Source organism: Malus domestica, chromosome 05 (genome assembly GCF_042453785.1).
Source record: "Malus domestica chromosome 05, GDT2T_hap1".
NCBI lineage: Eukaryota > Viridiplantae > Streptophyta > Magnoliopsida > Rosales > Rosaceae > Malus > Malus domestica.
The window spans coordinates 13,049,245-13,193,423 of record NC_091665.1 but is presented as its reverse complement, the minus strand read 5'-3'; the positions used below and the strand labels follow the sequence as shown (position 1 = coordinate 13,193,423).

General features: G+C 37.0%; 7 protein-coding genes and 1 long non-coding RNA gene across 24 annotated transcripts; 5 read left to right on the top strand and 3 right to left on the bottom strand.

The window, feature by feature from the left end:
* Positions 1-1,152: 1,152 nt before the first annotated feature.
* Positions 1,153-5,414, top strand: LOC103424974 (putative polyol transporter 1). The gene is made up of 3 exons (XM_008363063.4): positions 1,153-1,451; positions 1,731-2,077; positions 4,118-5,414. Exons 1-3 carry the CDS (start codon positions 1,292-1,294, stop codon positions 5,192-5,194), a joined length of 1,584 nt encoding a protein of 527 aa, XP_008361285.2. The 5' UTR covers positions 1,153-1,291; the 3' UTR covers positions 5,195-5,414.
* A 1,264-nt stretch (positions 5,415-6,678) lies between these two features.
* On the bottom strand, positions 6,679-19,958 carry LOC139196068 (secreted RxLR effector protein 161-like). The gene is made up of 2 exons (XM_070821731.1): positions 19,659-19,958; positions 6,679-6,786 (listed from the first exon to the last, which is right to left on the bottom strand). Exons 1-2 carry the CDS (start codon positions 19,956-19,958, stop codon positions 6,679-6,681), a joined length of 408 nt encoding a protein of 135 aa, XP_070677832.1.
* Positions 19,959-32,416: 12,458 nt separating this feature from the next.
* On the top strand, positions 32,417-33,022 carry LOC139196067 (serine/arginine-rich splicing factor RSZ22-like). The gene is made up of 2 exons (XM_070821730.1): positions 32,417-32,610; positions 32,671-33,022. The coding sequence occupies exons 1-2, from the start codon at positions 32,417-32,419 to the stop codon at positions 33,020-33,022; spliced, it is 546 nt and encodes a 181-aa protein (XP_070677831.1).
* A 10,973-nt stretch (positions 33,023-43,995) lies between these two features.
* On the top strand, positions 43,996-50,126 carry LOC103425022 (uncharacterized). 5 transcript variants are annotated; one of them, XR_011581238.1, is made up of 5 exons: positions 44,065-44,260; positions 44,335-44,603; positions 48,596-48,632; positions 48,858-49,388; positions 49,754-50,126. XR_011581238.1 is itself a non-coding variant. In XM_070822271.1 (3 exons), the coding sequence occupies exon 3, from the start codon at positions 45,679-45,681 to the stop codon at positions 46,771-46,773; it is 1,095 nt and encodes a 364-aa protein (XP_070678372.1). In that variant the 5' UTR covers positions 44,007-44,260; positions 44,396-44,603; positions 44,961-45,678; the 3' UTR covers positions 46,774-50,126. The 5 variants fall into 5 exon arrangements, 2 of the variants coding, with proteins under 2 accessions (XP_070678371.1, XP_070678372.1); XR_011581237.1 differs by lacking the exon at positions 48,596-48,632 and having other exon boundaries at positions 44,007-44,260; XM_070822271.1 differs by having other exon boundaries at positions 44,007-44,260; positions 44,396-44,603; positions 44,961-50,126.
* Positions 50,127-50,956: 830 nt separating this feature from the next.
* Positions 50,957-54,330, bottom strand: LOC103425006 (mediator of RNA polymerase II transcription subunit 32-like). Of its 2 annotated transcripts, none has more exons than XM_070822272.1 (3): positions 54,213-54,330; positions 51,487-51,938; positions 50,957-51,339 (listed from the first exon to the last, which is right to left on the bottom strand). In XM_070822272.1, the coding sequence occupies exon 2, from the start codon at positions 51,919-51,921 to the stop codon at positions 51,487-51,489; it is 435 nt and encodes a 144-aa protein (XP_070678373.1). In that variant the 5' UTR covers positions 51,922-51,938; positions 54,213-54,330; the 3' UTR covers positions 50,957-51,339. The 2 variants fall into 2 exon arrangements, with proteins under 2 accessions (XP_070678373.1, XP_008361321.1); XM_008363099.4 differs by having other exon boundaries at positions 54,147-54,296.
* Positions 54,331-60,279: 5,949 nt separating this feature from the next.
* On the top strand, positions 60,280-75,835 carry LOC114825211 (uncharacterized). Its single transcript, XR_003773865.2, has 2 exons — positions 60,280-60,622; positions 75,495-75,835. It is a non-coding gene; the product is annotated as an uncharacterized lncRNA (long non-coding RNA).
* A 14,944-nt stretch (positions 75,836-90,779) lies between these two features.
* On the top strand, positions 90,780-110,109 carry LOC103424996 (phosphatidylinositol 4-kinase alpha 1). 3 transcript variants are annotated; one of them, XM_070822263.1, is made up of 27 exons: positions 90,780-92,036; positions 92,196-92,537; positions 92,638-92,799; positions 93,165-93,335; positions 93,468-93,626; positions 93,716-93,843; positions 94,031-94,337; positions 95,660-95,828; positions 96,005-96,222; positions 96,361-96,519; positions 96,622-96,804; positions 98,493-99,023; positions 99,116-99,475; positions 100,072-100,286; positions 101,931-102,117; positions 102,284-102,420; positions 102,538-102,691; positions 103,429-103,695; positions 104,796-104,873; positions 105,013-105,063; positions 106,070-106,242; positions 106,407-106,602; positions 106,839-106,979; positions 108,077-108,285; positions 108,540-108,701; positions 108,826-109,093; positions 109,324-110,109. In XM_070822263.1, the coding sequence occupies exons 1-26, from the start codon at positions 91,059-91,061 to the stop codon at positions 109,082-109,084; spliced, it is 6,096 nt and encodes a 2,031-aa protein (XP_070678364.1). In that variant the 5' UTR covers positions 90,780-91,058; the 3' UTR covers positions 109,085-109,093; positions 109,324-110,109. The 3 variants fall into 3 exon arrangements, 2 of the variants coding, with proteins under 2 accessions (XP_070678364.1, XP_028957876.2); XM_029102043.2 differs by lacking the exon at positions 109,324-110,109 and having other exon boundaries at positions 108,826-109,322; XR_011581235.1 differs by lacking the exon at positions 109,324-110,109 and having other exon boundaries at positions 90,792-92,036; positions 106,075-106,242; positions 108,826-109,322.
* On the bottom strand, positions 110,094-113,190 carry LOC103424982 (BURP domain-containing protein 6-like). Of its 10 annotated transcripts, none has more exons than XM_008363068.3 (7): positions 113,118-113,190; positions 112,043-112,129; positions 111,879-111,962; positions 111,715-111,798; positions 111,551-111,634; positions 111,393-111,476; positions 110,094-111,314 (listed from the first exon to the last, which is right to left on the bottom strand). In XM_008363068.3, exons 1-7 carry the CDS (start codon positions 113,157-113,159, stop codon positions 110,301-110,303), a joined length of 1,479 nt encoding a protein of 492 aa, XP_008361290.1. In that variant the 5' UTR covers positions 113,160-113,190; the 3' UTR covers positions 110,094-110,300. The 10 variants fall into 10 exon arrangements, with proteins under 10 accessions (XP_008361290.1, XP_017183924.1, XP_070678367.1 ...); XM_017328435.3 differs by having other exon boundaries at positions 112,043-112,132; positions 113,118-113,182; XM_070822266.1 differs by lacking the exon at positions 111,879-111,962.
* Positions 113,191-144,179: the final 30,989 nt, after the last annotated feature.

Genomic DNA, 144,179 nt, shown 5'->3' with positions numbered 1-144,179 from the left:
AACGGAGTTTTTAACAGAATGACCAAAATAATGGATGATGGACAATCTCAAGGACCATTTCTATTGATTTTCAATCTCAATTACCAAAGTGATGTGTTATGCAAATTTCATGGACCATTTTGGTTAAAAATCCTTTTCCTTTTCTGCAGTTGTCCATACTCATCAGATGGCGAACTATATGGAGAACCAGTGAAAAATGTTGACTGCCAATATAATGGAGAATTAATTAATCGCTTTACAACTGGGACCTCATTCTATAATAAAATCAACTCAGGTTGCTTGAGAGTTTCATATTAACCAGGGATGTGTGCCATGGCTCCATTAACCATTGTAAACTGCTTTCTTTCTTCTGGTTGTTTAATTGGCTTGGCCACCTTTGCCTGTTCCTTTTTTCTTGGGTTAAATAGTTTCTTCTTTCTAATGATGTTACCATTCGACCAAAAAAATTATTATATAAAATCACTAATTCGGTTTAGGACCTCAAACTAGTAGACCACAACTAAACCAAACTAGTCTCTCAAGTGAGCGATTTGGTTTTGAGATCAATTTCCTTATAAGCAATTAAGGAAAAGAGTGACCATTCTTATTAGATAATGATCACAATTTCATACGGCACGCCGGAGGTCACACCGATCACTGGAAGTTACTTTTCACTTTGATTTGGTTCAACCCAAGACTTTTGGAAGTTGAAACGAAACCAATCGCACATACTAGTTTAGTTAGTTAAGTTTAGTTAACGCAATTATTATCTTAGTTTTGGCGTGTAGTGAATGAACTCTGTAGACGCCTTTAATTAGGGAACCATATCCAACAGATTTTGCTACTTTGTGGATTCTTATTCGATGTAATCAGTTAGTAGCGTGATTCTTACAAAGTAGAGATATTGGGACCGGATTGGATAGTTAAGAACTGACCATATTATTATGTTCTTGAACAAAAACACATTAATCCTATCCCATATCCACTGACAAATGAAAATGGACTTACATGGTACAAATACACTGTCACGGTGGTGTCCTCATGTCATTTGAGTTGTCTTTACACAAATGAAAAGTGGTGTTTCCTTTTCCTAAGCAAGAATACCTCGACCAATGGATAAAATCTATATAAACAGAACTCCACTTGTAGCTCAAGCAATATGTACTTCTCTCTTTGATAAGTGATCTCTCTATTTCTCTCCATGATAAGTGGTCTTTCTATTCCTGTCTAATATATAACTGATCTCTCTCTCTCTCTCTCTCTCCATTTATTTATCTATCTCTATTCATTTTATACACATCTATCATTAAAGATGGAGATGACTGACCGGAGAGCTGACGATAAGACCATCACCGGCGAAGCCCAAAACACGTGTATTGCAGACTTTGATCCACCAAAGAAAGCCAAGACAAAGAAGTTTGCCATTGCTTGTGGCATTTTGGCTTCAATGACTTCAATCTTACTGGGTTATGGTAATATATATTGTCTAATATTGGTCTGTTGTTCCTTAAAAGCATATATCTTATGAAAACAAGATACAAGAGAAGAGTGCATACTGACTAATTCGGAATGCCGACAACAGTTGTACTTTTTTTTTTTCTACTTTATAAAACACTTCAGGAGAAGATTTAAAGTTTTTTTTTCTCGAAATTTGAAGTATTCTAATTGAAAGAAAAAGAAAAAGTGGTTTTCTACTTTGAAAGAAAGTTATCTTCATATAGAATGCATGTTTGTTCCACTTTTATGTACAGATATTGGTGTAATGAGTGGAGCGTCACTCTTTATTAAAGAAAACCTCAAAATCAGCGACGTTCAAGTCGAAATTCTTAACGGTACTTTGAACCTCTACTCCCTCATTGGCTCCGCCTTGGCCGGTAGAACCTCCGACTGGATTGGACGCCGGTACACCATAGTACTTGCGGGAACAATTTTCTTCATTGGAGCTATCCTCATGGGCCTTGCTCCCAACTATGCCTTCCTCATGTTCGGCCGATTTGTTGCCGGAGTTGGAGTTGGCTACGCTCTTATGATAGCTCCTGTCTACACTGCCGAGATCTCTCCGGCCTCGTTTCGTGGCTTCCTCACATCTTTTCCTGAGGTTTGTCACGATACCATGTTATGTTATCATATAATAAACTATAAGAAGCTTTTGTCAAAAAATCAGCAGAAACAATATACATAGTAACTTTCGTTTTAATAAAATTACATTACAATCGTTAAAAGGTTTATTGTCCAACATTGTTTGTTACTCATAAATGCCTTGTCATAGTATAGATGTAAGTTATTATTAATAAACGTCATGAAATTATTCGTTATCGTTATTCATTTTTGGGCTCTTTGCCTTCATGTTTAATTGTTTTGCAACATGAAATTAACGTTACACGTCTGAATTAAAAGAAAGGTGAGATTAAACTATAATCGTCAAAGTTAACACTCCAATGTTATATAATAATGTTCAGGTTATAGTAAAAAAAAATATAATGATAGCATAGAAATATCACTCTTTGTATTAATTTGTGTAATATATTACATATAGAGGGTTACATAAATCCCTATTTATATAGGAATTTTACAATAAGTACAATTAGAAATTATATTCCTATAATACATGCAATAATTATAGAGATGATTCCGGATTAATTTCTCTTAACTTAACACATAGTTGTTACTGTAATGAGTTTGATTTTTAGAAAACTAGATTTAGACCCTTAAATAAGATGAAGTTTACAAAAATGTCTTGTACAAGATTAAAAATTAATTTTAGTCCCTAGACTATTTAATGCCAAGATATGCATTCAATGTCTCTTTGATTATGAAAAATATTGTAAATTTTAACACTTATTTGAAATTCAAATAAATTAGAGCTCGTTTGGATGTATTTTTAAAATAACTGAAAATGTTTTTGGTGGAAATATTTTTGGAAGCAATTCTTAGTAAAAATGTTAGTAAATTCTTGAAAAGTATTTAAAGTGCTTCCTGAAAAAAGCACATAACTTGTGCTTCTTGGAGAAAGCACTTAAAGTGCTTTTGGAACCCAAAAACATTTTATTTAAAAGCATTTTCAGTCATTTTAAAAGCACATCCAAATGAGGCCCTTAGTTTTTTTTTTTTTTGTCAAATGATAAATTGTGTTGGATTAGATGTTAGATTAGCCACCGACAAGATTTGAACTCACGCCGTCATACAAAAACTCAATAAATTTTCACAATTGTGGTAAAAGGCCACTTGCAAACCTTAGTTTTTATTTGTTGACCTTTTCCATCACCAATTTATGGTAAATATCTTATATAAGAAAACATTTTGGTAGGGACTTTTTGGTACACTTATGTTTTTGCATATTTTCTTATATGCCACTAATTCATTACAATATATTTAGGTACAAACATTTTAGTACACTAGTTTAGTATAATATGTTTAGGTACGGATATTTCGGTACCTTAGTTTAGTATAATATATTTAGATACGGACATTTTGGTACACTAGTTAGTATAATATGTTTAGATACGGATTTTTCGGTACACTTAAGTTTTTGCTTATTTTCTTATGTGTCACCCATTCATTATAATATATTTAGGTACCAACATTTCGGTACGCTAGTTTAGTAAAATATATTATAATACAGACGTTTAGCTATACTAATTACACGAAGGTAAACATTAAAACATTAAATAAGACATCTATTAAATATTCAAACAAAAATATAATATGAATTTGAATTAAGTACACATTAAAGAACTAAAATCAATATGTAATCTAACACCAGATTTTTATTAAGGATTATGCTAGGGAGACCAAAATTTAAATAAAAATTTCAAATTAAATGATGTGTCACCAATATGAAATAAGCACATTAATCAACTCTTAAATAATAATCTATATCATTTAGTTTACAAAATTTGGTTCCAAAATTTGGTCTCCATAGTATACCCTTTTATTAAAGTTTAATCTTAAAGAATTAAAGTTCAAAAACCCCTTTGATTTTTATGTTGTGAACATCATACTACTGTTAAAAGGTAAAATTTATGTTTGCTGTGAGGTTGGACAGATAAAAAAGTTCAGACCTAAAACATATCATTCGATTTTTTTTTTCGAAGATTTACTTCATATTATGGATTTGATTTGTTTTAAAAATATGTAGGTGTTTGTTAATATTGGCATATTACTGGGGTACGTATCCAACTATGCCTTCTCCAAGCTCCCCATTCACTTGAACTGGAGGGTCATGCTCGGCGTCGGCGCGTTTCCATCTGTTGTTCTTGCCATCGGTGTCTTAGCCATGCCCGAGTCGCCTCGTTGGCTCGTCATGCAAGGGCGACTTGGAGACGCCAAGCGAGTTCTACAAAAGACATCAGAATCCATAGAAGAGTGTCAGCTCAGACTAGATGACATCAAAGGAGCCGCAGGAATTCCCAAACAGTCCAACGACGACATTGTTCAGGTTTCTAAACGCAGCCATGGTGAAGGCGTGTGGAAAGAATTGCTCGTTCATCCCACGCCAGCCGTTCGCCATATTTTAATCGCAGCTCTTGGTATCCACTTCTTTGAACAATCGTCAGGTATAGACTCTGTCGTTTTGTACAGCCCCAGGATCTTCGAAAAGGCAGGAATCACCTCCTACGATCAGAAGCTACTCGCAACGGTGGCTGTTGGAGTTGTCAAGACCATTTGCATCTTAGTCGCCACGGTTTTCCTTGATAAGTTTGGACGGCGTCCTTTGCTTTTGACTAGCGTGGCTGGAATGGTACTTTCACTTACCTGTCTCGGTGCAGGCCTTACAATCGTCGATCAACACCACGGAAAGATCACGTGGGCCATCGTGTTGTGCATCACCATGGTATTACTTAACGTTGCGTTTTTCTCCATCGGACTGGGGCCGATCACATGGGTCTACAGCTCCGAGATCTTTCCGTTGCAGCTGCGCGCGCAAGGGTGTAGTATGGGAGTGGCCGTAAATAGGGTGACGAGCGGGGTCATCTCCATGACTTTTATTTCATTGTATAAGGCCATCACGATTGGGGGAGCCTTCTTTCTTTACGCGGGAATTGCTGCGCTTGGTTGGGTGTTCTTTTATACGTTGTACCCAGAAACACAGGGCCGAACTCTTGAGGATATGGAAGTCTTGTTTGGTAAATACCATAAGTGGAGAGAAGCCAATGCCATGCTTAAGAAGACTAAGCAAGTTGATGGTGAAGACAACAAGGGTCAAATCCACTAGGGATAGAAGGGCAAATGCTCAATAATCAGTGTTTGATGCACTTGATGATGGTTTCCTGATTCGAATTTCTTTCTTTCGAAACCTCTTTGCATATTTCAGTTTTATATGTGTAATTGTTGCGAACATCTTCTTATCTTCTTTTTCAAGTTGGAATAACTTGTGCGGAAGGAAGAAACTAAGTTTGTTAGATATGTTTATACAAGTTTGATCTTCAGTTTGACCCTTACCATTGAAAATAGCTTACGAACGCAAGTTTAAGCAACCAATAATATGATACACACATATGCATTATACACATATGTATATATTTTGACTTGTTTATTTCTAACAAACATTTCTTGAGGACAAGATTAATATTTGCACATTTTCACTTTTAATATACAGCTGTAAAACAGTGAGACTACAACAGAACTGGTCTTTTATCAAATACAATGTACTCTAGTAATTGTGAATAATTTAAGCAAGACACGCCGTAAATGCTCTTCAAGGCATGCCTTGCACGCCTTAATTGGTATCAGTACGGCATTTATGAGTGTTGTAATACTAACAATAATGGCACATGTGTGCCGTAATTTATATTTGGTACAACGTTTGTTGAATGTCATAATACTATGAAGGCAATTACGACATAGATAGTACATCGTAAAAGTAGACTATTAATTACACCTAATTTTGCATGCTATATTTTATTTTGATTAATTTTGATGAATGTACCCATGTTTGCGCGCGCGCACACCACACAATAGTATATTTACACACACACACGCTAATTTTGGTTAATTTTGATGAATGTACCCTTGTTTACACACACACACACTCAATACTATATTTATATTTTAATATTTTTAATCCCATAAATTATGGTTTTTTATTTAAAATCTCATTAATATAAACAACTATAAATTTCAATTTCTAATTTAAAAAATATAGTAACATATATAGAAATAAATTATCACATTAATTTCAGGGATTTCGATCAAAAATTGAAAACCAACAAGATTTCAATCAAAGAATATTCATAGTTAGGGACCGCATCCAATGTCTCCCTATATATATATTTTTTTTTTTTTTTTTCACAATTCATTTTAGATAGACCTCACTTCACAACATCTAAATTAATATTACAAGGAATACAATAGAAAGATAACAATAATCATCATAAACACATTAAACTCCAAATACTTGAATCAATATAGAAATTGTCGATTACAATACAATTCGAAATTTTGACACAAACAAAAAATATGAATTGTTTTGTTCCTGTTACAACTTATGCACATCTTAAAGTTGATAGAGGAATCTAATGATGACTACAAAGTTGCATCATACTAAAAATAAATAAATAAATAAACAAAGCAATCTCCCAAGCATATCTTCCATATCAAACCACGCCGCAATTGAACGCGAGACCTGTCAAAGAAATTCGCCACAAACATCTCAAAAACATCCCATTCACGAAATACAAAGAAATTTGTACAAAATCCTTACCAAGCCATTAGGAGATTTTCGTCTAATTCGTTATGTACATTAACAACATTGTTGTTTGTAGTACCAGTGATAGGACCTGGAAACTTCACATTAACTGCTATAACCTGCAATCAAAATTCTAATAAAAACAAGTAAAGTCAAATTCTGATATACTTCAAACATTGCTCAAACTCCTAAAACTTAAGGATACAACACACGGTCTAAAATCTACATTAATCATCCTAACATAAACAAAACGGTTAATCTCTATTTACTATCTTGAAGTTTTGTGGTTTTCAACATTTGGTACATGAAGTTTGTTGATGCACAAAATCAGTGAGGACTTTGGTACAACAGAAATTGTTAAGTTTGTGACCTTCGCTAGATTGCTCCGATCACTAATGTAGATAAATATGTAAATGGATAGGGACATGGATGCAAACACAAGATGTACGTGGTTCACCCAGATTGGCTACATCCACGGAGTAGAGGAGTTCTCATTAATTGTGAAGGGTTTACACAAGTACATAGGTTCAAGTTCTCCTTTTGTGAGTACTAGTGAATGATTTAGTACAAATGATATTAGGAAATATTGTGAGAGAATGATCTCTATTTATAGAAGAGACTTTCTAGTTTCATTTTGACATTGACACGTGTTGTGTTATGATTGGCTTCTGATGTTGACACGTGTCGCGCTATGATTGGCTTCTGATGTCGACACGTGTCGCGATGTGATTGGCCTCCTGGTTTGAAGGAAACTCTTCTAGGTCCTTGACAGTATAACGTTGACCGGTGCTTAGTAGTTTTAGGATTGGTCAAGTATGGTACAAACAGTGCTCCCCTAAGTTCCTGAGTAAGGGAAGCTCCACGGTTGGGGACTTGCAAGATCCAAGCCATTGAGTAATCACGAAACTTCTAAGTACCAAAGTGTGGTATCATTTTCACTTGCCTTATCTGTCTCATATTTAGATGTGGCATCTTCTCTGGAAGTACTTTTCCTCCATCTAGGGGTGGTATATTTAACCGATGAAGATGCACAAGGTAACGTATCAATTTCACTTGAAGCTTACTTGTAGTTTCGGGCTTGGTCAAGTGCGATACAAACCCAATAGTAGGAGTCCCCCAAGTCGCCGAGCTAGGAGATTTGCCAAATGAGGTAACAGCCAAGGTAAGCAATCAGACTTCCAAGCAAGCAACCTGGATCGAAGGTTTGACTTCGGCTTCCGGTTGATTGTTCTCATTCTCCTTGTGTTGTAAATAGCAACAAGGATAAGGAGAAGCAAATAGAGAAGATATGATATGAGATACTTTTGCTTTTGAAGAAGTAACTTTCCACAGGCTTATTCTTGAACTGGGCTGGAGGGTTTTCTGGTTTCTTCCAGAGTATAAGGCTTACTCAAGAATTTGAGGGTCAAAACAAGTCCATCAAATCTAGAGTACGTTCGACCTTGATGATATGGGATACTTTTGCTGTTGAAGAAGTAGTGGATGTATCGGCACGTGTTCTGTTACGCTTATCTCCACATGCTTCCTTGTATCTTTCTCACTTTCTCTATCTGTTCTTCAGGCAGATGTGGTATCTTCTCTGGAAGCATAAGATGTTGAAGATGAGTACTCGAAAGCAATGCTAGGTAAGTGGTCAGGCAAAAGGTTCCAGGCAGTCAATTCCTGACTGGAAGCTTGATTCCAAGTGCTGATTGATTGCTCTCTTGTCTTGCATGTGAAAACAAGGCCACAGGAAAAGATAGGGAAAAAGCATGATATGGGATACTCTTGCTTTTAACCCTGATGATATGAGATACTCTTGCTCTGGTGTGGCTTGTTTGTAGAGGTATTATTGGGGGGGAAGCTGAGTATTTCGAGAGACTCTGCTGAGAGTGCCCTCTCGGATGTGAAGAAAAGTTGAGCATTTTTTTTATTTGCAGGTTTGCCTGGCTATGAAGGATGAAGGTCAACATATACAGGAATGGTCCCAACAGCGAGTGGTAACGCTGTTCCTTTACCCTTCTCGGTCATAGCAATGTAGTGGGAGTTGTAAGATTCACGTGTTTTAACTTTGTCAGAGCACTTTGAAAAGTGGTCTGTGGTATCTGGAAAGCTGATGTTGCGTGTGAAGATTGCAAACAAGCTTTATCCAAGGAAATCTAGCTCTCGAAGTTCGGAGAGCGGTGCCTCTTTAGTTTTCAAACAAGCAATCCTGTCAGGGATCTGGCTCTCGAGATTCGGAGAACGGTGCCTCTTCGATTTTTGAGAAAGCAATCATGTTGGGAGTCTGGCTCTTGAGATTCGAAGAGCGGTACCTCTTCGATTTTTGAGTAAATAATCCTGTTGGGAGTATGGCTTTCATGATTCGGAGAGATGTGCCTATTCGATTTTTGAGCAAGTAATCTTGTTTGGAGTCTGGCCCTCGAGATTCGAAGGGTGGTGCCTCTTTGATTTTTAAGCAAGTAATCTTGTTGGGAGTCTGGCTCTCGAGATTCGGAGGGTAGTGCATCTTTGATTTTTGAGCAAGTAATTCTGTTAGGAGTCTGGCTCTCGAGATTCGGATAGCAGTGCCTCTTCGATTTTTGAGAAAACAATCCTGGTGGGAGTTTGGCTCCCAAGATTCGGGGAGCGGTGCCTCTTCGATTTTTGAGCAAGTAATCCTGTTGTGAGTGTTTTCTCAATGTGAGTAAAGGTTAGGCATTTTTGCCAGTCTACCTTGCCATGAAGCACGGAGGTTGACACCCACAGGGACTTTCCAGTTATCAAGCAGTGGTGCTGTTCCTTTACCCTTGTGGGTAATGGTAGGGTAGCTGAACCTTCAAAATTTATGTGACTAAACTTTGTCAAAGATCTTTGGCAAAGTTATATGTGGTACCTGAGGAGCTGCTGTTGCGTGTGGAAAATAGTGCCTTTTCGAAATCCGAAGAGTGGTGCCTCTTCGAATTTTGAACCAATGGCCCTGTTGCCACTTTTATAAGGGCACCAATTATGTGCAAGAAGTACATTCAGAGATTTATTGCACCTCATTTCTCCTTCATCATTTATGAGATTGTTTGGCCTATCCGACCGTCGTTTTGACTTGAATTTTGGTGAAGAGGTAGCCATGCCTTCTTAAGACAACATATGGCGCCCATCCTTCTTATCCCCTACTGGTCCTTTTACTGCTAGGGACTCTGTGATGAAGAATGATATGACCGTTGCGGTGGTGGCCAGAAACCTTTTCACTCCCAAAGATAACATACTACTTTCCAAACAGTTTGATAAGTTGGTTGTTAAGGATTCTCTAGCTCTCAGTGTTCAGTGTGCAGGTTCTGTGTCTAATATGGCCCAATGCCTATTTGCTCGAACCCGCCAAGTTGAATCATTGGCGACTGAAGTCATAAGTCTCAAACAGGAGATTAGAGGGCTCAAGCATGAGAATAAACAATTGAAAAGGCTCAAGCATGAGAATAAACAGTTGAACAGGCTCACACATGACTATGCTACAAACATGAAGAGGAAGCTCAACCAGCTACAGGAATCTGATGGTCAGATTTTACTTGATCATCAGAGGTTTATGGGTTTGTTCCAAAGGCATTTATTGCCTTCGTCTTCTAGGGCTGTACCACGTAATGAAGCTCCAAATGATCAACCTTCGGTGCCTCCTCCTTCTAGGGTTCTGCCTAGTATTGAGGCTCCGAATAATCATCCTCTGGTGCCTCCTCTTTCTGGGGCTCTGCCGACTGCTGAGACTTCTCCTGAGCAACCTTTGTGAAGGCTCCCTCTTGTTTGTTTATTTTGATTCATGTATATGTACATATTTGTAACTTATCGGAGATATCAATAAACAAGCTTTGCTTCATTTTAATGTATTGTGTTAAATACACCAAGGCCTTCTTCACTAAGTTCTTTGAATTTTTCCTTTTGTTGAAGCTTGTATGTTACAGCTTTGTGAGTGAAGCATGTAGGTTGAGGTAGTGCTCCCTTAATTTCCCGAGTGAGGAAAACTTCTCGGTTGGATACTTGAAAAAATCCAAGTCACTGAGTAGTCGTGAGACTTCTGAGTATCAAGGTGCAGTAGCATATGGTAGAAGTCCCCCAAGTCTCCGATCGAGGGAGTTGACGAATGAGGTGTCTTGCTAGTAGCCAAGTTTCCAAAGTAACAAAACTTCACCATTTTCCTTTCTAAGTGGTAGCCCAAAACTGCTACTTTATATATATTAAGCTTTATAGGTGAAGCTTTGTGGGTGAAACTTTGAGGTTGAAGCTTTGTTGGGTACCATGAATTGATTTTGCTTCACACTATCTTGATCAAGATGTGTGAAGCTTGTGTAGGTGAAGCTTTTGTGTTGAAGCTTTGTAGGTGAAGCTTTTGTGGGTGAAGCTTTTGTTGGTGAAGCTTTTATGGCTGAAGCTTTTGTGGGGGAAGCTTTTGTTGGTAAAGCTAAGCTTTTGTGGTGGGGGAAGCTTTTGTGGGTGAAGCTTTTGTTGGTAAAGCTAAGCTTTTGTGGTGGATGAAGCTTTTGTGGGTGAAGCTTTTGTTGGTGAAGCTTTTATGGGTGAAGCTTTTGTAGGTGAAGCTTTGGAGTTGAAGCTTTTGTTGGGTACCATGAATAGATTTTGCTTCACACTATCTTGAACAAGATAGTGTGAAGCTTTTAAGAATTTGTAGTTATCCTCAATTGATGAAGCTTTTGTTGCTGAAGCTTTGTTAGGTACCATGAATTGATTTTGCTTCACACTATCTTGATCAAGATAGTGTGAAGCTTTTGAGAATTTGTAGTTGTCCTTCATTGATGAAGCTTTTGTTGGTGAAGCTTTTGTTGGTGAAGCTTTTGTGGTGAAACTTTGTTGAATTTCTCAATTTCCTTTGTTTTTTTTTTGGAAAACTAGAAATTTGTTGAATTTCCCAATTTCCTTTTTTTTGTTTTTGGAAAACTAGAAATTTGTTGAATTTCCCAATTTCCTTTTTTTCTTTTTTTTTTTTGGGAAAATTAGAAATTTGAAAATGTGGGAGAGACAACATATACAAATTTTGCTCCCATATTGTTAAGTAAGAGATTATGATGCAAGACACACCTTGTAGTAGTCGAAGGTTTAGATGAACCATATAAATTGAATTTTCTTCGAACAGTCTTGATCAAGAGTGTGTGAAGCTTTCTACGAGTTGTACTTGCCCATCATTGATGAAGCTTTTGTTGGCATCATAAATTGGTTTGCTTCACACTGTCTTGATCAAGAGTGTGTGAAGCTTTTGAGAATTGTGGTTGAACTCCTTTGATGAGGCTTTTGTTGGCACCATAAATTGGTTTTGCTTCACACTGTCTTGATCAAGAGTGTGTGAAGCTTTTGAGAATTGTGGTTTCCCTCTATTGATGAAGCTCTTGTTGGCACCATAATTTGGTTATGCTTCACACTGTCTTGATCAAGAGTGTGTGAAGCTTTTGAGAATTGTGGTTGCCCTCTATTGATGAATCTCTTGTTGGCACTATAAATTGGTTTTGCTTCACACTGTCTTGATCAAGAGTGTGTGAAGCTTTCTACAAGTTGTAGTGTTTGCATTGTTACAGAGGGGAAATGTTTGAAGCAGATGCAAGAGGGTCGAATAGCTTGATCTTCGTATGCCATGCACTGAAGTTATTGTTGGCTTGCAACAAGACTTTGTTGGTGACTATAACTCTTGTTGGGCATAAGTGCTCTCCTAGTTGATTCGTCAAGCTTGAGGGTTTTTTATTATTTGTGAATGCTAGAAGTTCACATGTACAAGTTGTATCACTCGTCTTCTGGTAGGTGGAATGAATGGTAAGTTGCTTTCATCACTTGGTTGGTGGTACGAAGGTGAGTTCCTTCATCACCTTTCATCACATTTCATCACCTGGTTGGTAGCATGACGATAAGTTCATTCTTCACCTGGTTGGGGGCATGAATGGCAAGTTGCCAAATGACATTAGGTACGGGTTGTACATTTCATCACCTGGTTGGTGGCATGAAGATGAGTTCTTTCTTCACGTGGTTGGTGGCATGAGTGGCAAGTTGCCAAATGATATTAGAGTACGGGTTGTACATTTCATCACCTGGTTAGTGGCATGAATGGTAAGTTGCCAAATGATATTAGAGTACGGGTTGTACATTTCATCACCTGATTGGTGGCATGAAGGAGAGTACGGGTTGTACATTTCATCACCTGATTGGTGGCATGAAGGAGAGTACGGGTTGTACATTTCATCACCTGGTTCGTGGCATGAAGATGAGTTCTTTCTTCACGTGGTTGGTGGCATGAGTGGCAAGTTGCCAAATGATATTAGAGTACGGGTTGTACATTTCATCACCTGGTTGGTGGCATGAATGGTAAGTTGCCAAATGATATTAGAGTACGGGTTGTACATTTCATCACCTGATTGGTGGCATGAAGGAGAGTACGGGTTGTACATTTCATCGTTGGTGGTATGAAGATGAGTTCCTTTTTCACGTGGTTAGTGGCATGAGTGGCAAGTTTCCAAATGATATTAGGGTACAGGTTGTACATTTCATCACCTGGTTGGTGGCATGAAGAAGGGTACGGTTGTACATTTTATCACCTGGTTGGTGAGAATAAGGGCAAGGTGTATAGGCACATTGTAGCAAGTGTCGAATGACACAAAGTATGTTAAACCCTTTTCAAAGCACAGTTAGCTTATGTATGAATGTGTTGGAATGTATGATTGAACGAATATACTGTGAAGCTGTTCATTTATTTATATAGTCTTGTTGACATATACTTAGATTTTGTTTCATGTTGAAGCTTTGAACCCGAGTGTTTTATTGCTAGGAATGTAAGAGGATTAAGACCGAGTTGTCTAAATCACCTCTTTATTGAATTCATGCCAAATAGTCTTTGTTACATAGAATGCCGAACGGCTGAAGCTTAACACTTGTACAATGTGAGTTTACTTGTAACAGTACTTCAAGTGATCAACGTTTTATGGATGGCCAAGGGTCTTGCCATCGGAGCTTCTAAGCTTGTAGAAGCCAGGGCGACTGATGTTAACAACTTCAAACGGTCCATCCCAGTTTGGACTAAGTGTTCCTTCACTCGGGACTCTGTCGCAGAGTAATCTTTTCTTCAATACCCAGTCCCCCACTTTGAAAGAACGAGGTTTGACCCTTGAGTCATAGTAGTTGGAGATGCGCTGCTTGTAGGAGACATTCCTCAAGTGAGCCTGGTTTCTATATTCCTCGACTAGATCTAAGTTGAGGGTAAGTTGTTTGTCATTTTCACTTTGCACGTAGTTCTGGACTCGGAACATTGCTTGCTCAAGCTCAACTAGGACAACTACCACTGTACCAAAAGCAAGTAAGAATGGGGTTTCTCCTGTTGATATCAGATACGAAGTGCGGTATGACCAAAGAACTTGGGGTATAAATTCTGGCCAACAACCTTTAGCCTTGTCCAAGCTGGTTTTCAAAGTTCGCTTGATTATTTTGTTGATGGTTTCAACTTGTCCATTAGACTGAGGATAAGCTGGGGAGGCAAAACATAAGTTGATGTTGAACTTAGAGCAGAACATCCTGAACTTATTATTGTCCAACTGTCGCCCGTTGTCAGTGACTATCGTATTAGGAATGCCGAATCTGCAAAGTATGTTATTCCATATGAAGTCTTCTATTTTTGCCTCAGTAATGGTTGCCAAGGGTTCTACTTCGGCCACTTCATGAAGTAATCAACTGCAACGATTGCATAACGAACCTTGCCCTTCCCTGCAGGCATTGGGCTGATCAAATCAAGTCCCCATTAGGCCAAGGGCTAAGGGCTGATCATATGAGTGAGCGGCTTGGGAGGGGAGTGAGGAATAGTTACGTAGCGTTGATACTTATCACATGAGCGGGATATTCTGATGGAATCTTAGTGGAGTGTTGGCCAGTAATATCCTTGGTGAAAAGCCTTGTGGGCTAGGGATCGAGATCCAGCATGATCTCTGCAGACTCCTTCATGTATTTCCCGAATGACAGTTTCCACCTCTGCGGGCGTAAGGCATCTTAAGTATGGTAGGTTAAAACCCCGCTTGTAGAATTGCTCATTAATGATCAAGTAACGGGTAGCCTTGTATCGAATCTGCTTAGCTTGGACTTTGTCATTTGGAAGGGTGCCATGAGCAAGGAATCTATAAATCGGGATAATTCGACTATCCCCCTGTTGTAAGTTGCACACTTCCGCAGCCATGATGCTTGGTGCTGCCAACAATTCAACCTGAATTTTTCTCCCAATCTTGTCTTCCATCGCTGAGGTGAGGCGAGCCAAAGCATCTACATGACTGTTTGCCATTCGAGGCATTTAGGTGATCTAGTAGTGGAAGTGCTTGAGCAACAATTGTGTTTGTGCCAGATATGCTGCCATGAAGCTATCTTTAGCGTCAAAGTTGTTGGTGACCTGGTTAACCATCAATTGGGAGTCACTAAAGATATGAATTCGTTTAACCTCAAGGTGTTTGGCCAAACGTAAGCTTGCTAGAAGGGCTTCATATTCGGCTTCATTCTTCGACGTCTTGAATTTGAAACAAAGAGCATACTCCATCGCCACTTTGTCAGGGGTCGTAGGGACTAGTCCTGCTCCACAACCTTGTTGTTTGGATGAGCTATCAACATATATACTTTATGTTGGGGCTGTTGGTTCTATTTTTTGAGCTTCTGAGGGTAATGAAACCACTTCTTTAGGCGTATAAACAATGTCAACAGGATATGTGAAGTCGGCAATGAAGTCTGCCACTGCTTGGCCCTTCTCAGCTGGCTTTGGTTGGTAGGAGATGTCAAACTCACCTAATGCTATCGCCCATTTGATCATTCACCCAAAAGTGTCAGGACTTTGGAGTATCTGTTGAAGATGATGATTGGTAAGCACGATGATGGAGTGTGCTTGGAAGTAAGGGCAAAGTTTTTTAGTAGACATAACCAATGCTAGAGCCAATTTCTCAATGTTGGAGTATTGTGTCTCCGTATCTTGTAAGGCCTTGCTAGCGTGGAAGACAGGTTATTCGACATTACCATCATTTCGAATGAGAATGGAACTTACTACTGAAATCGATATCGACAGATAGATAATGAGAGTGTCACCAACCTCAGGTTTGGAGAGCGGAAGGGCTTTACTCATGTAGTCTTTGAGGTTCTTGAATGCCTCAGCACATTCATCAGTCCATGTAATGTACTTCTTACTTCCCTTAAGTGCTTTGAAGAAAGGAGCACATCTGTCTGTGGCCTTAGAGATGAACCTAGTTAAGGCTGCCACCTTGCCAGTAAGGCTCTGGATGTCTTTTGAAGTTACAATTCTTTCATGTTGAGGATTACTTTGATCTTCTCGGGATTAGCCTCAATGCCTCATTGGTTATCATGAAGCCTAAGAATTTGCCAGAGCCTACGTCGAAGGCACATTTGTTAGGGTTCAACCTCATTCGATACCTCTTCAGAATGGTGAAAGTTTCAGATAGGTTGGTGATGTGTGGGTAAGCATGTTTGCTCTTGACTAACATATCATCAACGTAAACTTCCATGCTCTTCCCAATCTGTTCGGCGAACATTGAATTGACCAGTCTCTGATAAGTCACTCCTGCATTCTTTAGGCCAAAAGGCATGACTTTATAGCAATAAAATCCTCTATCAGCAGTGAAGGCTGTGTGTTCTTAGTCCTGAGGGTTCATGAGGATTTGGTTGTATCCTGAGTAAACATTCATGAAACTTAGGAGTTCACACCCTACCGTAGAGTCTATAAGTCTATCTATGAGAGGAAGAGGAAAGCTATCCTTCGGGCATCCTTTGTTTAGGTCGGTGTAATCGACACACATTCTCCATAAGACCTTTTGGAGCAGGAGACTTTCCTTGGTCGGATTCTTCTTAACAATGACAACATTTGCTACCCACGTTGGAATGATTTAATACAAATGACATTAGGAAATATTGTGAGAGAATGATCTCTATTTATAGAAGAGAGTTTCTAGTTTCATTCTGACATTGACACGTGTCGTGTTGTGATTGGCTTCTTATGTTGACACGTGTCGCGCTATGATTGGCTTTTGATGTCGACACGTGTCATGCTATGATTGGCCTCCTGGTTGGAGGGAAACTCTTCTGGGTCCTTGACGGTATAACGTTGACCGGTGCTTAGTAGTTTCGGGATTGGTCAAGTATGGTACAAACAAAGTTTTTTTCATCCCAGAATCCTACCTTCGGTCTTAAATTTGGGACAGTTTCATACATCCGTTAAGTTTTCCGTTGGAACTTCTGTTAACTGAAGACGTGGTACCCATGGACAATGACTGGGCACCACGTGGATATTAAAATTAATAAAATAATAAAAACTAAAAAAAATTAAAAATAAAAATAAAACTTTGTCTTCCTCCTCCCTCTTCCCTCGCACCCCACTTCCCTCTGTAAAATCCCCAAACCTACCTCTAGATTTGTCCTATGCACCTCACCCTTCTACTCCTACTCCATTTCCCAACCTCCGTTTCTGAAAACCACTTCCAAGTTCTCGAATTTCGTTGACCCACAATTTTTTACAGCCTGTTACCTTAAAAAATTATGTGGTTTGTCACCAAATTCCACCATTTCAACTTCCATGAGGCTTCAATTCGAACCCACAACCACCCACAACGTGACTCGGTACTGAGTTTGTTTAAAGTCATCGATCGGAGGTCCAGATCGAACACCCATACCCACCAACGTTAGACCTCAAAAATTGCGTTCTAAGGCGTCTATCGGAGGTCCAGATCGAACACATAGACCCACCTGAAGGAAAAATTTTGTCCTAACTAAGAACATGTGAGAACATTCGAACACATATGCAAACTAATAACACATTAAAGTAGGCATGCATTAAAAAAAATTCTAAAACCCATGACTTTCAAAGCCTAGTGAATGGTGAACCACAAGACTCTTTAACAATATTAAAGAGAAGGAAGGATTTAGAGATTCATTACCCTTGAAGCTCATCCTTGTTTACACAAGGGATTCACCCAAGTGGAGGGCCTTCAAGTCACCTCCTAGCTCCTTGGATCTTCCTTGTGTTTTTCTTCCTTTTGATGCTCCTTTGCTCCTTGAGGATGTGAGGAAAGGATCTCCAAGAACACCAAAGATTTTGGTGTCTCTAAGGCTCCACACCAAGGATGAGGTGTGAAGATGAAATGGATGACTTAGAGAAGAAAAGATTGCTAGCTAATTCTTCCCTAAGTGGCCGGCCTCCTTTTAGAGAAAAAGAGAGAAAGTGTTTCTCTTTTTTTGCCTCAAGAAAACCTTAATGAGAAAAAGCTATAAAGTTCACTTTATACTACATCACATGTGAGTGGCAAACTTGTAATTAATTCAAGTTTGCTTCCACTCACCCTTATGGCCAGCCTTGTTTTTGTTATTGGGCTAATTGCCCATTTTGTTTTAGTTGTCATACAACTTAAACATAATGGGCCTTGTGGACCAAAACACTTTTGGGCCCTGAAACCCAAAACCAACTTAAAAGCCCAATACGAACCTTTCGTAAAATTAATTAACTAATTAATTAATCTTGACCATTCTCAATTAAACCATTTAATCGCTTATCCATCTCATTTATATTTCTTCACTTTCATCCTTACTCGGTGTACGATCTATTAGGTTCCAAATAGCGAGGCAGTGAGTGATTGTTACTCTTAACGATTGATTGTGAATTGAAACAACATTTCAATTCTCCCTTTAATGAAGATTAGTGTTTGCTAATCTTTAGGACTTCTACAAGCCATGAGTGACACCTAGCAGTATGTCATGGCTACCCAAGCTAAGTAGAAGTGGTTGGCGAACCTATCCAGTTACAATTACAATGCAATGCGGTCTTTCTCTAATACAATACTCTTAATCACATTGTTTGAGTGATAGTTTGTTTCATGTCTACTATCCAATGTGATACTTCTTTATACGATTCAATTGAATATGATTTGGAACAAACTTCCTAAGTCATATTCATATGCTTTGGCCAAAGACTCCCAAATCATATCTTAGAGTATTCTCCCTCCACCATGGAAGGTTAGAGATCCCTTGTTGTGCATTCATATGCCTACATCACCAGATATCTTGACCCCAACAATGCCGGGGACACTCTCGATGGAATGCCTTTAACATGATCAAAGATCAAAGACCTAACCATTAGACATCTATGATGCCTCAGGTCAAATGACTACTTTGCATATTGCAACTAAAGAGTTCTTACATGACATGTATGTTCGAACTCTCTTTTGATCGTTGTTCAGTGTACTCAATTACCCTTTTGAGCACCTACGTGTTTGTCTTAGTGTCCAACACTAAATGACTTGAGACTAGTCATACTCACGCTTGAGTTGACATAACACATACGTACTTAGCGGATTGTCAATGCCCAATTGGCAATCCTATGGCTAGGAACATTTTAGAAATGAACATAAGAGAAATGTCTCGTTATTCTAGCTTACTTAGATCACTTCTCTCTCAAATTAAATACTTTCCTTGGATTCCCTTATTGCTTAAACACATGATACAATAAATAGTGATTAACAATAAGCTTTGGCCTTCATTAAACATATAATAGTTTAATACAATAAGTATTCCAAAAGCTATTACATCAAATGAGTGGCTTTGTGGGCATACTTCCAACAATCTCCCACTTACACTCAAAACCACCTCCCATGTATCTAATACCCATCTTTTCCATATGGCGGTCAAGTTGGATTTGAGACATTAGCTTTGTAAGTGGATCTGCTATGTTATCAGCTAAGACAACCTTGAGGATGTTGACTTTCCCTTCGACAACATATCTTCTAATGATATTAAAGCGTCTGTCAAAATGCTTGTTCTTTTGATGAGCCCTAGGTTCCTTGGCTTGAGCTATCGCCCCACTATTATCACAGTACAAAGTTACTGGTGATGTAATGGTTGGAACCACTCAAAGTTCAGTAATGAACTTCTTCATCCTGAACGCTTCTTTATCGGCTTCAGCTGCAACGACATATTCTGCCTCCGTCATGGAATCAGCAATTACATCTTGTTTCTTGCTTTTCTAACTAACAGCCACACCATTTAGAGTGAATACATATCCGGAGTTGGAACTTCTATCATTGACGTCAGATTGGAAATCTGCGTCTGTATAGGCTTCCACTCGCAACTCAGTCCCTCTTCCATAAACGAGGAACATGTCCTTAGTTCTTCTTAAGTACTTAAGAACCGTCTTGACAGCTGCCCAGTGTTCTGATCCTGGGTTAGATTGATATCGACTAGTAATGCTCATAGCATATGCAATTTCAGGCCTTGTGCATATCATGGCATACATGAGACTTCCTATGGCAGAAGCATAAGGAATAGCACTCATCTACCGTATCTCTTCAAGAGTCTTAGGTCGCATTGACTTAGAAAGGTGAATTCCATGTATTACAGGAAGAAGACCTTTCTTAGATTGTTCCATCTGGAACCTACTTAGCACCTTATCTATGTACATAGATTGGGATAATCCAATTAATTTTCTGGATCTATCACGATAGAGCTTTATCCCAAGTACATAAGATGCATCTCCCAAATCTTTCATGTGGAAGGTTTTGGACAACAAAATTTTTCCAAAAGAAAATACAGCAGTGTCATTCCCGAATAGTAATATGTCATCTACATATAACACTAGGAATACAACTGCATCCCCAACGACCTTTTGATAAACACAATTGTCATTTTCGTTTTGAGTAAAACCAAACGATTTGATTTCAGTATCAAAACGAATGTTCCAGCTCCTGGAGGCTTGCTTAAGTCCATAAATGGACCTCTGAAGCTTGCATACCTTAGTCCTTTCAGACTTGGACACGAAACCTTCGGGTTGAGTCATATAGAGCTATTCCTCTAGGTAGCCATTCAGAAAGGCCGTCTTCACATCCATTTGCCATATCTCATAATCATGGTACGCAGCTATAGCAAGCAAAATCCAAATGGACTTAATCATGGCTACAGGAGAGAAGGTTTCTTAACAGTCAATCCCTTCTCGTTGCCTGTAACCCTTGGCTACTAGTCTAGCCTTATAAGTCTCCACATTTCCATCAGCGCCTAGCTTCGTCTTGAAGACCCATTTGTTTCCAACAGGTACTATACCTTCTGGAGGGTCTACAAGAGTCCAAACCTGATTTTGATACATGGAATCCATCTCATATTTCATGGCCTCTTGCCATCTATTTGAGTCAATGTCGGACATTGCTTCAGTGTAGTCCCTAGGGTCCTCCTTTGTATCATTGTCACCTAGAAGGTGCAATTACCCAAAGTCATTATCTAAGCCATACCTCTTAGGTGGCTTGCTAACCTTTTCAGATCTACGTGGAGATAGGGGTTCAAGAACAGGGTTGTCAACTTGTCGAGTGCTTGTTTATGGTTCATCATTAATCTCATTAATTTCCATCGTTTTACTCTTAGTTCCTTTGAGAACAAATTCATCATCTACAAACTTAGCAGTTCTGGTGACAAAGACTTTTTGGTCGTTGGGATGGTAGAACTCATATCCCATAGTTTATTTAGGATATTCCACAAAATAGCACCTAATTGATCTCGCTTCAAGCTTAGTAGCTTCAAGCTTCTTCACATATGCTTCACAACCCCAATTCTTAATATGATTAAGACTTGGCTTTCTTCCATGCCATATCTCATAGGGCGTCTGTGAAACTAACTTGGAAGGTAATCTATTAAGCAAGTAAGCTGCTGTATATAGAGTGTATCCCCATAATGTTACTGGTAGATCGGCGAAACTCATCATAGAATGAACCATGTTCTTCAAGGTTCAATTTCTCCTTTAAGAAACTCCTTTAAGAAACTCCTTTAAGTTGTGGAGTTCCCGGTGGAGTCCACTGTGATATTATTCCACACTCTTTGAGAAAATCTGGGAACTCGTTACTTAGATACTCTCCCCCTCGATCTGATCTTAGGATCTTTATCTGTTTCCCAGTTTACTTCTCAACTTCATTCTTGAATTCTTTGAACCTTTCAAAGTATTTTGACTTGTACTTCATAAGATACACATAGCCAAATCGAGAGTGATCGTCAGTGAATGTGATATAGTAGGAGAAGCCTCCTCTCGACGTAGTAGACATAGGTCCACATACGTCAGTGTGGATTAACCCTAGAATTTCAGCGGCACGCTCTCATTTCCCAATGAATGGAGATTTGGTCATCTTCCATTTTAAGCAACATTCACAAGTACCCATTTGGTCATTACCTAATGGGCGGAAATATCCATCTTTCGACATCTTACGAATCTTATCAAGGTTCACATGTTTAAGATGCCACATCTTTTCTCGGTTAACTTCTTCTTTAGCCCTTTTGGGTTTTGAGGTACTCCCGCTTTCAATACAGTGCATCTCACTACTTGTCTTTAGGTGAAAAAGTCCCTCTATCATATTACCATGAGAGATAATACGACTGTTCAGGTATAAAGTGCAACTCATTTTGTCAAACAATATTGAGTGCCCATCTCATAAAAGCATAGAGATAAAAATCAAATTCTTTATACATGAAGGAAAATATAAACAATTTTTAAGTTCCAGGACTTCCCCAGAGGGTAGTTTAAGCATGTAGGTGCCTATTGCTTTTGCAAAGATCTTAGTGTCGTTCCCAACTCGCACAATCATCTCCCCATTGTGCAGTGTCATGCTCCCTGTTAGTCCCTGCAACGAATTGTATATATGTTGACTAGCGCCTGAATCAAATATCCAGGAATTGGAGCTCACTGTAAAAGCACTCTCTATGACAGAAATCGTCCCTTCAAAAGTTCGTGCCATAAGGCTCGCAATGCGCACCCTGTATTTCTTCTTCCAACGTTCATCCTTTCCACAATGAAAGCATGTTCCTTTGGATTTTATTGTCTTCTTCTTATGCAACCTTTTCCTTATGACTGCATTCTCACTCCCACTGTCCTTTTTGAAACCTTGTTCAAACTTACAGCACATGTCAATCATCTCGGTAAAAGTATGATCGAATCTATTCACTTTATAGTTTACAATAAACTTAGTGAAATCATCCGAGAGAGATGCAAGGAAAAAGTCTTGGGCCATTTTCCCATCGATGGAAGTTCCTAAACTCTCAAGATCTTGAAAGATCCTTTCCATCTTTTGTCCATGTTTATGGACCGATGTCCCCTTTGCCATTTTGGCATTCAATAGACTACAAACATTTGAGAATCGTACATTACTAGTCTCAATGTCATGCATCTTATGAAAACTTTCAACCATGGCATAAGAAGTGTCCATGTGCTTATGTAGCTTCATAAGCTCCTCACTAAGTGAAGTGAGGATTAAGCATTTGGCTTGTAAGTCATCCTCATGGTGTCTAGCATAATTTTGACACTCCTCATTTGAAGCTAGTTTCGTAGGAGGTACATGAGGAGGGGATTGCTTAAGCACATACAATATGTCTTTCACCTTTGAGACATTCTCAATGTGGCGATACCAAGCAAGGAAAAGTTGGCCCCTAAGGCCCCTTTTGTCAGGTATAATGGTGGGTGTGATTTTAGGCATGTCGTTAACTACATAACATACCAGAAATTGTTTTAGATTGTTGATTTTAAAACTACTTGATTGGGTCTTAAATCAAATAGTACCACCCACTATCTTTGGCAAATTCCACATCCCTCAATGGAATTCGAGAGTTATTCTGAACTCTTAGCGGGGTATGGGAGGCTCACAATTACCAAGCCCACTTCACGATGATACGATGTTGGTTAGCAAAAATAATGATGAGAGAATAACGCTTTAGTCGTTTACAATTCTTGTAATTACCCATCTAGTTTGACCTTTAGAGAATGATGCCTCACAATGATATGATGTTGGCACCATTGCACTTAGTTAAGTTATTCCCACCATGAAAGTTCATGTAGGGGTTCAAGAATAGCCTCACAATCATATGATGTTGGCCATCCTCGTTGCCTACCTCACCACATCATGTATGTACATATGGACTCCTACTGAATGTAAGCACATACTTTGAACTTCCCCATGATAGGGTGAAGCCGGTGTAGGAGTCACAAACGATTGGAGCCCACCATGATGGAAGGCCTACGAAGAGATGTTCAAAGCATCTCTCGCTTATCAACTTAATATTCGTTTTGTTGAGGGAGTAGTGTTGGGCTACATCAATTTTATTTTAATCTTATTAAAAGAACTTGGGCCTATCACAACCATTGGTCCAAGTTAATATGAATTAGTAGTATATAATACTCCCACTATTTCGATGAAACAAGCGAAACTATATGGAACTACTAACGAATGCTTTGCATCCTCATATGGACTATATAGTCATATTAGGTCTTAGCATGATTATGAACCGTTTGATTTGATCCAACATGAGCCTTGTGTTGGACCTTGGGTCTAAGGTAGGTAGTTGTTGATTTTAGTTACGCGTTTAATATAATTAAACCGTTATTTCCTATTGGGCGTTGGACCCAACTATTCCAATTTGCATACAAATAAACAAATAGGAATACTTGAAATAAAGAGAAGGGCTTATGCCCTTTTACAGCACATTTGATGGACTTATGTCCATTTACAACAAATTTGAACTAATCAAATTACATTCAAATCTAAACTACTTAACCCAAGCATTCATAATGTAAAACGGCCAATCACATAGCTCAATTATCGAGGCCTTTGGTTCATAATCACCTTTTTCTTAATCAATCATATTAACTAAGAAAGCAACTTAAACAATTGGTTTTCGGATTCATAGAATTGATTTAAATGGAACTAAATGAAATGAAAATCCAATTCTCATTAAAGAGACAAAACCATTTTGTTCTCATCATCTTTTGGGCCGAAAAACAATGACCACAACTATTGGGCCACAATGTTAAAACATAAAATTTTGGGGTCACTTTGGAAAAACACAAGAGTCCACAACTTCATGTAATTACAACTAGAACCCAAAAATTTCAACAATAACAAAAACTTAATTAAAAGAGCAAAACAATTTGTCCTTTAGTGATTTTGGGCCTTTATGTAAAACCGTAAACTTTTGGGCCAAAGTATAAATACATAAAAGTATCAAAACTTTATGTAATTGAATAAAGACCCCAAAAGTGACCGGTTTTGGTAGTGAAAAAGGGGGGAATGGTTTTGGTGAAAATTCAAAATTTTAAAGAGTGTTGAAAAAGGTGAAAGGGATGGGTGGAAAATTGATTGAAAATGACAAATCATGTCATACCATTTATTACAATAAAGTCACACCAACCACCATAAACAAAACTTTATGAAAAACATCAAACACTTTGAATCAAAACACCAAACCTTTTTGTTCTTCGCAAGAACTTCAAGGACTTTGAAGAACACGTATGAAAACTCATAAGAGCTCCATGAATGTTTTCACTCAATAAAACTCAAATTTTCACTACACAAAAGAGGGTTAACATCCTAGGGCACTTAGGGGTTCCTAAAGTCACTTTAAAACTCTTTTAACAAGACAAACAGGAACCCAAAAATCCACCCTTTGGATTTGACCGAATTTCCCCACATATATGGCACCAAATTTTAGTTCCAATATTCATGCTTAAATGAACTACATCTACAACATTTGAGATGCTAAATTTTCAAGCAAAATTTATATTCAAAAGCAAGAACAAAGCTTGTAACATTTACAACATTTAAATCACAAACCATGAAAAAACACAAAACCCAAAAGGATTCACCATAAACTAGACCTAGGCTCTTATACCACTTGAAGGAAACATTTTGTCCTAACTAAGAACATGTGAGAACATTTGACACATATGTAAACTAATAACACATTAAAGTAGCATGCATTAAAAAACAATTCTAAAACCCATAACTTTCAAAGCCTAGTGAATTGTGAACCACAAGACTCTTTAACAATATTAAAGAGAAGGAAGGATTTAGAGATTCATTACCCTTGAAGCTCATCCTTGTTTACACAAGGGATTCACCCAAGTGGAGGACCTTCAAGTCACCTCCTAGCTCCTTGGATCTTCCTTGTGTTTTTCTTCCTTTTGATGCTCCTTTGCTCCTTAAGGATGTGAGGAAAGGATCTCCAAGAACACCAAAGATTTTGGTGTCTCTAAGTCTCCACACCAAGGATGAGGTGTGAAGATGAAATGGATGACTTAGAGAAGAAAAGATTGCTAGCTAATTCTCCCTAAGTGGCCGGCCTCCTTTTAGAGAAAAAGAGAGAAAGTGTTTCTCTTTTTTTGCCTCAAGAAAACCCTAATGAGTGGCAAACTTGTAATTAATTCAAGTTTGCTTCCACTCACCCTTATGGCCGGCCTTGTCTTTGTTATTGGGCTAATTGCCCATTTTGTTTTAGTTGTCATACAACTTAAACATAATGCCTTTGACATGATCAAAGATCAAGGACCTAACCATTAGACATCTATGATGCCTCAGGTCAAATGACTACTTTGCATATTGCAACTAATGAAATCTTACATGACATGTATGTTCGAACTCTCTTTTGATCGTTGCTCGGTGTACTCAATTACCCTTTCGAGCACCTACATGTTTGTCTTAGTGTCCAACACTAAATGACTTGAGACTAGTCATGCTCACGCTTGAGTTGACATAACACATACTAACCTTAGCGGATTGTCAATGCTCAATTGGCAATCCTATGGCTAGGAATGTTTTAGGAATGAACATAAGAGAAAGGTCTCGTTAATCTAACTTACTTAGATCATTTCTCTCTCAGATTAAATACTTTCCTTGAATTCCCTTATTGCTTAAACACATGATACAATAAATAGTGATTAACAATAAGCTTTGCCCTTCATTAAACATATAATAGTTTAATACAATAAGTATTCCAAAAGCTATTACATCAAATGAGTGGCTTTGTGGGCATACTTCCAACACTACCAACGACGCCGTATCCTCCCGTTCTCGCTCTTCCATTCTTTGCCACTACTCCTCCGAATGTCGGAGCCGAAATCGCTCCTGACCATGTTTTTTTTCCGTCTTCGGTTTTGCCTGGGGCGAGGTTTTGGGGTTCTGAGGATTTGATATGCAACACAATAGAGCTCCTGACAGTGCTGGAAAGCTGAAGCTGGGACTCGACAAGTTGAAGAGGGAGGAGCCTCAAGAAGTTCCCGAGCCGCCACAGGCTGCGGAAGAAGCGGACCAGATATTCATAAAGATGAAGGAGACGGGTCTAATTCCGAATGCAGTGGAAATGCCTGACAGGCTATGCAAAGATGCGCTAGTCCAGAAGGCCATGAAAGTTCAAGCAAATATAGCTGAAAACCCGAAAAACCCACATCAAATTGATTTATAGAGGTATTTGTCGGTTTGCTCTCTAAACTTGTATAGAGGTGCCAATTTCCACCTTGAACTTTAATTTTAGCTGATTACCCTATCAACTTTTATGATTAGCCAATTTTCCCTTTGAACTTTAACTTTAGTCGATTACCCCTCTAAAATTTTATAAATAGCCAATTTCCTCCCTAGCATTAGATAATAAATTTTTCATCCATCCAATTTTCTATTCTTTTTGTCCTCATATAGTTCTCATATATGTTGTCCGCGTGATCAAAAGGGATAAACTATTGAATAAAATTTTTAAATCTACCATTAGGGGAAAATTGGCTATATATAAAGTTCAAGCGGTAATCGACTAAAATTAAAGTTCAAGGGGAAATTGGCTAATTATAAAAATTTGGGGGTAATCGGCTAAAATTAAAGTTCAGGGGTGAAATTGATAGCTCTATGCAAGTTTAAGGGTCAAATCGACAAATATGCTTTGATTTATAAATACTTTTCTTAGGGCTGGTGTCACAACCCATCCTGGAAATGTACTATATTTTGTTATCGTTGATGTGAAAATACTAAAATGCCCTTGAGCGTTTGTGGCATCATGGGAGTAGGTGTGGTTGTGGTTGAGGACCAATGTATTAAGTCCCTACTAATTTGGACCCAATTGGAAGTAAGAAAATTTTTAGGGGTAATCGGTGTACACTTTGGAACCACACACTCACATCCATACCCTTTCTCTCTCTTCTCTCCTATACTCTCTCCCAGACTCACTCTCTTTCTCTTCCCTCTCCTCCGAAGAAGAAATTGGTACCATTGTGTTCGTGAGGACCATACGAGTACAAAGGTACCCGTTTCAGGTAAGAACTCGTTCGATTTCACGTTGAAAACTCAAGCTCTGAGTTGAGCACTATTCATGAACTTTCGAATGGTTGTTATTTAGGACAATCCAAGTTCATAGTGAGCTTAGTAAGGTCCCAAGAAAGCTTGGAATGCTTCGTTTGAAGGTTTTGGACGTCGGGATCACGAGGTTTGAAGGTGGCCGGTTTTGGTGAGATTTTCCGACATGTTTTCGAATGATTTAAGGCTCCAAAGAGGTATAACCATCTTCCTCTTGAAATTTGTGACATTTGGGTGAAGATTTCGTAGAAAATGGTGCAAAAACAAGAGAGAAATGTGCAGTTGCAGGTCTGCCCAGAATCCAGCTCCGGTGGCACTATTCCAGTGTCTGGAGGTTGAAGGTGATGCACGTGAGGGCGCGTGATGTCGTGCCCTCCCCGGCGCGTGAGGGCGTGTGAGCTATAGGAAAATTTTTCTAAAAATATCACGATGTTCATGAGGTTGTGTAGGTTGCGTTGGTATATTTAAATACCAAAATTGAGCAATGTATGAGAAATTATTAGCTGGTTTTGTATATGTGCTTTAAAATAGCGTTTTTATAGTTAATTCGCATATAGGTGAGACTTATCCCAAGGACGAGCGTATCCACGGGCGACCCGGGGGCTACGACCCTTTGATATACTAGTGAGTGAGCTTTTGTTTTCAGTATATACTTATATACTTGATAAATTTCCCAGAAATGCATTTTTAAGGAAAGTCTGCTTAGAAATAATATGCCAAATGCTTCTATATTTGGAATATGCAATGCATAGTTGCATATATATATATATACAGATTGCTTAAGGGAAGGGATCCCCATTTTTTGAAAAAAATGGGGATTAGGTGTGGGGCCCACTCCACATCGAATTTCAACGATCCGAACCGTCTATTTTGTTAGTTCGATTCATAGATCATCCTTGCAAAAATTCAATTCAATTCAATCCGAAACCGTTTGCCTATTTAATTATCAAGATCAAATTTCATTTTTTCTTATATAACAAAGTATTCGTTCATTTCCTTGAACCCAATTAGATGTCTTAAACATTTCCGATTTAGCTAATATTTTGCAAGGATGATCTATGAATCGAGACTAACAAAATAGACGGTAAGGATCGTTGAAATTCAATGTGGAGTGGGCCCCACACCTAATCCCCATTTTTTTCAAAAAATGGGGATCCCTTCCCTTAAGCAATCTATATATATGAATGTGGTGTTGTGGAGGCACAGGTGAGTTCAGGTAAGCTATGTTTGGTTGTGTGAATCATCGATGATGTGATATGTGATTAAGTAATGTTCAGCTCATAAAGCTGCACCTAGGGTGATTGTGAATTAGCCAGAGATATGAATTACAGGCCTGTTTATTTTCGTCACCTCTCGCACTATATGCTCATATTGGATCTAACTTCAGTGCACAGTCTTGTCATACAGACCTTATTCATGGTTCCGACTCGTAGGTGACTAGCAATTTAACGCCCATCTATTATGAGAGAATAGAGTTGAGCATAATTATATTACACCCAACCTTGTCGTACATACCCTGTCTAGGGGTTCCGACTTATGTGCAGTACATTGCCGTATAGGTCATAGTAGTGACTCCGGCTAAATTGAGTTTGAGCTATGAATTCAGTCGTACAGACTACCACAGAAGTTCCGGCTAACATATCATATTTCTCTGAAATTATTATTACCTGGATTGTTTACTTTGTTACATTTTGGCATGGCATACATATGAATATGATTATGTGAAGCATGAACTGAATTGATATGATTTCAGATATATATGTATATGCTTATATCTTGATTCTGGGAAAATAATACATGTTTTACAGCGAAGGGTTAGTATATTGATAAATGAAATGATTTTGTAAAACATTTTTTTTTTGCCCACTCACGTTTTCTGTTTTGCGCCCCTCCAGGTTCTAAGTAAGCTTGCTATTGGTGGCTCGGGATCATCGGCAGTTCTAACCTATTGAATAATAGTAGGATATTTCTGGTACTGTGTAACTAGTACTTATTCTACTGGACTGCACCTAGACTTTTTATGCTCTGATTAGAAGTGTTTACGGTTGTAACTAACTCCTATCACTCCCTACTAGTAGTGCACTATATTAATGTGAGTTTTTAATTATTCGTATATTTGCTACCTTTATCGCTTCCGCATTGTGCACATAGCTACGTCACTCTCACGTGACGGCCAACATGCCTTTACCTCGGTCGGGGTGTGTCAGTTTGGTATCAGAGCTTAGGTTTAGCAGTCCTGTATAATTCTTGAATGTTCTAATCCCTGTGATGTCTTATGTCAGAACTATGCCGCCTCGTAGAGAGCCCCGTCAACCAGCTGAATCTAGTTTCCCTGATATTGCTCAATTAGGGGAAGTTATAGTGTCTGCCATTCAGACAGCATTCCGTACTCCCCAGATGACACATCTTGAGACAGTCCATAATCTGAAGTTAACTCACTTCATGGGTAATAAAGGTTATGAGGGGGTAGAAAAATGGTTGAATCATGTAGAGAAGACCTTTCAGGTGATGAAGAGTCAGGGGAACCTTCATCCTGATAGGTGGGTCGAGACGACTACCTGGTTTTTGGGAGAATAGCCTGCATCCTGGTGGAGATAGGAATCTTATGAGATGACCCCAAAGGAGATTGTGGACTGGGGAGTGTTTAAGGAACGGTTTCGGAAAAGGTTCATTCCTCCTGTGTATGTTGATCTTAAGAAACAAGAGTTTAGTCATCTAAGGCAAGGGAAGATGTCTCCTAATGAGTATTACAGGATGTTTACTGATCTGTCGAGATATAATCCGGAGGTTGCTGCTAATCCGGTAGAGATGCTTCGCTGTTTCAGTTTGGGTACTTGATAGGAGCATATTTATGCGACTTAGTTAGCTTGTTTCTTGGCATTTATGTTGTTAGTTCGTAGTTATTTTAGTATTTTAAGCTATTTTCGTGTGTTTGTAGGTCCAAAGGGTTAATGTGTCAAAGATATGCATTTTGGAGCATTTTTGGGCATGGAATGGATAACATATACTTGGAGCAAAAGGAATGGACAAAATTTGAAGTTTGTGCATCATTCTCTCCCTATAAATAACCATTTTAGCACACTCATTTCACCCAACACATCCACTCATTACAACCACCTAACACATTCCCCTACCACTACATCCACTCATTACCACCACCCACTATATCCTCTCCCTAGCCTACAAATATATCCATCCAAAGACACATTCAGTGGGACAGTTTAGGGAGAATGGAGGAAGACACATTCTGCCGCAAGGCAGAGTCTTTTCTTCTTAACCATTCTACACATTCCCACAACAAAAACACAATTCCATGCACCTTCATTTCCCTTTCCTTGCCATGACCTCCATCCAACCTAAACACATTCAGCCATTCCTCTATACAAACAAACCTTCAAACACTCACCAACACCTTGTGCCGTAGCAAACGAAGGGAAGGAAAGTGCTTGGATATGCTTGCTGTTCAACTTGGATCGTTGGAGCGTTTAGGTGTTTTCTTTCTTTTGTTTCTAATGTTTAAATTCATTTCCTTTCGTTTTGTTGTAAATATGAGTGGCTAAACTCCTCTTGGGTAGGGGTGATTTCAAAGCCATGATTATGTGTGCAATATAATTTGATAAATTCCAGTTATGAACTCTTGAATCGTGAATGCAATTGGCTTAACTATTTGATTGATAACTTATTTGTATTTGTTAATTAAGGGTCGACACTTAATTAGCATGCATAAATCCATTGCTAGAATATAAGAAAGTTTCATATAATCGTTACAAACTTATATTCATAAGTAGTGGAGGCCGCTTATAAACGATCGCGTTAAATTCAATTCCTAGCATAAGTGACATGATGTCATAGTTGCAAGTGCTTTGTCAATGCTTATGATTTTCATTAAACGTAATGATCTTTGATTGTATCTCTATTATGATGTCATGTAGGGAACTTTTGAAGAATGTTTTGGGTTGTCGAATGATGTCATCCGATCCAATCAAATAAAGGAAAATCTGAGAGTTAACTAGTGATGTCACGGTTAATTTGGAGCATTGTCGTTCATAATTCAATGGAGTAGTAACTGGAAATCGAATTATTTGCATATATGTCATGTGTGGAGAAAAAGCTTCTAGCTATCCCTAGCTATCCCATCCATCATCTTATTTCTCACATTTGTTTTACAATCTGTCTAGTTTTTCATACTTGTTTGTTTGTTACAACTTCATCCAAATCAAAACCCCCCTTTTAGTTTCTTGTTTCAAAGTGTTTCAAATCTGTTTTAGTTTGTGTTTTTAAGTATTTTGATAAGTAAAAGTCAATTTTTGTCCAAAGTCATTCCTAGTGTCTAGTTTAAGTTTATGTAGTTGTTTTAAGTTGTTTTCAGTATTTTAAGTTTGCTTTGAGTCTTGTGAGTCTTGTTAAGTGTTTTTAAGTTTAGTTTTATGTTTTTGAGTCAGTTTAGAGATTATTAGCAAGCCCTCCTAATCCCTGGTCCAGAACGATCCCTACTTACATTCTTTACTACAATTGATAAAAGAGGGTTAAATTTGTGTGTTAAGATAATTTTCGCATCAGTACTAAGAAGAAATGGTGTTCCATAGCGACATCTACTCATTGTGCCTCTTACCAAGAGTTTTATGAGATTCTACTGAGGATTGAGGCCTCAGAGAACATGCTTAGTGAAAGTGAGGATAAAGAGGGAAAGAATGGGGGTCAGGGGCGAGATGACAAAGGAAAAGGGCAAGCATTTCAAGAACCCCACAAGACTCAGAACTTTAAGAGAAGTAGTGGCAGTTCCAGCTCTTATAGCGGGGGATTGAGTACTAATATGCAGAAGAGAGGTGATAGATTCACTGGAGGTCCGAGGTTCCAGAGATAGAGAGATTTTGGTGGTTCAGGAGGATCTGGTGCTCCCTTATGCCACAGGTGTAATAATCGGCATTTAGGGGAATGTACGAGAGGCAGCAACAGATGTTTTACTTGTGGACAGATGGGTCATAGGGCTGCTCAATGCCTTCATAGTCGGCAGAGACCCCAGCAGCCTTCCTTCCCACCACCTGCACCTACCCAGTACGCTTCAGGATCTCGTGGTTATACTAAGACAGGACGAGGAGGTACCTACCACTACCAAGGTGACACCGCTCCCTACACCTCAAGACAACAGCAGTATTCTCAAGATCCTCAGTATCAGAGTGGGTACCCTCAGTACCAGGGAAGATCTATGTCTTATCAGCCTTATTCAGTCGGAAGATTGAAGGAAAAATTTTGTCCTAGCTAAGAACATGTGAGAATATTTGAACACATAGGCAAACTATTAACATATTAAAGTAGGCATGCATTCAAAACAATTCTAAAACCCATGACTTTTAAAGCCTAGTGAATGGTTAACCAAGAGACTCTTCAACAACATTAAAGAGAATGAAGGATTTAGAGATTCATTACCCTTGAAGCTCATCCTTGTTTACACAAGGGATTCACCCAAGTGGAAGGCCTTCAAGTCACCTCCTAGCTCCTTGGATCTTCCTTGTGATTTTCTTCCTTTTGATGCTCCTTTGCTCCTTGAGGATGTGAGGAAAGGATCTCCAAGAACACCATAGATTTGGTGTCTCTAAGTCTCCACACCAAGGATGAGGTGTGAAGATGAAATTGATGACTTAGAGAAGAAAAGATTGCTAGCTATCTCTTCCCTAAGTGGCCGGCCTCTTTTAAAGAAAAAGAGAGAAAGTGTTTCTCATCTTTGTCTCAAGAAAACCCTAATGAGGTAAAAGCTATAAAGATGCTTTTATATCTCTTTTCTTAGGTGAGTGGCAAACTTGCAATTAAGCAAAACTTCCCACTTCCTTCACTATGGCCGGCCATCTTAAGTGATTGGGCTATTTGCCCATATTTGTTTTAGTTGTCATACAACGTAAACATAATGGACCTAGTGGACCAAACCCTTTTAGACCCCGAAGCCCAAAACTAACTTAAAAGCCCAATACGAACCTTTCGTATAATTAATCAACTAATTAATTAACCTTGACCATTTTCAATTAAACCATTTAATTGCTTATCCATTTCATTTATATTTCTTCACTTTCATCCTTACTCGGTGTACGATCCATTAGGTTCCATTTAGCGAGGCAATGGGTGATTGTTACTCTTAACAATCGACTGTGAATTGAAACTTCATTTCAATTCTCCCTTTGATTAAGATTAGTGTTTGCTAATCTTCAGGGCTTCCACAAATCATGAGTGACACCTAGCAGCATTTCATGGTTACCCAAGCTAAATAGAATTGGTTGGAGAACCTATCCAGTTACAATTACAATGCAATACAGTCCTTCTCTAATACAATACTCTTAATCATATTGTTTGAGTGATAGTTTGTTTCATGTTTACTATCCAATGTAATATTTCTCTATATGATTCAATTGAATATGATTTGGAACATACTTCCTAAGTCATATTCGTATGCTTTGGCCAAAGACTCCTGAATCATATCTTAGAGTATTCTCCTTCCACCATGGAAGGTTAGAGATCCCTTGTTGTGCATTCATATGCCTACATGACTAGATAGCTTGACCCCAACAATGTCGTGGACACTCTCGATGGAATGCCTTTGATATGATCAAAGATCAAGGACCTAACCATTAGACATCTATGATGCCTCAGTTCAAAGGACTACTTTGCATATTGCACCTAATTAGTTCTTACACATGTATGTTCGAACTCTCTTTTGATCGTTGTTCAGTGTACTCAATTACTCTTTCGAGCACCTATGTGTTTATGTTAGTGTCCAACACTAAATGACTTAAGACTAGTCATACTCATGCTTGAGTTAACATAACACATACTAACCTTAGCGGATTGTCAATGCCCAATTGGCAATCCTATGGTTAGGAACGTTTTAGGAATGAACATAAGAGAAAGGTCTCGTTAATCTAACTTACTTAGATTACTTCTCTCAGATTAAATACTTTCCTTGGATTCCCTTATTGCTTAAACACATGATACAATAAATAGTGATTAACAATAAGCTTTGCCCTTCATTAAACATATAATAGTTTAATACAATAAGTATTCCAAAAGCTATTACATCAAATGAGTGGCTTTGTGGGCATACTTCCAACAAGGATCTCAATGGTATCAAGGGGGACAGCCCCAGCAGGGAGAGATTGCTGCTAGTAGTGCAGGATCTTCGAGGCAGTCAGGTTAGCAGAGGTAGGGACGTGGTATTCATGCCAACAGAGGACGCAGTGAACGACCGCAGAGTCAGGGGCATATCCACAACATGTCACTGCAAGATACCCAGAATAATCCAGATTTAATCATAGGTACGTTAAATATTCTTGGTTATTTTGCAAAAGTGTTGATTGATTGTGGTGCTACGCATTCTGTTATTTCTCATACATTTACTCAAGTGACACCACCTCATCCTACACCTCTAGGATATAATTTAGAATTTTCTATGCCTAGAGGGGATAGATGTTTTGTGGATCGGGTATATCTAGGATGTCCAGTGATAGTAAAGGGTATTATTATGCTGGCTAATATTATGTCGTTGGATATTATGGATTTTGATGTGATTTTGGGCACTGATTGGTTACACTATAATCGTGCCAACATAGATTGTTATGGGAAGACAGTCACATTTCATTGTCCTGGATTACCTAAAGTTACATTTGTAGGAGAGCCTAGTGGGGTGAGGCATGGTATTATTTCAACCATGAAAGCAAAGAGATTGTTGTCGAAAGGTTGTCAGGGATATTTGGCTCATGTAGTGTTGAATGATGATGCTCCTAATAGTGTGGAAGATGTTCGTCTGGTCAGATCTTTTTCGGATGTATTCCTTGAGGATTTGCCTGGATTGCCACCAGATAGAGAGATGGAGTTTGTTATTGATCTGCTTCCAGGTACAAATCCTATATCCTTGATTCCTTACAGAATGGCTTCTGCTGAATTAAGAAAATTGAAAGTGCAGTTACAAGAGTTAGTGGATAAAGGTTTTATTTAGCCTAGTACTTCACCTTGGGGAGCTCCAGTTTTATTTGTGAGGAAGAAAGATGGGACTTTGAGGCTATGCATTAATTACAGGCAATTAAATCGGGTAACCATTAAGAACCGTTATCCATTGCCTCGTATAGATGATTTATTTGATCAACTCAGAGGTGTCTGCGTATTTTCTAAGATTGACTTGAGGTTGGGATACTATCAGCTGAAGATTAAAAATGAAGATGTCCCTAAAACCGCATTCAGGACTCGATATGGTCATTATGAGTTTCTTGTGATGCCATTCGGGTTAACTAATGCACCTGCAGCTTTTTTGGATTTGATGAATCGAGTATTCCAGCCATATTTGGATAGGTTTGTTATTGTCTTTATTGACGATATCCTGGTAAACTCTAAGTCTAAGGCTGAGCATGCTAGACATCTGAAATTGGTGCTGAGCAGTTTGAGGGAACACCAACTATATGCTAAGTTTAGCAAATGTGAATTTTGGTTGAATCAAGTTGTCGTTTCTGCTCAAGGCATTCAAGTGGATTCTCAGAAAGTGGCAGCTGTGGAGAATTGAGAACAACCTCGAACCGTCATCGAGGTATAGAGTTTTCTTGGCTTAGCAGGCTATTATAGACAGTTCGTTAAGGATTTTTCAGTGATTGCCTTGCCACTAACGAGGTTGACTCGAAAGGATGTTAAGTTTGAGTGGGATAGTAAATGTGAGCAAAGTTTCCAGCAGCTGAAGTACTATCTTACCCATGCACCTGTTTTAGCACTTCCGGATGATAGCGGTAATTATGAGGTCTATAGTGATGCTTTTCTGAATGGTTTGGGTTGTGTATTGATGCAACATGGTAGGGTAATTGCTTATGCTTCGAGACAGTTGAAACCTCACGAGAAGAATTACCCTACGCATGATTTGGAGTTAGCAGCTATCATCTTTGCCTTGAAGATTTGGAGACATTATCTTTATGGTGAGAAATGTAAGATCTTCACGGATCATAAGAGTCTCCAGTATCTATTTACTCAGAGAGATCTTAATCTTCGTCGGCGAAGATGGATTAAATTACTTAGTGACTATGATTGCACAATTGAGTACCATCCTGGTCGTGCAAATGCAGTGGCTGATGTACTTAGCAGGAAGACTCCAGCCAGACTTAATGCCATCTATGATTGTCATGTTCCTCTTTTAGCAGATTTGAGGTCCACTAGAGTGAAGCTAGGAGTGGAAAATCGAATAGAAGCCTTGCTTGCTAATTTCCAGGTCAGGCCAATTTTAGTTAACCGTGTACTTGAGGCTCAAATGATTGATGAGGAGACTCATGAAATAATTCAAGCAAGAAACCAAGGCAAAAAGAAAGATTTTGATATTCGAGAAACTGATCGTATGCTTATGCAGGAAAGCAGAATGTATGTGCCAAACAATGCAGAGTTAAAGAAAGAAATTTTGGATGAAGCACATATATCGGCATATGCGATGCATCCAGGAGGCATTAAGATGTATCATACCATTAGACCATTTTATTATTGGCCAGGTATGAAAAGAGAAATTGCCGAATAGGTGAGTAGGTGTGCCATTTGCCAACAGGTTAAAGCTGAAAGAAAGAAACCGTTTGGGTTGATGCAACCAGCCACTTCCCATTCCGCAGTGGAAATGGGAAAATATTACTATGGATTTTGTATACAAGCTTCCTCACACACAAAATGGTTATGATGGCATTTGGGTAGTAGTTGATCGGCTTACGAAGTCAGCATATTTTATTTCAGTAAGGGAGAAGTATTCGTTAAGCCGATTAGCTAAGTTATTTATTACACAGATTGTGAAGTACCATGGTGTGCCAATTAATATTATCTCGGATCGGGATCCCAGATTTACTTCTAAGTTCTGGATAGCATTCCAGGAAGCTCTTGGTACGAGATTGCTTTATAGTACGGTATATCATCCTCAGACAGATGGACAATCTAAGAGGACCATTCAGACATTAGAGGATATGTTGAGATCTTCAGTGCTGCAGTTTGAAGATAGTTAGCATGATTGTTTGGATTTAATAGAGTTCGCCTAGAACAACAACTATCATTCAAGCATTGGTATGGCACCATTTGAGGCACTTTATGGGAAATCTTGTTGTACACCTCTATGTTGGTCAGAGGTTGGCAAAAGAGTTTTAATGGGCCCTGAGATTGTGGATGTGACTACTCAAAATGTTCAGGTAATTAAGTCTAACCTGAAAGCGGCCCAAGATTGACAAAAGAGCTTAGCAGACAAGCATGCCACTGATCGAAAGTATAATGTAGGTGATTGGGTATTCCTGAAGCTATCACCTTGGAGAGGTGTTGTACAATTTGGAAAGAAAGGAAAATTGAGTCCTAGGTACATTGGACCATATTTGATCACCGAGCGAGTCGGTGAGGTTGCTTACAGGCTTGAGTTGCCTCCAGAGTTGTCCAAGGTACACGATGTATTTCATGTTTCGATGCTTCAACATTATGTTTCAGATCCTTCACATGTGATTCCCCTTCAACCCTTGGAAATCAATTCGGACTTGACTTATGATGAGGAGCCAGTGACTTTGTTGGATTGGAAGGATAAAGAACTGAGGAACAAGATAGTTTGTTTAGTAAAAGTGTTATGGAGAAATCATTCAGTGGAAGAAGCTACTTGGAAGACAGAGGATCGGATGAGAGAGATGTATCCACGATTGTTTTATGATTATTAGTGGATGTATTGGTTGTATGTAATTTCGAGGATGAAATTTTATATGTTGGGGAGATTGTCACAACCCGTCCTGGAAATGTACATTATTTTGTTATCGTTGATGTGAAAATACTAAAATGCCCTCGAGCGTTTGTGGCATCGTGGGACTAGGTATGGTTGTGGTTAAGGACCAATGTATTAAGTCCCTACTAATTTGGACCCAATTGGAAGTAAGAAAATTTTTGGTTATGATTGGTGTACACTTTGGAACCACACACTCACATCCATACCCTTTCTCTCTCCTCTCTCCCGTATTCTCTCTCAGACTCACTCTCTCTTTCTTCCCTCTCCTCCGTATAGACAAGGTCGAACCAAGCCAAATCATCATGGATCGAAGAAAAAATTGGTACCATTGTGTTTGTGAGGACCATACGAGTACAAAGGTACCCATTTTAGGTAAGAACTCGTTCGATTTCACGTTGAAAACTCAAGCTCCGAGTTGAGCACTATTCATGAACTTTCGAATGGTTGTATTTTAGGACAATCCAAGCTCATAGCGAGCTTAGTGAGGTCCCAAAGAAGCTCGGAGTGCTTCATTTGAAGGTTTTGGACGTCGGGATCACGAGGTTCGAAGGTGGCTGGTTTTGGTGAGATTTTTCCGACGTGTTTTCGAAGGATTTGAGGCTCCAAAGAGGTATAGCCTTCTTTCTCTTGAAATTTGTGACATTTGGGTGAAGATTTCATAGAAAATGGTGCAAAAACGAAAGAGAAATGGGCAGTTGCAAGTCTGCCCAGAATTTGATGCCGGTGGCACTATTCTAGCGTCTGGAGGTTGAAGGTAATGCGCGTGAGGACGCGTGATGCCGTGCCCTCCCCGGCGCGTGAGGGCGCGTGAGCTATAGGAAAATTTTTCTAAAAATATCACGATGTTCGTGAGGTTGTGTAGGTCGTGTTGGTATATTTAAATACCAAAATTGAGTAATGTATGAGAAGTTATTAGCTGGTTTTGTATATGTGCTTCAAAATATCGTTTTTATAGTTAATTCGCATATAGGTGAGACTTATCCCGAGGACGAGCGTATCCACGGGCGACTCGGGGGCTACGACCCTTCGACATACTAGTAAGTGGGCTTTTGTTTTCAGTATATACTTATATACTTTATATATTTCCTAGAAATGCATTTTTAAGGAAAGTATGCTTAGAAATAATATGCCAAATGCTTCTATATTTGGAATATGCATTGCATGGTTGCATATATATATGAATGTGGTGTTGTGGAGGCACAGGTGAGTTCAGGTAGGTTATGTTTGGTTGTGTGAATCATCGATGATGTGATAGGTGATATGTGATTAAGTAATGTTGAGCTCATAAAGCTGCACCTAGGATGATTGTGAATTAGCCATAGATATGAATTACAGGCCTGTTTATTTACGTCACCTCCCACACTATATGCTCATATTGGATCCAACTTAAGTACACAATCTTGTCGTACAGACCTTATTCATGGTTCCGACTCGTAGGTGACTAGTGATTTATCGCCCGGCTATTATGAGAGAATAGAGTTGAGCATAATTATATTACACCCAACCTTATCGTACAGACCCTGTCTAGAGGTTCCGACTTATGTGCAGTACATTGCCGTATAGGTCATAGTAGTGACTCCGACTAGATTGAGTTTGAGCTATGAATTCAGCCGTACAGACTACCACAGAAGTTCCGACTAACATATCATATTTCTCTGAAATTATTATTACCTGGATTGTTTACTTTGTTACATTTTGGCATGACATACATATGAATATGATTATGTGAAGCATGAACTGAATTGATATGATTTCAGATATATATATATATATATATGTATGTATATGTATATGCTTATATCTTGATTCTGGGAAAATAATACATGTTTTACAGCGAGGGGTTAGTATATTGATAAATGAAATGATTTTGTAAAACATTTGTTTTTGCCCACTCACGTTTTCTGTTTTGCGCCCCTCTAGGTTCTAAGTAAGCTTGCTATTGGTGGCTCGGGTTCGTCAATAGTTCTGACTTATTGAATAATAGTAGGACATTTCTGGTATTGTGTAACTAGTACTTGTCCTACTAGACTGCACCTAGACTTTTTATGCTCTTATTAGGAGTGTTTACGGTTGTAACTAACTCCTAACACTCCCTGCTAGTAGTGCACTATATTAATGTGATTTTTTTAATTATTTGTATATTTGCTACCTTTATCGCTTCCACACTGTGCACATGGCTACGTCACTCTCACGTGACGGCCAGCATGCCTTGACCTCGGTCGGGGTGTGTCAGTTGGTTTGGTATATGTGTTTTGAAAAAAAAATCAAAAACTGCTTAAGTTGTGCTGTGAGAATAAGTTCATTTTTGTTGCTTCACATTTTCAGCTTTTTTCATCCAAAACTATGAAAATAAGTTGTTTTTAAGTGTTTACCAAACACCATTTTGAGCTCACATTTTTTTTATACTCACTTTTTATAAAAGCACCTCAGTACCAATTCATTACTTAAACTCCCAATCCACCTCACTGTCACTAAAACCCTCGTTATCAGGACCAGAAATAATCCATGAATGGCTGAAAAAACAAAAACAAAGCAAAGTATGGCTGAAAAACAAAAACCCACATCGAAATGATCTACCTTACTGTCACCAAACTCTATTTCACCATTCTCTTGATTGGCGATTCTCAGATATGTCTCTTGGGCAAGATACCATCTATCAAGGTTTTGAGTATTAAGATTTCACGCTCCAGGAAAACCTAAATAATCACAAAACAGAAACACTTAATGCAAGAGATAAAACAAGTATATCAATTCCAGAATCATCCATATTACATGCATGCATGAACATACTGGAAGCATTCATTTCAGAAATCACATTCTGAAGCAAACCTCATCGAACATCTAAACATTTGCATTTAACTCGAATGTATAACCAAAATATTTGCTACATGGCCCATCATACAACTTTTTTCTAGGGGTCACGTTTTAGTTCCTTCTCTAGATTTTTAAGAATGGGCATAGCCTGCTGGAAAGCAAAAGATAATAAATAAAAAAAATAAAAGCAGATGTTCTAAACTGATGATAAAAAGACAAACATGTGCAGTGATGTTACATCCCGTTCTTTAAAATAATGTATTTTATTCCTGAGACATGTGAAATGACTATTTTGTCCTTGTATGTGTGTCATAATTTCCGAGCCTTGACAAGAAGACTAGTTCCTTGCAATTATCTTGGGTTTTCCTAACTATATTCACGTACATGAATATAAAGTTGAAAGCGAAATTTGAATCGAAACTTGAGGGCTTAATGGTAATAATAAAATTGAGGAAGCGTAATTTTGTAATTTTACTTAAGTTCCTTCACCTCTGAGAAGGAACCACCACCCCCCCCCCCCATCTCAATTCCGACCAAAACCAACCCCACAAACTTTATTTTATTTCATGATCGGGTCCGTTCATTGTATTATTTTGGACTCAGTTATTGTTTTGGTAGAAAATGGGAAAGGAGATACAATGACCGTTGAAAATTAAATTTAAGTTTGTAACCGTTGAATAATTTCATTACACTACCTATCGTAGAAATATTTTTTCTGTGTAATTTTTGGCATACACGATCTCATAGTTTATATGAATAATACTGGCGGTTGGATCAACAGATTTACTAACACTAGAAGTTTATTTATACTTTCATTAAGTATGACATAAGATTTTGTTGTATCCACTTGTGTAAATATTTTAAATTGACGATCAAACCAGTTCATTGTATTCATATATGATCAAGGAGTGTAGCTATAAAAAATATCATCAAAATCGGAGTTAAAACTACCGTTAAATCGTGATTTTTCGTTTATAATCATTGAAAAGTTTTCTCCCGTTACTTGATCTCAGAATGCTTGTTTTTTATGATTTTTGGCGTATGCGATCTCGAAGTATATACCAAAATTTGACAGTTAAATCGATGAAACTAATTTCATACAATGCGTATCACATCAAAACAATAGATTCACTAACACTTGCAGTTTATTTATACTTTCATTAAATATAACATAAGATTTTGTTGTATCCACTTGTGTAAATATTTTAAATTTACGATTAAATCAGTTCATTGTATTCATATAGGATCAAAGAGTGTAGCTATAAAAAAAATCATCAAAATCGGAGTTAAAACTACCGTTAAATCATAATTTTTCGTTTATAACCGTCGAAAAGTTTTGTCCCTTTACTTGATCTCTGAATGCTTTTTTTTTTGCGATTTTTGGCATATGCGATCTCGAAGTATATACAAACAAATTTGACAGTTAGATCATTGAAACTAGTTTTGTACAATGCGTATCCCATCAAAACAATAGATTCATCAACACTAGGAGTGTATTTATACTTTCATTAAGTATAACATAAGATTTTATTGTATCCACTTGTGTAAATATTTTAAATTTATGATCGAATTAGTTCATTGTATTCATATAGGATCAAGGAGTGTAGTTATAAAAAATCATCAAAATCGGAGTTAAAACTACCGTTAAATAGTGATTTTTCATTTATAACCGTTGAAAAGTTTTGTCCCGTTATTTGATCTCTGAATGTTTGTCTTTTGCAATTTTTTGGCGTATGCAATCTCGAAGTATATACAAACAAGTTTGATGGTTGGATCGTTGAAACTAGTTTCGTACAATGCGTCTCCCATCAAAACAATAAATTCACTAATACTTGGAGTTTATTTATACTTTCATTAAGTATAACATAAGATTTTGTGGTATCCACTTGTGTAAATATTTGAAATTAAAGATCGAATTCATTCATTGTATTCATATAGGATCAAAGAGTGTAGGTATAAAAAATCATCAAAATCAGAGTTCAAACTACCGTTAAATCGTGATTTTTCGTTTATAACCGTCGAAAAAGTTTTGTCCCATTACTTGATCTCTGAATGTTTATTTTTTGTAATTTTTGGCGTATGTGATTTCAAAGCATAAGCAAACAATTTTAACGGTTCGATCGTTGAAACTAGTTTCGTAGAATGTGTATTCCAACGAGTTGAATGGTATGTGTGTGTGTGTGTGTATTTATTTATTTATTAAGTAGCTTTAAATTTATTTATTTTGTAAGTATAACACTTAAGAAATTGAATGGTATGTATATTTATTAAGTAGCTTTAAATTTATTATTGTAGTTCAGATTGAGTTTTTGTTAGAAAAATATATTATTGTGGGTTTTATGTAAAAAAAGAAATTGAATTTGAAGGGACTAAAGTCACATTTTCAGTAAATTTTATAATAAATTTTTTTAAATATATAACTTGCGCTACACCACGATGTGTCATTGCGCAAACCAACTTTGTGCGACGTCTTAATGTATACATGCGTCGTGCAATGTGTTAAAATTTTGGCAGTTTAACTGTAAAAAATACGCTTTTTGTTTAAATTTTCCCAAAATCTTGCGCGAGGAATGGCACAAAATAGCTTTGCGCGACGTAGGGCACGTTCGACGCGTAAAAGAGTTTTGCGTTTGTCACGCAAAGTCAATGACTTTGGACAAAATGGAGGTCCAAAATGTAGGTGCAAACCATGCAATTGGAAAACAGTCGGTCTCTCTTCCCTTCTCTCTCACTCGGTCTCTGTCTTTATCGCAGAATCGCAAAGGCCGAACGAAACCCTAAAAACCAGGTGTGTCGTCCTCTCCTTCCACCTCCCCAAGCTCTCTTGCACGGCCTCTCACTAGTCACCGCTCACCAAGTCGCCAATCACCATTGTTTTCCCCCTTCTAGTCGCGTCCTCCACCACTAGCTGTTAAGTGCTCACTTCGCCACTCCAATCTTAAGGTAAGACAATTTGTTGAATTTTTTTTTTTTTTTTTGCGTTTTATAAACTAGGGTTTTGGATTTTGAATTTACAGTTAGGGTTTTGCTTGATACATAAAGAACTAATGCGAGAGACAAAAATGGCAAGGAATTCAGGTGCAGCCATGGCACTGCAATAGCAGCAAGTTTTGCACTGCGCTTCTTCATCGTCACAGCCTTCCTTCCAGTTCTTTCCAAACCCTGGCTTCTTCAATCCCCACCTCACCACCTTCGCCTCCCACAGCAACCCCTTCCACCTCTAATTCCCTCCACCACTCCCCAAACCTTCACTTTCTGCAGCTCCGACCTAGCTCCTCGCCCTCAGGTACTCCGTATTTTTGTTATTGTTTCAGCCATTGTTCAAAGTTTTAATAGCTCATTAAATTGAATTCTTGATTAACTTGAATTTCAGGCTCCTCAATTTTATGAACTTAGGATTGTGATTATCTTAATAACAAATTAAGAGTCAAGTTAGTTGTAATTGAGGGTTTTACTTGTTATCAAGGGAATTTGTTAGAAGTGCTAGCTGGCAGTAGTCATACTTTGTGTATAAGAGCACTTGCTCTTTGGTTTGAAAACAGATCAGAATTTACAAAAAGAAATTAAACACAAAAATATTTGGAGCTCTGCTCCTTCTTCTCTCCTTCCCTCTTCTTCCATAGCTTTCTTGTGCTACTTGCAGGTTGATTAAGGGAATTGAGAATTGGATCGTATCAATGGTATCATCCTTCTCGAATCTTGGTTTCCCTCCTATGCACACACACCCACCTACGTTTTGTGCCATGGTTGCTGCGAACAAGGATTCACTTCGCAAGACCTTGGATGCTTTATTCGCACCCTACCTTGCTAAGATCCGCCATGCTCGTGAGTTGGCTCTCAACGCTGAAGGAGACTCCACCCTAACCCCTATGTTCGCTATCAGCAATGGGGGAGTTTCTGATCCAACCCCGACGATTTCCAATGACATGAAATCAATCAATCTCGATCATCCCGGACTTCAAGGAGACGACAATCCGCTGAGACTTCTATCGCCAATCGAAGTCCATTCCATTCCGCCGTTGTTTTCGTCATCACCAGTGTTGCGAGAAATTGCAGCTCCGTCGATCAAGCCACAGTCGAACTCGAAAGCTTCAATGGCAGCCCACACCAACAATAGCAAACCATTTTTGAGCAATCAGGAAGCTCCAACAAGTGTGCAGGGTCTGGGTTTAACTCTTAGTAATGAAAGAGCCAAAGCTTTAGGCCCCTTTCAATGGTTACTACATGACGCCAGTGATAACATCAACATTAAGGGTTATGGAGACCACAGAAGCGTCAAATTACAGATTCTTCGCCTCTGCAAGTAGCCGTCAACGAATACAAACACCACCAAACGTAGACATCAGGTATTGAGATCTTTGATGTACAAGTTTAAAAATCGGAAGGCCATGTGGCATTGGTTTTTCCATGGTTTCCTTGCATGTTATACTGATGGCAAGATGGTCACGAATGATGTTTATGTGAATGAGATTAATGGGTGGGTCAGCATGTATGAGGTTGGCAAATTGATGATGGTTTTGAATGCAGAGAAAGTGTTTGATGAAATAGCTAAGAGACAAAGCAAGGATGCTGCAGGAAACCTCTTCGATCGAATGACCGCTCTTTTTCATAACAAGGTTGTATGCTCTCAATTTTTCATAACTAGGGGTGAATTCTGGAATGGATGGGATCCAGGAGGCAGATTAGTTAAAATTCTAGGGGTGATACTCTGTTCCAAGCACCAGGAGAACCGTTGTGACAAGTACTCTCAAATTTTTATCCTACAGCTTGACTTCATCAATCATGCAGTGCATTTTTCTTGTCTACTGCAAGTGCTACAATATGAGAAAGCTACTGTTATCCGTGAAATTGTTTTTGATACTTCAGGTGGTCGCCAGTCCTTTATTGGTTCACTTCTGAGATCACAAAACACTTTGGAAGTGCTTTATTTGAGGAATGTGGCAGGGCACAATATGTATCACAAAACGAGGGAGTGGCATGACGATGTCCTTTGGAAGATCAAACGGCTGAATGAGAAGGGAGTGGTATCGGTTATGAACAATACCGAAGGACAAACAAACTATGAAGGTTTTTCTGGTTGTATCAGAAAGGGTGATGAACTTGTTATTGATGGTGTAATGGCACACTTTGAAGTCCTTGAAAAATTAGGAAGCGGCATGCGTTGTAAGTGCACACACCCTGGTCTATTCCTGCTTCGAGCCAAATTCAGGTTTTGGAGAGATATGAAGCTTGTAAAAAGGAACTATGAGCTCCCAACTCTGTCTACTAAGGATCGGTCTAACATTGAATTCAGAATCTCTCAAGGAGTTGATTTTATTGTCATGTCATTTGTAAACGAAGCTGAATCTGAGAAGCATTTGAAAAATCACCTCTTCACTAACAAAAGAATTATTGCTTTAATGCTTTACAATGGTGGAAGAATTGGTTATGGAAGAGAAATTGCAAAATGCTGCTAGGCAAATGGGGAGTTGTGGATGTAAATGATTGTTGCAGTTGTGCTACATATTTGGTGGATTCCAGGATAGTAGATGGCAGACACCTATGTATTACTACGAACTCTCAGGTGGTAACCTTGTACACCTACTTACCAACTTCTTGTAATTCACTGAGGAAGGTGAATGACAGGGTTAAAGCTTTGGGTCATCTTATGTCAACAACTATTTTGTCTCAATGGAAGACTATCTTGCTTGAATATGGTTTCACATATGCTAGTATAGAGTTGGACAGGTTCATACTAAGCAGGTCCGCAATGGATTTTGATTTTGCAAACATGATGCTATTTAAAGGTAGGAAAGGCCCTATTGAGATGATCTTGCGTGAGTTCTCTTCTCTGAAACAGGATAAACCAGCAGAGCCCCAAAGACACATTCCTCAACCTTCAGAGAAGACAGTGGATGCTCCACACCTAGTAGATGATTACTACCTCAATTTTTTGGTTTGGGGAAGCTGCAATAACCTTGTAATAGCTCTTGCAAGCACAGTTTATTTGTGGGAAGCTACCAATCTATCAGCTTTGTCAAGAATTAAGGCTTTGGACTGGTTGGGACATGTGGATGAGATTGTAAATGACCCTGACTATAAATTGGAGTTCCCGATTTCCGATGACAAACTTGGTCCTCCTACAATAAGTTTCAGTGATGCAACATGCGAACCCGTTTTGTTTAGGAATTTAAATTTTGGAATTGACCTTGACAGCCGCATCACATGGTTTGGGCCAAATGGTATTGGTCAATCAACGATACTCCAACTAATTGCAAGAGAGCTACAACCAATTTCTGGGACAGTTTTCCATTTGGCTACGGTTTAGATCGCTGTGTTCAGTCAGCACCGCATTGACGGGTTAGAATCATCTTCTAATCCCTTATTGTATATGATGCGCTGCTTCCCAGGAATGCCTGAACAAAATCTCCAACCTCACGTGGGTTCTTTTGGTGTCACTGGGAATCTAGCACTCCAGCCTAGGTACATGTTGTATGGTGGTCAGAGGAGCAGAGATGCGTTTGCCAAGATAACTACCATGAAACTGCACAGAATACTGCTTGGTGGGCCCTCCAATCATCTGGATTTGGATGTTGTGGAGGCACTAATCCAAGGTCTTGTTCTTGTCCAGGGAAGCATTCTCACAGTTTGTAACAGCAAGCACCTGGTCTCTGGAAGTATGGACTACAAGAAGATACCGTTGGTGCAATCCTCGTGGGCAAAAAGTTACCAACCATTCATCCATCACTCAGATTTTGGAAACATAACAATTGAATTGAAAACATGTCCTTTCACAAGTGTGTTGCTGCAAGTTTTTATGCTTCATAATTGGTGGTCTTATGCTTCTTCCTTAGCTCCCAAAGTTGAGCCTTCCACCACCTTGCTAGTGAGCACAAAGGAAGGTCTAGTGCAGAAAGTCTCCTCACAAGCAGTATTGACTTAGCAAAATTCTCACATTCCTTCCAAGAACAACAAATTCACACTTCGGTTGCAAGACTCCTTTGTTGAACTTCACTGCAAACAGTTCCAGATTTCATGTTCTAATCCTATCCTTGAGGACAAGGTTGTTCTTCAAGGGAAGGGCAATGTTATGAACTTAGGATTGTGATTATCTTAATCACAAATTAAGAGTCAAGTTAGTTGTAATTGAGGGTTTTACTTGTTATTAGGGGAATTTGTTAGAAGTGCCAGCTAGCAGTAGTCACACTTTGTGTATAAGAGCACTTGCTCTTTGGTTTGAAAACAGATCAGAATTTACAAAAAGAAATTAATACCTAACCTTGTTTATTCTATATACAGGAAGGACTTACAGAGCAAGTCGAATATTTCTGCTGTGGTAAATGATTGCTCTTATTATGTTTGAAAGAAAATGCTCCAATTTATTTTGTTCTTCGTATATAGCTTCTTTTATTCATGGCACTCGTGGGATGATCTTTTAAGATGGTCTTTTGAATGGATTATTACTGGTTTTGCTTCTTAGTAATTCTATATGTTTTTACTTGGATATGGTAAAATCCAAGATCCATTTGGTTCGTAATTTGATGTGTGTACTCTGGTGCAGCCTAAATTCCATCTCTTTCAAGATGGGAAGAAGGTGGCTGAAGTTGTTGGTGCTGATGTTGCTCGCTTGAGAGACACTTTTGGAAAACTCTACAAGTAATTCTTTAGTACATTACACTACACTTGTGTGCTTTCTCATTTGTGAATGCAGTGTTTGTATTAAATGCATAATAGTTTTTAGTGGTTCAAGTTTCTCCAAATGTGATCAGTTCTACCTCAATTTATATTAAACCCTATCGTAGGATTTCCATTTCATGTGTGTGTGTGTGTAACTAAAACTATTGGTGTTGATGACACTTAGAAAGTAGCTAGTGAAAAACGTGGTAGTTGCATAATTCATTTGCACTTGTGCCTTTGGAGCTTACTGCTGGACCATATGATATACCATTTTGAGATTCAAAAACCAAAAAACTCTCCGCAATGTGGAACCTTCTGTGGTGCTATTGTTATGTGATGACGGTTTAGGTGATCAACTGTGTCCATGACTTTTGGTGTCAATGACTCTCCCTTAGATGGTCGTGACGGTACCCATGTAAGTCATAATTTTTTTCCTGTTTGCAATCAGTTATTAACTTATTATACATGCTCTATTTATACTACATTTTATCATCAATGTCCGTATTTTTCATTGAGCTGTTTTCTTGTTATAGTGGAAACACATGCACTTTATTTCCTCACTTTGGTTTAAAATCATTGATTTATGAATTATCTGTACTTGATGCACGCCTCGGATAAAGTGACGGAAATTATATGGACAAAATGTATATGGGAAGAGTAGAGACTTGACAGTTTGGATCATAATTCATTCTTTATCATCTATTTATTTTCCTAAATTTGACGTTGGAGTAGGGTCTGATTTACATGTGCTAAATTAAGTTTTTTCGATGTATGGGGAAGGCGCGGGTTCGTGAGACGGGTGCCTCCTCTTCCAGATCGACAATAGGACAGGTCAGCACTGACGAAGGAAGTGGCAACCCTAAAAGGTTAGCTTGCGGCCCAAGAAGCAGCCTGGGAAGCCGAGATTGCAGCCCAGTTATCGGCCCAGAATGATAAGATGAGTATGATCTTACAAGCTTTACAGATGTCCGGCCTTCAAATCTCGATGCCAGCACCTGATCTTGCTCCACTTTCAACCTCCCAACCACTTTGCCCATTCAATACCCAGTAGCCAAACATAGATGACTACTTGTTGTAGTTTTTTCTTTTTTGTTCGGACATCTTGTATATACATTTTCATATATTTTATAATTAAATACTTTTTCTTGGTTTATTAATTATTATTTATAATTTAATTACAATATTTATAAAAATTTAAATAAAAAGTATTTTTGCCAAAAAAAAAACAAGGGTTTGCGCGACATAGAAACTTGCTTTGCGCAAAGCAGTTTTGCGTGATAGGGAAGTAACATGCGTCGCGCAAACCCTACTGTCACTGCCTTGGTCCGACATTGGCACGCAACGAAGTGTTTTTTGTACTAGCGTGCTATACTCATGTGCTTCCTTCGTGTCCCTCTCAATGTCACCTTCACTGCTTGAGTCATCGATGCTGTCTTCTACCAAGGAATTTCGTTGAGTAGACAATATTTTACAAACAATGTTTGTTTTGGGGTTCAACCCAAAACAAGTTGTTATGTGATGTAGGGGTACAAGTTGATCTTCACCATGAGGTTTGGAGTTCAACCCCATCGATGGCAATTGTATAATATTTTTAATCATATGAGAGAATGAAGTCACTGGTTGCCGGATCATCCCATCGGCTGATCATTGTCACTGAAAAATCCTGTCGTCCGGTTGCCGCCGTAAAATCTCGCTGGCTGGTCGTCTAAAGAGAGGGTAGGATATGGCAATTATGCAAATTGCAATGTTTTCTTATTAAATAATTTTGTTGATTCAATTAGTACGTGAACTAAAAACGTGGTATGTGGTATTTTTTTTTTTCTTAAAATTGTTTTAAGTAATAAAATGGCCCATAATAAAATACGCATTTGAATCCCCGAAGCCCCTACTGATGAAACAAATCTCCATGTAGCTAGACCCACAAAAATTACAAGGAAAACAAATGACATAAAGGGCAAAATTGCTATAAATAAAGCAGTAGCCTGACTCAAACAAAATCACTAGATATATATATTCGACTTTCCGTTCGAAATCAAACACCCAACACTTGTCTTTGACGAAAGAATTTTAGAATTTGAAATACAAAATATACAACAGATTCATTTAGCAATAACACTTTTCAGGTTGTGTACATATAGATATAGATCTACAGCAGCCACCAACAAAATAATAAGTGTGGCACCTACTTCAGAGACTCATTGCATGCTACATGTTTACAGAGAAAAACGGGACACAACATCATGATGATACAGGTGAGCTAATGTATGCCCATCGGAGATGCATAACTTTCAACGACCAAGTCTTGTGTTTTCCCCACCTTTCCTGAAGTACTAAGTTTATTGCTAAAGCAATACGGTACAACCTAACTGCACAAGGATAAGGAAGTAGCAAATCCTAAAACTACATTCAAAATCATTTGGAAGAGATGGTCGATATTTTAGTAGGAAAAATGCATCCAATCAATCCTATCATCTTCTCTCAATACAGAGTAAGAAATCAAATCACCTTCATACCTATTGAGCTGAATCTTCAGAGAATCTACTATCAAAAGGAGTTGAAGGATGAGAATGTGCTGCACCAGCAGCAGTTCCAGAGCCATGTTGAAGTTCTATAACCAGCCATCGAACTGCTTTACTCATCTGTTCCAACCGAACCGCACTAATGGGTGGCAGACCAGTTGCAGTTTGCCCAGTCTTCCCAGCCACCAAACCAGTTGCCTCATCCACCAGGCACTCTGATCCAATTCTTTGCTTCACGGACTCCACAAACTCCTCCGCTTGATCACAAGTGACTCTGAAAAGTTCCCACTTCTGCTTAAAATTCTCAAGAGCAGCATCTGTGGCTGCTGTTTTCTGACCACCAGAAGTTTCCTTGGATTCAAGCACATTAGCTGCTGCAACAACAAACTCTTGGTATGCACTATTTAGAGAATCTACAATGCTGTCCATTTTGAGGCTCGTACTTCCTAATGAATATAGTCAAAATGTTGGGAAACTGATGAGGGAAGCTAATAATTTGCATAAATGCAGATAACTAAGATAGATATATTGGTTACTTATCAATTTATACTCAGCATGATGAAAGAGAGAAAAAAATTTATCTTTAAACTTTGAATAAGAATTTCGTGTTAAATCTCAAATATTACGTCCCTTCAAACCGGGGTTTACACAGCATACATTCAAATAACAAAGTCCATTAGATGCAGAAACTAAATTCAAAAGGGAAACATTTTACGATACGATGGTAACATACAAAGACCGATCAGCATTCATTAAAGGGACAAGAAAGCAGATGAGTAGGTTTGGTATCAGCTTTAAAGGATAGGGGGAAAGGCACAAATCTCAAAAAATTAAACAGAAAAGATAACAAATAAAAGGAAGATCGTCAACACTGCTTCCTTTTGTGATGTTTGACACACAACAATGTGTTACATGTCTTCCAGTCTTATCGTCAAAACGTAAGACATGCCACACTATTCAGACAACCCAAGGAGGACTCAACAAGGAAAAGATTAAGTTAGTAGCAGCTTTCTTTTATGCCTCCAAATCTGTTAAATACCTCCAATTTTATGCTCCAAGCTATCAAGCATGGTTAGTACACCATTAACTACATGAAATGAATACATGCTATTGCGCATACAGATCTATGATTGAATAGCAAGAATAGAGTAATTAGATCATGGAATCAGAGTCCTACCAATAATAAGAGTAACAACAGAAGCCAAAGTTTAAACTAATCACAACTATTTTACAGACAGATCAACGATTCATCCTCGTGTACATATACTTTGATATATGACATACCGACATATCAACCAGTTTGTCCAAATATGCAAACGCATAAGCAGCAAACAAAGGTTTTGTACACTACAAGCAAGGTGAATACAGCAACAAGGCATCTCTTTTCCAAACTCTGGATATAAGGGTCAAAAAACTATTTTATAAACACAGCAATTTCCACGCAAATACACTACAGCTCAATACTTCTGACTTCCTTATTTATCCTCCTCTTAGAGGCTCCCCGTTTCCTCCAAACGAAATTCAATCCCTTCTTCAACAAATATACAAAGCAAACTCCAATAGAGAATCTAAGAATAATTTAAAATCAATGTTAATAATTATCATTAAATTCAAATATGACTGCGTATAGAAAATTAGAAAGAGAAACCATCTTTTGGGAAAGCAAGTATGCTATTTTTATATCTCTACAGGGTGGGCTTAAGAAATGAAGACATTGTCAATCTGTGTCTAAATGATAGTGCAATTATTCCTATCCAAAGAAGACCTCTTTATCACTTGTGTTCGGAAAACGCCCCATCTTACTTTTAATTTTCTGGTAACAACTGCCACCATAACATCATTAACCCTTTTGAAAAATCTCAATATTTTCTTTCAAATGGATAAAATAAAATAAAGAAAAAACAAAGACTTGTTTTAAAAAACAGAAAAACAATTCACATTCTAGCAAATGATCAAAAAGACTTCAAGTAGCTGTATTACTACTGGTATCATACTAATATGCACAAAATTCATTAAAATTAGAGACGGGAAAATCAGAGAGCTTTCATTGGCTTTCGTTGGATTAAGCGGATAATAAAATGCATATGATTCACAAGAGCTGGGAAAATGAAACCCAGATTAGATGAGGAAGAAAGAGTAAATCTCAACCGATCCCGGCACAGAAACAACACAAACTAAATATTTAATTTATTATCTTTCTATCTTTATAATTTGAACAAGAAGTTCATCTTAAATCACAAATCCATGTTAGTCCAAACCTGGGTTTACAGCGCATCCATTCAAATAACAAAGTCCATTAAATGCAGAAATTAAATTGAAAAGAAAAACATTCTACGATATGACATGGTAGCATACAAAGACCAATCAGCATTCACAAAATGTCATAAAATTAAGCAGAAAAGAAACCCATTACAAGTAGAATACTCAACAATGCTTCCTACCAATAGAGTAACAAACAACTTCTTAAAAACAATAAAGGAAGAACACAAGTAACAACTTCTTAAAAACAATAAAGGAAGAACACAAGTGAAGGGTAATTAAATTATCATACAATCGCGACACAATATTATTGGGAAAAGTAAATATCATACAATCTCGGCACAGAAACAACACAGACTAAACCCTAAACAACGAAATTGAAGAACTGAAATTACCCGGTGCGGAAGATGAAGCCGATTGTTATTGAAGATTCAGATAATCGAAGAAGCAGAAATACTTACAACTGATCAGAAGAAACACAAGAAATTCATATGAGATAAAAGATGAATTGGATTCGATGGGCAGCCGAGCTATTGGGCCAAATATGCGACTTGCTTAAAATATATATTTTTTTCCCCCACACGCTTACTAATGGAAGATTTGCCAAAAAAAAAAAATAATAATAATAATAACTTAGTAGGAGTGGGTTCAAAAAACCGAAAACCGCACCGAACCGAAGCCGAAAAAAATCGAACCGAAACTGCCAAAATCGAACTGAACCGAATATGGCCAGTTCGGTTTCGGTTTTTGAGGTCCGGAAACTGAACCGGACCGAACCGAAAAAAAAATTCATATATAAATAATGAAAAAATATGTTGGCATCAGGGTTTGAACCCTTGACCTCAGGTTGGATAGTCATTTCAAGCCAACTTGACTGTCAGCTTTGTTATGTTATAATTGTACCGGTAATTGATTTATAGGTTTCTAATAGTTATACGCTTTATAAAATTTCTTAACTTACAAACCCTAGCCGTCATTCACATTCCCATTTCAGTTTTTCACGTTTTCTCAAACTCTCTCTCTCCCTCCGCTGCTTCCTCCCTGAGTCTCTTCCTTTGCTTCCTCAATCTCTTTCTCTCTCTCTCTCCCCTTCATCTCTTCCTCCAAATAACTCTCTCCAATATTCTCCTGTCCTCCTCGCGGATTCCTTCTTCCAAACCATGATTGTTGTTGCATATTTCCTTTTAATTATTTTGTTGTTGTTGCAGATTTCCTTTTAATTATTTTTTTGTTGTTTCTGCGTGTTTTTTGGGTTTTTTCTTTTAATTATTTTGTTGGGGTTTTGCATGTTGGCAGCAGATGCATAAGTTTTTCTTTTAATCTTCCAATTTGGCAGCAGATGCATAAGTGTTCCATGGCTGGCGAGAGCTTTGGGACTAAAAATAAACCCCCAAGGTAAAAAACTCTCATGATTGCTATTTAGTTCTATTGGGTTTATTTTCATGGAAAAATCAAAAGATTTAACACATGCATGCATTTTCTCTGCGAGAGCTCTCAGATCCACAACAAGAAATACACACCGACACCCAATAATGTCAGATCCATGGCCGATCGTCCCAGTTCGTATTCATTTGATGCAGAAGTTTCTGCATCTCCATTGCTCAATCGTTGCAGATTTCTTCCAAATTAAAAAAAAAAATCATGGAAAAAAACCGAAAATAAACCGAAACCGAGCCGAAAAAAACCAAAATTTTTTTGAACCGAATCGAACTGAACCGAAAATTCGGTTCAGTTTCGGTTTTGGCAAAAAACCGAACCGTTTCAAACCGAACCCAGCCCTATAACTTAGCTCCTCAATTCGTTAATTTACGAAATTTTACATTGATAATCAAAACTGTTTGTATTACAAAACAAATATGAAATCATTTAGTAATGGAACTGTATAAAAATAAATAGGCGAATTTGGTAACAGTATTAAGAACTGTTTGCTACAGTTGATTGACTAAACAACCTGAATTTTAATTGATCTTTTGTATAGATAATATTTACAAAGAGACTAATAAAATGAACTATTCCAACTATAAATACGAAATTTTGAAAATCAGCTCTTAAGTGAATTAAGGATGAGCTCTTCTTCAATCCTAAGCAATCAAGCATTGCTAATATAAATAAAACGTAAACCGACTATTAAGTTTTCATCAAGAGGCTTTTTTTGGCATCAAGAGTTTAGATTGAAATGACTATAGGAAGGTGACTTGCAATACAAAGTTCTTTCATCTGACAACTATTATAAGAAGGCAAAGAAATAGAGTTAAGGGGCTAATGAATGATCAAGGTGCGTGGGTTGTGGATTTTGCTAAGCTTTAAAGGATTGTTGTGGGCTACTTCCAGAATTTGTTTCCACATGCGAAAAAATTCTAGTCAAATGTCTGCTTTTCCTAACTCGTTTCCTAGCATGGACATTTTTATGAACGAAAACCTCTGTAAAATAGTTGTGGAAAAATAAAGACTAGTCTGTTCAACATTGGAGACCTCAAAGCTCCAAGTGTGGATGGCTTTCCGGCTTGCTTTTACCAAAATAAGTAGGCTCAGTGTTCTGATGATATTTTTTAAATGGTGGTCAATGCTTTTCGATTTATGGAGTTGCCTCAAGGACTGAACAATATATTGATTACTTTGATTCCAAAAAATGAGAACTCTAGGAAGATGAATTTTAGGCCTATTAGTCTTTGTTGCACCGTTTATAAAGTTATCTCAAAAGTCATTGTGGCTGGTCTTAGACAATTTTTGCCTAATTTAGTTATCCCTAATTGCAATATTGTCCCTAGAAGACATATTACTGACAATATTCTTGTGCTCAGGAGATTCTCTACCAATTCAAGAATTCCAAAGACAAAAAAAGGTTCTTGGCATGGAAAATCAATCTCTCAAAAGCTTATGATTGTTTAATTAAGATTTTATTGAATATGTTTTTGTGGAGATTGGTTTGCCTATGGGTTTGGTTTAACTTATAATTAAGTGTTTTTCTATAGTCCAATATCAAATTTGTTTTAATGCTGAGTTGATTGAAGAGTTTTCTCTTAAAAATGGTATCAGGGCAGAGATCTGCTATCGCCTTATCTTTATGTTTTATGTAATGAGAAGTTGTCACATATTTTATTGATGTTGTTAATAAGGGATGGCGGAAACCAGTTAAGGCTTCTCAATCTGGGTTTGGTATTTCGTATCTATTTTTTGCAGATGATCTTATGTTTTTTATTTTATGCAACTCCAAAACATGCTCGATTGATGAATAACTGTTTTGAAAGTTTTGTAAAGTTTTAGGGCAAGCTGTTAATTTTGAAAATCAGTACTGCATTGTTCTCCTAATAGTTCTATAGATGTGATTATAACATTTGTATTATTTGTGGTTCTCTCCTTTCAAGTAACATTGAAAATTACTTGGGAATGCCTCTAATTCAACGTTGAGTTACAAAGCCTACATTCACAGGCTGCATGCATGGTTAAAAATGTTCATAAGAAATTAGCTTCCTGAAATAGTAAGATTATGTATGTGGTTGGAAGGGCCACTTTAATTCAAGTCGTTACATCTGTCATCTCTTTCTATACTATGTAGACCACTAAATTGTCTATAAGTATATGTGAAGATCTTGAGAAATTGAACAAGAATGGTGACATTATTTGTGCCAATAGCACATTATTGATGACTTCTTAGAAGAATCAAGTTTTATTAGCAAAGACTAGTTAGAGAATTCATGCTTAAGATTAAGGCCTTTGGGTTTGAAGGCGAACTATCTCAAATGAACTTATGTTTTGGACCCAAAAATCCTTGAGAGGTTAATTGTTCTTATACTTGGAAATAAGTTTTATGTGGTACTGATCTTTTGAATAAAGGGATGAAGTGAAAAATCGATAATGGAGAGTCTGTGAAATGTTAAAAGGATGCTTGGATAATGGATGTTCCATTGATTGATACTATTGATTATGGTGTTGTTTTAAAATTCTAATTGCACAGTTTCTGAATTTTCTCAAGATGGTTGGTGGGGTTTGTCAAAGCTTAGAAGTGTGCTATCTAAGTATATGGTGCAGAAAATCATTAGTTGCCCTCGTGGTAGCCTTGGTGCGGGATGAGACAAACTTATTTAGAAATGTACTTCAAATGGTGTTTTCTCTACCAAGTCTACTAATGGTCACTTATTTAATGGGTAAGTTGAAAAGTTTCTTTTGGTTTATCAGTAAAGGTAAGTTGCTCTCTAATGAATAGCGGACTAGGAAGTGCTTAATCTCTAATTCTTCATGCAGTTTTTGTTCTTACCTTGTTTACTTTATTCTTCATATTCTCAGGGATTGTCAGAAGGCTAAATGTATTTGGGAGCTTCCTGGTGTGTTTTGTCATATGATAAACTCTTTTATTTCAACATTCAAGCTCAGTTTCTTGCTAATCTTAAAGTTCATAATAAGGTGATCAATCAAAGGCCTTGGTGCATTTTATTCCTCTTTACTTGGCATATTTGAAAATGGAGAAATCAAAAAAAATTTATACTTATTTTTATGTGAAGGGATTATAAAGCTATTATAGTAAATGGCTTCTTCTAATTGGGTGAATGATTTCTTGAAAGCTTATGTGAAGCTAACTAGAATTCAAATCTTTCTTGCTTGGGAGCCTCTTGATATTGGATGATGCAAGTTTAATGTTGATGGTTCGTTCAAGAAGAATAACTTCTGGCAAATTAGAACTGGTGAAGTTCTTAGAGATCATTGTGGTGATTGGTTGGGGGGATTTTCTGCTATTTAGGGTAGGCACATGTTGTTGAGATAGATATTTAGAGTTGTATTTTGATCTTAAGCTTGTTTTGGACAAAGATGTCTCTAGACTTATTATTGAAATGAATTCAGTGGGTGCTATCAACTTGATTAAGCAATATATAGCAAATGATCTTTATCCTCACGATACAATTTTAAGCAACTACAGAAATATGATGGGTCAGTTTGAGTGTTATTAGTTGGTTCATATTTTCAAAGATTTTTTGTTGTTGTTGTTGTTGATCATTTAGCTAGCTAGAGTTATAATATGGATATAGGGTTTGCAATTTTCATAATCCTCTTATGTATATTGGGATGTGTTGATGGATGATTGTTTAGGGATCTCCAAGACTCGTTTTGTTTGTTTTGATGATATTTCTTAGTTTTGTTTGGGTGGTTAACCACCTTATTTTACCCACAAAAAAAAAGAGAAAAATATAATCATGTATTTTTAAAAGGATTAAGTACCCAAAACTCCTAATCTTTTTGTGTGATTTCAAATTATTCTCAATTTTTTTTCAAACATTTCAAATGAGTACTCGACATATAGGAAATATAACTTTCATTAAGTCCTAAGTTAGAAGAATTGTTAAGTACTTACGTGGCATTTTTTGTTAGATTTATTTTAATGACATTAAATGAGTTTAACTTTAGTAGATAAATTAAATCAAACCCATTGAACGATGCTCAATAAGATGGTGAGTATCACCACTACTTAAGGCTGGTTAGCAAAAATACATATCTAAAATCTATTTCTTGCCAACTGCAACTTGGTCTGAATGGCTTTGAGACTTGAAAATCCAACCACCAAACAAGCATAGACATAAACTTTTTCTTTGTTAAATGAAGTTGAAACATTGAACACCCTATTCCAAACTACTGATACCAATATCATGCATAAAGAATTAGACAAATGTTAAAATTCAAGAACAAATAACCAATCTTAACATTGAACAACCTAGGATTCTTATAATCATGTGTAATGGAATAATTTGGTTCTTCCAGATACAACATTCTTAGAACAACATCAGCATCTGAATTGAAACACGCTTTAGGAACAGCAAAAAAATGCCCAATTGAATTTTTACTTTCAAACTTTTTAGACCTAAAATATGCAATGGGGCATCGACTTGGTTGGCCCTTTAAGAAGGCTCAAGGAAACAGAGAGTGCCTAATAGTGGTAACAGACTACTTCTCGAAATGGATAGAAGCAGTGCCCTTGACAAGAATCATCGACGTTTCTATCAAGTCATTCTTCCAGAAGAACATCATCTGCCGATTCGGAATCCCACATACAATACTTATAGACAATGGGATACAGTTCAGTAGTTCCGAGGTCACAAATTGGTACAAAGAACTTGGAATCCGTCACCTCACTTCCACTCCAAGATACCCACACAGTAATGGGCAGGCGGAAGCCTCAAACAAGACTATCCTGCAATGTCTAAAGAAGAAACTTGAAAAGAAAGGTAAGTGGCCAAAAGAACTGCCCAGAGTCTTATAGGTGTAATACCCTGGAAAATTTAAATATATGTTTTTGGTGGAAAAAATAAAAAAAATAAAGAAAGAAAATTGCCTTATGGTAGAAAATAAAAGGGAGGAAGCAAAAAGATGGGGAACCAATTAGGAAGAGAGGAAAAAGGGGGAATTGAGGGAATCCAATCATTAAGGGAGATCAGGGAGGGAAATGAGGGAAGTGAGACGCACCAAACCCATGCTTTTCATCCCTATGACCCGTTCGACCCGAGGAGAACCTGGACCTCCCCAAGCCAATTTTGACAATATTCACATTATTTCTGGCGAATCATGACTCCCCATCACCTACAAACATCATCACATCCCTCCTCCTCAGTTGATCACCCAAAAAATTCGATGCAAATGAGACCTTTTCATGATGTATAGTGGCGACGGCGCCATGGGACTCATGGTGGCAATCCGCGAATTCCGAATGAAATACACTCAATCTTCATCACCAAAACACTCATTTAAAGGTCAGGAACAAAGCCCAAATAGGTTTGAGGGTGGCAGAGCACCGGTACTGGTCGAATCGAAGCACACCTACACCAAGGGTTCCGCCCATCCGTGGGAAAATTCAGGCTTTTCCTGACCGAATTGGACTTCAGCCCAGGTATGAAAATTGCTCCTCTCATTGAGATCTACTTGCCTGTAAAATTTGGTAATTTTTAGAAATAGTTGAAATTTTCCTATGAGTCGGGGCAGCCAACCGCCACCCACCACAGCGCGTGACCAAAGGGCCGACGATGCTATTTTAAGCTAAATTAGATGTCTTGATTTTAAATTTGATATTTGTATGACATAATTTGATTGTTTGAACCTAAATTCACTACGATACACTACTTGGTCAAAATTTGAATTGACAATCCAACTGTTGGATCATCACCAAACTTTAGTACATTATAATACGTAATATTTGAGGACCTTAGGAACTTACAGATCGAGAATCAACGTACAGATATTTCTGAATTGGATTTGCAAGTTAGTAAATTAAAACGTCGATCACCACTCGAATGTTGTGATTGGCGGAGATCCAACTGTTGGATTGAAATGAAATTTTAGTGTGTTGTTCTAGAAGCGTAATGTGAACTACAAATGGCTTGATCCCTTAGTAGGGTACGTAGGCAGTCTAACAAGAAGGTTAGATGCAACCATAATAAAATAACTGAGATTTAATCTTTTCTTAGGAATTGTCTAAGAAAAGAAATTTGGTGATTATCGTCCGAAATAAATTTTGGGTCTATTTTAGTATTTGCTTCTAAATATAAATTTATGGGTCATTACAATAGGCATATCATACAACGATCTAAAAAGATACAGGGGAACACCATTCTCCATGGTTTACGGAACAAAGGCCGTTATCCTAGTCCAAGTCACGACTATGCCAAATATGCATACCGAATAATAGACCACCTTAGAGAACGCGGGAATCCTTAAGTTCAACCTTGACTTTGTTGAAGAGCGTCGATAATGTGCTCAAGTCTAACTAGTTGCTTACCAGTAACACATCCAATCATACTACAATAATGGTGTCAAACCTAAGAGTTTGTAAGTTGGGGATCTGGTTCTAAGATATGTCTTTGAAAATACCAAAATCCTAGGAGAAGGCAAGCTCAGGGCAAATTGGGAAGGATCGTATATAATCCCTGGAGTAGAAGGCAAGGGAACCTATCATCTAAAACACATGGATGGGACCTCAATGACCAAGAAGTGGAACATCACTAAACTTAAGTGATACTACCCTTAAACGAGCCATCTGAACTACATGCAGTTTGATTTCCTTCTCTAGATATATAGGTTGTCCAATCAGAACTCAATCATAATGTCATTATTTGCGCGAAGATAAGTCCATGGAGAACTCATCTCCTAAAGCCCTACCATAGTCAAGAGTGATCCCTGATGTAGTTCTTACATTATATCATCTTTTTTTAGAACTACACCAGTGATATTATTCTCATTCCTAGAGATATGTAGGCAATCATTCCAGATTCAATCACACGCCTGTGTTGAGCAATCCTATTTTCTTATGTACAATATTTGTTTGTTTCTTTTCTTTTTTTAGTGATGCAAGGAATACCTCAGTCATTTGAACAAAGCATGAACTTTGACAACTTCGCACGATTGTAAGTCTAAAAATTCAAAGTAACAGTGTTAGAGGAGTCTCTCTTAGCACATCCTGTATTAATCGGTTAGCAGCTTAGACTTGAACCGTAATAAGCACGATCATGATAGGCGGGCTACAGGCATGGGCATATAGCATCCTAACCTGGAAGTCCAATGCATCATTCGGCCTAAGTTTATACAACTAGTAAGGTTGTGGGTTATAACATTTAAACCTTGGCTCTAAGCCATTCAAGGGAATAGTTGAAAAGGCAATCTGAAAATCTTCTGAGGGTGGGTCTGAACTTTGACTCTGAGTATGATTACTTCTATCCCAAACCAACATACTAAGTCAAGTATGTTCTACAACATCAAATGACAGCAGTTTCGAATGGGGCATCCAGACTAGGCAATCCTCAAAAGGAATTTTATTCCAATGGAGCTTCGATACGTGAAAATGATTTGACCAAGACAGTCAAGATAGTCCAATTGAAAACGCTTAGGTCCGATTCATATGGTCTGATAGGCATCCATACTAGGTAATCCCCAAGAGAAATTTTATTCCAATGGAGCTCCGATGCGAGAAAATGTTTTGACCAAGATAGTCAAGGTAGTTCGATCGGAAATGCTCAGGTTCAATGTATATGGTCTGACAAAAGGTTTCAAAAAGTGTTTTTGACCCACATGTTGACGACTAAGTCTTCAAATAACTTTTGTTTAAGATTCATTGGGAACGGACACGCAATCCAAGCTAAGGGAGAAACCTTACTTTGGCACCACATTGCAAGTATTGAAATTCTTGACCTAAGAGATGGGGCAAGGTAAAAAAGATTGGTTTATTTTTTGCAAGTCGTGTTAGGTGCAATTCAAAATTCTCTCATCCTTGGTCCCATAAATACGTTTTGACAAGTACAGAGAAAAAGATTCTTCATGGGTTTAATATCTAATTCCTAATACTGGAGTAAGGTGGTATTCTGGATATCGCAATGAGAAGCTTTATGAATGCCAAGTTTGGGAGGTAATGTTTTTCCGAATCAACATTATCAAAAAGGGCTTTTAAGCTCTGTCTCAGACCCACAAACTTACTCGTACTCTGCTCTGTTACTTATTTTCCATGAATAAGGAAGAACACGATGTGGAAAAGGGAAGATATATATAAATACGTGTTTATTATCAAAGTTTCAAGAAAATGGCAACTATTTGGGTGAGACAAGCTCTCACCCTTGACATGAAAAGTTTCCTATGAAAACTATGAAGCAAAACTTGGCCAGGATCACCAACTTTGATGAAGTTTAGTTGTCACCATCATTCACACCTAAATGTAAGGAAGAAATTTGTGACGAAGAATCCTCTAAGGAATATCACACTTTGTTGAGGTTAAACCCATATGCTAAGGTTGCAAGGAGGATGTGGCACAAAGATGAATACTATGGAACAAATCATGAGAAGTAACAGATGCTATTAAGGGATTATGGCTCAACTTGTTTGGTAAAGGTTGGTAGAAAAAAAAAACATGGTTTTCTGATTTCAAGATCCTAAATATCGAAGATTCAAAGGGATAACTGAGCTAAAAAGAAGATTATGGAGTGAAGGAAGAAGCTTCATGGTATGGACAGAGGAAAATAGGTATGGAGGAACCTCGCTATAGAGGGACTATTTAAAAACAAAGCACTTAGAGATACAGTCGATGAATGCAAAACGTTACCTACCTTAAGATTTGTGCATATGAGGATTGAAGTCGCTCGAAGATATGAATGGTTGTCGCTTGCAGTACCCGTTATCATTACAAATTTTATGGCATGACACCCGAGATCACATGTCTAAATCCAAAATGTCCACTACACCATAACGAGTTGGATCACCACACATAGAAAGAAGATTAAACTGTACGTAGTCCAGCTTACTTTGAAAGCGTGATCTTTGGATAATTGTTCATCCTCAAGGGGAACATATTTCCTTTCAAATGCATGTTAGGGGCAATTGTAGGACCATGATTTTCTAGGGCCAAGTAAATGGGCAAAGTTTGAGTGACTTCATTGGAATGACCATGCTTGTTTCACAAGACATGCGATCTGATTTGGATATGGGCACGATCAGATCCTTATAAGTCTTGGAGTTCCTATAATCTAGAAAACAATCTAGGAATTGGTATGCGCCACAACTAATCACAACTCCTAAGAGAGTGCAATATCTACTTTTAGATATCCTCATGTCCCTTCCTATGGTATAAATACACCCATTTAGGAATTGCTCTGTGATTGTTGTTAATAACTCTTAGTTGTTAGTGGTGGTGACCATTTATCTTTTATTTGTTACAAGATTTTCCTTAAGTGTTTTTAATGCTATTTGAGATGTTTATCATTAACCGAGGTTCTGGGAATTTTATCAATAACTAAATTGTTTCACACTTTGCCAAGTTTCAAGTTCTGATGGTTTCATCATGTAAAGCAGTTGGTAATTTACAGTGATTTTTTTAAGAGTTGATTTAGTTTTTTTTTTTCCATAAGTGATTTTAATTCTATGCCAAGGATCTATTAATCCCTATTTTTGTTGTCAATTTTCCTACTGTAACATGGGTGATAAAGCTATGACTTTATATATAATGATGAGTAAACGTATGATTTTATTTATCCATGTTACTACAAAGTTTTATATTAAAATGGAGTTCTTATTTATGTTCATCTTCTTGCAATCATAGATTAGTTTAAATATTTAATTAGAATTTAAATAGTTTTTATTTTATTTTATCTTTTAGTATTAGACTACCTAGTTCTAACATTTGGATCCTTGGAAACTTACTAGGCTATTATAAATGATAATGAAACTAGATACGCAAAAGTAGAATGAATATATGATAACACAACTGAAGGTTTGCAAGGCAATGCAAACCAGCAACATCTCTAAAGGTAGTCATATAAATTTGGTCTCATTAGCTGATGTGATAAAAGTTAAGCACTCAAATTAAACCCTCTTATTGTCAAATCGTAGTATAAATGCAAGTAGGGATCGTTCTAAACCGGGGATTAGGAAGGCTTGCTAAAACCTCTAAACTGACTCAAAAACATAAAAACAAAGTTAAAAACGTTTGAATTGACTCAAATGACTCAAAATAGGTTCACAAGACTCAAAACAACTTAAAAACACTCAAAACCGCCTAAAAACACAAACTGGGCAGTTACTGACTTTAACACAACTTTGGACGACTTTAGTGTTTTGGCTTGAATCAAAACACTCAAAAACACAAACAAAATAGATTTAAAACACTTTGAAACAAGAAAATAAAAGGGGGGGGGTTTTGATTTGGATGAATTTGAAACAAACAAACAAGTTATAAAACTAGGTAGATTGTAAAACGAATTTGAGAAATAAGATGATGGATGGATTAGTTAGAGGTCTGTTCTTCACACATGACACACTTGTACATGAATTGATTTCCAATTGCTTTTCAATAGATTATGATGCTCAACACCCCAGATTAATCGTGATGCACAAATTAAACCTCAGATTTTCCTTTACTCATTGGATTGGATGAATGCATGCAACAACCCAAATCATTATCTAAAAGTCCCCTACATGAATGCATAATAGAGATACAATCAGAGATCATTACGTTTCATGAAAATCATAAGTGTTGACGAGGCAATTGTAACTATGAATGCATGATACGTTAGCCAAGAATTCAATTAACGCGATTGTGACAAGCAACCTTCACTACCAATGAATATAAACTTGTAATGATTAGGTGAAACTCATTTATATTCTAGCATCTAATTCATGCATGAAAACTAAGTATGCATCCTTAATAAACATACAAGAATCAGTTATGAATAAAACAGATAATTGAATTGCAATCACAACTTAACAAATCACAATTGGAAGAAATCAATTCATATCTCAAGCATGTTCATGGCTTCAAACTTCCCCCTAACTAAATAGGGATTTAGCCACTCATGATTACAGCAAAATCAGAAAGTAATAACAAAGTAAACATTGAAAACAAGAACAAAGTACACCTAAAACGCTCCAATCTGCAAGCATGAAACGCCAAGGCCCTTCTTCTTCCCCACCTTGCTGCGGCACAAGTGTGTAAGGATGTGTATGGATGTAGGAAAAGGTCAGAGATGGGTTTAGGTTGAATGGAGGCTGCGGCAAGATTGTATGGTGGTGAAGGGTGATGTAGAATGGTGTAAATTGATGAATTGTTGCGGCTGATTGTGTTTCTGAGTGAATGAATGATGGTTTGGCTCAAAATATGTTTATATAGGCATAGCAAGAGCTAGGGTTTTTCAGATTAGGGTTACAACTTAGCAGATTTTAAGGCTTAAGGCCTAAGGGTTCGGTACAAGTGTTCAAATCCACAAAGAAAGGGGTTTTGGCCCACTTAGTTCCTGAAAAGGATTTGTATAACCCAAATCCACAAGGAATAAGGCCTAATAAATCAGAATCCACAAGGGAAAAGGGATAAAGGGGTGCGACAGGTATTGGAGCGAAGGGAGAGTGGATTGCAAGGCAAGGCAAGGCCTTCTAGAAGGGAATAGGCGCCACCTTTGTAGGGAATTCTAGAAACCATGTGTTTTGTGGCTGATTTGGGACTTCTAGAAGGGAATGCTTCTAGAAATAGCTTCTAGAAATAGATATTTAGGTCCTTTTGCAGCTAGGATTAAGGCATGATAAGATTAGGATAAAATAAGATAAGATAAGGTTGGATAAGGTTTTGGATAATGTTTCCTCTTTTGAGCTGATTCTTTATCTTCTTTGTCTTGAATTTAATTTCTTCATCCCCTTATTAGATTCCTAGCCTTTTGAACTCCAAATTCCTCCATCCATCTTGGCCCATACATGTGATATCCATTTAGTTTAGAACAAGAATTAAACTTGAATATTTAATAACAAATTCACTAAATAAATTAAAACATGTTTTACTTGTTTCCACTTCTTCCATTTCCTTGTAAAATTGAAGCATATCTTCCGTTGGTTCTTTGTAGAAGTTGACTTCATCCGCCCTAAGCCAATCACTAGTATACACTAGTACCTCTACCATTTTAGGAGTTAAGGATGCCCTAAAAGGGTCCACAACCCTCCTCATGAGACTAAATGCACTTTCACTAGCAACGGTAGAAGTAGGGATTGTAAAGATATCATTGGGTATTTGTGAAAGGATTGGAAACTCTTTTGTGTTTGATTTCCACCATCTCAAAAGATCAAAGCCACCAAAAACAAAGCTAATATAAGGAGCGGTGAAATACTTATCCACTTCATTGGATATCTCCAAAAGACATTGCTCCCTCCTTTTTTGTATAAGCTCCTTCATCATTTTAATTTTGTTCTCATCACCCTTACAAGCTTGAATTATGAACTCTTCATTTAGTTCCACATCTTCCAATGGAGCCCTAACGGTAGTGGAAGAACCCCTTCTATACTCATAATACATATCAAACAAGCATTTTTTAATCTCTGTAAGCATTCAATCTACCTTCCTATTATTTCATCCAAGTGCCTTGAGGTTGATGGTAATCATTTGAAGTTTATAACAAGGGTTTAGAACTTGGCCAAGAAAAATAAGCGGATTCACATTCTTAAAATTCCCCCAATACTTGTTATATTTCCACATAGCCACATTTTGCAATGTAAGATTGGTAGCATCTTTCTGTTTTTCTTCTCAATCTCTATTTGTAAAGCAACCACTTGATCCCATAACAAAGTTGATGTAACTTTTTTAGTTGCACTAAGCTTTAAAGTAGCATCACGAAACTTCTTAAGAAAGTGCGTAAAGGCTAGTGCCTTTTCCCAATCCTCTTCTTCTAGAGGCCCTACTCTTTTTATCAAATTCTTCTTTGAATCCATTTACATCTCTTCAAAGTAATCACAAAATTGCACATTCTCCTCTGCCATCCTAAGAAACACCTTCGTAAACTTGTATGCAACGTCAAAAATTTTATATGTTGCGTTCCACCTCGTAGACACATCAAAAGGCACAGTTGACATTTTATCCATCTTGAATAAGATAGTAAAATACCTAAACTTATCCAACCTAGCCGGTGAAGAATGAATATACTTGACATAATTTTGAATCCCCTTAACCGACATAGTAAGCTCCTTTAACCCACTATTGACAACTAAATTTAAGATGTGACAAGCACACCTCATATGCAAGTACTTCCCATCAACCAAGAGAGAATTCATTTCCCATAGCCTCTTTTTCATATAGTTAACCATAATATCATTGGTGGAATCAACTGTAATGCTAAATATCTTCTATATCCCTTATTGGTTCAAACATACCTCTAGAACCTTCCCAATGTCATCTCCTTTATGGCCCGTGATCTTTATGAAGTTTATGATCCGTTTGTGCAACTTCCATTCATTATCCATGAAGTGGGCGGTAACTACTGTGGAGCAAAAAATAATCAAGACATTAGGGAGGCGACACACCAAGATTCCCACGCGTATGCAACGGACAATAACAGCTCAATCGAGGTCAAAGGTGATCAAAATGGTACTTATTCAAAACCCTTTCATCACTCCTCATCAAATCTTCACCCATAAGGTAACTCCCAATTATTCTTTTCAAATTGGGATTAATTACCAAATTAATTGCAAGATATTATTTGACATAATATCTTGCAATTATTTTCAAAATACCACCATAAGTGGCCGGTCCCTATTTTCTCCAAATAGGGCCAGCCACACCCCTATATATAGTCCCATTTCTCTACCAAAAAGCTAAGTTGATTCTCTCCCTAAAATTCTCTAAACACATTCTCTCTCAAATTCTAACTTTGGCATCGGAGATTCTTCGACCAAACCCCCCCATTCATCGTGGGTGCGTGAGGCTCTTGGCCTTGATCTTAGGTGTTATTATTTTGCATATGCATTTTCATCAAATGAGAAGAAGGCGGAAATTTGCATCCATAAATTGGTACTTTCATTGAAAGTTTGATTCATAAGCTCGAAGAAGACTCTTGTATTCATAGTTTCTCATTTCTCGTTCGTTCGTAAATTTTTCATACATTCTTATTTCTAGATTTTTTTTTTAATTCTTTGAATAGATGTAGGAGAAAAATACAATGGCGAAAATTTTGAAAACCATAACGAACGAAACTTCCTACGTTCAAAGATCTGGATCAAATGATGGAGATTGCGATGTAGCCCTACCATGACGATCCACATGGCTCAACACGACGACAAGATGAGCAACTTTGCCACCATGGAGCACCACCACCATGGTAGCCATATGGACCCCGTGACAGTGGGTAGTGGGCCAACTCCATGGCAGCAGACCACTGCCTTATGCACTGCCACTACAGCAGCCGAAACCTAAAACCAAGCCTAGGCCCAGGCACTAGAAGCAGTTGCGCAAGTAACCCAGCAAACGGTCCAATCTACAGCCCACGCCGTAGGGTAGCCAACCCAAGCTCAACACGAGCAAGCCCAAATCATTACCCAAGACGCATTGCAGGCCCAAGCTGCGTCGACCATCCCTTAAGCCCAGATCTAAAGCACTTTTAGTGCTGCACTATGCCCACGCGCATTGCACATGGCACAGCCCACTTTCGCAGCCCAACTCACTCCCGTGGCCTACTTAACAATCCCGATTGATCCAAGACTGGTTCAACCATTCTAGCTTCATATTTCACCCCAAGTTTTTGCAGATTTAACCTATCGCGGCTCAAATTTTGCACCTGAAGTCCACTACACTTCTACCACCTATGAAGAAACTTATCCCTTCCATCTCGCATGGTGAACAACACTTGTCCCGATAAGTCATAGAGTTGACAAGCTCCATTGTGTAGCAGATAACCTTGGTGAATTAGATTTTACAGCCTACCGGGATATAGCGTGCCCTAGATGAGGTATCCCGAAACAGGACGAGGACAGACAACGAACTCTCCAGTAACGTCCTAGCAAGTAACCCTTCAACCAGCCATGATCCTAGTGTTCTGGTAGTTTACGCTACCTCTAGGCCCTTGGGATAACATATATTATTATCTTAGCATGCGGAGGAACGTGCACTTTCGATCAAGCCCACGGACAAACATACGTTCACGGTTGAGGTCACACTCCGATTGTCAACATGGACAACCTCCCAGGCGAAGTGTTCGGCAGCCTGCGAACATCCTGCTCGCTTGCTAAGAATGTGCCATATGCATCGCAGCCACGACATAGACGAGTCGAGCATAGGGAAAAGCAGCCTAGAGCAATAGGTCACGACCGGGGGCAGCCGAAAGCTCCACTACCCTAGTAAAGCCATTTTTAATAAGAAGTTGAGAGGCTTCTAACTGAACGATTGCGCAATTTCCAGCGCAACAAGGCTACTGAAGATGCGCTTCGATAAGACATAACCAATATAAGTAGGTCACCATTCACGGAAGAGATTGAGCGGACAGATCCACCTCGTGGGTTCACTATGCCTCACTTTACTCCGTACAAGGGAAACGAAGATCCAGATTGACATCTCAAGCACTACAGCAGTACCATTATCCTCTACAGGAACAATGACGTTCTTATGTGCAAAATTTTTGTCACAACTTTACAAGGCGAGGCGCAAGACTAGTTTCACACCTTACAACCTCAGTCGATCAGGAGTTTCAACGAACTTTCCTTAGTTTTCACTAAGGAGTATTCGTCTAACTGCTCAATTAAAAGGACATTCGACCATCTCTTCAACATCGTAAAAGACCCTTGGGAGACAATTCGCGACTATGTCAACAAGTTCAAAGCGAAGAAGGCTAAGATTGTTGGCTACAATGAAGACATAGCAACAGTATCATTCAGAAATGGGTTTCCCACTGAACACCCTTTATTTGGAAAATTGATCATGGGAAAAGAATTGACCCTGACAACTTTGTATGCTTTGGCGGATAAGCACACACTATGGGACGAGGCCAAGCAGTCTAACAAAAACGAGTCAAAAAAGAAGCACATGGAATGTTCCCCAACTAGAGAAGACTTAGCGCCCGAAACATTCACCAAGTTCACAATTCCAATTGGCCAAATTCTTCGCAAGCTCAAGTACGAACCTTGGTTCGAACTGCCACCACTTATGAAGGGTGATCTTACTAGGCTGAATCAGACAAAGTATTATGCATTCCATCAAAGACCAGGCCACACTACCAACGGCTGCCTGAAGTGGAAGCAGTACTTTGAAAAGCTTATAAATGAGGATCGGTGCAACAAGTATCTTGACAGGTCAACGACAAAGCCTACACAACCAAAGGAAATCTCCATCACACCCTGAACCCCGTTAGTGCTTTTCCAAATAAGTTCGAAGTCTCAAGCAGCTTGACGAACAAGACCTCGTAAGACGAGGATTATCCAATTTGTTATGCATTTTCTACCTTTTAGCATAGTTGATCTATTTCTTTATTCTCAATGAAGATTAAAGAAGTTATTCATGCTGTCTACAACAAATGCTCAAACCTCCATATGGTTTCGCTTTCCAATGCGAGAGGTTAAACTAATTGATCTTTAATGTAAGAAGGTAAACCAATTCCCCAACACCCATATGGGTCTGCTCTTTAGTGCGAAAGGTTAAACTAATTGCTTTCTAGTATGAGAGGGTAAACCAATTCCCTGACACCCATATGGGTCTGTTTTCCAATACGAGAGGTTAAACTAATTGCTCTCCAGTGCGAGAGGGTAAACCAATTCCCCAACATCCATATGGGTAAGCTCTCTAGTACGATAGGGTAATCTAATTGCTTTCCAGTGCAAGAGGGTAAATTAATTCCTCGACACCCATCTGGGTAAGCTCTTCAGCGCAAGAGTATAAACCAATTCCCCAGCATCCGTCTGGGTAAGCTTTCTAGTGTGAGAAGGCCACACAGCTTAAAATATTGAATACTTGAAGACTAGCTAAGCAAAAAATGGTTAGGGGCAGCAACCACTTCGCACTCAATAGTTCGCTCATCTGACACATCATCTTCAGCAGCTCTGATCTTGGCATCTCCATCTACGACATCAGAGAAATCAAACTCAAGTAGTTTTCTCATTTCTAGCAAGCAACCCAGATGTGGTAGCCTAAACCGTGGCCAATGCCACACCATTTCCTCGGCCCATGCCAAGCTAGCCCTTGACTTCAGTCAAGCTGAGCAGCACAAGTTGTGGCCCTAGCCACACCACCTTCTCGGGCTATGCCAAGTTGACTCTTAGCCTTTACCAGTCGATGTGCCGCACCACCCTAACGGCTGCCCCATGGCAAGACCACCCAAGAAGAAGACAAATAAAATTAAGTTTTTCTTACATCGATGCGACGCGGAGAAGACAAAAAAATCAACGGATGACGGTTCTTTGCACAGGCAAGCAAATAAGCGTGCTAAGGGAGGGGGAACAAATATCCTCTAGTTTTCTCTCTTTCTTGTAGGGATAAATAATTAACCTCTGAAGTTGATTTAATCCCCTACTTAAGGTAGGCTTAAATAGGCTTTGGAGGTAATTTATTTCCCTTTCCTAGAAGAATCTAATTCCAAATCCAGGTGGGAATTTGCATTAAAGTTAGAGATCTCTACACCTACTGCCCTTTCCTACAGGCAGCCCAGCAGGTGTGGGGTCATTTATGAGCAAAAAATAGTCAAGAAAATTATGGAGGCGACACATGGACTTTTGGTTAAAAAGATAAAATTGCTCTTCAGGCACACCGGGATTCCCACGCGCATGTAATGAACAATAACAGCTCAATCGAGGTCCAGGGTGATCAAAACGGTACTTATTCAAAACCTTCTCATCACTCCTCATCAAATCCTCACCACAAGGTAACTCCCAATTATTCTTTTCAAATTGGGATTAATTACCAAATTAATTGCAAGATATTATTGGAGATAATATCTTGCAATTATATTCAAAATACCACCATATATGGCTGGTCCCTATTTTCTCCAAATAAGGCTGACCACACCCCTATATATAGTCTCATTTCTCCACCTAAAAGGTAAGTTGATTCTCTCCCTAAAATTCTCTAAACACTTTCTTTCTCAAATTCTAACTTTAGCATAAGAGATTCTTCGGCCAAAGCCCCCCTATTCATCATAGGCACGTGAGGATCTTGGCCTTGATCTTAGTGTTATTATTTTGCAGGTGCATTTTTGTCAAATGAGAATGTTTATACCATACTTAGGGCCTCCATATTTAAATCTCATATAAATACTCGGGGGACTCAAATGTAATTATGTAATAAATGAAGGGACAAATATGTAATAAGTGATGAGCCCTTATTCTATAAAAGGACTTCTCACTCTCTTTATTAGGAGAGACCAATTCTTAGGCCATGAGAAGCCTCACTCTCACCCTCTCATCCTCTCACAAATAGAGAAATACAATATCAGTGTGGACGTAGCCCAAACATTGGGGTGAACCACGATACGTCTTGTGTTATTTATATTTCTTGCAGATTCACGGTCGGATTTACGTTGTTCCAAGACCTCCGGTTTTGTGCATTAACAAAGAAGAAGTCGGAAATTTGCATCCACAACTACCATGTAGTTGATGTTTTAAATCGATGTTCAAGTATCGGTTGTGATACTTACCCTTTGATTACACATATCTTCAAATAGTTTAGACTTCTCTAATACAAACAAATCCCACACACCGGCCGTAATCTTTCTCTTGTTTGGAATCTTGAACCGAGGTAGAGCCTCTTTCATCATATTAATATATCCACCACCTTTAACCACCTTAAATGGTTGTTCATCCTTGATGACAAACATCACACCCCTTAACTCTAGTCTCTTTTGGTTAAAGGTGTAGGGGACCAATCTACTACCCATGGACTCATTTGTTAAGATCGGTTGATTTTTATCACCTTTGATATAACAGGGGCGAATCTTTACAAACTTTTCTAAGGTGATATCCTATGTTTGATGTCCCATTTTTATCAGGATCAGTCGGACACTCTTTCTTACAATGTCAGCAAATTGCAAGGTGAATTTTTTTACTTTTATTCCCTTTTCTTACCACTTTCTTAGCATGTGACCACACCACCAATCTCCCCCCACTAATATCATTGTCACCTCTCTTACCACTTCCCACACTTTCATCCACTTCTTCTTGATTTTGTTGTTGAGGTTGTGTTTCAATGTTTGGAGTTGAGGTTGAGGTTGGGATTGAGTGGTGGAAGGTGTACTAGTAGAGCCATGACTATTCCTAAACTCCATCTTGACCTATTAACCAAAATAAGACACAAAGTTATATTAAAATATAGTAGCTAGCCTTGTAACTCATTCATATAAATTGTATGCATAGTCATATAAATAAGCCATATAACTCCGCAATAATTCATACATTTTAAAAGATAAAATCATGCTTGAAGCAAGCAAAATAGGTAAAACAGCATGCACACCAACAGAACACCAATCTCCAATTTAATCAGGCAGTAAGTGAATAAGTCATATAACTCTACTATTTTATCATATTAGTATGCAAAGTAATACCCAATTGAATAAAGTTTTGAAAGACACCAATCCCCAATTTTATCTTGCAGCAAGTGAATAAGGCACCAATTCCTAATTTTATGCATTAGTATGCAATATAAAAAAGCAAGTAGGGAAAAAGCAAAATAGGTGATATAAAAGCAAACCAATTAATAAATCCCCAATTTTCTCAATTTAGGATTTCTGAAAGTTTTATCTAATTACAGAGAATGATAACCCATTCTTCAAAATTGATGACAGAGTATGATGGAAAAATTGATAAAAGAGTACAATGGAAAAACTGATGAAAGAGATTCCTAAACTCCATCTCTATTTTCTTCAAAATTTTATATACATTACCTTGATAAACGAAACCGCGGAGAAGGACAACCCAAGTTGATGAAAGAGATGATGAGATGGACTACAGAGAAGGACAAAGTCACCAAAAACAAGAGAAACGGATATGAGTTGACAGCATTGAGAGAAACTATAAGCTGCGATGGCGGAAAAGGCTTAGGTTTCTATTGGGCAAAGAGTTAGAGTAGTTTGGAACTTTTTGGATAAATGCTTAGGATATAGTAATATTAATAAAAATTACATAATACATAATTATATATATATATATATAAATGAATAAATATATAATATAATATTAATAATATTGGTAATGGTTTTGGATACCACTACTATACTGAAAATGTACGGTACGGTACAAATATTGTACCATTACCAATTGGTACAATTTTTTGGCAAATATTTGGTATGGTACGGTTGGTAAGGCGGTTGGCATGGTAATTTGGTAAAAATTTACACCCCTAATTTAGATAGGCTCGCCTGTTATGTTTTGTTCTTACTGTAACTATTTCTTCAATTCTTATTTTCTTCTCTTTTATTGATGTTATTCAAATTCCCAATGCACCGGTGTACTTGCTTGAGACAAACATGCATGAATCTTTATTATTTGCTCTTTTATTATCCAAGGATAAGATGAAGAGAAAGAATGATGAAGTTAAAGAAGAAGGTATTCAAGAAGCAATTGAGGTAGTGAAGGTGATCTTTCAGACGACTACAACTTGTGTGCCAAACTGGAAGACCATGATATGGATGATGACATATATCGTCTTTTGTTGTTGGTTTCAAACATGCACATGGTATACCTTTTTTATTACTAACTCAATGTCTTAGACTCTTATTAGCATCTCAATATGTCTAGAGGTGCTATGATGTTTATGTTAGCTTTTGGGATGTACAGTTTGTGTATGTACTAAATGTTACCTAAATTATTGATCAATGAAAATATGATTGACCAAAGTATTACCTCATATTGTTATATATTCTAATTCCAGATGACAAAACATGGAATATGTGGTAATTGACTCATCTCATATTGTTCCTAATAGGTATATGGTTTTGACATGTGTGTCACAAGTTGCGCCACATGTCAAAAGAATAGGTGACACTTTTAGTCTCACTTATCCTTAGCCATAGCATTGTAGGATCATGTTTGGGTGATGATAAATTCCTCATTTATACATCTAATATGTGACGAATGCATAGGTCATTGAATTTTATGTTTTGTGACACCTATTCCGTCACATGTAAAGTTATTAAGTGACGAAAATCCACGTCACTGATACATATTGGCATATAACAAGAAAATAAAGAACGAGAAAATACTTGTAGTTTTAAAGTTTAAAATTCGTAGACCTAGAGATCCCTGCTAGGGGTGGGTTGGAAAAAATCGAAAACCGAAAAAAACTAGGCCGAAAACTGAACCAAGATCGAAAAAAAACCAAACTGAAGCTGTCAAACCAAACTAAACCGAATTTAGTTGGTTTGGTTTTGATTTTTGAGGTTTGGAAACTGAACCGAACTGAAATATGAAAATCATATATAAATGCTTAAAACCTAGTGGCTTAAGGGTTTGAACCATTTCCTTCCTGGTTAGAGATAGTCGCTTCAAGCCAACTTGATTGTCGACTTTGTGTTGATATATTTGTACCAGTAAAATATTTATATGCATTCTAATCTTTAATGCTTCATAAAATTTCCAAAGTTTACAAACCCTAGCCGTCATTCCTATTTCAATTTTCATCTCTTCTCAAACACACACACACACACACACACTCTTTCTCTCTCCTCCGCTACTTTCTTCCTTTCTGCTTCCTCATTTTTCATATTTTCTCCTTCTATTCTTATTCTTTTCCCTTGTTTTGTAAGATTTGAAGCTCCTACTACTCCATTAGATTACAATAATTTTGTCGAGACTCTGAGGCATCAGTTAATTTCGTCTTTCGTCTCATTGGCAGAGCTAGAGGAGAAGGAGCTTGAGGCTTACCTGTGGATCAACACCTGGAAAGGAAGCTCGAGGCTTGCCGACGGATAGGTACTTCGTTACTTATGATAGCTGGGGGAATAAAGAAGATGTATGATTTCTCAAACACATTTGAATTGATATGTTTTTACAAATGAAGTCCTAGTCTTTGTCAGACACATCGATTTCTCAGTCTTTGTCAGTAGGACATTCTTCTTTGAATTGTTAGGTAGTTGTCTCTAAAATCTGGGTTATGATATTTATTTTCTTTTATTGAATCATACTTTATTCCAGTAGAATGAAGTTTTATCTGGTCATAGAACTGACATTTTGAATAACAAATGAGTGATGTTATTTGGATTTCTAATAAACATTTTTTCCATTTCCTAAAGACATTGAATGTGCTTGCAGAGGTTTCTAAAAGATTGATAATACTTTAGTGATTGCGAGCTTTGGGGTTGATTGTTCAAGCTTGTTATGTTCGGAGCTATTGAAGCAAAGGTAAAGAATCTGAGGGAAATAGTAGATGTGGGAAAGGGCCTTAAGATCTTAATTTAATCATCTGGAATTTATTTATACTCCACTAGAAGATGTATTACAAAATGGGTGTAAGCTTTGTTTTCTTAAGGATTTTTTTTGCTATTGAAGAAAAACAAAATCTGTGGAAAAAATAAATAAAAAACACTGAATCGGGCCGAAACTGAATCGAAAAATAATTTGATCCGAACCGTTTTGAATTGAACCCAACCCTAATCCTTGCTCTCATTACTATTTATGTATAATTTGAACAACTTAGTCGCTTGGCTTTCATTTTGTATTCTTTACACATCTAGCCCTTGCCCCACCAAGCAAAGCAATGCGATATAACCTTATTCCATTTATGACTTGGAGTTTACGGTCTAAGGTGTTGCCCCAACCACCTCATTATGACTTTAATAAATATTATTTTGAGCATTGGGATTTCGGCATAAACATCGGTGAAACAAGAAAGTGCATTGATCCTCGTTAAATCATTCTTGACAGTGGCTGAGGAATGAGCGACAACTCATCGACTGCTTTTTCATGACTAAAACATTTTCCCTTTCTATTTGGCTATTTTCATCCTTACAATGAATAAAACTTAAATACACTATCATGGAAAACCCATCAATTGTTTCAATTAGGAAATATAAAATCAATCTTGAAATTCCTTCACCGATGACTTCTTATATGACACGACATGTTATGACAATCTGAAAAATGTAAGTGAGGTTGTATTATTGAGAGTTTATCATTCAATTGTATAAAAAATAATATTTTGTTAAACAAACATCCATTATCAATTTATCATTCAAATCCATTGTTATTCAAAAGATAATATCATCTAAATTATCATTCAAAGGTAATGTCATCCAAATTCATCATTCAAAAGGTAATACAAACAAATAAATCATTCATATAAGTCTTCCTCATCTAAATCAAAGGTAACATCATCCTCTTCATTGCCAAGTCTAGATGACTTGTAGGGTATGCCATCAATTCAATAAACAAATCTTCAAAATCAAACTCAAATTTCTTCGACTTGAGGTTTCTTCGTTAACCTGTTTTATTTTTAAAGTAATAGGACCTTGAGGTTGAGTAGGCTCGTGAGAAGGAAGAGAAGGCTCTCAAATGTATGGGCCACCTTCATAAACCACGAGTGGCACATTACTTTATGGCCTCAACATTGTACAATGACTCATCCTCAAGCTATCTAGGATCTTCGGGAAGAACGGGATCTACTATCTCCGTTATTCATTCACCATCAAAGGTAATTTTTTCCACAACAATGGGATCACACTTCTTCCTACTTCTAAGACTTCTTCTTGCAAAGCAAAATTGTACTTCACATAGGCTAAAACATTAAGCTTTTTGTGTTTAGCATATTCCTCCCTTTTGTATGAATCTACAAATAAATGTAAAATTAATTCTATTGTTTAAGTCTAATCATCTTAAGCAAAAATGACATAAAATACTATTAGGGCCAAAAAATGTCACACTCCAACCCAACCAAGTCTCAAGGCCTAATTGTTATGCAAAGCCCACATTCAAGCCCAAACACATGCCAAGGCGTGGGATCAACAAGGAATATATTTTACCAACATGCCATGCCATGGTGTTTAAACCGAATATTCACACCATGCTTTCTTATCCATAATTCATGCTAAGCCCAAGTCACATATTCGAGGCTTTCCAAGTGGTGTGGTGTGGATGGTTACAAAAGGTTATCGAGCCTACGTGGAATCGGGGTCATGGAAGACTTTGGGCTACTTGGGAGCCAAAAGATCCAAGTCCATAGCCTTTGTATTTCACGCAGGCATCATTGAGAGAAAACTAGCCTAGTTTATCCTTTTCCCTAGCAAGCCAACCCCCTTGGTTAGGATTAAACTAGATTCTTGCATTAAATGCATGTTAAGCCCAACAAGTCAGGGATTTAATGCTGACTTTCCCTTCCTAGCCTGCACAAACAGTCAACGCGCAAAAGCCATGAAACGCGCTACCAGATTTAGTGTATGTGGAAGGTCGTCCTGGTAAAGCCACGTCTTGGTAAGTAGCAATCTGCAGGTCTTAACAATGCAGCTAGTTCACACCAAAATTGAAATAATAGGATAGCTAGGGAAAAGGGAGAGGAAGACCAAGCCACGAGGGGATATTCTCTTGAAACTTAGAGAAGAAGCATTCACTTACATAAGGAGGGAGAGAAACCATTAGAAGTGGATTGAGATTAACAGGGAGGAGGAGATAGAGAAAACGTAGTGAGAGAGAACCACATAGGAAGAAGCCCAGAAAGTTACATTTTAGTCCAGAAGCATACTCCAAGTTTCAGACATCACCATTCATGAAACCTTGGCAATTTCCACAAGCCTTCAATCAAATATCTCAACCATTAGAAGCCTTGCTAACACCTAGGAAAACCCAAAACATGCAGCTAAGAATGTCATGCAACCATGCCAACTTTCTCTCTTATGTAAACTGATAATCTTCTAGCTTCCACACCACGCTTCACTTAAGCAAGTAATTATCTTGATCTTTCATGCTATCTTCCAGGCGATGATGTTACCGGGGTATTTCCTAAGACAATTTACCTCTTTTGAGATATCCCAAGACTTGTTACGAACCCGTACCAAGGGAGACAAGAGGACGTTCTCAAAGCCCAAGTTCACCTCGACCTAAAAGTCCCCCAACAAATACTAATAATATATTTACTTACAATTTGAAATGTGCTCTAATTCTTATCACATCCCGACGCACTACAAGTAAAACTAAGAACTCGAATAGCAAACTTCATTAACTCAGGTGTTTTAGTCCCAAAACGCTCCCACTAAACAACTAAAAAACAATATTAGTAAAGTAAATAATTAAAGGTTAATGATAAAAATATATTAACAATTGACTAATTAAATCTTACTTGGAGTTCACCTTTTCCTAGTTTGCATAGCCATAGGATCTACAAATTCACCAAGCCTTTTATCATATGAATCCAATTGGATATCTACATCTTCACATTCTTTGCCATTCCCAAGCATCATATCCATGCAGGCAAACAACCCACTTCACATTTCGCCACTATTTAAGAAATTATTCTCATACCGAAATTATGAATTCAAGTAATAGCCCACCGCATGTAATGGTTGATGAAATTGATCGTCCCATCTACGATCTATCTTTTTCAAAATAGGCATAATTTTTTTCTTCACTTTGTTAAGATTGTTTGCAATTTTCTCTTTTGCAGCATCCATCAACTCATATATACAACCCATGGTGGGTCTCTCCTGCAAGTCAACCTCTCTCAAGACACAAACAAGAGGAAGAACACCCTTAATGCAAAAGGAAACTCTAACCCAAAACTCACTATTATGTAGCACATGATGCTTAGCCAACTTTGTTTCATAGGATTTGCATAGGCTTTTTTTCCAACCATTCTTGAGAGGAAAAGAAAGCAACAAGATTTTCCTTTTGCTTTTGTAAGCTTTGAAGTATAAGGAAGGAACTTATTAGTCCCCTTGACCTAGGTGGTAGAAAAGAACCGATTTATTATGAAGGTGTGACACTCACACTACTTACATAATGTGTCCTTGAGTCTATATCCACACTTTCACTTTCTTCTCCGCCACCACGAGACAACTCATGGCTAGCTTTCTTCTTTTCTTTAGTTTCTTGAACATTAGCAAAACATTGTGCCTTCACATTGGGTGGGACTTTTTTACAACTAATCATTTCTCCCAAACTTACACCACCCAAGTGATGTTTAGATCTAGAAATTAAACACGTGCATTTGTGATTACAATAACCACAATAGAAGTGTTTGATGATAGGATCAAAATATTTTGTCCATTGCCGAGTAAAATCTTTCTTAGTAGAGGTCATATTCTTCAATGCCTAAACAATTAACATTCAATGCATACAGTTAAAAAAAAATTGAATAAAAAATAAAAATTCAATGCATATTCTTCAATGCCTAAACAATATGTGGATCATGAGTAACATTAGCACTGTTTTATTTTTTAGTAGGCTCACGGGATCAACCATTGCATTATTTATAAAAAAAATTAAAAAGCCCTAACCATTTTAATTATAGGAATAGACGCATAGCAGTAGAGTGCACACAAACATTATATATAAAAAAATATTCAAAATCACATTTTCAGAAGCCCTAACATTAAAAGTTATGGATCAGTGGCATGATGACAATGGTGTTGTTGCTGGGTGTTACGGTGGGGTGACGGTAGTATTGCTCGAAAGATGGCGGCGGCTACTGCTCGAAGCTGGTGGTTGTGCTCTATCGGAGGTCGCGCAGGAGAAGAATCGAATGAGGTAGAGAGAGCATGATAGAAGGAAGAGAGAGGAGGGAGGGAAGAGTTAATACCCTACCTAAATGGCGTCATTTTCGGTTTAGGAGTTTAAAAAAAAAACAAAAAAAAAAAGGAAAATAGAGGCGGCCTAAGATTGCCTCGAGGTGAGTCTTTTAAAACACTTCTTGTATGTTACAAAACCACTTATATTTACAAAGGTGAATTCCATAATGGTTGAGTTTGTCTAGTGGTAGAATCTTACTAGGATTGTGACTCATCGACATGCACTTGGATATCCTTTAACATTAGCTCAAGAGATCCCTCTTTTGCCGAAACTTAATATGTATCAAGTCTTCGACCTGAACAAGATAAACTTAGCCCCTTTATGTGTTCAATTCATTTCTTATTTGATCAGCCACAAATTTTGATCCTTAAAATAATTCGAATCTTATCAAAACTCATCATAATCGTTAACAATCCTAATTCATCCAGGACTAGAACGAACCATCATCTACATCTTTGATCCCTTAGCAATCCTAATTCTACTAGGATTCAGTCGAACCACCAGCGTTCCACTTTTGTGTTGAGACATAGCCTTCCTTCTTGATTTATTCCTTCCTGGCCCAAATCCTGGATTTCAAGCCCAAACAAGTCTATAATACTCCATGTGTATACAATTAAGAATTGGGTTTAATGTATTTTTAAAAATCAAGGATTTTGATGGATTTCATAGTTTATTTTAGGCTTTAGGGAATCAAGTTTTTCCCCGAAAGAGAATGAATTCACATGGAATCTATGCGGAACTAACTGTTGGAGCTAAAAAATTCAGATTATCCAATCCTCCAACTAGTAAATCTTGTAATCATGTTGAAAAATCCACAAAAGCATCTTCGTTTGCCATTAAGGTGAGGGCCACTGCAAGAAAACACCGTAACTCAAGTTAGTCAGTGTTTAATATAAGGATGATTTTGTATTAAATCAATAAAAAGTTACAATATGAACAATATGTTAATAATATTTATGTTAATTATAAATAAGTCAATCATGTATTGTGATTCTTAAATGCTTTTAAAACAAACATTACAAAATATATCGCTACAATTGGCACCCACTACAGCTCACACCTATTTTCTCATATTTTTTTTTTATATTTTAGAATAGGTCAATAACGCTCCAAACATTGCAACACAATGTCCTTTTTCTGGTTCTGTTTTTACATTTGAATTTAGATGCTGTGGTATAATGTCCTTTTCCTAATTCTATTTTTTTACGTTTGGATTCAGACACTGCAACACAGCGTCCATTTCTTGGTTGTGTTTTTTACATTTGAATTCAGATGTTGCAGTAAAGTGTATGTTTCCTAATTCTGTTTTTTTATGTTGTCTGTTTCCTGGTTTTACAATTTACATTTGGATTTGGGCGCTGTGTCGTAATGTCTGTTTCCTAGTTCTCTGTCAGTTGATGTACATGTGCAACCACTCATCCCCAAACCTTGTCTCCATCATCAGCTTCATGATCTTGTGGAGGTCGTTGATGGTCAGGAAGGAATCATGTCAATCACAATGTCATAGTTAATTCAGACTCTGCATTGCAGTTTGCATTGTACAATAGAAATTGCAATTTATAGTTCCTACACTTTGCCACTTGAACTTCTTAAACCCAATCAAAGGCTTGGCTTCCACCATTGAACAACCAATTTGGTCGACCATCTAGCTCGGATATGCTTCAGAATAATTGTCTTACTCATTTATTACACCATTTATGTGGCCCTTCCCACTTATCCCACAATTTTTTTTTTCTTTTTTTTCAATGGTAAACTAGAACTATTGCTATCACAAGGAGAATCCATCAAACATGGCCACACATGAACAAGATAAAACAAAATCAGAAAATTCCCCCATTGGAAGTATATATAATGACACAAAGTTCACTTAAAATTCTATAAAAGCTTGATTTTGCTCTGTCTTTCTCGAAGGTCTCCGCAGCCATACGCTTGACGACCTCATCATCATCCTCATCTTGTGTAATGGATGCACAAACACCATTCAATTTCTTGGACTTGAAATTGAGGAGACAAACCTAGGTCTTCCAACCAATTCGTAAAGCCAACACCAGAACGTGATATAGTAGCAGTGGTGGAGGCAAACATATCTCACAACAAATCGAAAGCATTTAAGTCAAAATCGAACATATTCGAAACAAATTGATTAACTTTCATGGCAGAAACCGTCGTCTATTTCTTGTAGGTTCACATAGGCATTGAAATCTTAGACTCCACGTCCATTTTCTCACCACTCCCTCCATGTTTCATGGAGTGAGCATTAGGTTCCTTGATTATAGTACCCATTTTCTCTCATATTTTTACGTTATTAGCTTGATTACATGGAGAGTACTTTTGGCTCCCACACAGATCAAGAATAAAAGCACGTATTTGATAACTTGCTTCTCTCTCCAACATATGGACCTCCTTGTAATTCTCTCTTTCTTCAAATTTTAAATTACTTTATTCCGTTAGGTAAAAACACGTATTTAGAAGTGAAAATGAACTAACACAAGGTCAATATATTTGCAATTTGAGGTAATCAAACAAAACCTATGAACTTCAGTAATTTATGATTCTACTACCGAATGCTTTTCTAATATTTCGTAATTTTGATGTTAATTTTAGGAAGAAATAAAAAGATAAATTGATTATTAATTTTATTATATTCGTCAATTAAGTTCTATTGTTTTTGTTGGGTTGTGAATTTAGTACAAACGCAATACTAAATTAACACTTATGTGACTAAAAACGCAAGATGATTAGTATTTCACCATGTTGTGATGCAATTATCAAATGTATATTTTATTAAATGTTTATTTTGTGTTTATTGCTATTTGTGTTCTTGAAGTATCTAAGTTATAAGACATGACATAATAATAAATAAGTGATTATGTATTCAAAACACAACCTATATGAATATACACCGTATTAGAGTCCTTAATAACATAAAGGTATATTTTTTTTCCAGTGTTTTGCCTTGGGCCTGCAAAATATCAAGGCTAGCCCTCGGTCTAAATGCCTAACCCTAGGTTTTTTTTTAACCAATATTTGACATATCAAACAATAGTGTGCTCCATTTTATACCAAAGTTTGAGTAATTTTTTTTTATAGTAATTTATACAAATCCAGTGTAATAATTTTTTTGGGCATTTTGATCTAGATGCTTGGTTTTTGGATTTCTTAGACTACACCTTAAGACTTTTACGGTGCGTTTGTTGCACCAGACTGTCTCGGACTGGACTAACTTTAGGGACTAAGCTAAACTGGCTTATACTAGACTAAGCTGGACTAACTTAGTAAAGCATTTGGTGCAGTATTAGACTAAGAAGCAGGATAATGAAAACAATACTATCACCAGTTTGGTGTTTGCTCAGACTAGGACTATATTATTTGTCACATCCCGGCTCGAGTCCACCACATCCCGAGCCCGTTCCACCACCGTAGCACGATATTGTCCGTTTTGGGCTTACCATTCCCTCACGGTTTTGTTGTTAGGAACTCACGAGTAACTTCCCAGTGGGTCACCCATCCTATGAGTGCTCTAGTCTCCTACTCGCCTAACTTCGGAGTTCCTACGTAACCCGAAGCTAGTGAGCTCCCAAAAAGTCTCGTGCTAGGTAGGAATGAGAATATACATTTAAGGATCACTCCCCTGGGCGATGTGGGATGTTACAATCCACCCCCTTAGGGGCCCGACGTCCTCGTCGGCACACTTCTGGCCAGGGATTGGCTCTAATACCATTTGTCACATCTCGGGCCCGTTCCACCACCGTAGCACGATATTGTCCGCTTTGGCCTTACCATTCCCTCACGGTTTTGTTTTTGGGAACTCACGAGCAACTTCCCAGTGGGTCACCCATCTTAGGAGTGCTCTGGCCTCCTTCTCGCTTAACTTCGGAGTTCCTACGGAACCCGAAGCCAGTGAGCTCCCAAAAAGCCTCATGCTAGGTAGGAATGGGAATATACATTTAAGGATCACTCCCCTTGGCGATGTGGGATGTTACATTATTGTTCTATTGTAATTGCTTTTTTATTAAAGATATTATTAAAATTAATAATATTGGATAAGAGTGAGACTCAATAAAAATACAAAAACCAAATTTTCTTAACATGATTCAAGAGTAACATTGTTCCAAACATCAATATAACAAAGTGTCCCAACAATCAATTGTAGACCTTCCAAGCTCAATCTCCTTGACCCCCATTAATAGCAATAAAGGGAAAAACTGTTGAGGCTCTTGGCTATCACAATACCATTCACCATTGTTTTTCCCTTATCATAAAAGGAGGAAGACTCAATAGACAAGACACCATTAGGTCCAACCTTGTCAATATCATCAGCAATTTCCATGGCATCAGGGAACTTAATAGCCGTAACAATTTCTTTTGCAAAGAACTTCACAACAAAGTGACCCTATGTTTGCTTCTTGTAATTCACACTCTTGTTTTGCTGTTGTTTTACCAATGCTTACCTCTCTATAGCACTAGCAGTAGAACCGTGCAATTGAATATGTGGTTCAAATAAGCCTACATTTTCCAAAAAAAAAAAAAAAGAAATGTCCACTGCATATATAGTATTGGAGTGGAACCACTCAGCAGAGTCTTCGCCATCACAATGTTTTCCTGAATTATTATGATTGTTGGCAACCCGAGAAGTGACTTCCAAGAAATAAAGGGTATGTGCAATCAGTGAATTCTTAGGATTAAGTGGCAAGGCATCAAACAAATTGGCATCATTAACACAATATTGTTTTATCTCTGCCAACCATAACAACTCCTTGAAAAGCATTCCATGAATTAATAGAAATAAGATTGAAGCAATTGTTGTTCCATCCTTCTTCAAAGGAAGCTTGACTGCAATCTTTAAATTCAGAGAACTTGTGAAAAGGCATGTTTTCAGTTCAACTACAATCACTGCCCTCCGTACAACATCAATACGTTTCAATGGTAGTTCCATTTGGAAAAATAGATTCATAAAAACACCCATTCATTTGACCTTCGTGTACTGAAAATAGATTATCAGTTTAACAGCTTTCTTCGATGCATCTCCTGGATCCCAATAGGCCAAAAATCAAGGTTACGAGTGAACCAAAGATAGAAAGCAGCATGTAAATCAATAGCCAAGGTACCAAAATTGCTTTCTAGGTGACTTTCTAGAGAGCATACTAAATCAAAATAGGTGCCCATAGTGTCTTCACTTTGTCTCTTAGACTTTTCATCAAACAAGAGAAATAAGATTGAAGCAATTGGTAGTACTATCCATCTGATTCCCACATTCTCAATTGCCTTCACAACATGATCGAACTCCACATTTGAAAATTAGGAAAGTTCATTCCATTTGTATTTATAATTTGGGGTTGGCTTACCGGGAATAGCAAAGGCAATTGGTGGTATACCTGTAGCATATTGGTGAAAAGTAGTAGATATTCCTTGAAATTTACTTACTAAAAGCTTAACAATGATTGTGCAACCAGAGGGATTCCAGATATATCTAGTGTTCTCGAAACTATAAAGGTCTCTCCAATTAGTTATTTCCATTTTGTCTTCACTACCCTCCTCAGACATTTTCTCAAACAGTTCCAATGCATAGAAATCTTTCTTCACAAACTTTCCCACAAGATACCAATTAACCCATCCACAATTATCAGTCAAGAAGTCTTCATACATGATCACAACAACACTAGTATAATATGCCAGAATAAACTGCAAAATCCAATACAATTTGTCCTTCCGATTCGTAAAATTAGAAAGCAAGGATGTTAATACCTCATGTTGACGCTTCGTGGTGTTCGTATGCATTGAGGGTAGCCTACAGAGGCATATAATTTGTGAGTTGAAGCTCCAAAAATCTCCATACTCCTTAATTTTGGAAGGGCCAAAATCTCGATAGAAAACTCTTGGAAATTCCTCCCAACGCGATGTAGTGGGAATGCAATTGCGCTAACAAAATCTCTGTAAAACTTCGTTGTCTAGATGAGATGAGACAATTCCGACCTTCTGAGATGCAGAAGTGTTAAAGTGGGCAAAAAATTTCTCCGCCCTGGAGATCTAGGAGAACGGATTATCGTCGATAGAGAATCGAGGGAATTCGATCCGTTGTGGACTCTGAATTCGGGGTGGGCTTCATTCCTCATCGTGGATCCCAAAGCATAGAAGCAGATTGTGATCAACATCTAGCGATTCAACGCCATCCAACAACAACGGGCCCAAAAGTGAGTCATCCGTAGCATTGATAGCAGACATCGAGGTTGGAGTAAAACCTAGACCCTGCCTACTCGTTAGAGCTTCTTGACTGCTAAAAAATGGTTTGTTATTGTTGGTGTGGGCTGCCGAGCCCATTGAAGTGTTCAAGTTCCATTATGGTTGGACAGGAGAAATTGCCATTGCTTGCAATAATGGTGAATAAGAGAGCAACGGAGGAACATAATCGACGGGTGTTACCGATGAAATTCGCAGTGGGCTGCCGTCAACACTTTGAAGTGTTTTGTGACCGAGATTGATAGATGCAGCGACGTCCAAAAACATCAAGGCTGGATCAGAATCTTCCCCAACACCGAGAGCCAAGTCATGGCGTAACAGAGCAGGGCAAGGAGGGAGCGATATGCGACGACTCTCTCTTGCAAGATGGGCAAGGTTCTCTCTCGTAGAAGGTCTTACGAGTTTGGTCGAATTTGGGGTTCTTGGCTAAGAACTCTTAGCGAAGTCGTTAATCCGAGCGAGTCCTATCTAATCCCATTAAACCTAATCCTTGTGCAGACCAAACATGAGACTACATTAACAATTAGTATAGTTCCCTCTAAGAAGGTCAAATAAACACATCCTTAAAGATTTGATCAAACTAATTTTCAACAATTTTAATTTAAATATTTTAGATATATACTGATTATTAACAAATTGAGGAAGGGATCAAAATTTATAGAAATAGCAATAAATTAATTAATATTATTGAGTATGACATAAAAATGAATTTAAAAAGCATTTAGATTAAGACTACTCAAAATATAAAGTTTAATAAAAACTTTAACCGCACGAAGTGACACGGACTGCGACTCCTCAATAAACAAAAAATGTGGAAAGTTTTCGAACTGGTGAGTTTGCTTGACTGGCTTGCCACCAACCAAGGTATAAAATATCGATGATATCGGAAATATCGGTAGTCCAAAATTACGGAAATATTGATGGAAATATCGGAATATTATCGATATTGATAAAAATTGAATAAAAACCACGGAAATTGTAAGAAAAACTTGGAAATTTTTATTGAAACTTTGAAGAATGTTTATTTAGTCAATTATCTATTAGTTTATAAAAAAAAATTAGAAGGAAATGCATTACATGATGGATTTAACTGATTTAAGTTGATTATACAGCGAACTGGCAAACATTGTGAGTATATAAAATATGTAGTAATTAATGAAAAAAAAATTAAACACACCATAATCATTTATATATAATGATTTACTACAATATTTTACACTTTATACATTGCATGGTAAGATACATGAGTGATTTATAATCTTGATGAAACCACCATTACTTTTTATCTTGTCAAAAGTTGTCAAAAGTTAGAGACAGAGAGTCAGAGACACGGTTTTGAATTATTTGGATGCTGTTTTTTTTTTCTCACACGCCACCACACACACACAGAGTCAGAGACTCTCACACGCCACCACACATGCACACAGAGATCGAGAGCCCACACAAGCACACAAAGACCTCAGTCTCTCGATCATTCTCTCTTCTCCCTTCTCCCACACACACACACACAGATCTCTCGATCCTTTTCTCTTCTCCCTACTCCCACACACACGCCAAGGTTCTAAAAGCGTTAGGCGCTAGTCGGGCGGTGGGCTAGCGCCTAGCGCCTAGGCAGCTAGGCGGAGTCTAGGCGGACGCCTAGTCGACCTGGGCGGATTTAGGTAAATTTCTTATATATTATATGAATTAATTAAATTTATTATATCAGATATAAACAATTATTGAATAATATGTTATTTCTTATAGAAGAACATACATATACGAATGTTTTATGTACATGTATAATATGCTTACCTAGAAAAAAAAATATTATCTAAATAATTTATAATTTATGTAACATATATATATCCCAAACTTTTTAAATATATATAAAACCCACACAAGTGGGTGTGGGTGGTTTCAATTAAAACCATCTGATGACCCTTGTCCACCTTACTTGTTCACATCATTCACATCACCCAAGGCCCCTGTCCACCTTACCTCTTTCTTCTTCTTTGCCCTTTCAGAATCTCAAAGATTTATTTTGCTCTCTCTCTCTCTTTGCACTCCCTATTCCCTCATACATCTCGATCCTTCTCCCTCCCTTTCCTTGTTTCTTCTCCGGTTCTCCTCCCCATCTCTTCTCTGCAACTCACCTTCCCAAAGTAGACAGACACACACACCCCACTTCCCCGTGTTTGCCCCTTCCCCAATCCCTTGAACCTTCTCCCTAATTCCTCTCATTGTTTCTTCTCCCCCCATCTCTGCAACTCTCCTTTGCGGAGCACAGACACACCACACCCACGCCCACCATGACCTCCACCACAGTGGCGCACACTTCGGCGAGCACCATCACCACCTGTGGACCGTTCCTCCTCCCTTTCTCACCTCCCGACGGCGGCGAGCACCATCAGCCTAAACTTTAGGTTGTATGAGGCGGAGGATCCATCAAACTCAATCGGGTTTTGGGATCTAGAGAGAGGATTGCACAGAGAGGTGTAGATCTTGGCAGCTACGACGACGGAGCCTCGGCTGCCGTTGCGATGACGGAGAGAGAGAGCGATATTATCACGATAATCAAGTGGAACACTGTGAAAATATCGCTGTTGCAAAAAAACGATATTATCGACGATATTTCGCTGATAATATTGATATTTTAGACGTTGCCACCAACTACCTTCATTTTTAGACAAAAAAAAAATTTGTAAAAACGCTTTAATTTAAAAATATTTAATCTAGAAAAGTATAAAATAAATTATCTTATAAAGAAAAAAAATAGCAAAATGAAATTTATGTAATGAGCCGAGAGAAAAGAGCCCCCCCAAAAAACCAAAAACAAAGAAATTAAAAAAAAATAAAATGAATTCGCCGAAAAAACAGAAAGCAAAATCGGAGGAAGCACAATTGCCCAAAAACAGAAAGAAAAGAATCGGACATTTCCAGAACCAGACACACACAGAAACTCCCTCCTCCCTTTAATTTCCTCGTTCTCTCTTCTGCATTGTACGGCCATGGAACCTTCCAGTCCAGCTCCGAGGCGGAAATCCTGAGGAGCTTCAAGCATTGTTCAGGCTGGATCGAATTCGTCACGGAATTTGAGTTTCTTCGGATTTTGGTTTTTGTTCTCGGATTCGATCGCAATGGAGGCGTTGATCGAGCTGTGCGATCTGATTGCGGAGCACCCGGGGCAATTCACCGAGAAGCTTTCGTGGATTTGCGGCCGCTGTCCGCCTCCAGAGTTTCTTCTCGGCGGATCGCCGAGGGTTTCGCGGATTCAGCTCAATGCCGTGCTCGCCATCGCTCGCTTCATCTCCAAATGCCCCGATTCCGCCGATCTCCGCCCGAAATCGGTGGTTCTCGAGTTCCTGCGCTCGGTTCCCGCGTCGTTCAATCGGTCGTTTTGGCCCCAATCGTTTGGAAACGACTCGATCGCTTCTTTCTTCTCCGATTTTTTGGGTTACGTTTCTAAAGCCACCGAATTGTCTCCCGATTTTGCTACAGAGATTGCTGGGTTCACTGGTGAGGTCATAGTTTTGGCAATTAGCAGTGGCGGCGAAGATTTAGGGATTTCTCGGGCTTTTCTCATGGCACTGTCGGAACATTTCCCGCCAATTTTGCCTTCCGATGCTGAGAAGTTGATTACAATGCTTATTGATCATTTTGCGGTTTCGGGACCAGTGGTTCAGTCCCCGGTGACACCGAGGCGAATTGGGGCGAACTCGGAGACCTCATCTGCACAGAGCTCCCCAATGAACGGAAACCATTACCAAGCGAATGAGGGTTCCAGCCCCAGAAATGAGGCGAGTAATGTGTCAGGTTCATCAGGTAGTATATCATCAAGGGGGTCGGTGATGATGAATGGGAGCAGCATTGTGTGGAAGAGTGGTGTTGATCAATTAGGTGTGAATTTCGGTCTCGGTGATGGAGGCGGAGCTGTGATGCTTAGGCAGCAAGTTTCTTCATTTGAGGAAGAATCTGTTGAGAATTTGGAGAAGCAAGATATTGCTTTCAAATTGGTAGCACATATTTTGGATAAAGTCCGCATTGATTCTGCGCTTTTGGAGCAGGTCAGATTTATTGCAAAGAGGCAGCTACAGTCTATGTCAGTGTTTCTGAAGGTAAAGTTTTAATGTTACAGTTTTGAATATATGGTTTTTGCAATGAGAAGTTACTGCTTTACAGTGCTGTCAATGTGAAAAACTAGAATTGAGTTTATATGAGCAAAAGAAATGTAAAAAAAAAAGAGATTGTTTTTGTCATTTGTTACTTGTGAGCAGATTAGAAAGCGGGATTGGACTGAACATGGGGCACTTTTAAAAGTGAGAATTAATACGAAACTGTCAGTTTATCAAGCTGCTGCCAAGTTGACTCTTAGTTGCCTGTCTTGCTATGATACGGATATGAAATCAGCCAAGAAGTTGGCACATGAGACTCTGGCATTGTTGATGGATGCTTCTGAAGCCTGTTTGCTCTCCGTGTGGCGGAAAATGAAAGTTTGTGAAGAGCTCTTTGCTTCTTTGCTATCTGGGCTTGCACAAATTGCTGTGAAGCGTGGAGGCCAGGCACTACGTATTTTGCTCATCCGCCTAAAACCTGTTGTGTTAACTGTATGCGCACAGGTGCATATTTTTAGTTGTGCTAAATTTTAAATATCATTCTGAAGTGTGAAAGGGAATTTCACTTTATTTACTTTTGCTTTTCTACTACATGATTTTACAGGCTGATACTTGGGCAACCAGCCAGGGAGCAACGTTTGAGAGTGTGATGAAGACAAGTTGTGAGATAATTGAATCTTGTTGGACCAAGGAGCGTGCTCCAGTTGACACATTCATAATGGGATTAGCTACAAGTATTCGTCAACGAAATGACTATGAGGAACAGGTTGGTTGTTGCATACAAGATTCTAATTAACAGATTTACATGTATAATGCGCATATGAACATTTACTTGCATCTGAAAGTGTATTGTTTTGTCTTTATTTTAATTTATGTCTCTACATGCTAGATGTAAACATGCTTTTATGTTTGACCATATACTTTTCAACAAAATTATTGGTTCTCCCTTTCTTGTATGTACTTCTTGCGAGGAAGAGTTTTTCTTCATACAAAAATTATACGCGAAAGAGTGGCACTGTACCTTTTCTTAGCATGTCAAACCGTGGTGCCATATAAGTAATGAATTTCTTCAATTTTTTCTGTCTATCTATCTTGACTTAATCTAATTCTTATAAATCTTGCTAATATCAGGTTGATAAAGACAAAGAGGCACTTCCTGTTGTGCAGCTTAATGTTATACGCTTGCTAGCCGATCTGAATGTTGCTGTTAAGAAGTCTGAAGTCGTGGACATGATATTACCTCTATTTATTGAAAGCTTAGAAGAGGGCGATGCTTCGAGTCCTAGTTTATTGCGACTTCGGGTATAATATGTGTCTTTATGGCATAAATGTTATTATATAGGTTTCTCTTTAAACAGCTTTAAAAAGTAACTTTGATTAGCAAAAAATGCTTAATTATATGGTTTCTTAATTATTTATTGTACTGTACAACAGCTCCTTGATGCTGTATCACGCATGGCAAGTTTAGGTTTTGAGAAGTCCTACCGGGAGACTGTTGTTCTAATGACAAGGAGTTACTTAAGTAAACTTTCAAGTTTAGGATCTGCTGAAAGCAAAACTGTGCCACCAGAAGCCACAACAGAGCGCCTTGAGGTCTGTATACTTAAGCAAAACTACACATGATACTGTTGATTGCTTGACTTGATATAAAACAGATTCTCACTGGTTCAATCACATTCTAGACTCTTCCTGCAGGATTTCTTCTGATTGCTAGTGGTCTTGCAAATGCTAAATTACGTTCAGACTATCGTCACCGTCTACTGTCTTTATGTTCAGATGTAGGCCTCGCTGCTGAATCCAAAAGTGGAAGGTAGAAATCTTTCAAATAATATATCTGCTGATTGCATGCTCTAGAGTTTTTCATATAATTATAATTTAATTAATTTACAACTTCCGCACTCGCAGTTTTTATTTTTTATTTTGATACTTTTTCAAAATATTTCCTTTTCTCATTACAGTTGTGTTTCAAATTTTTATCTGATATCAAACTCTTGCAGGAGCGGAGGAGATTTTTTGGGACCACTACTTCCCGCTGTAGCTGAGATATGTTCTGATTTTGATCCTACAGGAGATGTGGAGCCTTCACTTTTAAAGTTATTTCGCAACCTGTGGTTCTATGTTGCTCTTTTTGGCTTAGCACCCCCCGTACAGAATGCTCAGCAACCTGCAAAGCCACTTTCCACTTCACTCAATAGTGTAGGAAGCATGGGTACTATTCCACTACAAGCTGTGGGTGGCCCATACATGTGGAGTGCACAGTGGTCTTCTGCTGTTCAGCGAATTGCTCAAGGAACACCTCCACTTGTAAGATTTTAATGGAGTATTTTTGCTTTCTCTTGATGTTGTGCTGTAAAAGTGACTATGGACTTGCTATCTGTGCTTTCACTTGTTAGATTTATTTATTTTTTCTATTGTTGGGATGGTAGTGCCAAAGTAATCTCTCGTTCTCTGACACACACACACACACACACACACACACACACACACACACACACACACTATGCATTGCCTGTGAATTGTCTCTGGTTCTGTCATAAACAGGAAATCATTTGTTGATGATGCTTGTCCTGTGTATGTATTTAAAATTGAATATTCTTCTGTTGTCTCCTTAACATGGAAAGTTAGTTTGGGGGAATGCTTTCTGGTTTGTGAGGCAACATAATTGCTTCAATTTTTTTCCTTCTTCTTGCTTTGATTTGGTGTTTTGCGAGGATATGTCCCCAAATTTTAGTTTTTCCTTTTAAAATTACTATTCTGGAGTTAAAAACCCATGAAGTATGCTACATAATGTAAAATAGTGAATCTCTTGTCTTCATGTTGTTTTACATCTAATGCTCTCATACCAGATGTATAACCACTATTTTAAATGGTTCCAACTACACATAACCCAACCGAGGCAAATGTATTCCCCTTCTATTGAGAGTCCCTCAAATAACTTTATTTGAGGGACACCATGTGGGAACCGCTCTGTGTTTCATTTCAATTATCCGAACTGTTTTCTTATAATTCATTGTTCAAAGGTCATCCTTGCAAAAAGTTACACACATTGGAAATCATTAAATCCTGCGAAAAAAATAGACGAACATGGTATTGAAGAAAACTCTAAAATGAAAACATTTAATTGAGTTTAAATGGTTTTGGATTTTTATGATTTTTTCGGAGGATGATCTATGCACAAAGATCTAAAACTAAAAACTAGACCGTTCCTACAAGGATGATCTTCACAAGGATGATTTTTGCAATAAAAGCTTTGAAGGAAGATTTGATTAATGGGACTCACACAAACACACACACGCTATCTATCTCTTTATCTCTAAACCTATATACAGTATATTAACTCTTAATCAACACATTCTCTTCAATATATCAGGGAATTCACCTAAACCCAAATAATTACTTACTTGTTTCTCTCTCATGTCTGCTGTTAAAAGTACTTTAGGATGTTTAGACAGTCATAGTTCCATGTTAATCTGTGTCTGCTGGGACTGATTACCCCCAGTCTTTACTAGTTTCCTTTGCACTGATTTATTGAACTCAACTTCTGTCTGACTTAGGATGAGTGCAAATATTTATGTGATTGTAACTGATTGTTTGTGAAATTTTACATGATAATGTCTCTATTTCAGGTTGTTAGCTCAGTGAAATGGCTTGAAGATGAATTGGAACTCAATGCTCTCTACAATCCCGGTAGTCGTCGAGGGAGTGGGAATGAGAAAGCTGCTCTAGCCCAAAGAGCTGCTCTTTCTACTGCTCTAGGAGGGCGAGTTGATGTTGCAGCAATGAACACTATATCAGGTTATTAAATTTCTTACTCCTTAGTGCTTATTTACTGCTGACGTAAATATACATTCTCTGTATTCATTAACTGTCCACAATTTTGATTTTTATATTACAAAAAATAGGATCCCTGGATTTTGTTAATAGTTACTCTTCTCACAAATATTAAAGTATTACCTTCGAATGCTTTGCAGGTGTGAAAGCTACCTATCTTCTTGCAGTAGCATTCTTGGAAATCATACGATTCAGCAGCAATGGTGGCATCCTCAATGGTGGCACTAGTTCAGCTGCTTCTAGAAGTGCATTCAGTTGTGTTTTTGAATACCTAAAAACTCCAAATCTTGTGCCCGCTGTCTTCCAATGCTTGATGGCAACTGTGCATAGGGCTTTTGAAACAGCAGTGTCGTGGCTGGTATGGTTTTATTCTTTCATAAAGCTTCTGAAATAATAGTTTTTCCTTTTTTATCGGCTTGACTTAATCAATCTGTGCTCTTCTTTCGTGTGTGTATGTATCTGTGCTCACATGTCTGCTGTTCTTATTGCTGTTTAGGAAGATCGAATATCTGAAACAGGCAATGAAGCTGAGGTTAGGGAATCTACTCTTTCTACCCATGCTTGCTTTCTCATCAAAAGCATGTCACAGAGAGAGGAACACATTCGGGAGGTTGCTGTGAACTTGCTGAGTCAGCTTAAAGATAGGTGTCCACAGGTAAGATTATACTAGTAAAGTTACTCTAATATCAATTATTTCCCAGTTCTCATTGTCATCAATCTTGCCCTGTAAAGTTGAAACATAACTATATGAATGCAGGTCTTGTGGAATTCATCTTGTGTTGATTCCCTGCTATTTTCAATTAATAATGATTCGCCTTCTACTATTGTCAATGATCCTGCTTGGGCGGTGACAGTTCGTTCTTTGTACCAAAAGATTGTTCGGGAGTGGATTGTTAAATCACTTTCACATGCTCCTTGCTCTAGCCAGGGTCTTCTCCAGGTTGGTCACTGTACTTTCTATTTATGAAGTCGGTATAAGTTTATTATTGGTATCAAATCTCTGAGCATTCATGTGGTATTCCAGTCCTAAAGTGGTAAATAATATAATTTTAGACAGTTAGAACCTCCTCTTAAACTACAATTGTTTTTCTTTAAGGTTTTAGACATTTGGGCAGTCTTTTTTTTTTCTCTTCTGACATACACTGACATCAAATGGATCTTTAAGTATGATAGTTCGGTGTAATATTCTTATTTGTAGGTTCCCATATCAGTTATCCATGACCTTATACTCGTGCTTGTTACAAGAGATCTTATACACTTCAGAGTATTCTGCTTTTAGGATATTATGTCTTTTTTAATTGTGTTTTTAATATACAACTTGTACATGTTTTAGTTGTAAGTTCAGTTAATGTATCTGCACATTTTTAGGTGCTGTTTTTTGAAAGTAAAATGAAGTACTGAAACCGTATCATTGAATTATACATACTGACATCTTATAACTGCAAAACAAGTGGTGAATATGCTCAACCTGAAACTTTAGTGTTGGACTCTAGTCCACTGCATTGTACTTCCGTTGTTTTTATTCTGAAAAAAGCATATTCAACCTGTTTGATGAGTGATGATTAAACATTTGAAGTCTTAATTCATTTTTATTTCAATACACATTTTAAGAAATGAAACCAAATATATTTTGGTGAACAAATAACAAACTAAAATCCAACCCAAGAAGTTGAGTTGGTCAACGTTTAGGTGGTTAGGTGATATGATAGGTACACTAAGGATGGTAGCTGAGCAACATGAATTTCTTTTAGTTAAATTATTATGTATTTGAATCTAGAAATATAATCTTACCGGTGTTGGTAGTTGTTGAGGGTCATGTTTCATGAATATGTACGACGATGATACGATGCCGTGCGATAAGATATCTCCAAAATGTAAGATCCAGATATAACAGTTAAGAAATTCTAATCATCATTATCATATTGAAGTTGTAAATTATAATATTTTGTAAAAGAATTGAACAACCAAGATATCTCCAAATTGTATAGCCCTGTTAATTATTATACTCTTAGGCCTTTTTTTAATATAAAAGAATTTTACGACACTACTCATATCCTAATGTGTATTTGTGGCACCATGTGCTGTATTTATGTCGTATCCAAAAGTCAAACTTCCCGTAAAGTTAACTGGATAAGAATCTGGAGTAATCAACACAAGTCGAGGCTGATCTTGGGTGTATCAGGGCCTTCTCCATATGATATACTGCCTTGCATTGCAAAGTTTGGAGTATTTGTGATGTTGGAGCAAAGTTCAAATTATGATATATAAGACTATATGAAGCACTGCTTGATTGAGTCTTCCATTTTCTATTAGTGCAATTTACACATTTTCAGTCCGTTACTGTTTGTTTTCTTTGAGTCTCTTTGTCACATGATCAATGTTTTGGGCATGTAGAATTATCTTCTTAAGAATTCGCAAGTGCAATAATATGAGTCTTTCAAGTGTATTAATTTGTCTTTGAGTCGCTTAGAATTGAATGCTGAACACTATAAACTTCTCGAGGGGACGTATATATGTTTGAGTGTTTTAATTCCTGCACGTCATTTGGGCTTAGCAAACATCTTCTTAGCCTCATTTTTATGTCTTTTTTTTTGTTTCACTGTTCTTTTCTTTTATTTGCAACTGCAGGAAAAGCTTTGTAAAGCAAACACATGGCAAAGATCTCAGCATACAACTGATGTTGTATCTCTTTTATCAGAAATACGGATTGGTACAGGTAAAATTGATTGCTGGAAAGGCCTACAAACGGCTAATATTCCTGCAGTAATGGCCGCTGCAGCTGCAGCATCAGGAGCAAACTTGAAACTATTAGAAGCCTTCAATTTGGAGGTGCTCAGTACCGGCATAGTTAGTGCAACAGTTAAGTGCAACCATGCTGGAGAAATTGCTGGCATGAGAAGCTTGTATAACAGCATTGGTGGATTTCAATCTGGTACGACACCAACTGGATTTGGTATTGGTGCGGGCCTTCAAAGGTTGATCTCAGGACCTCGTCAACAGACACAAGCCGAGGACGATTCATTTAATGGGATCTTGCTCACAAAGTTTGTGCGTTTACTACAGCAATTTGTGAATTCTGCAGAAAAAGGTGTGGAAGTGGACAAGTCTCAGTTTCGCCAGATTTGTTCTCAGGCAACTGCATTACTACTGTCAAATCTGGTAAACATGTCCTATCTATTTTTTTATCCTTGCTCAATTCTTAAGCCTTTATGTTTCATTATCTGATTTTGTTTTTTCTTTTTCTATTCCAGGGCTCTAATTCAAAATCAAATGTAGAGGGCTTCTCACAACTGCTCCGTCTTCTCTGTTGGTGTCCAGCTTACATTTCCACGCCTGATGCAATGGAAACTGGCGTTTTTGTCTGGACTTGGTTAGTTTCTGCTGCGCCTGAACTGGGATCTCTAGTCCTTGCGGAGCTTGTTGATGCATGGTTGTGGACCATTGATACAAAACGTGGTATCTTTGCATCTGATGTGAAATATTCTGGCCCTGCAGCAAAATTAAGGCCTCACCTTTCTCCTGGAGAGCCAGAACCGCAGCCTGAAATTGATCCTGTTGAGCAAATAATGGCTCATAGATTATGGCTTGGATTTTTCATGGATCGCTTTGAGGTGAGGATTGTACTGATTTCATGCACGAATAATATTAACTACTATGCAGTAAAGATTTGCCTAGTAATTTGATAATGTGCTTGAACTTGAATATGGGAATCATAATTTTCTGTTTTCTGATAACTTCAACGATTCTAAAAGCCTTACAGGATGACTATTTCTAACTATTGGTGTATATGTAATTGTTGTCTTTTTCATTGGTTTTTTATGGGACAAGGAAAGACAAACTTACCCAAAACTTTAAACTTTCCTGAAACTTATTTATCCAACCTGAAAATCCCAACGTTATGCCTCCTTATTTTATCATAAAATAATTGATGTTTGGACTTGAATTTTCTTTCTTGCATCGTCTCTTGCCTAGTGTCTACCATTTTCTTTTCTCTAATTGTAGCCACTTTAATCGACCCCTATCTTGTTCTACATCATTTTGTTTTTAATTTTTATTTTTATGTATGGTGTTCCAGTTGGGGAATTTATTCTCAGTGGAAAAAATAACCGCTTAAAAGATGGTTCTCATTTAGTTATATACTGTCTTGTGTCACTTATCTGGTTTATGTGTTCTCACCTATGTATTTTCTTTTTGATTGGCTGTATAGGTAGTTCGACACAACAGTGTTGAGCAGCTCTTACTTCTTGGACGAATGTTGCAAGGGATAACAAAGATTCCCTGGAATTTTTCGCGCCATCCTGCTGCTACTGGTACATTTTTTACTGTCATGCTTCTTGGACTGAAGTTCTGCTCATGCCAATCCCAGCGTAATTTGCAGAACTTTAAAACAGGGCTTCAGTTGCTGGAAGACCGGATATATAGGTTACTGCATTTTAGTCTTTTGCTGTGAATTTTATTCATAATTATTATATTTATTTACACACTATTGATCATAAGAGGGCACCTTTACTTGCATTTAGTAGTAAGTAAATGATTTACGCACAACCCTTATCTCCTTTTATACACTCCTGCTTATTTCTGCGCTTGGTTATCATTTGATTTGTTCAATCCAAAGGCCAGAAATAAGCAGGGGAGTACATGGGGATAACAGGAAATCATTTCTCGTGGTAGTATGTCCCTGTAGCACAATTTCTTGCCTTCATGTACATGAACGCTTATTCATTGATATTCATATGGCCTATCGACGTTTATGTATACAACTCACTCTCTCTCTCACTAGAGTTCAAGGCAACCATATGTACCATCAATTGGATTCAATACAAATCAATAACTCAACTGTATATGCATTAATGCATTCTGCTGTTATACACTAGGATGTGTGTTCTGGGTTTCAGTTTAGTGTTTCAGCACACTTGGTTCTATGATTTTAGGAAAACTAATGAAAAGGGCTTGAAAACTTTGAGTTTTAATGATAAGGACAAAATAAAGGGTAAAGTGAATAGTACCAAGATTGACTTTTTAGTGTAAAAATGTGGTTTTTCGTTAACGTGAACAGTACCGGGAGCTTTTCGTTAAAGCTCCCTTCTTCTTTCACTTTTGCTTTCCAAGTTGCAGCCTTCTTGTCTGCTGTTTATATTTAATGTTTTCTACATAAAATTTGTTTCCCATAAAAAACAACCCTGAGTTAAAAATGCTTTGTTTATGCTACTCTATTGGTTCAACTTGTCTTAATTTTCCCGAGTTTGTAATTATCTGAAAATTACAGGAATTGACATAATCTTTGGAAGAGTATACAAATAATGATTATTTATTAAGTCAGTATTCTATCTTGGATCTTAGGAGGGGAATCTCTACAGGATGGAGTTGGAAAGTATTTTTTTCCACAAATCATGGGAAATAATGGCAAACAGTGTCTGTATGGTGGAGGTTTCTGTTAAACAAGCTGAGATACAGTAGATCAAATACTAGGATCCTTAGTTCAACCTAACACATTGTCATGCAACTAACAGAGTGGATCGTTGTATAGTGTTGGTGTCTTGGAAATTATTTGGTTTCTTCATGAATGAAGGTGCTGTTTACCCCTTTATCTGGATTGGCTGCCAAATATGCCAAATTATTTAGAAGGTTTATGTAGGAGCTGGTGTTTGTTTATTTGCTTGTTGATCCGTACCCACTCCATTGCAGTAGTGCATGACTGCAACTTCGGCCAATTATATTGTTGATGGTCTTAAGTAGGAAGTTGGGTACTCATTGTTTTGTTTTGTGTTGTTAGCTATAAAGTTGTCCCCTTCTCCAAAAAAAAAAAAAAAAATTGGAGAAAAAAGAAACAGGAATTTGGTTGCAAGAAAATACTTTAGCATTTTGGCATATTTTCTGTTGCCAATATTGATATCAAATTTATCATATTAAGGTTGTGTGCTTAATTCAGTAATAGGTTGACACCGTATGTACCGTGTGTGCATACTTGTCCAAGTCAGTAGGTGTGCTTTTAATGAATTCTTGTTCAACTTGATTATGTTCACATTTTCCCATTTGATTGAAACTTTCTCTTGATGCATGTTACAGGACCTCTTTGGGTTGGTTTGCCTATGAGCCTGAATGGTATGATACCAGCTATATGAATTTTTCTCAGAGTGAAGCTCAATCCATCTCCTTATTTGTCCACTACCTTTCAAATGAGCGAGTAGATGCAGCAGTCTATTCTGATTCAAAAGGGAGTGGACGAGAAAATGGGACCACTTTGGTTGATGCGGTAAGATGGCTATGTTTTCAGTGCAAGGTTTCTGCCAGTAGAGTTTGGATTTAATGATTCTTCTTCATGAACAGGATGTCTAATGCATTCTTATTTTATTTTCCCTATTACTGGGTTCCATAAGGTTTTTCTGCAATATATCTGTAAAGTCACTTAATACATGCAGAACGATCAATATCATCCTGTCTGGGGTCAAATGGAGAACTATGCTGTGGGAAGAGAAAAACGGAAGCAGCTCCTTTTGATGTTATGCCAGCACGAGGCTGACAGGCTTGAAGTTTGGTCGCAACCAACTAATACAAAGTACAATTTTGTTGGCACATTATTCATCACTTCATAAAGGACTTGGAACCTTTTCTTAATACCCATGGTTCCATGTAAAAGTTAACATACTGCTTTTGAATTTCCTGTTATTCTCAGGGAGAGTGCCTCTTCACGGCAAAAAATTAGTTCGGATAAATGGGTTGAGCATGCTAGGACCGCTTTTGCTGTAGATCCTCGAATTGCTTTATCCTTGGCCTCAAGGTTCCCAACAAACACATTTTTGAAGGCTGAAGTTACCCAGTTGGTTCAGGTATGTTTGTTAGTAGTCAGGAGAGTAGGAATGGTAAATTTGGGATGTTGCATATTAGTTAAGCTAGGATAATTATATGCATGTCTTAAATACTTTTCGTGTGGAAAATATAACTTATGAGACATTATGCATGCATCTGTTCAGATTTCCAGAGGTCATAAGAAGAGACTGCTTATTAACAGAACAATTTGTTGTTTATGGTTTAAATTCTGACTGACCTAACTGCATTCTTGCTGGGTATTATCACAACGGTTAGTCACATCTTATGTGTCTTAAGCATCGCTAATCTGTTGCTATTGGTGTAATGTTTTCTTAAGTGGTAGGAGGAAGGGGTGCTACGGTAATTTTGAGAAACATTCCCGTACTTATCCTTTGCCTTATATATGTATATGAATACATGTAACTCATATACATTCATGTGTACATACGCCCGCACGCACGCCCGCACACACTATAGTATACAAATTGCCTCTTAGGCAGGGATGTCTGCATGTCCCCATCATGTTGTTCAGGCTTGTTAAAAATGAGCCAAGGCACCCTTTTAGTTGAAAACATTATTATCTGAGTCCAAAAAATCTGTCCTTTTGAATACAATTAGGAGGTGGGAATACTCAGTTACAATAAATTTGCTTTTGTTATAATTTCTTTACTGATATTTGATACCAATCATATTCCCATTTGTTGCTCCTGGGATGTTGTACATTATTACATCTTGATTAAACTGGGTTTTTTTGCAGTCGCATATCTTGGATATCCGCTCCATTCCTGAAGCATTGCCGTATTTTGTGACCCCAAAAGCAGTTGATGAAAATTCGGCACTTTTGCAACAATTGCCACATTGGGCTGCTTGCTCAATTACACAAGCTCTAGAGTTCCTTATTCCTGCATATAAGGGTCATCCTCGTGTCATGGCATACGTTCTTAGGGTTTTGGAGTCTTATCCTCCAGACCGAGTAACTTTCTTCATGCCACAGCTAGTGCAGGCTCTGCGATATGATGATGAGGTGAGTTAATAGAAGTTTTGAATTTATTCCTTTAGCTACATTTGTTTTCATTAGTTTTGTATTTGGGATGCAATTGGAAAGTTTATTTGCATAGCTAAAACTCAGTTTTACTTTATTGTATATCATTCTTCAATCTTATCAAATGCCCAATCAAGTTTTTAGAATCCTTGACTTCTTAGTCTCATACCATATACTCCTAATAAAACAGCCAAGTGTAGGATTCTTTTTTATTGACCTGAAGATAAGATGTATGGTTGTTCTATTCATATTGGGGTGAACTTCAGCGGTCCTTACTAAAAAATTGTGCCTTGTGCCATTTATGTTTGGGCAATTTTAAGTACACAACTAAAAATATCACAGTTCTGAAACATTTAATGTGGTTATTGCATGTATCAGAAAACCAATAAAACTGTGTTTTCTTGTTTTATATGTAGACTTATGTCCTTTATAATAATAATAGTAATACAACTTTGAGGAGTTTCTAATGAGTGAAATGAATACTGTCCAGTCAAGACAAGATCCTTAAGATCATAAGTTTGTTTCTCAATTCATCATAAAAGATCCGCTTGCTCCGAAATGACTTGACCCAATAGGGAAATCCCAATTCATTGGGCCTTTGGATGCAATCAATCGAAAGCCCCAAGGTGCCATATTCTAGGAGCCCAAACTATGTGATTGAATAAATCCTCTTCTATCCACTGCTGGTCGACGACTCCTTCCAAACTCCGATTCATATTGTTCATTGAGAAATCTCTGATCAACGGTAGAAGGGATTCCTGATCAACCACCAATTTAATTCAACTTTCCCAGTTGTTATTTATTATTACTGCTATAATTTTTATGCTTTTTATTTTTATTTTAATTTTACAGCTAATTTCTTTGTGTTTATATATTTTTAATTATTTTATAATGCGATTTGCCTCTATTATTTTCTATAAAAGTTGATTGGGTAATTGGTTGGTAGGACTAAGGTTGAGGATCCTTAATTTGACCACACAGTCTGGAGGTGCAATCATCATAGACCATTGTTCCACACATTCCGTGTAGCTCTTTGCAAGTCTTTCTTTATATATCTGATCTCTACTTAATTCGTTTTGCAGAGGTTAGTAGAAGGCTATCTGCTTAGAGCAGCTCAAAGAAGTGATATCTTTGCCCATATTTTAATCTGGCACTTACAGGTGAAGCCTGATTCTGTGAAACTAATCTACTTCCTTCCTTCCTCCGTCTCTGTCATACACACACACAGATGTGCGCACACACATGAAAGTCCACATGCATATCTTTTTAAGAAAATTTGATTGTGTGTATTAATGGCAGGGTGAGACATCTGTTCCAGAATCAGAAAGAAAAGATGACGTCCCTGTGAAGGTATGCCTACAATCTGAGAATGGCCTTGCGTTTTCATTACATGCTGTCAATTGGCAACCAAAATTTTGGGCATATTTAAAGTTTTGTTTGTGATACCAAGGAATTTGATTCTATGTTGGAAAGTTGATAACTAATATTTAAAGTTTTGAGTCTTTTGGTTGGAATTGTGCTGAAGACAGTCAGCATTGCACTGTTAAATCTAGAGAATATATGAGAAATGATATCATAAAGTCATATTTGAGTATAAATTAAGATATGCATAGAAACGGGGTATCCGCTACACGGTATGCTGTCATGTACTAGTATCTGCCTAGGAGTTTTACTAAATATTTGCAATGATACTTAGTCTTATAGGAATGGAATATCTTCAGTAAAAGGTTTGCATCATTTTCTGTAATAGCTTTCTATTGTTCTCAGAGGCAGTAACTGTTGGTGACCATGGGTCAAATGCAGTTCATGAGTTAATAAGTGAATTTATGGTGATTGGTGATAGATAGTGCATTATTATATTTTAGGTCATCCCTGCATTCTGAATCGCTGAAGGGACGGTCAGTATGAATTTTCAAGAACCAATTTCTTGCATTTTGTGTAGAAAATCACAACATTACTTGGATTAAACTTTTGCATTGGACTTATAATCTAGTTGGAAGCATCTCCAATTAATTTTAATTCGGTTCAATATGTGTAGTCGTGGAACAAGAAGTTTGTATACCACTTTGATGTGTTATCATTTTTTATTTTTAAAATAAAAATCCAGAACTGCAGAGTCCATTATCAAAAACCATTGTGTCACCAGAAAAAATTGTAATTCCGTTCAGCATGTATATCTGATCTTCGTGTGTATAGAACAGTACAAGCTAAGATATGTTTGCATCATTTTGTATCAACTGTACAAACTTTTTTAAAAGGTCTTAAGTAAATTGAATATTCACATGAGTTCACATGGTCTGGGTTTCTTCATCTTTTGTTGTTGAATAACTTGAATTAATTGATGCTTCCTTTTCAGAATAGTTCGTTTCAAGAGTTGTTGCCTCATGTTAGACAGCATATCATTGATGGTTTCAGTCCCAAGGCACTTGATATTTTTCAAAGAGAATTTGATTTCTTTGACAAGGTTACATCTATTTCCGGTGTACTCTTTCCGCTTCCGAAGGAAGAACGCCGAGCTGGTATCCGGAGGTATACTTGTAATGTGTGGAATTTTTTCTATAAAAATGGTCTTTGGATGCTTGAGCTCATAATTTATAAATATACACACACATAAGCACATGTGTGCATATAGTGTGCATATATGTGTGTGTCTGTGTATGCTGTTGATGCTAATATGCAATCTGCTTAAACAGAGAGTTGGAGAAAATTGAAGTTGAGGGAGAGGATCTCTATTTGCCAACTGCTCCTACCAAGCTTGTAAGGGGAATTCAGGTAGATAGTGGAATACCCTTGCAATCTGCAGCAAAAGTTCCTATAATGATAACATTTAATGTTGTCGATCGGGTTGGGGACCGCAGTGATGTAAAACCACAAGCTTGTATTTTCAAGGTAAGCTTATCCACTTACATCTCAAATTGATTAGACCCATGTATGGTTGAAAGGCTGCTTATGTTGTTTAGTTTGTACTATGGGATATGATGGATAAAGAAGTTACATGATGCAGACAATTAGTCTCAGGATTTTTAAACTTGTGACCTCTTATTTATTCCTATGAAAATTTGAAATATTAGAAATGTTCAAGTTTTTTCTTATTTCATGGCTTAACGGAGCTCCCTTTCTTGAAGGTTGGAGATGATTGCCGCCAGGATGTTCTTGCTCTTCAAGTGATTTCCCTGTTGAGAGACATATTTGAAGCAGTTGGAATTAATCTTTATTTGTTTCCGTATGGTGTTCTCCCAACTGGCCCAGAGAGAGGCATTATTGAGGTTTGGATCTTTGTCAACTACTTTTTAGGGTCCTGCATGCCTGCTATTTTGCTGAGAGATCTTATTCTTCAATTTACACGATTCCATGTGAAGCTTTAGATTTTACAGTCCAGTTCATTTTCCAGTTTCATTATTTGGGTGTGCTAGGCAATGTTCAGACTACTTTTTTTATATGAGAAACACAGGTTTTATTGATAAAAGAGATACAATGTGGCGGATAAAGTGTCCCCTGAATGAACACACGGTTATTCACATCTAACAAGGTTCTGGCTACATTTGATTTATTTCTTTTAATGATTTGGCTTTGGCATATAGTTAAATACTACAGTATTTGTAGAAAGCAGTTGAAAAAAATGTGTCTTTCCTTGAAGCTAGCTGTTGCCTAATGTATCAGCAATGGTTTTTAAGAATCTTATCCGGATAATATTTTGTTTTTATCTGCCTCATGAACATAAAAGGAAGAAAATAGTGGAGCCGCTTTTTCCATTTTATATTATCCTCCAACTAGTTTGTAAACTAAAACATTTTTGCTGTCAGAAGAGAAATCGGGGATCAAGTCTTTTCCTGCCACGAGGCTAGGCCCAATGGTTGTTTGAGGGATTTGAAGGGCTGCAATATTTTTCTTGTCTGTTTGGTAATCTACTGGTGGAAAGTCTCTTTGTTTTTGTGCTTTGGTACAAAATTTTCTGAAGTAGGGGTCAAATCTGGATATTTTAAGCATGGGTTTTAGATTGATTGCCTACAACTACTTTCATCAAGGTTTTATGTGTTTATGCTGGAATAGCACAAGTTATAGACATTTTAAGGCTCAAGCCAACCAAAAGTAGAAACTCCAACATCGATTGTATCACTTAGCCAATTAATATTGAATTTTGATTTACTAGACATTCATATCTTCAGCTCTACTGTGTGAATTATGAATGCAATTGCATCGAGTGGTAGATTCGAAAGGGTAATCTGACGTTGTAATTTCCATTCCAAGGAATGTCTTAAGTTGGGTGATATGATCTCCCCAAGCTTCTTCCCTTGAGCTAAATGGCTGATTATAGTAGTACGGGCACATTTGGTTTCTTTCGTAATATATTTTTTTATTGCAGGTTGTACCTAATGCACGGAGCAGAAGTCAGATGGGTGAAACTACGGATGGTGGTTTGTTTGAGATTTTTCAACAGGATTATGGACCTGTTGGGTCTGCCAGCTTTGAAGCTGCCCGCGAAAACTTCATCATTAGTAGTGCTGGTTATGCAGTTGCCAGCCTTTTACTTCAACCAAAGGATCGACACAATGGGAATCTTCTGTTTGACAAGTACGATCTTCGAACCAGCCTTTTACTTTTTTATTTTCTTATTTGTTCTTTTTTGTCAAATTTGTGTTTGGAAGGACTGAGAGACGTAGGCACCCAGCACATATGGTACAAGCATAGCAAACTCAAAAACTGACCTTCAAACCACTCATGTATTATTAGCCACTTCCAAATGCTATACTTGAAACATGTAAGGTATACAATTTGTGAAAGTAAGGATTGATCTGAAACTGATGTCGACATGCCTGCTAATGCAGCGTGGGAAGGCTTGTTCATATTGATTTTGGTTTCATCTTGGAAACTTCACCGGGTGGAAACATGCGCTTTGAAAGTGCACACTTTAAGCTCAGCCATGAGATGACACAATTATTAGACCCTTCTGGGGTTATGAAGAGCGATACATGGAACCAATTTGTGAGGTAGGAAGGGGTTTGTCCCTTTTGGTTTCTTTTTCCTCACGATGTTTCTGGATAATATTTTTATGTTGATTCTTTTTGGCTAGAAGTTTAAACGTGTGTTACGTTCTATGTAAACCATCCACAGCTTGTGCGTTAAAGGGTACCTTGCTGCCCGCCGATACATGGATGGGATCATCAACACAGTGTCGTTAATGCTAGACAGTGGGTTGCCTTGCTTCAGCCGCGGTGACCCTATTGGAAATCTTCGTAAGAGATTTCATCCAGAGATGAGTGAGCGTGAGGCGGCCAATTTTATGATCCATGTGTGCACAGATGCCTACAACAAATGGACGACCGCTGGGTACGACTTGATACAGTATCTGCAGCAGGGCATCGAGAAGTAAAAAGGAGATGTTTGGAGCTTGTTTTACAAATGTACATGATATGCCTGTAGTGTTATAGTAATTTTCGTCGTCGTAATTTTTTTACGGAGGAATCTCCACTTTATAGTGTTGAGAGGACTCTTGGAGAGGCGTGAAATCGAAATCATTTTATTCTATGGATGGAGATCCTCGTGAGGTTTGTAAAAATACAGTTTGTAGTTATTATTTTATTAATGGAGTTCAAACTCTGTTGCTTCCAGGTTTTAAAGATGCAAACGAATTAGGGAAGTTGCAGACGGTGCTTTACTGCAGTTGCAGTAAACAAAAATGCCTATGCATTTTGGTGTGGGCTCAATTCTCACCGATCTCTCTCACTCCTACCATTTAGCAATTTACTCACCGATCTCTTTATGAATCCAAGTCCATTGAACTGGAGCTAAGGATGAAGATAACCTCCAAATCTCCTCCGTAGTAGGGTAAATTTTGCATGTGCTTTTTAACTGACTTCTTCAAGACAATAACTTTGGAATCACTTTCAACATGATGTTCTGCAAATCCATGTCTTTATCTAATACCTGCCTTGAAAGTGCTTCCTCTGCCTCAGTTTCCTTAACAGATGATCTGAGGAGATGGCAGCGTTCGCCTCCCAAAAGGATCCCTCCCAATCTCGTATGACAACGCCCAGGCCAGCCTCGCAAGATGATCTCCATTCACCATCTACATTTATTTTAACAAAAGCGGGTGTGGGAAGGGTCCAAATGGCATTTCTTCTTGTGGTAGCAGAAGCTCTCGTCTCTCTGCAATGATGCTCAAGCCTCTTCGCTACAGAGCGGGAGATGATCCCTTCAGCGTAGCTGTGGTATCAGGGTCCTTCCTGAACATAAGCATTGCACCTTTCCTTCCATATCTCCTAGCAAATAACACCCACCATGATAAGAAAATGATCCCTTTATGTTGTACTCTTTTCTAAGTTGGTCAAATATTGATATATTTAAGTAGATCGTAGTTTTACGATGAGTGCAAAATGATCTCAAGTTCAAACCAAACATTTCTTGGTCCAATGTTTAAAGAGTTTCAACTTAATGATACAAACAGCAAAATACAAAGTAGATTGATAATACGAAAACACTGGCATGAATGCTCGACCATACTACCACAACTTGGTGATGGATCGTTATTTTACACGCACGATACGGTATGATACACAGAACCAAGATCCAACAGAATCGCTACGTACTCAGATAGCTGATGTTGCAGGTGATGGGATCCAAACTAGATGATTTTCCGGCAAGAAATGGCAAACTGGAGATGAAGCGCTAGCTTTAATTCCAAGAAGGGCAAACAAGTCGTGGGCAGGGTCCCAATCAGAAGTGTCCATGTGGCAAACAGCTACAGCTTGAACCTTATCACCATTCTCACCTCCAAGTTTAACCTTGAAGAACTTGGTGTCTCTCTCAAAATGGTGGCAGAAGAACACTGCATAAGGATAGGCCAATGGATGGCAAAAAACCATTTTGGAAGCCAAAACTTGTTTAGGTTCTTCTAAGATAGTGTACCTTTGTGTGATGGATGTTGATGTTGTGGGGTGCTCGGTTGAGAGAATGTTGAAGCGAACACCTGAACCGATGATCTTGGTAACAAAATTTGTCATGGACTCCAGTGAAGTGGCACAAAACTTCGTCTCACCCGTGATGGGTTTCATCTCACATTGTTCAAGTGCATATGCGACATTCTTCGCTTCTTGAGAACCTTGTGGGATTGAGAAGAGTTGACGAATTTGTGGGATATGTGGTGTTGAGAATGGGATGGAATCAGCTACTTCTTTAGGCAGGAAACGAGAATGTTCTTGGTTGGGAAAGTGGAGAGGCATTCTCATACCGCAGTGTAAATCATCGAACGTGAAAAATCCTTGCTTGGATGCTTCATTGTGATCCATGTGAGGTTGAGATTGTGGATGCATATGAATATGAACATGCTCATGAGAAGGCTCAACTTCTTCTGTTCCATAACTCATTTTGTAAGGAGTCTCGACTTCTTCTTTGGCTGCATAACTCATTGTGTAAGGAGTTTTAACTTCCTTTTTGCTTTCCTTAGTTGCATAATTCATTGTGTACGGAGTCTGGACTTCTTCTTTGGTAGCGTAACTCATTGTATAAGGAGTCTCGACTTCTTCTTTGGTTGCATAACTCATTGTGTAAGGAGTCATAGCTCCTTTTCTGCCTCCATAATTTGTTATGTAATTGGGAATGTCCTGTAGTTAAAAGTTAGTTATGTAAGGATCATATGATTAATCTTAGTAATGTATAAAATTACTTGTGTCTTCATTTACCTCCACTTCTTTCATGCTTTTTGTAGCTCCAATTCCCTTTCTACCTTGTTTGTTTCCATAATTTGTTATGTAATTGGGAAGGTCCTGTAGTTAAAAGTTAGTTAAGGGTCAAGTGATGAATCTTAGTAATGTATAAAGTTAGTTGTGTAATCACTTACCTCCACTTCTTTCATGCTTTTTGTAGCTCCATTTCCTATTATGCCTTGTTTGTTTCCATAATTTGTTATGTAATTAGGAAGGTCCTGTAGTTAAAATTTAGTTATGTAAGGATCATGTGATCATAATCTTAGTAATGTATGAAGTTCGTTGTGTAATCACTTACCTCCACTTCTTTCATGCTTTTTGTAGCTCCATTTCCTATTATGCCTTGTTTGTTTCCATAATTTGTTATGTAATTAGGAAGGTCCTGTAGTTAAAATTTAGTTATGTAAGGATCATGTGATCATAATCTTAGTAATGTATAAAATTACTTGTGTCTTCACTTACCTCCACTTCTTTCATGCTTTTTGTAGCTCCAATTCCTTTTCTGCCTTGTTTGTTTCCACAATTTGTTATGTAATTAGGACTGTCCTGTAGTTAAAAGTTAGTTATGTAAGGATCATGTGATCATAATCTTAGTAATGTTTGAAGTTCGTTGTGTAATCACTTACCTCCACTTCTTTCATGCTTTTTGTAGCTCCATACCCAATTTTGTATTGTTGTTTAACTACATCCCTTGCTCCAGTGGCATAACGACACTGCTTTAGAATAACAAGAAATATGATTTTTTTCTTTCTATATATCCATTTATTTTTTCTATATATCTTGAGCCTCGAGATTCATTTTAACAAACAATACAATATTTACAAAAATACATTTAATAATAGGTTATAAACTCACATAAAATATGTGCATACAATTACTAATAGATCAAAAGTTAGTTGGTAACTTATATTTATAATTGAGATGAGAATAAACCTCAGCGATATATATGGTTAAAATTTACTATGCTCTTGGAGTACTGTCTATAAAATGGTTAATAAACAAGTACATATTCACATATTCAAGAAACTCGAGAAATAAAGTTTCTGACTCAGTGAATCCTGTTAAAACGAAAAGAGGAAAAAATGAAGACCTAATGTTGCTGCTGATCACTCTTTATTTATTTATTTATTTTTGTATATGGCTATAGGGCTTAAATATGAAGGTTATTTTGGAATGTTCTGTTCTATTAATCAAGACCATAGGCTTTATCCGTTTTCATTTTTATTATTTGCAAATAAATTTTCAATGGAAAATTTGAGACAAATAAAAATTATAAATATTAGAAATTATATTTCATGAAATATTTATAAATAGAAACTGAATTACCGAACGCTAGTTGGAAAACCTGAATTAAAAATCTCTCTTTTTTTTTTTTTTTTGAGAAAATCTAAGTTGTTTTTTTTAGATTTAGTACAGTTGTAACGTACCTACCTATATTTAATAAGATTACAAAATTTTGTAAGAGAAATATATTTAACGTAAAAATGAATACAACATAGTGCATAGACAAAAATGAATACAACAGTTGCCTATAACAGTTAACAAAAATTTCTGTTAATAAAACCAGAAATAGGTGGGGATTAAACCCACACCATAGTGCATAGATATGATTACTTTCCGTTACTATGATAATGCGCCATCTGCATGAAATTAATTAAGATAGAACAGTAGGACGCTTTGGTGAGGTGTTAAAGGTATTACCAAAACAAACAGAAGACAAAAGATGATGAATCGAGAGGCCATATTTCTCTACTTTGAGATTTTTCTCCTCGTACTCCTAGTGAGGGTGTTTAAGGGCTTTTTATAAGCACTGAGAGGTTTCACTGGTATTAATTTATTTTAATTTAATTGATAATCATTCTTATCTGAAAGGATAAATATAATGCAACCATAGGCATGACTTGACATTTCCCCCCTTATTCGGTGGTCGTATTTTATAAGTAAATAATGATGGCAACTAATCACACTCACAGAGATTTAAAAAAGACCATACTTTGGGAACTATATGATGGGAAATGTAAAGTGTCTTTGAATGAGTATTCTTTATTAGTAAAAAAATTCTTTAATGGATATGATATAAAAAGGAAAAATTACATATAAAGTATACTTTTAATACTTAATTTCATATTGAGACAACACTTTTTAAACATTCCAAGGAGAGACAAAAATTAATATATGTAGAAGACAACATCAATTACGCTTTTTTTTCTAAAATGTAAGTTACAAAAATACCCTTTATCTTTAGCATCTTTTCACACTTCTTTTTCTTGCTCTCTTCTCTCTCTTTCTCCATTTGTCTCTTTCTCTCTCCCTTTCCGTTCCCCATTTCACCAATTTCATGCAGTAAACAAACAGCCAATATCGGCATAGCATGAAAAGGATAAATAAATTTAATTTCACCAAAAACAAACAATTGAGTTTTTCAATTCAGCAAAAATACGCAATTGAGTTACTAAATTTTCAAAATTAAAAAAAAAAAAGGTTAAAAAAACACATATGGGTAGGAGAGAGAGCGTGGTGAGCATTGAGAGCAACAGAGAATTTGTCATCTTTTAACGAAATTGTAGAATTGAAAGCACCACTACAGCCACCACCATTTCTTCTAACAATATTAATAATAATTTATTACCCACCACTTCTACCCCAAATGAGGATTCTCCAAAATCTGTTCTTTCCAAATGCCCAGGTACTTTCACGACTTCTTTCCCCATATAAGAAAATTTAACAAAAACACGCACATGCACATATGTTTTACATACTACTATGATCCATATAAAGAACAAAATAAATAAATAAAAGAATTATTAATTTTAACTTTTTAGGTTTTCTTTTGGAATGTAACTACGAAATTACAAATTGAACCTAAGAAGTAGCTGATGGCATGGTGGTGCATGGCGAGGTTGATGTTACTAAGCTTATGATTGAAGATAAGAAGCAGTGGATGGACAACATATTAAACATTATTGAAGAAGTAATGAGAAATTCCTCGAAAGGCTTAGAGATAAAACTGACATGTTTTCGTGTCTCTTCTCTTGGCTACTATTTTTTGAACCCTTGTGTTTGAAGTAGTGAGGAAATGAAAGAAAACATAGGGAAGTGTATATATATATATATTTTTTTTTTTTTCTATTAGAACAGTGATTTGATTTAATCTAAACGAAATTATTGGGAGGAGGATTCGACAGGTTGGACTGATAACATGTATATAGTTTTGTTGAAAATATACAAACTGGTTCTACTAAAAAAAAGTGTACAAAACTAATTCTACATGTGTTTGAAACTGATTCTGCAAAAATGGTCGATGACTGGTTAAACTGATTCTATGAAAATGCTCGATGACAGATTGAACTCATTATGCAAAAATGTCGAAGAAGGGTTGAAGTAATTCTACAAAAATGATAGAAGATGGGTTGAACTGATTTTTTGCAAAAATGGTCGATGACAGATTAAACTGATTTCTTAAAAATGGTTGAGGACATGTTGAATTAATTCTGCAAAAATGGTCGAAGACGGGTTGAGCTGATTCTGCAAAAATGGAATTGAACTGATTATGCAAAAATGGTCGTGGACAGGTTGAACTGATTCTAGTAATAAAGGATACCAATTGATTCTACATATGTTTCAAAATGGATTATGTAGAAATAGTCGATGATGGGTTGAGCTTATGACATTTTTGCAGAATCAATTCAACCCATCTTCTACCATTTTTGCATAATCAGTTCAATCTGTCCTTGACAATTTTTGATGAATCAGTTCAATCAATTCTCGAGCATTTTTGCAGAATTAATTCAACACGTGTTCGACCATTTTTTCAGAATCAGTTTCAAACACATGTAGAATTAGTTTTGTATACTTTTTTTAGTAGAACCGGTTTCTATATTTTCAACAAAACTATATACATGTTATCAGTCCAACCTGTCGAATCCTCATCCCAATAATTTTGTTTAGATTAAATCAAATCACCGTTCTAATAGAAAAAATATATATACTTCCCTATGTTTTCTTTCATTTCCTCACTACTTCAAACACAAGGGTTCAAAAAATAGTAGACAAGAGAAGAGACACGAAAACGTGTCAATTTTATCTCTAAGCCTTTTGAGGAATTTCTCATTGTCTTCTTCAACAATGTTTTATATGTTGTTCATTAACTGCTTCTTATCTTCAATCATAAGCTTAACATCAACCTCGCCATGTACCACCATGCCATCAGCTACTTCTTATCTTCAATTTGTAACTTTCGTACTTACATTCCAAAAGAAAACCTAAAAAGTTAAAATTAATAATTCTTTTATTTATTTATTTGTTTTTATTTTTTTGTTCTTTATATGGATCATAGTAGTAATAATGTAAAACATACGTGTATGTGCGTGTTTTTGTTGAATTTTCTTATATGGGAAAAGAAGTCGTGATAGCACCTGGGCATTTAAAACGAACAGATTTAGGGGAATTCTCATTTGGGGTAGAAGTGGTGGGCAATAAATTATTATTAATATTGTTAGAAGAAATGGTGGTGGTTGTGGTTGTGCTTTCAATTATAACATTTCATGAAAGATGACAAATTTTCTATTTGTTCTCAATGTTGACCAAGCTCTCTCTTCTACTCCAAATGTTTATTTTTAACTCATTTTTCTTTTATTTTGAAAATTGGATACCTCAATTGTTTTTTTTTATTCAACCCTAAACCCTATTAATATATGCTATAAGCCTAACCCATCCTTGACTATTTCTGCAGAATCAGTTTTGAAACATATATATAATCAGTTTATATCTTTTATTACTAGAATCAATTCAACCTATCCTCAACTATTTTTGCAGAATCAGTTCAACCCGCCTTCGATCATTTTTTTGCAAAATCAATTCAAGCAGTCCTTGACCATTTTTGTATAATCAGTTCAACTCGTCTTCGACCATTTTTGCATAATCAGTTCAACCTGTCTTCAACTTTTTTTGCAAAATTAGTTCAACCCATCCTACACTATTTTTACATAATTAGTTCAACTTGACTTCGGCATTTTTGCAGAATCAGTTCAATCAGTCCTTGAGCATTTTTACATAATCAGTTTAACCCGTCCTCGGCCATTTTTGCTGAATCAGTTCAACACGTGTTTGATCATTTTTGCATAATCAGTTTCAAATACATGTAGAATTAGTAAATTTGTATACTTTTTTTAGTAGAAATAGTTTGTATATTTTAGTAGAATCAATTTGTATATTTTCAACAATACTACATATATGTCATCAGTCCAACCTGTCGAATCCTCCTCCCCATAATTAGTTTAGATTAAATCACATCACCGTTCTAATAGAAATATATATACTTTCCTATGTTGTCTCTATTTCCTCACACAATGGTTCAAAAACTAGTAGACAAGAGAAGAGACACGAACGTGTCATTTTTATCTCTAAGCCTTTTGAGGAATTTCTCATTATCTTCTTCAACAATGTTTAATATGTTGTTCATCAACTGCTTCTTATCTTCAATCATACGCTTAGTAACATCAATCTCGCCATGCACCACCATGCCTTCAGCTGCTTCTTATCTTCAATTTGTTACTTTCATAATTACGTTCCAAAGCAGAACCTAAAAAGTTAAAATTAATAATTCTTTTATTTATTTATTTATTTTATTTTTTTGTTGTTTATATGAATCATAGTAGTAGACTGTATTGTAAAACATATGTGCATGTGCGTGTTTTATTGAATTTTCTTATATGGGGAAAGAAGTCATAAAACTACCTGGACATTTGGAAAGAACAGATTTTGGGGAATCCTCATTTGGGGTAGAAGTGGTGGGCAATAAATTATTATTAATATTGTTAGAAGAAATTGTGGTGGCGCTTTCAATTGTACCATTTCATTAAAAGATGACAAATTTTCTGTTGCTCTCAATGCTCACCACGCTCTCTCCTACCCATAGTCTAAAATATCCATAATATTTCGATATTTCCATTGAAATTTCTGTGTTTTTGGACTACCGATATTTCCGATATCATCGATATTTTAGACCTTGCTAAGTCACTCATGTATCTTACTATGCAATGTATAAAGTGTAAAATATTGTACTAATTCATTGTATATAAATGATTATGGTGGTTTAAACTTCTTTAATTAATTACTACATATTTTCTACGCTCACAATGTTTGCCAGCTCGCTATATAATCAACTCAAATAAGTTATATCTATCATGCAATGCATTTCCTTCCAATTTTTTGTGATAAACTAATAGATAATTGACTAAATAAACATCATGCAAAGTTTCAATAAAAATTTCCAAGTTTTTCTTACAATTTCCGTGGTTTTTATTCAATTTTTATTGATATCGATAATATTCCGATATTTCCATCGAAATTTCTGTGTTTTTGGACTACCGATATTTCCGATATCATCGATATTTTATACCTTGCTCCTACCTCAGATGTGTATTTTAACTCTTTTTTTTTTTTTTTTTTTTTTTTCTAGTTGGTTACTATGATAGTTAATAGTCTTTGTTAATGAAATTAAGATTCCATGAGTGACGAAGAAAGGATGGCATGTGCTTTTAGCTACATATTCATATGCGCAAAAAACATCCCAGCTTCTTGGCTCAACGTCAACTCTTCAATAATGTTATTTTTTACAAGCAAATAAACAACTTAGAGAAAAAAAAATAGTTATAACTTATACAGACTTGTTCTCTTAGATCTTAGTGTTCAAGGAAATTATGGTCATCTACCGTTCGATCTTAATCCAATGGTAAGTAGTCATTTAATATTTATTGTATTTTGTCCTTCACCGTTATATTAGGATCGAACGTTGAATGACCACTGTAGACCAAAAAATAAGGGGTGTGATATCCACACACCCCCCCCCCCACACACCCCATTTTATTTCTCACACAACTTTTTAATTTTTGGCCGTCGGATCGGATGAATTGAAGAAGATTAACGAATATAAATTATCAAGGGATGTGTGAGAAGTAAAATGGGGTGTGTGGATAACACATCCCAAAAATAATCCTAAAAATCAAGAAGATGACACACGGATTTTTTCTCAAGAAATACAAGAATGCCCTCATTAAATAGGCATAACGCACCAATATTCCCACTTGCAGCTCAACATTCGTAGAGGTCCAAGGAGCTGACTATGATTGCTCAAAGCTCTCTTGCTCATGTCATGGAAAAGTCAAAGACATTAAAGTTGCAATTAATTACTAAATCTATCTTTAATACATTTGCAATTGAAGATCAACTTTATCAAATAAGGAATCTCTATCACAATCAATCATGGATGCTTCCATCATCTCCCAATAAATTATCTCCTAATTAATATCTTGTGAATATTATTTACTCATTCATCCAACAAATGACACACCTTGACCAATGGAAAACCATCATATGTAGGGAAAAATCTAAACCCAATGTCTAGCCACTCCTCCCAATAAATACTTCATCTCCACCAAATTTCTAGTAAGGTTTTGCACCAGAGATGCTGACTTAGGCATCGAAGACAAGGTTTTGCAATTCACTACAAGGTTTAGGAGAAAAAATTAATACAGAAAATCCTAGAGTTGACACGTGAACTTTGACCCCAAGTGATGAGAATGCCCTCATTAATTTGGCGAGGCCCACATCCACAATTGAAGATCAACTTTTATACAATAAGGAATCTCTATCACAATCATTCATGGATGCTTCCTTCATCTCCTAATAAATTATCTCCTAATTAATATCTTGTGAATATTAATTACACATTCATCCAACATATGACACACCTTGGTCAATGGAAAACCGCCCTATGTAGGGAAAAATCTTAACCCAATGGCTAGCCACTCCTCCTGATAAATACCTCATCTCCACCAAATTTCTGGTAAGCTTTTGCTACGCATACAAATCCTAAACACTCTCTTACCAGAGATGCTGACTTAGGCATCAGAGACAAGGTTTTGCATTTCACTACTAGGTTTAGGAGCAAAAATTAATACAGAAAATCCTAGAGTTGACACGTGGACTTTGACCCCAAGTGATGAGAATGCCCTCATTAAATTGGCGAGGCCCACATCCGCTCCATGCGCAATTCAACCCTCAAGAATACCTAGTTGTTGGCTGTGACTTCACCAAGCTCTCTTGCCCATGGAAAGGAGAAAAGTCAGATGTATTAAATATAAGATTAATAACCAAATCCTATCTCTATACCTTCCTAATTGAAGACCAACTCAATCAAGTAAGGAACCACAATTAAATCCAATCAGGGATTCCACAATATATATTCCAAGATATTATTTATTCAATACTATGTCTGGAATAATTCTTTCATAATTCATCCAACGAATGACCCACCTTGGCCAACTGATGGCAGATACATGGCACTAGATCGCTCTCCTCCATTGCTAGCTCTTACTCCTATAGATACTCAATTATCTACCAAATTTTCGTAAGCTTTGCTACGCAATTAAGCTCTGAAAATCTTTCACTTTTCAGAGAAATTGACTTAGGAATCAGAGATTTATTGGCCAAACCCCTCTCTCTTTAGGTGCATGGCTTTGGCTTTTGATCAAATGTGTTTAATTGTTTTATAGGTCCAAATTTGTCAACATTTAAGATGAGAGAGTTTTTAATCCACATTACTCCCTCCTTTCTTAAAAGTTAAAACATGAGACAACTCATCTCTAATCAGAACTTCCTCTTCAAGGTCCACATTGTTGTTTACCATAATCATTTTCTATAGTTCACTAAGCTCCTTAAAATAATTATCTTTGCACTCTTTAGTATTAAAAATATCTTTGCACTCCTTAATATTACCAAAGGTTGAAATGTTCCAACCTTGACCAAATACTTTTGGTGAGGTGATAAAGGTATTACTAAAACAAACAGAAGACAAAAGAGTTTACCAAAAACAAAAAAACAAAAAAAAACAGAAGACTAAAGATGATGAATCCAGAGGTCATATTTCTCTACTTGAGACTTTTCTCTGTAGCTCTTACTCTTAGTAAGGGTGTTTAAGGGCTTTTATAAGCACTGAGATGTTTAATTGGTATTAATTTATAATTATTTAATTGATAATCATTCTTATTTGAAATGATAAATATAATACAACCATACTACTACAGTCTATTGATATTTCTCACTTGTAAATGAAAAGTCTTAAGTTCAATTCTCGTTAAAGGCGAATTTGAACCACATTATTGTTAGCCTACTATGAGGCTAAGCCATCATAATCTTCTTTAATGTAGATAATATCGTTTGATAAAAAAATAAAAAATAAAAAATAAAAAAAGGACGAGACATTTTCCTCCTTATTCGGTGATCGTATTTTGTAAGTGAATAATGATGACAATTCATCACACTCACAAAGATTAAAAAAAGGGGAACTTTAACGAAAAGCTCCCGGTACTGTTCACTTTAACGAAAAACCACATTTTTACACTAAAAAGTCAATCATGGTACTATTCATTTTACCCTTTATTTTGTCCTTATCATTAAAACTCAAAGTTTTCAAGCCATTTTCATTAGTTTTCCTTAAAAAAAGACCATACTTTGGGAACTATAAGATGAGAAATGTACAGTGTCTTCGAATGAATATTTTTTTATTTTTTATTGGTAAAAATATTCTTTAATGGACATGTTATAAAATCTATTTTGGCTGAAAAAATATAAATTTGCATACTTTATTTTACATCCTTAAAATGTAAACCTCACTAGATAAAGAGAAAGAGAGAAAAGTAAATGTGATCCTATATGTACATGTCTATTCAAGTACGACTCATATTTACATTTTTCGAAAAGAGGAAATAAGATGTAAATGTACGATTTACATCTCTCGATAAAGATTCTCTAATATACCTAAATATCGTGGATTAATTTTCTCACCTCTGTAAATACTAAAACTTTTTTTTTTCTTTCTATCTTATCAATTGTAAACACTAATGATGATTATTCAGCTCTTAGCTATAGGCTCATATGCGCAGAAAACAACGTCCCAGCTTCTTGGCGCAATGTCAACTCTTCAATAATGACATTTTTTACGAGCAAATAAACAACTCAAAGAAAAGAAAAATAAATTAGTTATAACTTATACAGACTTATTCTTAGACTTAGATTTCAAGGAAATTGTGGTCTATCTGTCATGCAATCTTAATTCAGAGGTAAGTATTCATCTAACTTTTTGTTGTATTTTCTCTTTTACTCACTGTTTAAAAAATCTCCACCTAGCATCACCTAGGCCCCACCTAGGCGCTAGGCGACTGATTACTGTCCCGATTAATACTTACGCGTTTGAAAATTAATAAATGGCGCTTAGACGTGTTGAGGCGCCCGCCTGAACCGCCTAGCCCGTCTAGACCCGCTTAGAACACCTGCCTAGGTTGGAACTCATTTAGATACAAAATAGATAACTTTCCTTTTGCATTTTATTATTTCCAATAAATTGTAAGAGACTTATTGAACTCTTAAACAAACACACATTATATGTTCGCTCCCCATGTTTTCATTATGTTCAAATACTTCATAATATATATGTCATTCTATTTTCTAGTTTATGATGAAATTATATATATTTTAAGTATAAATAGACACTTATTTACACGAAATATAATAGATTTACTTAAATCCGTCCGCCTAGGTGCCTGCCTAGGCTCCGTCTAGAAGCTAGGCCCTAGCCCGCTGCCCGACTAACAAAACCTTGCTTTTACCTAAGGTCGAACGGTGAACAATCACGATTTTCTTAAACTTTGAGATCTAAGAGAACAGGACTCATAACTTATAAGAGTCTCTACCTAATTAACCGAGCGTCCACTGAACAAATAAACCATTTTAAAGGTTTAGTTTATTCCTTGGAGAGGTTGGAGTATTTTAGTATCTTAAGTATATTCAGCTTAGTTGCCCAGAGGTAAAACGTCATTATATGTTTGCATCAGAGTGCACAAAAAATGGCACACAATGTGCGTAGCTAAGTGTAATTTAACATATGGGTCACTGGTTCTGCTAGCATGCCACATTAGATGCAAGTTCAAGAAAATGCCTTGGATCCAATGCACGATACGTCCGCCTTCAACCACTATGCATCGAGCTCAGTGCCTTACTTTACAAAATACATGAGTTATCAACTTCAGACACAAGTCACACAACACCATAATCAAATCCTAAGACATATTAAAACAACCGGGTTCACGTTGTAATAATTGTGTTCGTATCATAATAACGGTGTCGATTCAATTATAACTATACAATTCGTGTTTTATAAATTTAATCAATTTATTTGATGAAAATATTATACTTTAGTAGTGACTTTTTGGTGCATTATTGGTACGTTATTGTTATTTGATGAAAATGTTATACTTTAGTACGTATCTAAACAATAATTTGATACATTATTGGTACGTTATGCAATCCAAATTTGTGTACAAATTAGTTTTTGATATGTTATTTATTTTTTATTTAGATATGTACTAAGCTACTGGTACATTTATATTATCATAATTTTTGTATGTAAAAAGCTAACGGCAATTTATGTGTAACCCTAAAATCTATCTGTATGTTTCCAGCCAATATGAGTACATTTTTAGGTTGGCATGGGTACATTTCAATTTAGTAAGCATATATTTTAATTAGGTATGAATACATTTTAATTTAGCATTGTTATGTTCAATTTGATAATAAATTATGCTGGTACATTAATAGAATTTTTACCACAACCAAAAGAAGCGATAATAACACTTAAAATACTTTATCCAATTTGACTAAACTCAAGTGTCAATGTAGGAAGAAAAAATTGAACATAAAATTTCTAGCATATATATATATATATATATAAAACGCTAGATCATCGTCTAGTGGTACTGTTATAGTTAATAGTCTTCGTTAATGAAATTATGAGTGACGAAGAAAGGATGGAGTGTGCTTTTAGCTATAGGCTCATATGCGCAGAAAACAACATCCCAGCTTCTTGGCTCAATGTCAACTCTTCATTAATATGACATTTTTTACAAGCAAATAAACAACTTAAAGAAAAAAAAATTAGTTATAACTTATACAGATTTGTTCTCTTAAACCTTAATATTCGAAGATATTGTGGTCATCTATTGTTCGATCTTCATCTAAAAGTAAGTGTCATTTTACTTTTTGTTGTATTCTCTCCTTCACCATTATATTAAAATTAGACGGTAAATGATCACGATTTTGTTAGATTGTTGAGATGTAAGAGAACGAGACTCATAACTTATAAGAGCCTTTACCTAATTAACAGAGCGTCCACTGAACAAAGAAACCTTTTTTTATGCGCTAAGATAAATGTTTAGTTTATTCCTTCGAGAGATTGGAATAGTTTAGTATCTCAAGCATATTCAACTTAGTTGCCTAGAGGTAAAACGTCATTATATGATTGCATCAGAGTGCATAAAAAATGGCACACAATGGGCGTTGACCTAATGCCACAGTAGGTTACGTTCGTTACTTGCGCCTTCAACTACTCATGCATCGAGCGCAGTGCCGTACTTTACAAAACAACTGATGTTCGGTATAGTGACGGAGTTAGAATTTCATTTGAGAAGCCTCTCACAAATGGTAAGGTGATGTTATTCACACATTTATTTTTACCTCTTAAAAGTTACAACACATCTCTCAATTTTTAACAGTTTAACAAGGGTATGTAGAAGGTAAAAAAAATGTGTAAATGAACATTACTCCAAATGTTAAAAAAATAAATCTAAACAGTTAGTATCTACAAAAGTACAAACAAAAACCAAATATAATTTGATACAAGTCCAAAATAACAAATGCATTGATAACATTACGAATTCACAACAATCAAAATTGTACTTGACGACATTTCATATTTTGAAACCGTATCATAATAGACTCATCATCTATACTATTTAAAATATCTTTATCAATGCAAGCAACCAAGTAATTATCCATCCACAAGTCACCTATTGGTTTGTATAGGTTGCTCTTCACAATATAGCAAAAATACTCGCTCAAGATTACAAACCCAAAATAATTTTAAAAATCAATTTAAAAAAATTACAATAGATCAATTTAACAAAAACAAAATCATAATTTAAACCAATAATTTGCAAGAGAGATGAGAGAGTAAAATACAAATATTAGTGTAAAAATTGGGATGTGAAACGGATTTGTTGGGACTTGGGAGGTGGAATTTGAAAGGTTGCAGTCGAGAACAAGGTAGGCTAAAAATAAAGTGAGGATGGCCTGGTCCTACCTGGTGCCTTCTTTCCTCCGACCAGGTAGACTAAATATATAGACTAAATTTATCAATGAAAATCATCTACTCACCTTTAAACCATACATATCCAAATTAATTTGTTGGATTATCCTTAAGGGTTATGCGTAAGTTTTTTATTTAGAAATTGTTTTGGATTAATTAAGGCCTTCCATAGTTATTTTTTTTGGTCGTTTGCTACGCTTCCACAGTTATTTGAGCGAGTATGATACATATATAGGAATCATGTAACTTGAGTTTGATACCTCTAGCATTATTGTTACGCTAGTGTGAGTTCAGTATATTTTAATATCACACTTATGAGTTCAATATGTTAGTATGACACTAAATTTTTTTGGCTTACTGTAAGAATGTGATTCCTATATAAATTCAATATATTAGTATCACACTCGCCTTGTCTGGCCTACTATAGAAGCGGTAACCTTGCAGATTCGTTTCTCACTGGTGTTTCTCTTGTTGGCAAAATAGTTGTCGTAGATTGTTTACTATTGAAGCTCACAAGTCACAAAACTCACAACCTTGGCTGCAATTTTTCTGCTTAATTTCCTGGAAAACTTTTAATCATTTCCTACTTCCTCCTCCTCTGCTTTCAAATGCGACTGGCAGCGCTCATATACAAAACAAAACAAAAAATCATTATAGCTACCCGTACCAAACAGATTATTCAAAACACTTGGATCTTGTTGGAAAATTTAATAATAATATTATTATATTAAATTTATTAATTGAATGGAAATTAGAAGTGGAGTTTTTTGGTAGAAAGATATGTCTACTTAAATGAAATGTTGTAACCTTTGACTCTTCATGAATAGTCACATGCTTTCCAAAAAGGCATCACACATTCTATAAATAAGGAAGCCTCGTATAATCACTAAAAGAACTTTTCATTGTTTACATAATCATACATAGAGTGCACTAAATATTAGAGAGTCTCATTGAGTCCATATGAGAGAGTTTTCAACACAATCGTAGTTTTCAACACAATCGTAGTTCATGGAGCCATGTGATTTGGAGTGCTACTATTACAAGGACGTGGTTGTTGTATCTTGGGAGACATGCGCTGATCAACCATAAGCACCGTAGTGGGGCGTAAACTTATCTTAAGGACAAAGTGTCCAACACTTGCCTTGATCATATTTTCAGGTTTTTCTAATCTATTATGTCATGTTCGTTTAACATTAGTTATTCATGTGCATGTTGGAAATGTGCCCTAAAACCAATCATATGATGATACTTTACGGACATTTCACAAAGTTAAACTAATGTAGTTTAAATATAAAGGGCAAAGATTATTGTTTGAGCCGTCTCATATAAATGTTATATGCTTAAACGATAAGTCCAAGGAATATGTGATTGGGAGAATGCAATCTAAAGAAGTTAGATTCATGAGACCATTCTTTCGTAGACACATCCTAAATGTTCCTGATCATAGGATTGCCAATTGGGCATTGACAGTCCGTTAAGATCAGTACGTGCTGTGTCTTCTCTCAGGGAGAGTGACTAGTCTCGAGTCATTGGTGTGTGTGACATCAAGACAAGTACGTAGGTGCTCAATAGAGAATGAGTTCACTGAACACGATCAACGAAGAGTTCTCATATTCATGTCACATGAGAACTCATGGTTGGGATAATGCAAAGTAGTCCTTTGACCTGAGGCATCACAGTTGTCTTGTGGTTAAGTCCTTGATCTTTGATTATGTCAAAGTCACCCCATCCGCGGGTGTCCACGGCATCGTTGGGGTTAAGCCACTTAGCCATGGAGGCAGTTGAATGCGCAACAAGGGATCTCTAACCTTCAAACCGTTTGGGGGAGAATACTCTATGATATGATTGAAAATCTCTGATCAGAGTATGAATGAGATTTAGGAAGGCGTTCCAAATCACATTCAAGGTAATCATATAAGTAAACGAATCACATTGGATAGTAGACATGAATAAACTATCAAACCAAACAATGTGGTCAAGAGTATTGTATTAGAGAAAGACCGTATTGCATTTGTAATCCTAAACTGAATAGGTTCTCCACCTCTTCTGATTAGCTTGGGTAACCATGATATGCCGCTAGGTGTCACTCATGGTTTGTGGAAGCCCTAAACGTGTATAATCACTAAAGGGAGAATTGAAAGTAAGTTTCAATTCACAATCGGTTTGAAAGAGTTCTAATCGCCCACTGCCTCGCTAAAAAGAACCTAATGGATCGTACACCATGTAAGGTAAAGATTGAAGAAACAACGGATATGAGTAAGAATAATTAAATGGTTTAATTATTTATGGCAAGGATTAATTAATATGTTAATTAATCAAACGAATAAGTTCGTTAAAAGACTACGGGTTAGTTTTGGGCCTCAAGGCCCAATGGGCTTCGAACGTCAAGCCCATTGACTTAAGTTGTATGACAACTTAATTCACAAAGGCCCAAAAGCCCAATAAAACCCTTATGGCCGGCCATGTTAGAAGAAAAGATTTTTTTGGTTCTTTAGGTCACTTATTTGAAGGGACTATATAAAGAACTTTATAGCCAAAAATTTAAATAGGGTTCTTTTGGAGAAAATTGGAGAGAACATGTCTCTCATTTTCTCTCTAAAGAGGCCGGCCACCCTAGAGGAAATTAACTAGCAATCTTGCTTCCTCTAGATCACTCATTTCTTCATCAATCCATCATTGGTGTGGAAACTTAGAGGTTCTCAATTTTGGGAACTTGGAGAATCTATTCTTCCATCCAAATCCATGGATCTAAGAAGCAAGGAATGAAGGCCCTCTCTTTGGGTGATTAGCCTTTGCTTATGCAAAGAGGAATCTACAAAGGTATAAATTTCTCAACTCACTTTGATTTGAGTTGAGTCTTGGTTCACCAATCTACTAGGCTTTGAATTTCATGGGTAATGTTTTGTTTTTGAGTGCATGCTAACATGATTCCGCCTTTAATTGTTAATTGCATGCTTATAGATGTTGCTCAAATGAACATGTTTTCACAAAATCTTCCTTCAAGTGGTATCAGAGCTTAGGTCTAGTAGTTGGTGAATCCTTTTGGGTTTTGTATTTCATAGTTTTGATTTAAAAGTTGTAATATGTTACAAGCTTTATTCTTGTTTCTTTGAATGTAAATTTTGTTAGAAAATTTGCCATCTCAAATGTTGTAGATGTAGTTCATATGAGCATGAATATTAGAGCTAAAATTTGGTGCCAAGTTTTTGGGGATTTTCGGCCAAATCCAAATGGTGTTTTTTTGGGTTCTTGTTTGACTTGTTAAAAGTGTTTTAAGGTGACTTTTGGAACCCCTAAGTACCCTAGGATGTTAGCCCCATTTTGAATGGTGAAAATTTGAGTTTTATTGCTTGAAAACATTCATGGAGCTCTTATGGGTTTTCATGGATGTTCTTCATTGTTCTTGATGTTCTTGCCAAGAACAAAAAGGTTTGATGTTTTGATTCAAAGTTTTGATTTATTTCATAAAGTCTTTGTTTTGTGTTGGTGGGTGTGACTTATCTATCATCAAAACATTTATTATTTTTGAAAGGTGATAGAAATGGTGATGGGTGTGTAAGAAGGACTTCTCTTACACACACACCACTTGCATGTCAACCTATTTCCACTTGCATGACTTTATGACTTAGTTGAAAAATTTCCAAATTTTTGTGGACTTATCTCCACTCCTTTTTCTCCCTAAAACCGGCCACCCTATTAAAATAGGGTATTTTTGGGGCTTTTATGCAATTACATAAAGTTTTGATACTTTTGTGTATTTGTATTTTGACCCGAAAGTTTACGTTTTGACGTTAAGGCCTAAAAACGCTAAAGGACAAATTGTTTTGCTCATTTAATGAAGTTTTGAATTTATTGAAATTTTTGGGTTCTAGTTGTAATTACATCAAGTAGTGGACTTTTGTGTTTTTACAAAGTGACCCCAAAAGTTTGTGTTTTTGCAATATAGCCCAAAAGTTGTGGTAATTGCATTTTGGCCCAAATTAGGTTGAGAACAAAATTGTTTTGTCTCTTTAAATGAGAATTGGATTTTCATTTTATTTAGCTCCATTTAAATCAATTTTATGGATACAAAAACCAAATGAAAATGTTGCATTCAATTTAATTAGTTAAAGTGTTAATTAATTAAAGGGTGATTATGAACCTAAGCCTACGATAATTGAGCTATGTGAAAGGCCGTTTCAAATTTGTTTGAACCATGGGAATGTGTAGATTAAATTTTGGTTGTAATTTGATTTGATCAAATGTTGTAAAAGAGCTTAAGCTCTTATTTACTTTAAAGTAATTTGAATTGTTCAAATGTTGTAATGAGCATAAGCTCACCTTTACTTTGAAGTACTTCTTTCTTGCTTTATTTGATATGCATCAAAATGAAGTAGTTGGGTCCAACGCCCCTAAGACAACACGCCTTAATGTGATTAAACGCGTAACTAAAATCAATCACCATCCCTAGACCGAGATTCAACACTAGGCTCGTGTTGAATCTAAACAAAGGTTCATAGTCATCCTAAGGCCCTAAGGCAACTATATAGTCCATCAAATGAATGCAAAGTTTATGTTAGTAGTATCATATACTCTTGCTTTAAAAACCGTTTTATAAGCATAGTGGGAGTATTATATACAACTAAAACAATCATATGGACCAATAGTTGTAATAGGACCAAAATTGTTTTAATAAGATTAAAATGTATGTTTATATATGATGAGACCTAAAACCCTCAACCAAACCATTATTAAGTTGACAAGCGTGAGAGTGCTTTGAACACTCTTTCGTGGCCTTCAACCGTGGTAGGCTCCAATCGTTTATGACTTGTACACCGCCTTCACCCTATCATGGGGGAGTGCAAAGTGCATGCTTATACTCAGGAGGAGTCTATATGCATACTTGATGATGTGAGACGTAGGCAACGAGAATGATCAACATCATATCATTGTGAGGTTGTTCTTGAACCCCTACCCGAACTTGCATGGTGGGAATGACTTAACTAGATGCAATGGAGCCAACATCATATTATTGTGAGGTAACATTCTGTAGAGGCCAAATAAGATGGGTACTTGCAAGAGATGCAAATGAGTAAGCGTACTCTCTCATTATTATTAATGCTAGCCAACATCATATCATTGTGAGGTGGGCTTGGTAGTAGTGAGTCTCCCATACCCTACTAAGAGTTTCCTCCAAAACTCTCGAATTCCAATGAGGGATATGGAATTTGCCAAAAATAGTGGGTGGTGCTATTTGATTTAAAGACCCGGATCAAATGGCTTAAAATCAATCAATTTATATTCGTTATGTATTTATTTATCAATATATTTGCAAACGCTATCCAACACTTGACAAATAAAAGCCGAAAGCTTTAGTTTCCGGACTTGGTACTACAAAACCATAGATTGTCTTTAATGGCTTGTAAATGTACCTAAGTAGTCTCATCCTCACAATCTTCCTATTGATAATGTATCATTAGAAGAATATGTTAGAAAAAGTCTATCATAAAGAGGACAACACTTTTAATGTCATAATTCTTCAATTACAATTTGTTGTATGAAGAAATAAGAGTTGCTTTGAACAACCCTTAGTCAATGCAAACACTAGTGCTTGTTTTCTTTGTTAAATGAACAAAGAACTTGAGAAGAAAGCACAATGGCATGGACACTTTATGTGCCATGATTCTTCACTTACAAATTTTTGTATGAAGAAATGAGAGTTGCCTTGAACAACTCTTGAAAGTTTGTAATTATGTTTAGAACATAATGAAGGGAAAATTATGAGTTTAACACATGGGATTTCTAAATGACTAGCATGCATATACAATTCAAAATTTATATACATGAGCAACGGAAGCAATTTATCAAATAATATCAAAGCTATAGTCATGCAAATCCCCTTCATGGTTCATAGGTTTATATATAATGCATCAAAACATTTTAGTAAAGAACAAAGTGTAGGTTTAGTCTTATACCTCTTGATCTAGACTTGAGACCAAGGATGGACCACCTCCAAGCCTTTTGTTCCTTGAAGTCCTTGAGCCTAGCCTCCCTCCTTGCCTCCTCCACTTTGTTAGTAAGAGTGCTCCAAGGTTCTCCTTTAGTCTCCAAAGGAGAAGACCTCTAAATATCCACACCCACTAGTGTAGTGAGATGGATGGAGGAATAACCAAAAGGGTGAAAGATTGTTAGTTAAAACACCCTCTAGGTGGCCGGCATTTGTGGTTTTAGAGAGATATATTCTTTTGCCTCTTTGTTGTTCAAAAACACACAAAAACCCTAAGGATTAAATTTCTATAAAGTTCCTTATATAGACAAAAAGAAACCTAGTCAACAACTTGACTAAATATCTCTCCCTCTCCACTTGCAAGGGCCGGCCCCTTTGTGTTGGTTTGGGCTTTGGGCTTTTATTTATTTCTAGTCATCCAATGCTTGAATAAAAGCCCAATGGGTTTAGGCCCAATGGGCCCAATTAAACCCGAACGTTTCTTTAAGCCCAAAACGATCTTTTATCGCTTTTATGATTTCTTTAGACTTTCTAAATTAATCACAACACTTAATTAATCCAATTAATTATTTCCATCATCCATTAAGTACTCACTACAAGAGTGTATCGGTGTACAATCATTTTAGGTTCTAATTAGCAAGGCAGTGAGGTGATTGACATCAATTCAATTGATTATATTTAATCCAATCACTTAGTGAATTAAAACTTCATTTTAATTCACCTTTCTTCTTTGATGACTACATTTAATCATCTAGAAGAACTCACAAGCTATGAGTGACATCTAACCATATGTCATAGCTACCCAAGCTAATGTAGAAGTTGTTCGGAGAACCTATTCAGTTGGAATTACAATGTAATTCGATCATTCTCTAAAACAATACTCTCAATCACATTACTAGGGTATGGATATATTATGTCAAACCCCTAATGTGATTATTCCTTCTTATATGATTCTATTGAGTCGTATAGGAACGCTTTCCTTTATTACGCTCGATACTTCGGCCGAAGATTCCCGAATCATATCTTAGAGTATTCTTCCTCTCTAGTCGAGGATTAGAGATTCCTTGTTGCGCATTCACTTGCCTTCATGACTAAGTGGCTTAACCCCAATTATGCCGTGGACATCCGCGAATGGGGTGACTTTGACATAATCAAAGATTAAGTACTTAACCACAAGACAACGACGATGCCTCAGGTCAAAGGACTACTTACATTATTCCAACCATTAGAGTTACTTGCTTGATATGTGAGTAGACCTCCATGCAAGTACTCTTGTTCGATTGTGTTCAGTGAACTCATTCCCTTAATGAGCACCTACATACTTGTCTTAGTGTCACAACACGAATGGGATGAGACTTTCCATCCTTCCATTTGAAGCGGACACAGTATGTACCGGTCTAAGCATTGTCAGTTTCCCTCCGACAATCCAATGACTAGGAACCTTTTGGACATAATGGTTATGTGAAGAAGGTCTCTTTAGTCTAACATCATTAGATTACTTCTTCAATCGATCCATTGTCCATGGATACACTATTTAGGACATATATCGTTTATTGAGATAGTCCTAATTCGTGTCTTTGCCATTTGATGTATAAGAGTCATCCATACATCGATTCATTTGTCCTGAAAGGTTTCTTCCAAAGATTGACTTTCAGGGCATATTTCCAACACATAATGGTTGGTTGACAAAAATAGTCCATCAACATGGACTTATGATGATTTTGAATCATTAAGTGTTGAAGTGTTAGACCACTTCAAGAGACAGAAACTAGGCAAGGACGTCACCTTTGTGTCCCTATCCTAATGGTTCACTAAGTTTATTGTAAACTATATAGTGAACAATAAACACATGCTCTCCAAAATGTTTGATGTGTATAACACAATTGAAATAAGTTTCAAGAGAGATAGTGGGAGTTTAGGGACCATGACCATTGTAGTCAAAGGAGAAGTCAAATGAAGAAGATAAAATTAACTCCAAGGGAACAAACTTTCTTCATGAAAGGATGGACATTGGAAGGGGTATTTGCAAGAAATGTCTTGCAAGTGTCAAGAACACACCTTTCGAAGGTGTTGTAAATTGTTCTTGAATAGTTCAAAATAGTTGGTTCTTCTACTTGAATGCTTGATTCCGTATTAGTAACTATGTTTTACAATCGTTGTAAAAGTGTGACTAATAAGAAGTAGAAGAAATATGAGAGAAGAAAATGTGCTTCACATTCGGAACGTGAATAAAATATAGATCTCTGCGAAAGTAGATAGTACTTACTTCCTCATATGAACTACCAAAGAAATTGGAAAAACCAAAGATTGTCTTTACATTCCAATTTTAAGGAACGTAATTCCGTCACTATAGTAGAGATGGATGATGTTTTGTTTGACAAAACATTGTTCTTTATTAATTAATGATTGGATTATTGTAATCTAATTGATTGTCTCTATAGTAGAGATGATATGGTAGTGTTAACTGTTTAGAACATAATGATGCTTAAAACCCAAAAGGTTGCAAGGTAGTGACTAATCCCAACTGAGTTGTGATACCTCTAAAACATAAATTACGAGTTGGTCATAGATGGATGTTTTGGATCGTTAGATCCGGATCCAATACCTTCTTGTTAAAATTGTATAGAGGAAAAATATTTGAATCTTTATTCTTTTGGAAAGAATAAAGAATCACAAAGTTGTTGAGGTTAATTCACTTAGATGTTAGTGGCACTTGTCCACAACATAATACTACTCATGTTGTATGACATTCACCGAAGATCACCCTCGGTTGGACTATAGTTTATTTTAAATAAACACAAGTCCGAATACTTTGCAAAAGGTTTCAAAGAATTCAAGAAATGTAAGTTGATGAGTAAGACGTCTAAAGTATTTACATCCTTAGATTTGATCCAAGGAATGGTAACACTTTAGAATAGTTTTCTTGAAAGATATCAAGGAAAGAAGCATCATAAGATAATGAATTTCTCCATTAGGAGAAGAACGAACTCGAATAAGATTTAGTTCGTTGGATGTTATCTATTACCCATATATATGATATATATACTTCTAAAACAATATGATTGTCAATTAGAAGATCTTCCAAAATTTTCATAACTCCATAAGATGTAGTTGGAAAGATAGACAAATCTCAAGCATGTTAAGATTTGGGGTTGTGTGCTAATAAGCAATATTTGTTTGATAACAATCTTGTGGGATATCCTTAAATTAACTTTTGGATATCGCTTCTATAAACCAACTAACAAATGTTGTTTTGTTGGGTAGTTCATTGTAGTCTTACAATATGATTTGCCTAAGAGCAAATGAATGAGAGATAGAACTCAAAGAATGGGTTCTTTGAGAGACAAGATAATAATCAACAAATATAACAACCTAGTTCCTATACCAAAAGCTCCAAGGTAGTCGAGAAGGATTTATAAACCGTCTCAGTTGAATGGTTTGAACTTTATGACTATGTCATAGAGTTGCACCTCTTATTTCGAAAGAAATAAGAATGAAAATCCTTATGACTACATTGAGTGTATATATGATATATACTCAAGGAAATGGTAAAGTACCATTTGACCCGAAATAATGAAACCTTCATAAGCTAATTGGTAGCTTAAGGTAACTACAATCAAAAGAATGGTTGACTTTGAAGAAACCATCTTTGACGGAGTCTTGGTTTCAATTAATTCGAAGATAGTTAGCTACAACTAAATGGTGATTCAATGTTTGAACATAATATGGGTTTCCGAAACCATTATTAAGATAGTCTTAATAATATATGTCTAAAACTATGAATCACAAGACATGTAATTTGTAGAGATCCATCCATCATGAATCTAAGCAAGCTAGTGGGAGCTATGAGCATCTTATGAGAAAAGGATCAAATCGTTTGATTTCTCATAAAGATGTAAATGAATCTTTTGTTTACTAGGTTTACAAAAGATTAGTGGGAGTTAATCATGTTCCTAAAATTTAAATATATATTTGATATATTAATTTTGGAAATGAAAAGAATTCTTCTTCGTTAAAGTTATGACTTTAAAACATTATATGAAGATAGAATGTATATGGGAGACATAGTCTATATACATGGGATGGAAATCTATATTGATAGATTTTAGGATATAATTGGATTATATCAAGCCCTAAATATAGACAAAAGATGATAGGAAGTTTCTCATATGATAAAGAACTTCAATCAAAAGGACAACTCTAGTGAGACTAAGAAGTTGCTCTTCTCAAAGAGAACGTACTCTTTGACTCCCAAAGAAATAATGCGTAAATAGAATCCTTTATGCGTAAGCAGAAAGGTGATTTATGTATTTCATATTGTATGAAAAACATTGATATGAGTTGTACCTAGAACGGTACAAGACGATATCAGTGCAAGCCCAGGATCAGAACCATGGCAACTGTTAAGTAAGTCCTTAAGTATTTAAGAAATACTAAAGGATATATTCCTCAAAGAATGAGGAAGAATTAAAGTAACGTAAAGGAAGCGTAAATGTATTAGATTATGAATCTAATCCGTCATTGGATGTTTCTTCATTATGAATGAAGAGATAAACAGATATCTCTTTATTATGACTAAAGAGACATTTGGATGGAAACATTAAAGTAATGACTTTAGTATGTTCCATTATGAATGCAAAATATATTGCCATATAGAAGCTTACAACAATATTGTTTGGATGGGAAAGTTCATTTATGAACTCTCTATTCGGTTCTAACCAGAAAGTGTATCTAGTGTGTCGACACTATGACACTAATGGGGCGATAGCTCTAGCCAGGGAATCAAGGTCTCATCAAGATCCGAACTCATATGAGAGACTGAACCACATGATTGAGAATCATGTATAATGGTGACGTCGTTATTCTCAAGGTTGCTTCTATGGATAACATATAGATATCCATTGTCTAGGCCTACTACTCAGCCATTTATGAAATGGCTACAGAAAAGGTATCATCACTGATGACCAAGCTGATTGGCTCTAGTGCAAGTGGGAGATTGTTGGAAATGTGCCCTAAAACCAATCATATGATGATACTTTACGGACATTTCACAAAGTTAAACTAACGTAGTTTAAATATAAAGGGCAAAGATTATTGTTTGAGCCGTCTCATATAAATGTTATATGCTTAAACGATAAGTCCAAGGAATATGTGATTGGGAGAATGCAATCTAAAGAAGTTAGATTCATAAGACCATTCTTTCGTAGACACATCCTAAATGTTCCTGATCATAGGATTGCCAATTGGGCATTGACAGTCCGTTAAGATCAGTACGTGCTGTGTCTTCTCTCAGGGAGAGTGACTAGTCTCGAGTCATTGGTGTGTGTGACATCAAGACAAGTACGTAGGTGCTCAATAGAGAATGAGTTCACTAAACACGATCAACGAAGAGTTCTCATATTCATGTCACATGAGAACTCATGGTTGGGATAATGCAAAGTAGAGTCCTTTGACCTGAGGCATCACAGTTGTCTTGTGGTTAAGTCCTTGATCTTTGATTATGTCAAAGTCACCCCATCCGCGGGTGTCCACGGCATCGTTGGGGTTAAACCACTTAGCCATGGAGGCAATTGAATGCGCAACAAGGGATCTCTAACCTTCAAACCGTTTAGGGGAGAATACTCTATGATATGATTGAAAATCTCTGATCAGAGTATGAATGAGATTTAGGAATATGAATGAGATTTAGGAAGGCGTTCCAAATCACATTCAAGGTAATCATATAAGTAAACGAATCACATTGGATAGTAGACATGAATAAACTATCAAACCAAACAATGTGGTCAAGAGTATTGTATTAGAGAAAGACCGTATTGCATTTGTAATCCTAAACTGAATAGGTTCTCCACCTCTTCTGATTAGCTTGGGTAACCATGATATGCTGCTAGGTGTCACTCATGGTTTGTGGAAGTCCTAAACGTGCATAATCACTAAAGGGAGAATTGAAAGTAAGTTTCAATTCACAATCGGTTTGAAAGAGTTATAATCGCCCACTGCCTCGCTAAAAGGAACCTAATGGATCGTACACCGTGTAAGGTAAAGATTGAAGAAACAACGGAGATGAGTAAGAATAATTAAATGGTTTAATTATTTATGGCAAGGATTAATTAATATGTTAATTAATCAAACGAATAAGTTCGTTAAAAGACCACGGGTTAGTTTTGGGCCTCAAGGCCCAATGGGCTTCGAACGTCAAGCCCATTGACTTAAGTTGTATGACAACTTAATTCAAAAAGGCCCAAAAGCCCAATAAAACCCTTATGGCAGGCCATGTTAGAAGAAAAAGCTTTTTTGGTTCTTTAGGTCACTTATTTGAAGGGACTATATAAAGAACTTTATAGCCAAACATTTAAATAGGGTTCTTTTGGAGAAAATTGGAGAGAACATGTCTCTCATTTTCTCTCTAAAGAGGCCGGCCACCCTAGAGGAAATTAACTAGCAATCTTGCTTCCTCTAGGTCACTCATTTCTTCATCAATCCATCCTTGGTGTGGAAACTTAGAGGTTCTCAATTTTGGGAACTTGGAGAATCTATTCTTCCATCCAAATCCATGGATCTAAGAAGCAAGGAATGAAGGCCCTCTCTTTGGGTGATTAGCCTTTGCTTATGCAAAGAGGAATCTACAAAGGTATAAATTTCTCAACTCACTTTGATTTGAGTTGAGTCTTGGTTCACCAATCTACTAGGCTTTGAATTTCATGGGTAATGTTTTGTTTTTGAGTGCATGCTAGCATGATTCCGCCTTTAATTGTTAATTGCATGCTTATAGATGTTGCTCAAATGAACATGTTTTCACAAAATCTTCCTTCAGTGCATGCATCACTTTGATATATAATTGCATGAATTATTTCTTGATTTTCCATGTGATTTAATATAGGAATTAAACCCTAATTTTTCCAACAATCTTAAGACAAGTTTATGGTTTGATGGCTATGTTTGTTTGAGAATTAAATGATGCGTGATATAATAATGCTTAGTCCTAGAGGCATAATTTCTTCTTATTTAACTTTGTGAGAGAATGGTATGGTATCTAATATTTGCATAACTATGATTTTGCTTCCATATAGTCATGTCAAATTTATTTGGTTTGGTTGCTACATTAATTGGTGCATGATTCGGCTGTAGACACAATAACAACAACAAAGTCTTTTCCCACTAAGTGGGGGTTGGTTATATGAATCCTAGAACACCATTGTGCTCAATTCTGTGTCATGTCCTCCGTTAGATCCAAGTACTCTAAGTCTTTTCTTAAAGTCTCTTCCAAAGTTTTCCTAAGTCTTCCTTTACCCCTTCGGCCCTGGACCTCTGTCCTGTAGTCGCATCTTTTTAACCGGAGCGTCAATAGGCCTTTTTTGCACTTGTCCAAACCACCGTAACCGATTTTCTCTCATCTTTCCTTCAATTTCGGCTACTCCTACTTTACCCCGGATATCCTCATTCCTAATCTTATCCTTTCGCATGTGCCCACATATCAAACGAAGCATCCTCATCTCCACTACACCCATTTTATGTACGTGTTGATGCTTCACCACCCAATATTCCGTGCCATACAGCATCGCCGGCCTTATTGCCATCTTATAAAATTTTCCCTTGAGCTTCAGTAGCATATGGCGATCACACAACGCGCCGAATGCACTCTTCCACTTCATCCATCCAGCTTATATTTTATGGTTGAGGTCTCCATCTAATTCTCCGTTCTTTTGCAAGATAGATCCTATGTAGCGAAAACGGTCGCTCTTTGGTACTTCCTGATCTCCGATCTCACCCCTAACTCATTTTGGCCTCCATTTGCACTGAAATTGCACTCCTTATATTCTATCTTTGATCGGCTTAGGCGAAGACCTTTAGATTCAAACACTTCTCTCCAAAGGTTAATCTTCGCATTTACCCCTTCCTGAGATTCATCTATCAATACTATATCGTCTGCAAAAAGCATACACCAAGGAATATCATCTTGAATATGTCCTATTAACTCATCCATTACCAATGCAAAAAGGTAAGGACTTAAGGATGAGCCTTGATGTAACCCTACAGTTATGGGGAAACTTTCGGTTTGTCCTTCATGAGTTCTTACGGCAGTCTTTGCTCCATCATACATATCCTTTATAGCTTGGATATATGTTACTCGTACTCCTTTATTCTCTAAAATCCTCCAAAGAATGTCTTTTGGGATCCTATTATACGCTTTTTCCAAATCTATAAAGATCATGTGTAAATCCTTTTTCCTATCTCTATATCTTTCCATCAATCTTCGTAAGAGATAGATTGCCTCTATGGTTGAGCACCCTGGCATGAACCCGAATTGGTTGTCCGAAACTCGTGTCTTTTGCCTCAATCTATGCTCAATGACTCTCTCCCAGAGCTTCATTGTATGACTCATTAGCTTAATACCCCTATAGTTCATGTAATTTTGTACGTCGTCCTTATTCTTGTAGATAGGCACCAAAGTGCTCTTTTGCCACTCATTTGGCATCTTCTTTGTTTTCAAAATCCTATTGAAAAGGTCTATGAGCCATGCTATACCCGTCTCTCCCAAGACTTTCCATACTTCGATCGGTATATCATCTGTGCCCACTGCTTTTCTATGATTCATCTTTTTCAAAGCTACAACCACTTTTTCCTTCCTGATTCGGTGGTAAAATGAGTAGTTTATACATTCTTCTAAGTTACTCAACTCCCCCAAAGAAGTATTCATTTCATGTCCTTCATTGAAAAGATTATGAAAATAACCTCTTCATCTGTCTTTGATCGCGTTCTCTGTAGCAAGAACCTTTCCATCCTTATCTTTGATGCATCTCACTTGGTTTAGGTCCCTTGTCTTCTTTTTCCTTGCTTTAGCTAGTTTATAGATATCCAACTCTCCTTCTTTGGTATCTAGTCGCTTATACATATCGTCATAAGCCACTAGCTTAGCTTCTCTCACAACTTTCTTCGCCTCTTGCTTCGCTATTCTATACATTTCACCATTTTCATCGGTCATATCCTTGTATAAGGCTTTACAACATTCCTTCTTAGCCTTCACCTTTGTTTGTACCTCCTCATTCCACCACTAAGATTCTTTTTGGTGTAGAGCAAAGCCTTTGGACTCTCCTAATACCTCTTTTGCTACTTTTTGGCTACAACTAGCCATGGAATCCCACCTTTGGCTAGCTTCCCCCTCTCTATCCCACGTGCATTGGGTGATTACTTTCTCTTTGAAAATGGCTTGTTTTTCTCCTTTTAGATTCCACCATCTAGTCCTTAGGCATTTCCAGGTCTTATTCTTTTTTCTCTCTCTTTTGATATGTGCATCCATCACCAACAAGCGATGTTGATTAGCCAAGCTCTCTCCCGGTATAACTTTGCAATCCTTGCAAGTTATACGATCCCCTTTCCTCATTAGAAGAAAGTTTATTCATGTTTTTGACGACCCACTCTTGTATGTGATCACATGTTCTTCTCTCTTCTAAAGAAGGTGTTGGCTAAGAAGAGATCATATGCCATTGCAAAATCCAATATGGCTTCCCCATCCTCGTTTCTCTCGCTAAAACCATGGCCACCATGGAAACCTCCATAATTGTCTGTCTCATTGCCCATGTGTCCATTTAAATCTCCTCATATAAATACCTTCTCCGTCTGAGCAATTCCTTGCACCAAGTCTCCAAGATCTTCCCAAAATTTCTCCTTCAAACTTGTATCCAACCCTACTTGAGGTGCGTACACACTAATCACATTGATGAGTTCTTGTCCTATTCTAATCTTGATTGCCATAATTCTATCTCCTACCCTCTTGACATCTACGACATCTTGTGTCAAGGTCTTGTCCACGATGATGCCAACACCGTTTCTTGTTCTATTTGTACCCGAATACCAAAGTTTAAAACCTGAGTTTTCTAGATCCTTTGCCTTAAGACCAATCCACTTAGTTTCTTGTAGGCATATAATACTTATCCTTCTCCTCACCATAACTTCCACTACTTCCATAGATTTTCCCATTAAGGTTCCTATATTCCATGTTCCTAAACGTATTCTACTCTCTTGAACTCTACCCTTCTGTCCTAGCTTCTTCCCCCTCCCCCGTCTAATAGAATCAAAGTACTTCTTTTGAGTGGAGTCGTTCAAAAAGAAGTTTCTATGACCCCCTTGCTCATTTAACACTGCATCCTGTTGTGTTCCTTTTAAGTGCAAATATAAGGATAGTATAATGGCACAAGTAAGGGTGTCGAACCACAGGGACTAATTAGACCTTTACAATCACTAGCATTATGTGAACCCTAAAGAAAATGCAAATGAAAACTGAATTTAGATTTTTGTTTTGAAAGCTAATGTAACTTAAAATGCAAGACAAGATAAAGATGAATAATAGATTGATTCAGAAACGATGGGAATGGAACTAGGAATATCGATTTCACCATTACAAGCGAATTCTATGAAAATTAAGTCAAAATGTATTCAACTCTCCAATATGCAACTAGGGTTAGTTTTACTTATTTATGATCATTCATTTAATGTGTGGTTGTGATCAAGTACTCATAATCTGTAACCTAGTTGTGATTTTCAACTTAGATTACCAAATAAGAATCCATTAAGAACAAGAAAACTTCAAAGAACCAAAGAAATCACAGGGCAGGAGGTATGCATAGCAGTTTCTTCATTCATTCACATGTCCACCAAGATTAAACATGATGTGTACTATAACCTTGATCAAATAATTTGTAAGAAACCCTAATGGTGATCAAACATTAAGATTAACAAACAAATTATACTATAAAATCAGTGAATGAAACAAGAACATAGATTGATAATTTAAATACTTTAACTTAATAACATAAAGTAAGTTTGCAAGGCTACATCGAAATCCCCAGCTATGAACTTAATTACACAACATGATTACAAAATATATTAATATCAAGAACAATATGAGTGAAATTAAAGTTCATAGAAGAAACCCCCTTGAATCAATTCTAATGTTGAACTTCTCCAAGAACAGCGCGGCTGCGTGGTTTCTTTGGTGGTTGCAGATGATGAATGGAGAAAGGATTTTTTTTTTCTGGAAGAAAGGCCAAAGAAAGAGAAGAGAGAGAGAGCTTTGGGCGACCCCAAGGGGAAACTTCTATAAAAATGGCTGAAACTCTCAGTTTTATAAGGTTAAATAGGCTATTACAGATTGCCAATACATCCTAGTAATTGGGCATTTAATTCCCACGTTTTTTTGCTGTTATTGGTCTTATAAAGAGCCATATTCATCACCATATTCAATTTCCACTTTTAATTCTTTGTCTACATCAGCATTCTTATTCAATTATCCTCTTTTAGCACCATTTTGCCTTATTAATGGCTCTAAAATACAATTAACTGCACATTAACACAAAGAGAGTAAAACGCAACTAGTTTAACTCAAAAATATCACAAAGAGACTAGGAATGGATGGCATGAATCTATGAAATATATGAGTTATCACATCTGGGTGTCGATGGAGATACAGCGACCCTTGCTCACTTATCACTGTGCTCAGGCCACACAGCGCGCCACTTACTGGTGTCACCCTAGCTTTAGTGCGATTTCGTTCTGGAATCATTTTCATAAGGATTCGACGCAACCTAGGAATGTCGGTTGTCGACTACCTGACGCCCTCCCCCTTCTCCTTTATCTGGGCTTGGGACCGACAATATAAGATAAACTTACACAAGCAGAGTTATGATTTGGCTGTAGACAAAAAATAAAAAAAATCCGATCACATATTATTTCGAAGAACACGACAATTCTGTGTTAATTCTTGTGTTTGCTATATTTGTTTGTTTAACTCAAATCTATATATGTTCATATTAAATTGGACATCTCTTTTCTCACTTAGTGCATGGTGGCACGATCGTTTCCTTCCATTTTCAGTATATCCAATTATAAGTTACTAAATGCAAACTTTAAAATTTGATCGTTTTATTGTGATTAAATTTGTGTTCTTTATGAGAATCTTATCAACTAAAAATCTGGGTATTAAAATCCAGTGCATTCTTCTATACGAGTCACACCATTTGATAACGGGACCTCTTGATTACAATTGGAGGGATGAACAAATTCTGGTTCAAGAATGGATGAACCATTTTGACACACCAGAATTGGTTTGGAGAATCTGGAAATATTGTATTTTTCAGATGAAAGAGTTTGGCATTTAAATCAAAGACCAAAGATTCTCTGAGGGGATGCAATTGTTAGACATGCATACGTCAAAGTCTGAGTAACTCTTAATGAAGAGTTGTGATTCAAAACACTAAGTGGTGGTTAGCGAAAGGATGCAACAGTTTGACAAATTCCATACACATGTTCCCATAGGAATTTGGGAAAAATTATGTGTGCGTTAGTGCAAAGTTTTGGAATAAGAGCATATTTACAGGACTGTAGTGTCTCGACATGCTGATGCAAGTTCATGTACTGTAAGAATTGCTAGGTTTGGTATGCTATCAAACATCACTTAATCAGTCTTCTAACGTAGTGCAAATAGAAATAATACAAAACATTGAAGAATTGCATCAAGCTTTTCTCCACGATAGTGTGGTGGTTTAATCTTGTATCTTTTCATATATTTTAAAAGGTTATATGGACATGATTCATTCATTTGTACAGTTGTCCAAATTTAAAAGAAGTGAGCCATATTGGGGACACTAGAAGTATTTGAGTAAGTGTAGAAAGGCATTTGTCCTTTTTAGGACTAATCTGTATTAAATACACTACAAATGTATTTGAAATGTGTTTACAAGGCATTATCCATGAGAACTTGGAGAGTTCAAAGTGCTAAGGAACATGAAGGTGCCTCTAAAATAAAGTGCCAAGTTCTCCTAATTCGAAGGGCTGGTGAGGCTAAAAGGCTTGGCAAGTGAAGATATCTTTCACATATTCTTACTTCTTAAAGTATGAAAGTGAATTATTAATAGCATTAAAGCAACCGCAATGTGTGTGAACTGTGGGGGAGCGACTTAGCTAATTTTGAGAATGAAAGATACTTAAAAAGAATGTAAAAGTAATTTGCTTCTAGAAAGAGATAACGATTACACTTATAATTGAAGTTTTAAGGTATTGAAAGGTTGGAGATGTTGGAAATGTGCCCTAAGGCCAATCATATGATGATAATTTACAGACATTTTACATGTTAAACTAATCTAGTTTAATATAAAGGGCAAAGATTATTATTTAAAGCCTTCTAATATAAATATTATATGTTTAAACAATAAGTCCAAGGAATATGTAATTGGGAGAATGTGATCTAAAGAAGTTAGATTCATGAGACCATTCTTTTTTGTATACATATCCTAAACGTTCCTGATTATAAGATTGCCAATTGGGCATTGATAGTCCGTTAAGATCAGTATGTGCTATGTCTTCTCTTAGGGAGAGTGATTGGTCTCGAGTCATTGGTGTGGCTGACACCTAGACAAGCATGTAGGTGCTCAATATAGAATGAGTCCACTAAATGCGATTAACAAGGAGTTCTCATACTCATGTCACATGAGAACTCATGGTTAGGATAATGCAAAGTAGTCATTTGACCTGAGGCATCATAGTTGTCTTGTGGTTAGGTCCTTGATCCTTGACTATGTCAAAG

Bases quoted from the DNA above. Each gene is read 5' to 3' on its own strand.
- LOC103424974 (XM_008363063.4), top strand. From the start codon at position 1,292: ATGGAGATGACTGACCGGAGAGCTGACGATAAGACCATCACCGGCGAA. The intron at 1,452-1,730 runs GTAATATATATT...TTTTATGTACAG, and splicing joins TTCAATCTTACTGGGTTATG to ATATTGGTGTAATGAGTGGA. The intron at 2,078-4,117 runs GTTTGTCACGAT...AAAAATATGTAG, and splicing joins TCCTCACATCTTTTCCTGAG to GTGTTTGTTAATATTGGCAT.
- LOC139196068 (XM_070821731.1), bottom strand. From the start codon at position 19,958: ATGAGTGCTATTCCTTATGCTTCTGCCATAGGAAGTCTCATGTATGCC. The intron at 6,787-19,658 runs GTTAGTTAGAAA...TTTTGATTGCAG, and splicing joins TCACTCTAAATGGTGTGGCT to GTTATAGCAGTTAATGTGAA.
- LOC139196067 (XM_070821730.1), top strand. From the start codon at position 32,417: ATGCTTAGTGAAAGTGAGGATAAAGAGGGAAAGAATGGGGGTCAGGGG. The intron at 32,611-32,670 runs GTTCCAGAGATA...CTTATGCCACAG, and splicing joins AGATTCACTGGAGGTCCGAG to GTGTAATAATCGGCATTTAG.
- LOC103425022 (XM_070822270.1), top strand. From the start codon at position 45,679: ATGTACAAGTTTAAAAATCGGAAGGCCATGTGGCATTGGTTTTTCCAT.
- LOC103425006 (XM_070822272.1), bottom strand. From the start codon at position 51,921: ATGGACAGCATTGTAGATTCTCTAAATAGTGCATACCAAGAGTTTGTT.
- LOC103424996 (XM_070822263.1), top strand. From the start codon at position 91,059: ATGGAGGCGTTGATCGAGCTGTGCGATCTGATTGCGGAGCACCCGGGG. The intron at 93,627-93,715 runs GTCTGTATACTT...ATCACATTCTAG, and splicing joins CCACAACAGAGCGCCTTGAG to ACTCTTCCTGCAGGATTTCT. The intron at 95,829-96,004 runs GTTATTAAATTT...AATGCTTTGCAG, and splicing joins AGCAATGAACACTATATCAG to GTGTGAAAGCTACCTATCTT.
- LOC103424982 (XM_017328435.3), bottom strand. From the start codon at position 113,159: ATGGCCTCTCGATTCATCATCTTTTGTCTTCTGTTTGTTTTG. The intron at 111,635-111,714 runs GTAAGTGATTAC...TTTTAACTACAG, and splicing joins AAAGCATGAAAGAAGTGGAG to GACCTTCCTAATTACATAAC. The intron at 111,477-111,550 runs GTAAGTGATTAC...TTTTAACTACAG, and splicing joins AAAGCATGAAAGAAGTGGAG to GACCTTCCCAATTACATAAC.